The sequence below is a fragment of the Pipra filicauda genome, unplaced genomic scaffold, assembly GCF_003945595.2.
Source record: "Pipra filicauda isolate LSUMZ 115617 unplaced genomic scaffold, ASM394559v2 scaffold612_size220267_pilon, whole genome shotgun sequence".
NCBI classification, from domain to species: domain Eukaryota; kingdom Metazoa; phylum Chordata; class Aves; order Passeriformes; family Pipridae; genus Pipra; species Pipra filicauda.
The window spans coordinates 45307-183704 of record NW_024104768.1 but is presented as its reverse complement, the minus strand read 5'-3'; the positions used below and the strand labels follow the sequence as shown (position 1 = coordinate 183704).

At 48.2% G+C, this 138398-nt stretch overlaps 1 protein-coding gene across 1 annotated transcript; it reads right to left on the bottom strand.

The window, feature by feature from the left end:
• Positions 1-26799: 26799 nt before the first annotated feature.
• Positions 26800-114822, bottom strand: LOC113986844 (protein Wnt-3a). Its single transcript, XM_027718918.2, has 4 exons — positions 114644-114822; positions 64388-64629; positions 30518-30783; positions 26800-27389 (listed from the first exon to the last, which is right to left on the bottom strand). The coding sequence occupies exons 1-4, from the start codon at positions 114712-114714 to the stop codon at positions 26910-26912; spliced, it is 1059 nt and encodes a 352-aa protein (XP_027574719.1). The 5' UTR covers positions 114715-114822; the 3' UTR covers positions 26800-26909.
• Positions 114823-138398: the final 23576 nt, after the last annotated feature.

Genomic DNA, 138398 nt, shown 5'->3' with positions numbered 1-138398 from the left:
CCAGCTCTTTCTCTCCCTCCTAATTGCTGCTTTCTTCTCTTCCCGGGCTCCTTTGTTTCTCTCTGCAAGCAGCCACAGCTTTCAGATGTTTTCGGGTCGTTCCTCCATGCGCTGCAATGCTAATTATTCCTCCTGCCCCTAACTCAGTTTTCCATATCGGCCCCAGCCACGCAGGCCACGTCACACACTCGATTCCCGGGATAAAACCTGCCCAGAACAACCCGGAGCTGGGGGATCCCCATCCCAGAGAGCAAACCGCCGCTTCTGTCGCCTCCTAATTGCTCTGTCTTAATTAGAGTGTTCCCAGACCTAAACCTGGTGCTGCCACGTCCCAAATCCGCCCCACGAACGCTTTGGAACGATGAATATAACACTGATAATCCCCGAAATTCCTTTTCCCGACGTTCATTACGGCTCATCCGCAGCGTCCAAAACATTTTTAAGTGGAAACTACTCGAAAGACTTCCCGGTTGATGAATGATTCGTGAAAAACTCTCTCTTGGAGAAGTGACCACTGCAAGGATCGGTGCTGATGTCACGCAGCAGCTCCCATTGAGAAAAACCATTGAAAACGGGCCAAATCCCTCCAAACTGTTAAATCTCTTTTAATTTCTCCTCTTTTGTGCGGAGAGAAGCTGTGGGGGTTTTGTTTGTTTGTTTATTTCCCTCTTGCGGGGAGCGAGTTTTAATTTAATTTGCATGTTGGGTTTGCCGCTCTTTTTGTGTTGCTTTTAATGTATTCAGGGCGTTTGGGGAGCCTGAGGTTTGGAGGCAGAGCAGAGTGAGATTGTTTTCATTGATGGATGTGGCTTTGAGGAAAGAAATTAAAAAGTTGGGGAAAATAAATTGCACGAGCGCCAGCACAGGCAAGGAAAAGGAGGATTTTTTTTTCCCTGAAAAAATCAGCAAAAACCTGTCCTTCCTCCCTTTTTTTTTTTTTTTTTAAAGACATCTATTTTAATAAAAATAATTACAACAATGGCAAGGAAAGAAAAACACCCAAAACTAGGCAGGGATTAAGGTAGATAAGTCCCAGGGAAAGATTAATCAGAAGGATGCATGGAGACACGCAGCTCTCATCCAAAAATACCCTGGAAAATTAATATAAAGAGGATTATGCAGAGCTTTCCACGGACAATGTTGGGCCATGTATGTTCGGATGGTGTTTTGCATCCCGAGGGCTGTCCAGGAGGATGAGGATGCATGGGAAGGGGATACCCAGATGGAGCATATTTTCTGATATATAAACCAGTTTTTCTCCCATACCCCTTCTTCCCTCTCCCCTGCCCACCTCCAGATTGCTTCTTTCCAAGGTGACATTCCTTATTTTTTTTCGTTTTAGAGCCTGAAAAGAGCAAAGTGTGACCAGGAGGAGGTTTCCTGCAGGCTGGAGGAGGAGGTGATAATGCTCAGGATTCTTTGCTAAGGGCCCTTGTCTTTCCTTAAAGGAGGATTTAGTATTTTTCAAGGGGGTTACAAAAAAAAAAAACCCAAACAGCTGTAGGAAGGTTTTTCCCCGGGCAGGAAAGGGATCTATCTAATGGATCTAATCAGATTTTGTCACCCCGAGCTGCTGAGCTTTGGGGTGGTGAAAACATCAGCACCCAGAGTCACCCTCACAAACCCTCTGTGGCCAAACCCAGCCTTGCCCGTCAAAACGAAAGAGGAGAGTCCTTAAAAGGGACCTCGAGGGTGTTTGTTTTTTTCTCTCCACTCCCTCCAAAAAGTGCACGTTTAGAAAGTGGATCTGTCACCCGGCCAGGGGGAGCATCTGGGAGGAGAGAGGGGACCGGAGAGCGGGGATGCTTGGAGCGGGGAGAGGTGATGCTTGGAGCGGGGAGAGGTGATGCTTGGAGCGGGGAGAAGTGATGCTTGGAGCAGGGTGATGCTCAGAGATGCCCAGACGAGGGTCAAACGTCTGCCTTTCCCACTTCATGCCACCCTTGCTCCGCCGGCAATTCCTGGAGACAATGCGAGCCGGCCCCGGCCGATGAAAGGCTCCCGTCCCGCTGGGGCTTCGGGGAGATAACCCCGACAAAACCCTCCCTCCCTCCCTCCCTCCCCGCGGCAATTTATTTCCCCCCCCCCCGGCAGGATTGTATCCCCCGTGCTCGCCACTCCTGTGTGTGGCACCATTGAGAATTGATATGCTCGATATGAATGGAAATACTTCAAAACCCCTGAATAGACCCCTAACTCCCCTCACCATCACCTCCCCCCCCAAAAAAAAAAAAAAAAAAAACCCAACATTGTTGAAAAAGTCCCCTACTCAGCCTGGGAGGGAAAGTTTGTGTATCAATCTAGTTTTATAATAGTGTAATTTAGTGTCTAGGCCCGGGCTCTGGTGGTGATATTGTACTGCAATGAATGAGACAGAGGGCTCCAGGCTGAGCAAGAGCTCGAGGACCCGGCTGGTTCTATTCAGGCCAAACTAATCGGCTTCAGCTCCTCTCTCCGCCAAAGCTCCCCTCTCAGTAGTGGGTTTTTCTCTGGGTTTTTGTTACTGTTTCTTAAAGAGCTCAGCTGGCTGCTGAGGCTGAAAAGAATCAAATTATTAAAGATTTTGTGGAAAATCCAGTGAGAATGGGCCCATGCAAGAATAATAGCATTGTGCCACCGTGGGCCATTCCCAGCTTCCAGTCGGGAGAAATTGTCAACTCTGTCTTTGTTTTCTTAACCCTTTCAATGGAAACAAAATAATATTTAGCTCAGCACAAAATACCTTCTTTTTAATTTCTAATCCTTTCAGGTTCTTTTTTTTTTTTTCTTCCCTCTCCTTCCCCCCTTCTCCTCTTCTTCCTCCCTCCCTCCCTCTCTTTCTCTCTCCCCCTCTCCCTCTTTTTGTTGGCTGTCCTCTGAAATACATTTATATCCCTCATACATTCCCCTTTTCCTTGCCAGTTGGCCAGAGGGGCATCTGTTATCAGGAAAGCCCCTTCTTTTTTAAGGAAGGGTGTAAAATGGGTGATTAAATCCTTTATTAACAGTTGCCACCAGAAAAGGGAAGAGGAAAGGGAAATGTTTTCTTCCAAGCTTCTATTTTTAACACTTATAAGCAGTTAATAAATCATTAGTGTGTTGTTCAGTGGGCTGGTTGTACAATGTGCCATGTTTTTCAAATGTCTATACATTTTAAATTTAGAGAAGAATTTAATTGGTGTAATGCCATTAAAGGGCAATAAGGAAGTGTCTGTGTGTCTGTCTCTCCATCCTCAATCCATCAGGGTAGGTACAGACAAGCAATTTAATCACTCTCCTCTTTTATTTAGGGACTAAGTAGCTTTTCTTGTGTGAGCTATTTCTTTTCTTGGCTATTTTTCCTCTGCATGTGTTGAGGAGCAGCTTTGTCTTGGAGGTGGGAGGAAAAGGCTGTGGGTTTGGGAACCCAGTTGGGCTTCACGTCCCTCAGGTTGCAGAGAAAGTGGTTGTGGGGAGTGAGGTGCATCCCACTTCTACCTGGGGGGATGAAAACCCACAGGCACGGAGAGCAAAGCTGGTGCCACCTTTTCCAGGCTTTCTCAGGGATGGAGCAAAAGCAGAAGGGATAAAAAAAAAAATAATAATAATTAAATATTGTCAAAACAAACCATATTAGTGGCCAGCACCAGGGAGGGGGTGGCAAAACTCGATGCTGGATCTTCTCCTGGTGTAAGAACTTGGTGCCAGCAGAGTTCAGAGGACATAAAACTGGATGAGCCCGTGACCCAGCGAGTCCTAACGCTGGTGGCAAGCCCAGAATTTGGGTATGGGGGTGAAAATCAAGGGACAAAAGGGCACTGACTGTCCCATTGTGGGAGACCCCTCTAATCGGGATATTCTCCCTCAACTTTGCTCTGCTCTAACCTACTGACAACAGAACTAGGTCACCCCGGTGAATAGGGTGGATTTGGTGCCCCATCCATGTCTTTGAGGCTGGAAGGGATTGTGTGTTCAGTGTTACAAACAGACCTTCTGTCTTTATTTCCCCCCCAGCAGCGCAAGGCCGGACAAGGAGAACCGGACCGGTCGTTTTCCCCGTAACAAACGGAGGGTCCCATCCAAGCTGCCCTTGCCAGTTGGCTTCCAGACAGGGGAAGCTTATTCCTGTTGTGAGGCCTCAGCCAAGTTCAGTCAGGAAAGCCTGAGATGTTTTAAACAGGGGGAAAAAACATCCAGGGCTCCTTTGCCAGCTGGGAGGAGGGAGGAGTTGTGTTATCTCGGTGTTTTCTCGAGTTGGGTCTTTTTCTGTGTGCACTCCCTGGGATAGAGTTGTCTCTCCACCCCTGGCATGATGCTGGCTTGGGAGGGAGGTGTGAGAGGGCTTTGTTTGTTCTCCTGGCACTGTTGGAGGGGACAAGTCCACCCCTGCTTGCTGAATCACCTACAAGGGTGGGAGAGAAGGATGGAGGATGCTGAGAGTGCTGAGGGATGTCAGGGCTGAGTCACAGCCAGGGGAGGTGGATAGTTCACTGTAGCCCAAATGTCTTGTGATGAGCCAGACACAGGGAAGCTGTTGATTGCCTTCCTTTGGAGAAGATGTTTATTCCCCATCCCACCCTGGAATGTTTCCTCTCCAGCTGTCTGCTCCCCCATCCTGCTTTCCAGCTGAGGTCATGGGGGAATGCCCCAGAAAAACACTTGCACCACCTTTGTGTAATGTTGCTCCTGGCCCTTTTCAAGTGGAAAAACATCCTTAGGTCTTTCAGGACAGATAATAAGAAGATTGTCTTCTAAGGAATCCTATCCTGGAGATCCCTCAGACATTAGTTCATGACTTTACACCCATTTCCCCGGTTAGTCAAACCTCTGCACCACTGCCAGGAGAAGTGGCTGGTGCCTTGGAGACTTCTCTGCCCATTTTCAGGCATCATACACAAGTGTCACCGCCCTGAACAGCCACATCCCGTGGATACTCAGGAGAGAACACCCAGCACTGTCCATCAGGTGCTCCATGACTCTCCCTGCTGTGATTCCCACTCCCAGCCCCTCCTCAGCACCCCTTGTTGGGCATCTGAGCTCAGGATGAGGGAGGAACACCTGGATGGGGCTGAGCAGGAGTGACTGATGGTATTTATTGGAGCAAAACCTTCTCAAGGATGTCCCATCCTGGTAACACTCAGCCTTCCTCGGCACAAGCTTGGAGATCAGACCAGGAGGATCTCAGGAGAAGGGATCCTTCCCAAAGTGCCCTGTTTCTTGTGGGCGTCTCTAACTGCCCTATTTTGTCTTGGATACAAGTTTGGGAGCTCAGGAGGCTTTTGGTTGATCCTCCTGAGCTGTAGGATGCTCATATAACTGCTACAGCCCGGGCTGAAGATATTGCAGAACGGGAGACAATGTGTCCTAAACTTGGCTTTATGCCTGGATTAGAAATTAAAGGCAAATAAGGCAACCTAAACCCTGGAACTGCATCAAAGGCAAACCCAGGCTAAATGGGAAGGATCCAATTTCACAGTTGGGTTTGTTAAAGAGGTGGGTGGTGGTTGCTGGTGGTGCACACGTCCCTTTATCAACAATTTAAAAATGAAAGGTCCCTGCCTGGAGATACCTGGAGGATCAGACCTTTTTCTGCCTGCCTTGCCACCAGTGATCCTTGCTCGTGGAAGGTCCTTCTAAACCCAGCAGAGCTACTCCACCCACATGGAGCATCCTGGATAAGCAGAATATCCCAGCAAAGATGATGGGAAAAGTGAAAGGACAGCAAGAAGCACTTGGCAGTCCCAGCACAGCAGAAATAATCTGACAAATCTACCCCTTTCTTTTTCACTTTTTCATAGAAATTATTCATCCCTATGCTCACACAAACATGTTTTTCATTTGGGATGTCTTCTGGATTTTGCTGGAATCAATTAAACTCCAGCCTGAGCCCCTTGCACTGAGCCCCAGCTTACCCTGAAGCTGGTTAAGGACGACAATTTGCAGAGGAGAATTTGACAGATGATTTTTTTTTTCTTGGCCACAAATCTCAATATCATCATTAACAGATAATCACTAAAGCAAGAGCTAGTAGAGCTTCCACTGACAGAATATTTTGCTTACATATTTCCCTTTGTATAACCTCAGAAAAAGTTTAATAGTTTCACTCAAAGACTTTTGTATGTGTTTGTTTGCAAGATAATTCTCTGCCTACATCAACATCAGGATGAACAAATACGATTTGCATTTATTTTTGTGTGCGTCTTTGTGTGTTGAATTATTACTACTTTTTGCCTGCAGTTTTTCTTGCTTATGGTAAATTATTAGTACCCTGCAGACCTGGTGTTTGCATCCTCAGCCACGTGAAAAATGTGTGAAAAGACGCAAAAAAAACCCCTCTTCACCGGGTTTTTAGTGCTCAGAACCAGGTTGGAGAAAACCCCCCACGAGGACCCAGAAAATAAATTGCATGAATCCAGCACGAATCACCTCTGAGCTGCCACGATTTTTAAACAGATCTGATGATTTTAAGTGTGGAAATGCCCAGAGATTTTAGGGCTGCTCGGCGAGGGCGGCGTCGGGCTCCGCGACACGCAACGGTCCCGGAAACAAAAGGAGGTAATTAAAATACATTTGCCAGAAAAGAGCCCAGATTTCCCATGCAACGTGCAAGGACTCGACACACAAGCAGAGCTTTTCCTTTCTGTGCTCCCCTCGGCTCCTTGGTTTTATCATCTCTCAGTCAGAGGCAAAGCAAGACAATAGACATTCTTTGAGAAGCTCGCTACGGGGGGACACGACGCCCCGAGGTCTGGTGGTGCCAGTTTTTACATCTCCTTAGGACTTGTCTTCGTGGCAAATGTGACCAGAATAGCTATTCTGGAATTAGCTCTCTGCGGTGCCACTATTCCAGAGGGAAAGACATTTTATTCCAGATGAATTGCCCCCGTTGAGGAAAGCCCTTCTTTCGCAGCTGAAATGGGTATGTGGAGAACAGCACATGGGAACCTTGGGAGATATCTGATACCAGGAGGGTCAGATGTGATGTGGCCACGTTAAGGCCATGCTCAGATCATGTTCTGAACTGCAGCATCATGTAGCAAAAATAGGGTATTCCTCCTTAAAATCATGTTGCCTAAAATACACCATCCAGCGTGAGCTTCCCACCTTGTTTCCCTCTCCAGTTACTGGGATGAGAGGACCCTCCAGGAGGCTGTTGGTCTCAGCTGTCTCAGGTGACTTAGAGTGGATGAACTTCTTTGCATAAACCTTTATCCCTTTGCCAGTTGGAAAGGAAGCCAAAATTCAGAGTTTAATCTACATTTGTGAGAATGGCAGTGCAACAAACCCTTCTTCAGGTGGTTTCTGTTCTCAGACACGAGGTGGGACTCGTCCCACCAGTTCAGATCAGGCACCTGTCGCCTTTTCAGGGTGAACACATGTCAGACAAAATTGGTTGCAGTGCTAAAGGTTGAAGATGCCAGCAGGACACCTGTGGACCAAACCTTTTCACCTGAATTCTGATGGATAACTGGACTTGGACGTTCCCACCTTCTCATTAATTCCCCCACCCCGTTACCTCTTGCCAAGCACCTTTTGTGTGGCTCAGCTCCCACCACTTGCATATTCCGAGCTGGATTTAAAATGTTTTTAAGTGGATCCATTGTCTTTTGGCTCCCTTGGGAAGCCTCCACTGCTTGGCAGTGACCTGCCTGCAGGAACATCCATCCTGTCCGTGGTGGAGGTGATGGTTCTTTTTTCTGTCAACCACAGGGAACGATAAAAGAAAACAACATACGATGTTCAGGCAGCATCAGAAAGCATCTCTGAGCCACAGAGCCTCCGTCTTGACCACCCCAGAGGAGAGATGCCTGCATGGGTTCTACCAATTTGATGAAAAATAAGTAATCTGAGCTTTTTTGGGGGGGGGAGAAAATCGGGATGTTCTCCTCTAGGCAAGTATTGCTGGGAAAAGTGGTCAGGTCCTTGGTTTTGTGGTGAAAGATGTTCCATGAATTCAAGGGAAAACCAAAGCTACAACGAACACAGGCCATCCAGGGTTTGTGGGGAGGGGGAATATCTTTTATTAGGCCATCAGATACAACTGGAGCAGAGAAATGTGCTCCTGGGTACACAAGGGCTTCCTCTCGTCTAGATTAGTCAAAATTAGGAGAGGTCAGACAAATGAAGGGAGTGGATTAGGTTGTGCCCTGTGGTGGTGAGTGGTTTGCAGCCTCCCAGCTGAGCCTTATCTCACCAAGCTCTGCTCAGAATGAACCTCAGGGGCCTTTTCCAGCTGCAATCACTTGGACAGGTTGGCCTTAGTGAGAGACAATTCCTAAGGAATTCCAATGGACAGCTCTGGAGAGCAAGGGCTGCAAGGTCAGTGTGTTGCAAGACCAACTCTCTACCCAATATGTGGATCAAATGTTGGCAAAAGGGCTCTTACAAGAGTTGGTTTGAGAGACTGGCCCTTGGGATGCAGGGATTCCATCTCCATGTTGCAGGTGGAACCTTGGGGAAGTTATTTGCTGTGGGACCCATCTCACAGTTTCTATCAAAAATCAATGTCTAAGTCAAGGTAGTCTTTCACCTTCCACAGTTAATTAGAGAGGTCTGGTTGTCTAGAGGGTGATTTATCCCATCCATGTCCAGGGCAGAGCGAGGCTCTAAGCTCAAGGTGTGGGAAATCAGCCTCATTCCATCAGGCTTTCCGGGATGAGATATGTCCCTCTGTCTGTCCCAAAGGCAGCAAGAGACCTGAGATCTTAATTTGAGGAGACCAACTCACCTTTTGGTTATTTTGTGCTTCTGCTCCTCATCTGTAAAATGAAGATTAGTGTCCTCTGCTCCATCACAGGGAAGGTGTGGATGGAGGTGTGTTACAGACCATGAGGGGGTGTGTGCTGTGGTCACACAGCTGAATCTGTGGCTTCCTCATCCCTGGAAGTGTCCCAGGCCAGGTTGGATGGAGCTTGGAGCAACCTGGGCTAGTGGAAGGTGTCCCTGCCCATGGCAGGGGGTGGGACTGGATGATCTTTAAGAACCCTTCCAACCCAAACCATTCCACGTTTCCACGATCCAATGAAAATAAAGTGTCACCAGCGGGAGGCATCACTGGCAGGAGGGTTTAGTTGCACTTGTGGTTTTGGAGAGGAAATGGGCCTGGACCTGGATTCCTGCTCAGGACAAAGTGCTCCAACTTGCCAGAAGCAAAATCACCTTGAGGAATTTCTGTAGTGGTGGAAAACCACGGGCAGCAGCTGTCACTGGGTGATGCTCAGGGTGACCTCAAGAGCAGGTCTGTCCATCACTGTGCTGTCATTCTTGGCCTCCTGGACCTGACTGAAGTGCTGACCTGAAAACCTTGTCCAAAGCACAGGAGCAAAGAGTGCATGGCACTGTGGAAGCAATTTTGGGGAATGGGAACTTCACAGCCTACAACAGCCATTGAAGGTCCATGTACCTCAAATCCCATAACAAAACAGGGATAGTGGTAGTGACCAGTTCTGTGCTGTCCTTCAGTTCTTGGGGTACCAGGAACCACGGGAAAACCGTGTAGTGTGAGGAAACAACCCAGAATTAACCTCATTTTGTCTTTTTTTTTCCCTTGCCTTTTATTTCATCCTCTGAGCAGAAAATTCCAGATCAAATTCCTCTGCCAGTGACTCCTCAGGTTCAGAGTCTGGAGGGATTTACAACCAGCAGAGGTGTGTCTTGATGGAGACATCAATGCCTCAGCTCTCACACCCAAAGATCTTGAGAAGGTTTCTTCACTGGTCATGCAGTGGAGAATTAGGAGGATTCTGCAGGAATCTTCTCTAAAATTACATTCCAAATCCTAGTTTTAAGGCTGTAACTATTTTCTCTTGGTCAGATTTTGCCTTGGAGGACTGCAGGGATCAACCAACCCTCTTTCCCCACCTGGATCTGTGCTGCCAAGTGCAAAAGAGCTTCTTATGAAGCCCAGTGGGAGAAAACCTTTTTGCCCATATTTGGTTGAGAAAATGAGAAATCGAGACTGGATTCACTATCCTTTGGATGTCCTCTGAGGTGACAAGAAAGAGGGCTGGGATGAGAAATACAGGCTTGAGGCCAGGACTAGAACTCGTAAGATTTTGCTTGTATTCCCCGTTTCTCTCCAACCACCCTCTGAGACGTTTTTATTCTCCTCTAAATAGATTTCACATTATTTATCCTTCCAGTCTATTTGGGACATCCATGGGGCGCAGGATGCCCATCACAGTACCTGCACGGTTGTGGTTGTGCCATAAAAGAAATAAAAATTTAAAATTAACTTCCTTGAGGCCGTTCTGGCAGAAAGGTTCCTTGGCACCGACTACCTTGAGCATCTTTGTTGCACTGAGGCTCCTCAGAGACACTTTCTTCTGGAGACACCCCCCCCTTTCCAAAAACACGTCCCTAAAGACACGTTTTCTGCAATTCGCCTGCAGAAAATTATTTAACCACCAGATGTCTCTCCACGCTCCCCTGGAGAACAAGGGAGTTAAAACTGGAACTCGCGTCGTGTGGAAAAAAAAACCGCTCGTTTACAGCTTTTAACTCTTGTCTTTGTGAAACAAGAAGCGTGGAGTTGGTTTTTGACCACCTCGAGAGATAACTCTGCTTCAGGGGTGGGGTTTGGGGCATCTCCGTGGGTTGAGAGGGCTGGAATAAATATTCTCTGGAGCTTTATAAATCGAGGGAGTTTGCCTGCCACGGCAGCACTGCTAAAGATTAGTGCTGAGGAGGTCACTTGGGAGCTCAGAGGAGCTTTAATGAGGGGGTTTCAAAATGGAAAGTGTCTAAGATGGAGCGGAGCAGTCAAAGAAGAACACCCCACCATGAATTTAGAGCGTGGAGAACATGCCTAGAGAGGACTCATTTCCAGCCTCTGCTGGTTCTCCAAACTGCTAATTCCCAAGGTTTTCATCCTTTGGATACCCAAGACTCAAACGACCCAAAGTCTGAAGCAACTTTTGCCTCTTACTCATTTTGAGAATTTTACAGTCAGAGACCATTGTTGTCAACTTGACACTTGAGAGCATTCCAGGCAAAAGTGGGAATTGCATATGGAATTGCACATTTCTGAGACTAAGAGGTCCCGAAATAAGTAGGTGCAACTTCCTCTGTCCTTATAAATCGTGACTTCCTCCGGTTTCCAATGGGAAATTTTATTTCCCATTTTATTCTGCTTGTTGGCCAATCCACAGCAGGTTAGGAAAGAAATGCCCCAAAGAATTTTCTCTTTTCCCACAGGACATCCACATTTTTCTTTAAAAAAACCTGCAGGACAAGCTGAGTTTGTTTCCCTTGTGGAGCTACAGCCCCTTTAAATTTACCCTTCCAAGTCACCCCCAGTTTGGATTTACAACCAGCTCCCAAATCTGCCAGGAAGCCTTTGCCTTGAGAAAGACAACAGCTCTGATGGCTTTGGGCCTGAAAGAGGAGCCCACTCCCCACCCCTGGAATACTCTGGAAGAGTCAGCAAAGCGAGTTTGGGTTTGAACACCTTCAAGGTTTGACTCTTCCTCGCAGCCACAGAGTCGAAATCCAGCTGAGTCAACTCAAACCTTTTGTGCTCCTTCAGCAGCTGAGCAGAGTCTGTTCAGATTCATCCAATTAAGGGTATTTTGTTTCGTGGTCTGGACAGACACTGAGGCCGTTTTTTGGTCAGAGATGAAGTTTGCTTTGGTGTCTTCCCCTACAAGTTTCTCCCTAGTTAGAAGTGGCCTTCACTCTTCATGTCCTGTGGTTATCAAGACCTTTTCCTTCTCATGGAAAGCATTGTAGACTTCTCAGGAAGAACTACTTTTGGGCTGAGAGCTGACACGACAACCTGAGGGAAACTTTTGGTGCCAAAATTTAATTAACCCATCCAAAAAAAAAAAAAAAAAAAAAAGAATTGAAATAATGTGCTTTTTTTTTCTTAGTGTTTAATACCTTTCATTTGGTACTTTTTCTGTGTTCTACCTCACAACCGAGATCCCTGCAAATTCGAGGCGAGGCTTGCAATTTTGGGAAGGTTTCATCAGCCCTAATTTGCACCTCTAAAAGTGAGATGCCCAGGTCCAAGTTAGTCAGCCCGGGCTTGCTTTGTGGTCAAGGGAGAGGAGAGTCACCCCCAGGGGGAGATTCATCTCTTAAAACAGACACCCAAGGCTGGTCATGCAAAGCACTTGCTGGACATGTCCCGCTCTCCCTCTTGGCTGGAAAGGCTTGTCAGACTTTTTTTAAGGTGAGGTGAAATGACCTCTTTGTCTGCTGCCTTCATTTTTTTTTTTTTTCAGTCAGATTGAGAGAATAAATCACCTTTTTCTCAAAATCATTCCTCCCTGAAGTGCTGAAGGAATATTAGTCCCTCCCGAATTTGTTTCATGTTGATGAGTATATGGGTGGGATCAGACAGGAGGTTGTGTTGGGCCCATCTCCTGCCTGAAGAGCAGAAGAGGACAAACCCAGGGTGATAATTCCACTCCCAGCAACCCCCATTTGTGATGGAAGAGTTTTGTCTTTCAGTGTAAAAACCCCTCTTGTATCTTCCTTTGCCCAGTTGCTCTTTAAACTCAGGTAAATTTAAATACCCACAGCTCCCAGTGGGGGAGATTTCTACCATCAAACAACACCCCACGAGAAAAAAAACAACCTATTTTTTGTTGTTTTCACCCTGTTAATCACAGGGGGTGTCTCCCAGGTTTAATATTCCGAGAAATGGTGGATATTTGTTCCACATTCACCTCTCAGCCCCTCTGTCTCCCAAAGCCTGGCTGCCCCAAGGGTTCCTTTGGCAGATTGTGCCATCTTGCACCACACAGCCCGTGCTTACAGAGCAGTTCCCACCTTCCTCCTGGCCAGCAAGGTCTAACCACACGCTTGATGACCCAGCAGGACATTTAAGTTTTTTTTATTGGCTTGTGCTAATTGCAAGCCACAAGTGAAAAAAGGTAATTTCCTTGGCATTACATAATTTAGACGATGCTAAAAAGTGGGCCTGACTTTTCTCTGCTTAACCCAGGTATTTTATTATTAATAATTTGATGCTTTTTCTGCATTTAGATGACTTGCAGGACATCAGCTTGGTATGTACAGCTGTGTGGCCCCCTTGGGTATGGTTGTTTTACACTAAAACTGGCTCAGGCAGCCCCCAGCAATGGTCAGGAGCTGGTTTTATTTATCAGCATCGCTGTGGGTGCAACCAGAGTTAGATAAAACCTGCTCACTTGAACTGGAGGTTCTTTGGGACAGAGCCCAGCACCTTGTTGTGTATTTGTGCATCACCTCGCACTGGGGATGGTCTCCAGGTCTGATGAGCCCAGAGATCCCATCACAAGACAAGGATCATCATTAGGATCAAGACTATCACAATAACAATGACACCTGGATCTCACTGTTTGATATTTAGGATGTCAAAACCTCCTAATTGACGGGGAGGAAAAGAATTCACCCAGGTTGCACAGCCAGCCTTTTGGTGGGGTTTTATTCCATATTTGGAGTGTGTCTGCTGCCTTTTAACGTGCAACCATCCTCTCCCTGGCAGGAACAACATCTGAGGTGTGTCCAGCAATGCCTGCCAGGCTGTAGCAGCAGCTGGGCAGCCAGGGAGCTTATTCAGAGCTCTTGAGGACCACTCAATTATCACTCATTAACAAGCCTAAAGGTGAGCTCCTTGCCAGCCCTCCTTCTGGCTGACTGTGGTGCTTGGAGGGTGGTGTTCCCACTCCATGGTTGAACCAGGAACAAGTCTCCTTGTTGATTTAGCTGCTCATGTCAGCCACAGTCCTTCCCTCACCCACTCCAGGGCTATTTACCCATCCTGCCCTCTCCACTTCACTGAGACACCGTATTGTCCCAGCTGACACTGTGGAAAGCCTGGAGGAGAGAAATCCCCTGCAAATTCCTGGCCTGGGATAGCAACGTGGACGATAAAACCACCTGTAGGTGTTTGAAGGGGCCGTGTCTCGTCTTATTCCACGTGCAAACAGGTAAGTCTTTGTCAAAAAATTCCCCCATATTCATTCCCATCAGCCAGACAAAGGCTCCCGTGTGGCCTCTGCTGTCAGCTTGGGTCTCAGGAGTGAGTAGGACCCAAGTTGCTTCATTTCTGAGGGCACCTGGAATTCAGGTGTGTTGCCTTTGAGGGAGCAGCGTGAGGAACAGAAATTCCAAAGGAAGCATTTCCCCCCCTGGAAAGCAGCAGTTTGTTGAAAGCAGAATTCCGGCGAGGTTGCTCAAGACTAGGCTGGGGTTTTCAGGCACCTGGAGACAGCTGGTGACTCAGTCAGGATATGGGTTGTAGGTTCAAGTCTGTCTGATAGGGAAGGGAGGCTTGCAGTTGGATTTCCATATGCTGCCATAAAGACCTCGGCATTCCCAGGATGACAGACACTTCCTGCATAATCCAACTGCATTGATTAGGACAGAACAAACAGGTTCAAGGCTCTCCTTGGATGCCTCCATGGAAGAAGTTGTCCCTGTAGCAAACTGGCACCTCATCACTTACCACCACTGTTTCCCACACACGGAACTGAGAATTACCTCACATATTCCAGGGAAAAAATATTATAGAGCCAGTTTATTTCTGGGAGCTCAAGGGCTTGGTGAGACACACTCAACACAGCCTTGCTGTACCTCCTCTCTGACAGAGGAGTGGGTGACATTTAGGGTGTTGGGATGTGCAGGAACCAGGGAGAATGGAACAAGGGTTCAAAGCTGCAGGTCCAGAGCACAGATGTGTTTTAAATCACTGTTAAAGTCTATTTAACCTCGCTGTCCTTGCATGAAACCAACTGGAAGAGAAACGGAGCTGACCTCGCCTTAACACCACCACCAAGTTCATCGGTGAGCACTTCACCTGTTGACACTCGCAGGCAAATCCCAGACCGGATTGTAGCCCTGTGGAATGCAAACCTGGCTCTGTGCCTCCAAATGACTCCGTGAGGGGGGAAAAAAAAAAACCCTCCACACCTGCAAATAAAAGAGATCAGTAAGCAAATTCCACAGCCAGGCTGGGTAGCGAGGAGGTGGCAAAGCCTTTCAGATTTTATTGGGCCACAGCGTGGCCTGGTTTGCTGCTGGTCAGGAGTTGCTTTCAGCTGGATTTTGCAGCTTCAAAGGGTGTTGTATTGGGCTGATTGCTCAAATGGGATTCAACTTGCAGGTTAAGACATCTTAATTAGGGTGGCACTATGTGATGTGCTGCCTCCATGTGCTTGAAGGCTCCAAGCTCCTGCGGCAGCCGGTGGAGATGGAATTTTCAACAGTACCATCTGTGGGATCTGAGTGTAATTCCTCTGGGTATCCCCCTCCCAATCCACAGGGACGTGGACCTCCTTTGGTCCATGTCCACATGGCCAAAGGAATACAAGGCAGCCCTCAGGCCTCATGGGGAAATAAATCCCTCGTTAGACTTCACCAACAATAACGGGAACTTGAAGGTCAGACCTCAAACTCAGGCAAACTGTCACTTGACTAAAGTGTCTGGTGCCTGGTGACACGTCTTGGGGTATCTGAGACATCCTCCTGGAGCTGCCAGACACGACACAGGCCTGCAGGAGACTTGAGGTGGTTCTGGGATAGCAGCTGGAGGACAGGCAGAACGCTGCGGATGGAGATGCCCCGAGGGCATCCCTGTGCCTGCTTGTGGTTCTGCGGGCACCTACCCCGGTGTGTGTGAATCCAGGAGCTCAATCCCACTCCCTGTAATCAGTGAAGCTTGTGTGGCAAGTCTGTGAGTTTGTGGAGGCTTTGGGTGCCTTGTTCTCGTGGAGATTTGTCTGACTGTGGGTGGTTTGGTTCCACCAAACTGGTGCATGAGGACTCAGGGGACTCTCAGGAGCCTTGAACTCAGTCCACACACACAGACCAACTTTCACCTGTCCTATGGATCTGGCACATCCCAGACTGGTTTGAGTTACTGTTTGTACATGACTGGGAAGCTTGTGCATGGAAAGCAGTCGGGAGAGGGGGTGAAATGCTACCAGGAATCGAATTTGGCCGTGGTTTGCTCAGGAGGAATGTGGTCAGTGCTTATTTTACAGGCTGAGAAAGTTGGGAATGCTCAGCCTGGAGAAGGGAAGGTTGTGAGGAGATCTCACAGCACCTTCCAGTACCTGAAGAGGGATCCAGGGAATCCAGAGAGGGACTGTTCATCGGGAACTGTAGTGACAGGATAAGGGGGAATGGCTTCAAACTGAAAGAGTGGAAGTTTAGGTGAGATACAGTGAAGAAATTCTTCCCTGTGAGGGTGGGGAGGTCCTGGCACAGGTTGCCCGGAGAAGCTGTGGCTGCCCCATCCCTGGAAGTGTCCAAGGCCAGGTTGGATGAGGTTTGGAGCAACCTGGGCTAGTGGAAGGTGTCCCTGCCCATGGCAGTGGAGTGGAAGGAGATGATCTTTAAAGTTCCTTCCAACCCAACCCATTCTACGTTTCTATTATTTTTTGCTGGGACACAAACCTTTGACTAAGTTCAGTTCACTGTTTCTCAGAGAAACATGGAGCTCTCAACTCTTCTGACTGTTGGGTTCCTGATTACATCTCTGCATCAAGACCTGTGTGCACCTCAATCCTTAAATTATGCTTGGGAATAAGACTTGACTCTTGGCTCTGTGTAGCAAAGCTGCCACTTGGTAGTGGAAGAGTTTTAGGTGACTTCTGTGATGTGGGTTGTCATGAGCAAAGGCCACTGCCATGGCTAAATGTGACCATGGTTTGTGCTGCCTTCCCATGGAGAGGGAAAGAACTGTTCTGGGAAAAAAGGGGGACTTCAACAGCTTCCACAATCATGAAAAATCCAGGTCAGGAGGCATCAAAAAGTTACCAAAATCATATTTTCTTTTATTCCTAAAAGGGTCTGTGGGGGTTAATAGCATGTGTAAGGTGAGAGCAACAGAGATGGTCACTCATTTCTTAGTTTTTCTTATTAAAGTAAAAAAAAACAAAAAAAAACAAAAAAAAAGGCTCTTTCTCAAACCTGGTGAAGCAGGCAACACAGCTTGACAAATAAACTTTATCTCAAGTGCTCTTTAATAAGAATGTTTATCATTTATTTCTGGAAAATATGCTGAGCCTGGTATGCTGAAAGCTCTCCGTGGTGTTTGACCTGTGTCAGCCAAAGCCAGGCATGGGGGGCAGGTTTGGGGTGGGGATATTCTGTCTGGGGCATCACAATGTGCTGCTGCCCTCCCTTCCCATGGGAAAAGGGCTTTTATTTCATCTACAAATGTGTTCGTTTAGAGAAAAAAAGTGTTTCTCTGGAAGGTGATTTATGCAAGCTGAAGTCTGTGTTTTAAATGAGTGGGATAAACCTGTGGATGTGCTGAAATCCCTCCACTGGCTCTAAAGGAGTCGTCAAGAACGATCTTAGAGGAGGTACTTGGTCTGTGAGGGCTCAAGTTGGGTGGCTTGAATCTTCCCCAAGGGAAGGCCACAAGGAGACCTGTGGGATCTGATCTGTTCCTGCTTGGGTGGGGTGGGAGGTGAACAGGCAGAGAGACCCTGCAAATTCTGCCCTGTCCCACTGCAGCTGTTTCTGTTGCAGAAAACCCATCACCTCTACAACCAAACCATCTCTTCTGCAGCCAACCCATCACCTCTACAACCAAACCACCACCTCTGTAACCACCCCATCACCTCTACAACCAACCTATCACCTCTGTAACCACCCCATCACCTCTACAACCAACCCATCACCTCTACAACCAAACCACCACCTCTGTAACCACCCCATCACCTCTACAACCAACCTATCACCTCTGCAACCAACCTATTACCTCTACAACCAACTCATCACCTCTACAACCAACCCATCACCTCTAAAACCACCCCATCACCTCTACAACCAACCCATCACCTCTACAACCACACCATCACCTCTACAACCAACCCATCACCTCTACAACCACACCATCACCTCTACAACCAATCCATCACCTCTACAACCACACCATCACCTCTACAACCAACCCATCACCTCTACAACCACACCATCACCTCTACAACCAATCCATCACCTCTGCAACCAACCCATCACTTCTACAACCAACCCATCACCTCTGCAACCAACCTGTCACTTCCGCAACCAACCCACCACCTCTATAACCAACCCATCACCTCTACAATCACACCATCACCTCTACAACCAATCCATCACCTCTGCAACCAACCCATCACTTCTATAATCAACCCACCACCTCTGCAACCACCCCATCACCTCTGCAACCAACCACCTCTATAACCAACCCACCACTTCTATAATCAACCCACCACCTCTACAACCAACCCACCACCTCTGCAACCGACCCAGCCAAACTAAAAGTTCCAAAGAGAAGCTGTGCTCCTTTCTGAATCAATGACCCCTTTCCAAGAGGATGCCTTTCCTCACTAAGGACAGAGGAATGGGAAAGGCTGTCACAGGGTTTATTTTGGGAGCAGATTTCTCTGGTAGGTGCAGTGGAAGGCCAGCTATGGTAGGCTCCAATGAAAGGAACAACAGGATTTTCCCTATCTTGCCTGTTCCCAGAGTCTCCCCCTAATTATATCCTGAAGCTCATTCCCAGCAATCTATTCCCTTTTCCAGCATGATTTCAGCCTTGGAGGTTGCAGGACTGTCCAACAGACTCCCAACCTAATGTACTAACAGAGGAAGAAAATTATTGGAATTGGCAGAACCAGCACAAAATTCCTCAGAGCCTTCCAGGGACGTTGTGAAAAGTCACGTCTTTCCCACACTGGGCTTTTATTCTTCTGGAAAAAGAAACTGGTTTCCTATTTTGGGGATGCTCATCTGGGAAATGGATTGGTGGCAGTTGAAGTGTGCTTCTTTCACTCACAGTTGGGTTGTCACCTACCACAGCAGCTGTGAGTGGGTTAAATGGTGCCAACACGGGTGGCATCTCTTCTTCCAAAGCACACAACTCCTGTCCCACAAGAGGAAGACATTTTTCTTCCCTACTGTATTTCAGCCCGTGATATGAAATACCATCCCGTCAAAACTGTGGGGAAAAAAATACCCAAACACAGGTTAAAATCGATGCTTCTTTTTTTTTTTTTTTTTTTAATTTTCATTATAAAGTTAACACATCTATCAAACTTAACTGGTAACAAAAAACAGTTACAAGACATCTCTAGTGTGCTGTCAGTAGAAAATAGGGTAAAAGCCAATGAGGTCACAAGCACAACTGCAGAGCAACAAAAACACTGTCCCAATGAGTTTTTTATATATACTCTTGCTAATATAAACATTTATTCATAAAATATAATATCAAAAAAAAAAATCAATCGACTTAACAAAATACTGAGGAGAGAAAAAGAAAAAAAAAGAACCCAAAAAAAAAAAACCAAACCAAACAAAGGTGACAACTCTACTTTGTACAATAGCTTTGGAATCTCAGGTTGTATCATACATGCAGTCTGTACAGGGGGGGTGCTGGGGTGGGGTGAGGGCAGGGGCAGGCTGGGCAAGGGTTACAGACAGTGAGGTGGCTTTGAAGAGGGCGATGCAATCAGGCAGACAAGTCTGTGGGAAGGGAAAGCAACGGCCAAACAAACCCACTCACAAGAAGATACTTGTCCCTGAGCGCCGGACAAGCACGTTTTGTACCGTGGGGGGAATCCCCTGGGGTGCTACAGGTTGGTGTTTTATGTCTTCCACGCTGCTGGTGGGCTTGTCAGGTAGTCCAAAGCTATGACAGGTCTTGTTCAGGCAGGTTTTGTCCCGGGAGTGACAGAAAGCGATGCCAGAAGAGACAGATCGAGCGGGTCTGGGTCTCTGCCGAGGTCAAGAGATGTAAAGCTGAGCTTGGGGATGGGTGGGCAGTGGGACAACCAGTCTGGAGGAACCCACACTGGAGGGAATCAGGGGATTTGATTGTGCACAGGAAGATTTTGGAGTTTTTGGGAGCCTGACTTGAAAAGACTCAGCCCTCCCGTGCTTTCCAAGTGGGAAGGAGCTCTGACATGATGGTGCTGCCCCTCACAAACATGGGTGGTACTCAGCTGCTTCTTAGCCCGTGTCTGGGGTTGAAATGCCTTCAGAGGCTTTTGGTGGAGTGGAATGAATGGTGAGAAATAAATAAATACTAATAAATTACAAGAAGACACTTGGAAAAGAAAGGAAAACGGGAAAAGCATCTCCTCGCGCTTTCCCCACTCTCCACGTCCATGCAGGGCTGTCCAAGACCTCCTTTGGCCCACAGGACATGTGTAAGAAAAGGTGTACAGAGAGAGGAGACCAAGTCCTGTGGAAAAGACCCCTGTGGCTTCAGGAGCTTTCTCTGTGTGGATGGTGTTCAGAGAACAGCAGGATTTTGCCTGTGGATGACGTGGTGGGACACGTTCATTTGCTCACCAACAGAAAGAGCAGAGATGCTCCCTTGGGGTCAAACCTGTGACATACCAGGCAGTAAAGTGGATTCAAATAATTATTCTTACAGAATAATTATTTTAATTTCTCCCTTTGATACACTTGTACCTGATTTATATCAGCTTAAGTGGGAGCAGAATTGGTTTAAGTGAGCCCAGGCAGTTTTCCATCTTAAAATCACTAAAGGCATGAGATTTGGGAATCTGGAGTGGGATCCAGCTCAAAGATTAAGACACACACTTGTGGATGCCCACAGGCCTGTGTCTCCATGTGATTAGACATCTGAACACCCATATCTGATGGAGAAGCATCTGTATGGATCTGTTAGTTATGCCATGAGATTTAAGGGAAGACCAAACTCTTCCAGAGTAACTTCTAGGAGCCAGTGGGGTACCCTGGAGCATCCCAAATGGCTCTAGACACCTATTTCAATAATTTAGTTCAGTCCTAGATGCTACATTTAGGCAAATGGAGCCCATAATTTGGCTTGTATGGGAGTTTAAGCACTCAGCTCACATGTAGATTCCTGCCTTTAAGCATCACATTTTGTATTCCAAATCCCACTCCAGGTACCACTGCCTGGGAATTAACTCCTGGCTTCTTGTTTGTGCTTGAGAAAATCAAATCTCCTCCTCCAAGGTGGAGATGCACCAAAGACACCCCTGGGAACTGCAGCAAAGTGGGAGCAGAATGACTCGCCCAAGGCCATGAAGACACTGGAAGTGTCAGGAATGGGGATTAAACTTCCCTTTTTTTTTCCAGAATGGAGCCCCATTTCCCATAAAGCTGATGGGATCTGCACCCCACAGATGTTAACAGGGGCCTGAGTCAGGGTGGTGATGAACTTCAGATCAGTAACTTCTGTTGGAGCACATAAGAGAGGGCAGGAAACATGAGGGTGGAAGGGGTAAGCCATGAATAAAACAATTCAGCCACACCCCACCACTGCTGCCCACTGAGAGAGGGGAAATCTAGAAAAGGATTCTCCCCTAGTAAGAAGTCCCTACTAAAACAGCCAGGATTTAGCTTGGAAGGAGGTAGGAAAGAGGAGACATAAAGAAGAGATGAGATCTTGTCCTGCCCAGCCCACCTTCTCTTCCATCATCTAAGGCTCTTTCTGCAGCTTCTCATCCCAACCCCAACAGCTGCTCAGGCACAGGAAGGACAGATCTGAGCAAACATCCCACTCACTCACTCACTCCACCACTGGCAGCACTGGAGCAGGTCTCTGGAAGAGCCAGGAGTTGTTTTCCTAGGGACACCCTATTTAACCAGCTGCAATGGCCAATATTGGAGCTGCAGGGCAGCTTGATTTGATGCCTTTTCACTGCCCTGTTTCATCTTCCCAAAGCAATGTCATTAAAGCAGCAAGGGAAGGCTGGAGTAATTCCCATAGTGCAGATCCTAGGACTGATTTCTCAGCTCCTGGCTCCTGCACTGTGCTCAGGCTGTAACCCTGAATATCCCCAAGAACATCAAGCTCAGGATTTTCAGCACTGAAGCCAATTTTTGAGGCTGAGAGAAGAGCAACCCCCAAAGCTCAGAGTGTTTCTCTTGTATATGAACTGAAGGGTGGGGGCACGACAAGCACGTGACCACACATGACAAATGTAACATAACCCATGGACAGATCTGTGGCAAAATATCTGAATGCACTGAAAACACCAAAAATATCTTGGACTGAGAGGCAGAAGAAATTGCTTTCTGAGGTTTGCTAATACAGAAATCCTGCAATGCTCAGCTAAGAAGGCATCACTTCCCTCTGCAGGGCTGATGTGGTCGGTGCTGACTCAGGGGTTTCTGGGCCACGTGGCATTTTGTGGTGTGGTTGTCACTGCAATCCCCTCCAAAAATTAAATCCTGACTGCTTTAGTTCTGTATGTGAAGCCCCTTTATAAGGATTGGGAACAATTCTGGAGGCTTCAACATGCTTTGGAGAAGACCATCGGTGCTGGGCACGACCCTGAGCCAAGAGAGGCACATCAGGGGTCAAGGAACAGAAAATGTCATGCATTTCCCTCCCCATATTTCCATTTTCTCTGAGAAAGAGAAGTTCCCAAATTCTAAAACTAAACCAAACCAAGAAAACAAACAAACAACAACAACAAAAAAACCCCACAAACCAAACAACTCCTAAACTTTTCATTTCTTTCATAGAAAGAAAAGAGATGAGGCCAATTTCACCCCTCGCAGGTCACTCCACTGTCTTTAAAGAGGTTGGATGTGGAACTGATGGGGCCTGTCCAACCCATCTGTCCAGCTAAAGGAAAGGTTGGATAGCAGCACGTAAGAGCATGGAATTATGATCCATTTTTACTTTTTATTTTTTACATCTGGGTTGCTGGGTTGGATGATATTGTCTCCCTTTTTCCCTGGTGCTGCCAGACACACCCCTGATCCAAACCCACCTGCCTGAGGACAAACCTCCTCAGAAGTGGAGAGGAAAGGGAAGGACACTACAGATGGTGGAGGTGGAGTGGCCAGCTCCAGTTAGTGGGAAATAAATGATCTTTGCCTTTTGGCTGGAGCATTACCCAGCTCGACTGAGGGGGGGGGGGGGAAGATGTGGCAGAAAACCATTTCCAGGGAAGTGCACAATCCAGCTGCCCACACAGACACCTCAGGTCATTCTGGACACCCAGCTGGCCAAGTGTAAGACTTATGTGAGTCCTGTGTCATTGAAACAACGTCTGGATCCCGACAGGATATTGTAGGGCAGCTAAAATGTCACTGAATTCTTATATTACTGAGTGAAATCCTAAGTGCCCTCCGTAGGAAAGGCCCTGCTGTTCCCACAGAAGGGGAGAACCTGAGGCAGGAGGCGGCTCTGGGCTGTATTTAGACCATCTCCTAAACAACCCTTGATGGAGACGTGATGATGTGTAGGGAGTGATGGCACTTCACTCATCATTGTCTCAATCTTTCACCCCAATACAGTGGAAACCCTGACTGGAGACATCTGGTGCAGGCAGTGGAGTGGGATCTTAGTTTTCCAAGGACGCTCCCTGAATTCATGTGGATCAGGGAGTGATGGCCCAAGGCCCTTCTCCAAAGCCATGAGGTCAGAAGCAGTGCATGTACCTCAGACCCCTCACAGGCTCCCTTCCCTCCTCGTGGATGGGCAGAGCTGGACCCAGCACCAGAACCCTTGGATGCACTTGGAGTGATTAACGGAGTTCACACAGGAATTTTTCACTGACTTTAGTAGCAGCTGCTCAACCCCTCACGTTGTATCATCACAGTGGATGATTGATTACATAACAAACCCCAAAAATTATGGAAATTATGCAGTGGCTTCGTTAAAAACCCCTTGAATGGGGTGGAAGTCCCCAGCCACTGAGCTGTTTCAAGCTCTGAGTGAAGGAGCACAACTTCCAGCCCATCTCAGCTGACGATCAGGTTGCAGCTTCACCTCCTTGACTCATGGTGGACTTTGCATCATCAGTCTGTGCCCATCCAAGAGCTCATCACCTACTCTGAGCTCACCAGCTGAAGTCAGAGGAAAGGCAGAGGTACACCCAGTGGGCAGTTTACCAAACACAGCCCAGGTACCACCCCAGGTGTGGTGAATCACCTGCTGGACTCGTTTGTTCCTTGCTGCTGGTCCCCACAGAAAACCAGATAAATAGCTTAGACCAGGTGAAACAAATTCCACCGTTGCAGTCAAAATCTCTTTGTCCACCTTAAGGGGCAATTGCTCAGCAAATGCCTAATTCCAGTTTTTCCCCACCTGCTGATGATGTCGGGCTTGTTCTTGGGTGCAAAAGCAGAAATGGTGGACATGAGCTGGCTGTGGATGGGCTGGGGCAGAGTCCAGCTCCCACACGTGGAAGCCAAATCCTTCAACCCATTTCTTCACTGGAGTGGTGTAAAAGAAGGACTTTGAAACCACTTTGCTCAAAAATCTTAGGTAAAAGAAGTCGTGGGTGTGACCCCGCTGAAGTCAATGGATTGAAGAGACCTCGACCTGCAATATTTTGCATTTTTGCTGTCAGGTCACCATTTATTGACAGAAGTACCTGGCAGGACGTGTCTAACATCTCTTGTGGCTGCTTCCACTGCATCACATTAAGTAAATCAGATGTATCTTCCCTTATCCCATCTCCTCCAATTCATCAATGTCTTCCACCCCACATGTGGGTTTTCTTCAGTGTTTGCTTTCTTGTCAGCTCGTGTTTGAATGTTGGTTATTGTGGCAACTTCCCCCTGCAGTGGCTTCCTTCTCCATATATTCCTTCTCATATTTTCCATAATGATTAGGTTTTCCTTTTCCCCAAGACTGCATTACAAAAATCAGTTGTGTGTCCATGAGTTGGTCCATCTCCCTCTCATTTTTCAGGGATCTGTTGCTTTCTCCCAGCTGGTGTGTGGCCATCCACGGGGTGCAATGTTTACATGAACACAGAGATTGGTTTCATCCCCATATTTTCTTTTGCCCCTGATCTCCTCCTCTCTCCTCCTCTCCCCTCTGTTTCTCTGCTCTCATTTCATTGAAGCTTGGTGGGGGTTTTTTTTGTTGTTTTTGTTTTTTTTTTATTGAAAAGCACTGCCAGAAGTGCCTCCATCCATAAGCAAATCTTAGTTGTGCCCTCGGGCACAGCCCTGAGACAAATGGGTGATGCACAAACTGCACCAGCCCAGGAGTAGTCCCAGGAGACGCTGTGACTCAGAGTCAGCCCTCGGAGGCATCATTTCCTCCTGTTTTCCCTCTGATGGGATTAAGATCTGTTTGTTCCCTTCTTCTTCTTCTTCTGCATACTCCCTGCTTTGGTTCCTGGGAATGAGCTGACATGCAGGGAGGGAAGAGCACTCTGACTTCTCTAGGCAGACATCCAGGTGTGAACCAGCCAACAGCCACGGTCACATTGCCATGACGAGACTCTGGGAGTTGGCTCATGCCCTGTTTCCCTTCCTGTACTGAAGAGAAAGAGTAAACACCAATCCCTTGTCCTTTTTCCAGGATAGGAACCCAAAAGCATGGATAAAGCAAAGAGAACATAGGACAAGTGCATCTGAGGCTAAAGAGGCTGTGACTCCACGCCTGGTTCACCACTCCTTCGTGCCAGTACTGACCACTCAAGCAGGGTGACAGTGCTGTAAATCCCAAGGTGATGGGGCTGAGTTCAGGCCTGATATCCACTGAAGGAAGCCCTGATGCCCACGGAGGAGGTGAGACCTGTGTGTGTAAATTGGTGATCCTGATCTGGAATCAGAAGTAGAGCAGCGTGGAAGGATGTGGAGTCAGATGGGCCAGCACTGCAAAGATGGGATTTGGCTCCGTGTCCAAACTTACCAAACTCTGGGCTGGTTCAGAGTCTGGGTTTTGTCCATTTTAAGCTGTGCCACTTTTATAGGTGGGAATAGCTGTAGAAATCAGGTGTGGAACAAGATTTGGCTTGAGTGTGAGACTGTTGCAGCTCGTGGGCTGTGGTGGGGAGGGTGGGTTGGTTCACCATCGTGTAAATTAATGGGTGACATCGGTCCTTCAGAGTCATGTTGACGACAGACTTGTGGTCTAAAGCTGCTCCTAAGTGCCTGGAGGAGCCTGAATGATGTGCAGAGGGTGGGTGTACTAAGTGCACTTCCCACTGTTGGTGACAGGATTCTCTAACGAGGTGGGAAGGGTGAACACTTTCCCTTTCCTCCTCTGGGACGCTGAGGACATGGATGTCCCACACCAAACCCCAGGAGACTCGCTCTGCACTGTGTGTTTCCAAGGAAGATCCATTGGCTAATTGAGCCACAGCTGGAGCAACATCCCCATTTGTGGGACTGTCTCCTTCTCAACCCCCCCCCCCCCGCCCCGAGTCCTCTTCACATGTCAGGCACTGAACTTTTCCATGCCATGCACATCACCTGTGAGCCAACAAGGCACTGGCAGGAAGCCACCAGCAGTTGTCTCTCTTTCTCTCCCTCTTCCTCTCCCTCTTTCCCCTTTCTCCAGATGTCACTGAATCCTATGTCAAATCTGGCAGAAGCTACTAAGCTAAAAAATCCACACAAAGGGCCTGCCCGCTCTATTATATACTTGTAGACTTCTCTGGTTCCAGGGTAAAAGCAAAGAAGTCATGTTCTTTAAAAAAAAAAATTAAAAAAATGTAATTTATCTGCTTTTATTTCTTTTGCTGCTGTTGCTCATATTACACACAGAGTCTGGCCACTTGGGTATGGAGATGGACCTCTTGGAAAGCTCAGTGCTGCTGTCCATCACAACCTCTGCCCGGCTGAGGGAAAAGGAGATGCTTAGGAAGATGCAAGTCTTTCAAAGGACACTTTAATCACACGAGTCACTTCAGGTGGGTGAGAGCAGAGCAAATCCATGCTTTTGCTTGTGCTCTTCTTCCCAGCTCTGTGCTGTTGGTTGAAAAGCCGCTCTCCCACCGGAGGCATCGCTGGGGGCACAACTTGTGTGACTGCCAGATGTACCTCAGGATAGGCCAGAAGTCCTTAGACCTATTCTATCCAACCAGTTTTAGCCTTGGGTTTTTTTTTTTTTTTTGCCTTTTTTTTTTTTTTTTTCTTTTTCCCAGTTTTTACTTCTTTTAATATCAAAAAAACAAGCCGACTTCTCTCACGTCTGCAAACCTCAGAGGAAGGAGGCTCGAATCCAATTCCTCCGCTCGGAGCCCGGCGAAGGGGTCCTTTTTCCCCGCTTTTTATTTGCACGTGTGGACGTCGTAGACTCGTATGCACTCCTGGCACCGCACGTAGCAGCACCAGTGGAAGATACAGTGACACTTCTCCTTCCGTTTCTCAGTCCTCGTGTTGTGGCCGCGGCCGCAGCACAGCAGGTCGCAGCCGTCGATCCCGTGGGAAGTGACGTTGCAGATCCTGTCCCGGGTGCCGAAGGAGCCCGTCTCGGGGTTGGGCTCGCAAAAGTTCGGCGAGTTCTCGTAGTAGACCAGGTCCTTCTCGGTGGGAGCCTTGAAGAAGTTGTACTTGGGCCGGAGGGTCTCGACCCAGCCGCGGGATTCCCGGTGTTTCTCCACCACCATCTCCGAGGCGCTGTCGTACTTGTCCTTGAGGTAGTCCCCGATGACCCTGAAGTCTGGCTGGGACCACCAGCAGGTCTTCACTTCGCAGCTGCCCGAGAGGCCGTGACACTTGCACTTGAGGTGCATGAGTTCAATGATGGACTGGAAGAGAGGAGAAAGGCAAGGGGAGAAGGAAAGACGTTAACCTGTGATCAAAACGCTTATGGCACCCTGATATTCAGCCGTGATTTTCTAAAGAATTATGAGTTATTTCGTATATTCCTATTCCACATATTCCTGTTTCACATATTCACATTTCGTATATTCGTATTTCATATATTCATATTCTGTATATTCTTATTTCATATATTTGCACACTCGTGAACAAAAATCACCTCACCCCCCAGTCAATGCCCTGCTCTGACGCTGGGTCTAAGGAAGATAAAGCTTCTGCAACTTTATTGTTTTCAGTGACTGCTTCTGATTCCCACCTCAAATTTAAGCATCTACCAAGAGCTTCCACCAGGGGATGAAGGGATTTCTGAGTGTATTAACTTCTGTCTTATCCATGTTCGCGTGGGAATATTGAATTCACCCAAGAATTCAGGCACACCTTGGCAGAGAAGTGAAGTACACACAAAACTACTCAAACAATGTCTTCATAAATAAAATACGCAGCTATTCCATGGGGAATTAAGGAAATGTGAAATTTCCCAACTATCTGGAACAGAATTCCGTGTTTTACTTAGTACAGAATCCTACCTCTTACATATGTTTTATGTTTACTTAAGCAAACAAGGTTCTAGTCTTGCTGTGGCTACATCCAAACCCCAAAACATCATTTATTGCCATATTTAAGGGAGGCTTATGATTTTTCTAAAACCATTTCAGTAGGAGAAAAAAAAATAGGAGCCTAACTTCTGATTTTGAGAGGCTCAAACTTCCACACAAAACACTGTCCTGGAGCAAATATGAAGGTGATCATTGATCCCAGAAATTTACTATTTGTTTTTACACCACTTATGAAATTAGCTTTAATGTTTCCAGAGGTGTTGCCCTCCAGGATTCCGAGGTGGGAGACGACCTTATGCAACAGGCTTTGATAATCTGCATTTTCAGACTGATCAGCAAATTTCTGGGTACATGAACAGACTCGTGCCAGGTTGAGGCCAAGAGATTTGCCATGAATCAGCACCTTGGTGCTCACCAGGTGCTTTCCTGGGTTATTTACGGAGTATCACCCGCCACAGAAAGGTTGTAATTAGTGATGAGAGGGAACCACAACATGTTTGGTTCGTATAATCACGCTGAACTTAATCAAAACTGCTGGCGGAGGGGCAGGGCTGGAGTTCCTATGGGAACTGGGATGAAACGTTGCCTATGGCTCGGGTTTAGCTGGAAACACTTGAGCATGGAGGCCTGGAAGAGCTACTCCAGGAGTGCTGGCATGGTGAAAATGGAAAAATGCTTTATAAACCAGTAGGATTTTATATCCTTTGACACCTGTAAAATGTCCTAAAATAACTCAGTGTCAAAGAACAGGATTTACAGTGAAAAGGCCTCTGCAGGCCTGTGATCACCAGGGATGTTTGCTCAAAGCTCATTTTTTCCAAGGATTCTCACTTTAAAGCAAATCCCTTCTTCCCACTCTCTACATCTTCTCCACAGTCCTCTTTGTCCCGTTATCTATCCCAGAAACTTCCACCAGCAATGCACAATATCTGGGGTTACCTGGGATAATTTAGGCCAGAGCTGGGGGAAACCACATCATTGCTTGTGGTTGTCTACATTGGAGACAGTTTTGGTTTCTGGTGGTGTTTCATTTCCAAAAGTTGTATTCCAAGAGCTCTGCTGAGGTGTGAGGTGGGATAACTCCCCTGGGATTTGATGGAGCCCACCTGAGGAGCTCACACCAAAGTCCTAGTCTGCCTGAGAACAGTTGTTTCCTTGCACAGCACAGCTGTGGAGGTTTTGCTCTAATGTCCTCCCAGACATGTCCCTTCTGCTGAGGGAACAAGACCATATTAATCTGTTCTTTGATATCTCAGAAAAGCTGCATCCTGGTCTCCATCAGCAAGAACTTCGTGCTCCAGTTTCATGAATTGTTTCCCACAAAATACACTCTTCTGGAATTTATGGGTTATTCTTGAGATTAAAAAAGCAATATCCTCTTATTGGGATTATTCTGCCCAGGGAAAAGATTCTCTGTGTGTGAGGCAGCCACTGTGGTGGGGAAAAGATTTTGTGCTTTCTTTTCCCTGACACATTTTTTTCCCTGACACATTTTTTTCCCCTTGGTTGTTTGAAGTAAAACCAGCTTTAGGGCATGGTCTAAGTTTGATCAAGAGGTACCAGAGTCATACTGCCTCTAATTTTCTTCAAATATTTTCTGGAAAATAGAACAGTGTTGAGAGGAGGGGCAGTGGGAAATGGTCTCCTGTTTTTCTCCTCCCTCAAGCCTACAAAGCAGAGAGACGATCCCATGGGAATGGACAATTGCACTCAAACTAGGATTCAATTGTCTAAACACGTGCATTTAATGCCATTTTTGAGTGTCAAAAGTATCACAAGTCATTTGTTGGACCAGATGATCTCCAGAGGTTCCTTCCAACCCCAGCCCTTCTGTGATACTGTGATCAGCCCCAGGATGGCAAAACTGCAGGAGACACACTGTCTTTCCAAGGATAGGTTGGATACTTCAGGATATCTCAGCTTATACTAAAATGCATTTTCTTTAACAGCTGAATCCACCCCCTAAGCCCTGGCCCATCTCAACTTCAGATGTCTTACAGCCAATGGATGGCAGCAGGCCCAGTTAGGGCATTATAACTGAATTATTTATTCTAATCATGGAATCACAGAATGGTTTGGGTTGGAAGGGACCTTAAAAACCATTCAGTTCCAAACCCCCTGCCATGGGCAGGGACACCTTCCACTAGACCAGGTTGCTCAAAGCCTTGGACACTTGATGGTGCCCTCACCAAGCTGGGATGAAATCCCACCCTAGACCTGTCCAGACCCATTCTCTATAAAAGACCTCTGGACAACTGACTCCAAGGCAGACATTTACATCTGGGTGGGTGAATTTACCTGGAGCTTTCACAGATCACTTCCATCGATCACCTCCCTGACAAGAACTATTACAGGACAGGTATTATCTTTCTGAGATGTAAATCTGCCCAGATTTAGGTTTGGTCATTCCCCCTCAAATCCCCTCCCACAGCTCACCGAGGCAGGTAAAGAAAACACAAACAGGACACGGAGAAAGGAGAAAAACCCAAAGTCCTTACGGTCCTTCCGGCCTCGTTGTTGTGCCTGTTCATGGCCGAGCGCGCGTCGGGCCTGTTCTCCCGGGCGTCCGCGAACTCCCGGGACACCATGCTCCCGAATTCCACGTCCTCGCTGCAGCCCCCCCACTTCCAGCCTTCCCCAGGGGAGCCCTTGTGGCGGGTGTCACAGCCACAGATGGTGGCAGAGCCCTCGGCGCAGGACCTGGTCACGGCGAAAGCCACTCCGGCCGAGGCGATGGCGTGGACGAAGGCCGATTCCCTGGTGGCTGTGGGAGAGAGAAAGCAGGGAATGAGGGACCACACGCGGGTTTGATCAGTCCTGTGAACGTCTCCTCTCTCCAGGGCGTGGCAGGAGGCCAGGAAACTCTCCTCTTCCCTGTGGTCTGGCTTGGACCTGCTCCAGAGATGTTTTCTTTTACTAGGAAACAAGCTCCTGTGCAGGCAGGACCGGGCTTGACTCAAGGCCACTGAGGTCAGCCAAGAAGCTCTGACTCGGGTCATCCCAAGGTCTTTGGAGAGGGCCACGGAAAAACAAAAAGCTGGGCAAACCTGGGTTTCAGGGGGCATGTGGAATATTCCACATGGTGCTTTGCAGCCAGGGCACCACACGGCCATACCCTGAGCTGCGGGTTTGGCTTTGGATGCACAGAGTTTGGGTGTGTTCCCACAACATGGAAAATGCAGGTCTACACTTAACAACAGCCTCCACCCTCAGTGGTGGGACCAGCACCAGGTAAAGCACCTCCTCTTCCTCGACTGGGAGAGCTGCTGATGGCTGGAAGGGAGGAAAACACCAGGATGGACAGATAGTTCCTCACTCCTCACTGTTGTAAACTAAACATTGTCCTCACCTTCCATCCTGAGGCCACCTTTCCTTTCCCTGGGGTGTGTCCTCTCTCAGTGACAGTGTTCAGTGTATGGCGTCTTGCACCTGCCCAAAGTTTTCCTCACTCGCCTAATTAAGGGGACTGGAAAGAAGCTTTCCTTTTCTGCCCATTGCCTCAGGCTGGTGGGAGGGATCAGCCAAAGGATGTCATGGCTAAAGGCTGAGGAGTTTTAGTCTTTGTGAAGACCTTCCATCACAGCCTTTCATCCCAGGTGGAGCTGGGTGGGGAAGGGGAGCTCAGCATTGGCCTGGCTTTCCTGGATGCCAGTGCTTTTTCTGCACTGTGCCAAAATGAAAACCAAACGTTTCAAACTGCTTTGCAAATTGGGAATATACCAAAAGATCGGGTTTTATTCCCCCTCTTCCCCCACACCTCCAGTTTTGGTTTCTTCACTCATAAGAAATGACCCTGGAGTTCAAAACCACATCTCAGAAATCTCCCCTTGCTTTTTGGCTTCAGTAAAATGGTATTTTTGCCATAAACAGGGCTATTCTCAAACCCTTGAGGGAATTCACAGCAGACAGACAGTTCTGATAACTGGCCTCCTTTAACCTCTTACAGCATTCCCCACAGGAGCTCACCTTGTGCACATAGACCAGTTATCTGAGAAATCATTGTTGTTTCTGACACCTTTCAGATGATTCTGCTACAACAGTGTTGAAACATGAATGGATCCCAAAGGCACGAGGTCACATTTTCAGCTGAAGCATCTTCACCAACTTCTACTGAGCTCTGTATCAGCTGACTACTCAAAACAACCCAAACCTTCTCTGCACCATATTTTGCTGATCTGAGCTTTCCCTGGGCATTTTGGCTTAATCTTTACCCTCCAGATGCTTCCAGGCTTTACTAATGCAAAGAGTTTAATACACCAAGCCAAAAAGTCAACATGTTTTCGGGGAGCAATCAAGACTGCAAAGCAGACCTGGCTGGATTGTAAGGCTTAAGCAAGAACTTAAGCTTTGCTTTGGGAAGACTACCAAATACAACAACATGCAAATGAAATAACGTGCATGAACTTACAAGCTGAAGGTATGAGCAATGTCCTGGAACATGTTTGTCTGTGCACACGGGGAGGTTAATAAGTCACCAAGGGCTAGAGCTCAAAAAAAAAGAAAGGAAAATGTAGAAACCCTCAGGTCCCCAGTGTGATTTTGAAAAGCCCTTGTTCAGCATCTGTCCAGCCTGGAGGATCCCAGTATCCTGCAAGTGATGACCATGCAGTTCATGACTGAAAACTCTGCTTGGAGTATGAACAGATGAGTCCGGTTTTGACAGGACTTGGGACTTGCCTAAGTCCAGGTGGGATTCAGAACCCAAATTTTGGGGGTGGAGAGCTTCATATGATCACTCCAAGGACGCTTGACCAGCCTTGGGGTCTTTGAAAAGCAAAGGCTTCTCATAGAAGCTACTCAGACAAGCTGATGGTTTAAATGTCATTACAGTCTGGAAGGGGATCCATAGTGCCAGGCCAGAAAAGGGCTGACACACCTTCCACCTCCTCCCATTGTGGCCTAACTGATCTTGAAACCTTGTCAAATAATCACAGAATGGTTGGGTGGGAAGGTCCCTTAAAGATCATCTTGTTCTGATGCTCCCAATCCTTTCTGCTCAGGGCTGCTCTCAACCCATCTTCCACCCAGCCTGTATTTGTGATCCTGGGGATTGGCCTGACCCAGGTGCAGGATCTTGTTGAACCTCATGAGGTTCACACAGCCCCACCTCTCCAGCCTGTCCAGGTCCCTCTGGATGGCATCCCTTCCCTCCAGCACGTCAGATGGACCACTCAGCTTGGTGTCATCAGCAAACTTGCTGAGGGTGCCTCCATCCCACTGTCCATGTCCCTGACAAACACCAGTCCCAAAACCAACCCCTGAGAAACACCACTTGTCACTGGTATCCACTTGGACACCTCTTTGAGTGCAACCATCCATCCAATTCCTTATCCACCAAGTGGTCCCTCCATCAAATCCAGTTATCTCCAGTTTAGAAACAAGGATGTTGTGCTTCTACCTGACACCTGTAGTGGTTAAAACACTTTGCTTGGGTAGGTTACCTCCCATCTCTTGGGAGTCACCCCTTCCTCTCCTCAGGACAGACCTGATCCAGGCCTTTGGCTTATTGGGAAGGTGCTGTAGGTGCTGAACTGATGTTTGCAAATGCCATGGAGAGCCCCTGTGCCTTGAGAAGAAGGTGTTTACAGCCATGGTGTTTGTGCAGAAAACCTTCTCCTGCATCAGTATGGGAGGGGTGGCTTTGGCTTGGGAGTTCGCAGGTCTTGGATCTGATTTTGGATTCAGCATGATCTGAATTAGCTCAGCAGAGACATTGAGGGACTGGAGTTTGTCCAGAGAAAGACAACTGAGTGGCTGTGGGAGCTGGGGATGTTTAGCCTGGAGAAAAGGTAGCTCAGGGAGGACCTCATTGCTCCCTACAACTACCTGAAAGGAGGCTGGATCCAGGTGGGAGTCAATCTCTTCTCCCAGGTATCAAGGGACAGGATGAAAGGAAATTGCCTCAAGTTGTACCAGGTTTAGGTTGGATATTAGGAAAAACTTTCACTGGAAGGGTTGTCAGGCACTGGAACAGGCTGCCCAGGGCAGTGGGGGAGCCACCATCCCTGCAAGGCTTTAAAAGACATGTAGATGTGGCACTTGGGGACACGATTGGTAGATGTAGCAGTGCTGGGTTAATGTTTAGACTTGATGACCTTAGTGGTCTTTTCCAACCTTAAGGATTCTACAATTCTACGACTCTGTACAGGTGAAGAGCTCACCGAACTCCAGGGAGCTTCAGGCCACACAGCCTGAAGAATTTCTGCATTTGCCAGGAGTTGGTCAGGGCTGAACAAGCAGTTCCAGGAACTCCCTTTTGGTTGTGGACACCGAGCCCTAAATCTCAGGTCCATTACCTAAACTCCCCACCGGTTTTAGCCCTTAACCAAAAGGGTGAGGGCACTGAGGGGCTACTGATAGGATTTGCCTTGAGAAGCACCAATTATCCCGAGCTCTCCTCTTCCCAGAAAGAGCCCGGTGCCTTTTACAGCCTTGTATACGATGTAATCACTCCCCTGCTTTTGAAATGCAGCCGCCCCTGGGGTGGAGCGCAGCCACCACTTAACAGCGCACAACAGGAAGCAAAGAGGTTGTATCTGATCGTAACTACCTGGGGAATGTGGGCAGGCAGGGCAAAGGAGCCGAGATCTGGCCCCGGGGGCAGCGAGGTGAGGAGTTTGTCTCTTGAGAAAGTCGCAGCGCAGATGTCTTAATGACTCGCGCGGAATTAGGGCACTGGGTTTACGTCTCCTGCCCCTAAAGTTAAGGCACCGGGTTCAGCCTTGACGCAGATGGAGCGGTGCCACGGGTGAATCACGTCCTGCCACCTCCCGAGTTATGGGACTGTCCTGCCGTCACGAAGCAAGACCCGACCCTGCCGAGCTCTTCGGAGCTCCCCAGGTTGTAGCCGGGGGCGGTGTGGCTGCAGGAATGGAGCAGGAGTGGATAAGAGATGGAGATAAGCCGAGGGAAAGCATGCACTTGTAATGGAAATGAGGGGTTATTAAGGTGCCATATAAAAATGCGAGAGATTTAGCGAAGATAGCAGGAAAGCGCCACGTATTTGTCGGGTCGCCTCATTCCTCACTGGGTGGTTCTGGTAGCAGGAGACACTCAGCTCGTTAGGGCTTGAAGGGAGCTTCTGGAAAGTCATCTGGTTAATAGGGGCTAATATCTCGCGGGGATGTTGACTTAAAGAGCGTTTTAACCACTTGCTTTTCAGCGCGGCACAAGGTCACCGAAGCTCTGGCTTCAGCTTGTTTAATTCCTGCCTGCTCCTGAGTTTCCCTGCAGGGCCTGGAGGCTTGGGTGGCTGGTGCTTCCAGGTCCCCTGCTCTGGACCCTTTTTGGAGGGACTGGAGATCAGTGGGGAAGGTGCTGAGACTCACTCCCCTTTAGGGAACCTTTGTAGTTGCAAAGGTCTCCAATTCACTGGTCACTTGTGAAAACTGGTTCCCGAGGAGCCCAGTCTGTGAATCTGAGATCCTGAATGTGCCCTGAATATCCTGTGCAGAACATCTCTGACCACCACGTCTCAGCAGCAAAAAACACCTTGAGGTGCAGAAACACCCAGCTGAGCAGTATCAACGGGATAATTCAGGGGCCTGAGCATGAGGTGACCTGAGATTTGCTTTCCTGCTCTCACAGGGCTGTTTTATGTGACTCTGGGCAAATCCTGTGGTCACTCTGTGCTTCTGCTTCCTTATCTGTGCACCTGAGGACAATCCTGCTTATCTCCTCGGGTGCCTGCAATGCTAGATTCACTGAAGTCTTCAGAATTGCAGGCAGAAGGTGTTGGAGACAAGCAGAGGGTCATCAGGTTGTGGGTGAGGAAGTCAAATGAATAACTGTATAAATATCTCAACTGTCTAATACATGAAACCTGCTCTCTCGTGTTCTTCTGCCCAGACAGTGACTTATTTTCCCTGAATCCTTCTCTGAATGACTAAATGATTAACCCCAGGTCAGGCAGATATCCCAGATATATGGGCAAAAGGACTGTGGTGACATAATAGGATGAATATAATGGTTTATTTTGCTCTTAAAAAGCTTAAAAGTCCCTTTTTACCGTATCTATGCCATAACACTGAGCCCTGTTGTCCCCGTTCCTGACACCCTAAATCTTTCCTTCCTCCCTGCACAATGGCAATGGAAGAAAAAAAGAAGAAAGAAGGAAGGGAGAGAGAGAGGGAGGAAGGTAGGAAGAGAGGGAAGGAAGGAAAGAAGGAAAGAAAGAAGGAAAGAAGGAAAGAAAGAAAGAAAAAAGAGAAAAGGAAGGTGTCATCTTGCACAGAAGAAAGCAGAGCTCAGCAGCTGGAGAACAGACAGCCAAGCAGTAGAGATGGATCATCTTTTAAGGGTTTCCTACTTGTGTCATTTTTCTAGGTGGTTCTCCTGAAGGTATGGAAGCTCCTTTGCAAAAGGAACATTGATATTTCCAGGAAAACTCCTGACCCTGCTCTGTGGAGACAAACCTCCCACCCCACCAATCCAGGACCTTGCCACCGTCCTTTTTGAAACACAGACCTTGGAGTGAAGCACTTTAGGCTGGATAATGTATAAGCAACATGGAAAAGAATAGAATTGCCCCATACCATGAAGGAAAGAATTCCCACATCTCAGCCACTCCTCCCAGCCATCATTAGCACGTCTCCTCTCGAACACAGGATCCTGCTCCCTGTTCCACACTAGGGAAGACGTTGTAAACCCTGAATTTCTGACACCACCAACTTCTTGGGTGCTCTTGGGAGAGGCAAAAAAATGGAGTAAAATGGAGGAAATAATACGCTGGCTTACCAGGACTGTGGGGAGGAGTCGTGCTGGTTTCTCTGAGCTTCATTTTACAAAGCTAAAGGCCAACAGAAAGGTCCCTGTTGCATCAGCTACTTCAGACACCCATCTCTGAGGGGAGGAAGGTGTAAAGTCTTTCCAACATTTGTCTGGTAGGGCATGTTCTTAGGGAATGTGAGAAAGGGTTTCAGTTCCCTCCTTGGCTCCGGGGGATATAAACCCGCAGCCGTCAGTTAGGATTTGCACAGCAGTTGACACTGCATTGACTCTGGATTGAAAAAAAAGACCAAATAAATGAAATAAACCCCCAAAAACTGGAACTAGAAGTGGGGAGAGACTGGTGCTTCTGGTATTCGGAGCCAGCACAACTGGGGGCTTGTCCTAACAGCTCAGTTTCCCCTGATTACCGTGGCTGGGGTCTTTCTTGAATGTTAAAGCAACACGGGGATTGCAGGGGAGGAAGGGGTTATCCAGTGGAGAAAGGTGGAGAAGAATTTCAGAAGTGAGAATTTTTGAGAGTTTTGGAAGCCCAGCCTTTGACTCAAAGGAGTGAATTTTGGTTTTGACTGCAGCACAAGGAGGACAACCCAGCTGTTCTCAGCACACTGGGGTTTCCTCCTTGAATCCATCGAGGGGCCTGGGAGGAGAGCTGGGCCATTCCCTCGTGGGGAGGGTCACCCAGAAACACTTCCATGGTGAAAGATAAGCCAGGAGGGCTTTGAATGGAAGGCTGTGCTGCACCTCTTTGGATGAAAAAGGAGAATATCAGAAAAAGATTAATACCAAATGCGCCTCGGCGTTTGTTAAATAGATGATGACCCCTGGGAGAAGGAGCTTTCTTTAGGCCCTCACAGCCTTGCAGGCAAAGCTGCTTTCTGAACAGCAGGAGTGAAATCCAGTGGGACTGGTGAGTCAGAGCTCCCAGGATTTGGAAAAGCATTTGCAGGAAACACTGGGGGCTTATAGGAACTGAACGGCGTTGCCTGCTGGCCCCAAAATCCACGTGCAGGAGAGGCAGTGCAGACTCACTTGTCCCAGATACCAGCAGAGGAGACTCCAGTCCCTCAGCCCAGCTGGTCTTTGCTAAACTGGGCAACCAGCAGATCCCTCAAAGCCAAAAACTGGGGGTTCAGGATATGGAGATGATGTCCTTGAGTTTATGATGCTTTTTGGGGGCTGAGAAATAAAATGGGGGCAGACTTTTTAGTAGGACCTGTTGAGGCAGGACAAGGGGTAATGGTTTTAAACTAAAAAAAATGTGGGTTCAGACTTGATATAAAGAAGAAATTTTTTATGATGAGGGTGGTGAAACACTGGAACAGGTTGTGCAGAGAGGTGGTGGATGTTCCATCCATGGGAACATTCAAGGTGAGGTTGGAAGGGGCTTTGAACAACCTGTTCTAGTGGGAGATGTCCCTGCTCAGTGCAGGGGAGCTGGACCAGATGAACTTTAAAGGTCTCTTCCAACCCAAACCATTCCGTGGTTCTGAGAAATGAGGATTCACCTTTTCATGGGACATGTTTCTCCCCAGGGAAAGGAGTGAAAGTTTGTGGGGGGGGGGAGAAAGTTAAAATGCCTTTTTTTTTTTTTAAATGATCACAAAGAAGGAAATGGTTTGCCAATCAGAACTATTAAATATTGGCACAGCACCAGGGGAAGGCAGGGAACAGGGAAATCCTTGGCACACGCCGGCTGACAGATCCATCCACGCTGCACAGACTGTGCCCAAGTGCTGGAGGGGAACAAGTGTTGTTCCCATCGTGGAGGAGGAGGAGGAGGAGGAGGAGGAGGAGGAGGAGGAGGAGGAGGAGGATCACAGAGGTGTCACGGCTGCTGGGAGCCTGACATTGCTCGTGGGGAAAATACTGGGAACGTTGGAAACAAAATATTGGCTCTGGCAGAGCCTCGGAGGCTGCCGAGCTTCAGTTTCCCCACATTCCTCTGGATTGTAGCAAGAGAGGATCCCGTATCAGATAAACCAACTGAAGGGTTTTACATAAGCTGTCTGGCTCAGCCTCAAGCTTCCCTCAGCTTCTCGCTGGAGAGGTCCCTGTTTCCAGTGTTTGTATTTCCCCTGACCCATCCTCACTTCCACAACATGTTGGTCTCCTGCAGCACCACGACACCTCCCCTGTTACCCCCTGACTCCTTGAAAGGGGGTACTTGTACCCTGCTTGCTGTTTGCTTTCAAAAAAATACATCTTCCACCCGTTAGGAAAGGTGGAGAGGAGCAAGCTGCGGCCTTGGATGTGCTCAACACAAGGATTTTAAAAAGAGGGGGCAAGTCAGGCTTCCTGGTGGGAGGGAGATTCGTTCCACAGAGCACATTCCCAAATTCCCCAGCATGTGCTCTGTTCGTCCTAGTTATGTTGGAAAATACTTTCCAAATCAAATCTTTGTGAAGAGGCCCTGAGCTTCCTTAAAGTTTTTGTTTCTTTACTTGGTGTCACTCCCAAGCCTAAACCACTGAGCAGCCAAGTGCCCTGACCCTGGTTTTCTGCTCCACCACGGCAGCATCAGTCAGGAGGTCCCTGTGGCTTCTCTGAGAAGACTCCAGAGGCTTTGGAAAGATCAGAGCCTGGGAGCTGCCTCACCCAGTGGCATTCAAGGTGCCTCTCTGGACATGAGCGACTCCAAAACTCTGCCTTAGTTTGCCCATTTGCAAATAAATGGACTTAGAGCTCAGCTCACACTCTCTAGCCTGAGCTTTGGGCATCCTTTCAGCCTCCAACATTGCAGAGGAGAGTAAAAAAAGGGATGGCTTTTCTTCCTACCCAGTAGTCCATGATTCCTTATTGCCCTAGGAGTGATGCTTATGCTTGGATCACTCTTTATCCGTAGGGCCTTCCATGAGAACCTCAGGGCCTGGAGCTGCCTCTCTGCTGAGCTGTGCAGGTGCTGAGTGATCATCAGCTCAATGCAGGGAGGTTGGACTAAATGACCTTTAAAGGTCCCTTCCAACCCAAACTATTCCACGATTCTGCCACATGAAGACTTTCAAATCAGCACCCCACCTGGGCTTAGAGTCATTACAGGACTCTGTGGTAGCTCCAGGACGTTCCAGAGCAGCTCTGCATTGCACAAAGATGTGTCCAGTGTTATATAAATCCCTGTGAATCTTGTCCAGAAGAGCCTGATTGCATGGGAACCTTTGGACAGAAGCAGAGCCTAAATGACTGCCTGGGACCCCTTGGATGCAGAAGGATCACTAAGTCCGTTCCTCAAAGATCTAAGGCTGGAATCAGAGAATTATAGAACTCCAGAATGGTTTTGGAAGGGACCTTGAGATCATCTCACTACAACCCCCTGCCATGGGCAGGGACACCTTCCACCGGACCAGGTTGCTCCAAGCCCCGTCCAGCCTGGCCTTGGACACTTCCAGGGATGGGGAATCCACAACTCCATTCTCTGTTTAGATTTATAGACAGACCCGAATGATTTGGAGCCTCTCACCAAGGAAAGCCAAGCTCCTGCTGCCACTGTGGACTTGTCTCAGGTGCCCTGGTCTTTAGCAGCATTCCCAAGAGGGTTTATCTCCAGATCTAGGGAAGCCCACTGTGCAAGAACAGCAGTCCCTGGGGGCTGCAGGTAATAAAGGCTTTCAGGTCTAGCCCTGAAACGGGAGGAGGGTGCCTCCAGGATGCCAACCAGGAGCTGTCCCATGGATCCATTCCAGGCTCTGCACGACACCACAGCCTGTCCCCTTCCCCACAGGGAGCTGTGCCAGCTCCAGGCCCAGCTGATTCTGCAGAGCTTCTCATCAAAATCCAGCTCCAGGGTTTGTTTGACTTTTTTATCCATTTAAAAACCAGGCCCCTAAATGCAAAGACGTATGCAAATGCATAATAACAAGGAGTTAACCACACTTTTGCATATCTTAAAGGAAAGGTTAGGTTTGGGTCCCATCTGTGTTTTGAACGGAGTTCTGATTGAGTTCTTGTTTCCTCTGAACCAGCTGTGCTAGTGTCAACACATCCCTGGGAAGATGAAAGGCCCTAAAAAGACATTTGATCAGATTAGCTGTGATTCAGCTCATTGGAGGGAAATTATTAAATGGGCAATTCCTGCCAGGGAACATGAAGGTGATACAGATAAGAGGGAAAGTTGGATTGAAGGAGGTTGGGTTAACACAGCCTGTAAAATCCTGAAGGCCAAGTTTCCCTAAAACATCTGAGTGATGGGATTTTTTTCTTACTCCTATTTTTTTTTTCCTTCTTGCTTTCTCTCTGTTGGTTTTTTGTGGTTATCGTTGCACTGTGGTTATTGCAGCACTCAGCACAACAGAGCTGCAACCTCCAGGGTCGTGCTCGCACTTCCAAACCTTTCTTGCACTTCCAAACTTTTCTCGCACTTGCAACATTTTCTCACACTTCCAGAGCTTTCTAGCACTTCCAAACCTTTCGGGCCCTACCTGAAACAGGTAGAGCCAGATTGCCAGGCACCAGAGCAGCCTGGAAGCCCTGTGTGTCAGCGCTGGGAGCAGGTCCGAGCCCTCATGTGAGCCTGAACGGAGGGTGGGTTGGAGGCTGGAATGCTTTCCCTAATTAGCCACTGTCAAAACAACCCCAGGTGATCACAGGTAACCAGACCACCATGATAGGCAAATCAGCAGGACAGTCTGGTATCAGTAACCAGGGTCTGATACCTGCAAAGCAAACCCCCCTCTATCGCTCTCTCCATCTCCCTATCTCCCTGTTGATCTAATCATTACCCTGAGTGTCTCCCTACCTACCCTGCTTAATGCAAGCACGTTTTGTCTGTCTTTCTGTTGGCTTGGTCATGTGTGAAACACTCGGTGGCATCTGATCCCAACCCCCTCCTGCCATCCCAGAAATGCCTCCTCCTGAATATTTCATCGTCCTCGGCCAGCAGGGTCCTCTTCGAACCGCCCCGAATTACCCCGAGCCCTCGTCTCCCCAACAGCCGCCGGTCCCTGGGAGGCTCCAGACAAAAGGAAGCTGTGTGCCAATTGGGGGTTATTAGCAGAGATACAGGGCCCTCATTGTGGCAGGACAGAGCCCTTAATGAAAGGGGAAGGCGGAAAAGGCAGCAGGGGAAGGACCGGGGTGAAACTCTCCCGGCGCGCGTTCCAGGTTAAAGGACTGTTGGGGTCCCTTCTGGCCTCGAAAGAAAAAAAAAAAACCCAAGAAAAAAAAAGAAGACAAGCCCCAAAGAGTCCTATGCAAAACCAGCCCCAACGGGATACAGGGAAGCCAAAAAAAAAAATAAAAAATAGAGAGAATATAATTGTATTCTGTTATCAGAAGCAACATGGTGGAACAAAAGGATCGCCTTCGCCCACCTGAGAATGGAATGTGAGGCTCCATTTCGCTGCTCTGATCGTATTTGACAGCCCCCCTCGAGACTGCCTGGTTGGTATGGCAAATCGTCCTTATTACCTGCTGGGGTGAATGAATCCCCCTTTGTGCTGCCACTGTCACGCTGCATTAGGTTGACAATGGCCCGAGATATTTTATATGAAATTTGCCCTCACTTGTGATTAGCCAGCACCAACTAAGTCATAGCAACCTAGAACTATGCATTGGCCGGGCCCCGTTGTCGGCCGAAAGGGAAATCCCTATTCAAATGGTTTAATAAAACAATCTAAAGGGCGTGTGAATCGTGAAAAGCATTTTCACTTTTCTCTTTAGCTTAATCTCATGGTCGCTGGGATATTGTGCTCGGAGCAGACCCCAGCAGGGTGTGGGCTAAGGTCCCCCATCAACTTCTTTTACAGCCTCCTTTTCTGCGAGTTAATGATATACCGGTGTGATTGCCTCCCGCAGCAAGAAGAAACACGCATTTGATGAAAAGGATGGACCTCCTAACACATCCTAAATGGCAACAATTTCTCATCCAAAGGTCACAGGTCATAACCTGGATTTTGAATCACCACCCAGATCTTTTTCAAAGCCCTGCTAAAGCCGGGGGATTCTGTTTTACGCACAGACACACAGGCACACACACACAGACACCGCGTTATCTCCAGAGGTTCCTGCTCCGCTTGAGTCCTCAGCTTAGTGTTTGGAAACAATTGGATTTCTCCCTGGCTTTGGGCTGCAGTTTGCTGCCTTTCACATCCTCTCGGCCCTGGGTTGTGATGCAGGGAAAGCACAAGACGGAGGTGGGCAACGCAGAGAGGCGCAAGGCACCTCCTGAGCATCCCCGAGGCCACACAGCAGCACCCGGGGTACAAACAGCACCTTGCTGGAATCAGCAGCTGCCTGTTCACCTAAAACCTGCCCTGAGCATCACGTCCAGCAAGGCGTTGAGGTCTCAAAACTCTCCCCACTCTCTTGCAGGTGTGGAAAAGCTCCCCCGTTGCTGACCCCTCGATAATCCAGGTCTCCCACGCACGGGCGAGGTGCAGCCACGGAGATTTGGCAGCGCAGGGGGGTGGGAGGAGGGAGAAGGAGAAGTGCAGGGTTCCCCTTCTGCATTTTTGCTCCACTTCCTCACCGGGGATGGAAGGAAGCAGGCAGGGTCTCTGCTAGGCTGGTGCTGATCTTAACATCTACCTAAACAGAGGAGAGCTTTGCCTCTGCAGGATGAGGCTGGAAATCCCCAGGGGAACAACCTCCCGCAGCCGAGTTTCCAAGCACAAACCAGAGGTGAAGGGGAAGGCAGCTCAGTTTTCCCCACTTTTCTTTCCTCTTCTTCATTCCCCCTCTTCCCATCATGAGGCCTTGAGCCAGGTGGGGGGGGGGTGTTCTGGCTGTACATCAATATTCTCCCTCCACTTCTTCCCCCTGGAGCTCAGCGAGTGGGGCTGCAGGGAGCAGCTCCACTCTCGTGAGGGACCCTTTGGGCTTTCAAAATCCATTTAAACCTCTCCTAAAAGGTGTTCACACGAGCTGTGGTGTGTTTCCACTGCAGCTCTCCACATAATTGCAAACTATCTGGGGCAAGGAATGGTTTTGTTATTATGTGCTTGTACCCTGTTTAGCACAATGGGGCCCTGATCTCTGCTTGGGGCCTCAGAGTCTACTGTAATACAAATAATTAACCATAATGGAGCTGGGAAAATATCTTAATAAAACCATGGAATCAATTTGAGGCAATTAAGCAATTTTTCAGCTTGCAGAAGTTTTTGCTTTGCAGGCTCAATTTGGAGAAGGGAGGGGGTTTGGGTGCTGGAGGAGCTGCTCACCTCCCTGCAGCAGGCTTGGGCAATCTGGTTGGGTTTTTTTTTTTCTGTGGGTTTCAGTTTCACCCAGTTGGGGAAGCAGAAAAATTTTATGCAGCTCCCAAAGCATAGAAGCCACTTTTTTATAAATAGCTTGTGAGAGGAAGCATGGTTTGGAGGCTGGATCTGTGGTTCCTGAGGGAGAAGGGGCTCAGTCCTACAAAACACAACTCTCAAACATCTCCTGTGCCTGGGCTGCCCACCTGTGAGTTGGAGAGGGATCATTATCTTCCCACTTTCTAATCCCAAGCACTCGAGGACACTGATGGGGCATCGCAGATCTATTTAGACCCAGCAGCACAAGGAAATTGCAAAGCCCCAGACACAGCCTGGATGATTTACAGGCAATTATAAGTCAGCAGATAAGCTCTGGATGACAGATATTCTGATTATAGTTGGAGCTCTTGGATAATTTTCCAGCGGAAAAGGGAGCTGAGTATATTGAACACTTGTCTGAAGTTGTCTTCAGTTGTGAGCTTGTCCATCACGGAGGGAGGGCATGTGAGGACACTCCTCAAAGAGCTCATCTAAAGGTGGGCAAACTAACAAATCTAACCCCAAGTAACCCCAAGAACTCAACTACAGCACCATTTTTGGAAGGAAACAATTATACCTTCCATGAACACGTCTGCTGGCCAAGGGGATGCAGAGCCAGAACTTTGTCAAGCATAGACCTTTCATGGTCAAGCCTTGGCAGGAACATTTATCACAGAATCACAGAGGGGTTTGGGTTGGAAGGGACCTTAAAGATCTGATTCCAACCCCCCTGCCATGGGCAGGGGCACCTTCCACCAGACCAAGCCCCGTCCAACCTGGTTTTGAGGACTTCCAGGGATGGGGCAACCACAGCTTCTCTGGGCAACCAGTGCCAGGGCCTCCCCACCCTCATGTCCAAGAATTCCTTCCCAATATCCCATCTCACCCTGCCCTTTGGCAGTTTAAAGTCATTCCCTCCTGTCCATTCCCCTTGTTGGTATTTTATGACCAACAGTCATGTTCTAAGAGCTGTTCCCTTAAACCTTTCAATCCTAAGAAGGCACAACCAGAATAATCAGAACAGAAGAAGTGAAAAAAAAGGGAAATATTTTCCTCCATACATCACTGTGCATTGACAAGTCTGTGAACTGGTGATCAGCCTGGTGTTGGTCCCACACTGGGAGAAAACATGTCCTAATGCTTAAAAAGTGAAGGAAAGGATCTCCACCACAGTGCTTTCAAGGTAGACCTCACCCTCTGCTGAAAGAATGTCCTATTTATGGTTCATTTCAGCCACCCCGAAGAGTGAGCCTGTCATCCTGCTGGGCTGAAAATATCATTGGTTTGATTTGGGAAGCTGAGCAAAAACATACGAGGTGAATACTCGGCTGGGAGGCCACCTGGCAATTTGTCACACCCAGAACAAGACAAGGAGCTTGAGTTCCTGGTGAACATAAGGCCACAGGAACGAGATCCATGGAAGTTTTCCACTGGCTTCACTGTCAAATGATAGGCAGGGGTTAAATAATAATAATAATAATAATAATAATAATAATAATAATAATAATAATAGAATAGGCATAACTTGTATCGTGGTGATTTAAAACAGTGAAGCTCTCACAGCTCACAGAGTGTCTGCCTTGTCCCACCAGTGTGAAAGGGCTCCTTGTCATGGACAGCTGTGCACCCACCTGCCTGTGCCCACCTGGGGAAGTGGAGGATGTGCAATTCTTATCCTGAGGTGGGCAAGTGCCACGTGCTCTCACTGCCAGGATGAGGAGCTCCAGGATTGAGTTTCAGCTGGAACATCCAGCCTGGGCTAGGAGAGTGGTCTGGATTCCTTCATCACAGAGTCACAGAATATGCCAGGTTGGAAGGAACCCACAGGGATCATCGAGTCCAACCCTTAGCCCTGCACAGGATCATCCCGAGGGTCACACCACGTGCCCCAAAGGATCATCTAAAGGCTTCTTGAACTCCCTCAGTCCAAGGAGCTCTCAGACATGATGGTTTCTGCTCCTCACTGAGCCACGTAGATATTTGAACCAGAGACCCCAAAACAATTTCAGAATTGTGGATGGACGTTGTCAAGACTCAGTTCTGCCGCTGCTAAAATCCCTCCCATAACCAGAACTTCAGCACAGCTGGGGCAGCATCAGATACCAACTTGACCTTAAAAAAAAACACCCTAAAAATCAAATAACCTGCTGTAGAAGCAGAGGATACCAAACACCTCCAGATTCTCATCCAGTCATCGTTTGGGTTCACAAGACAAGCCAATTTCATTAATCTCGTGCTTACCTTGTTTTGCCCGAGTTTCCCAATCTTAACCCACCTCCCTGATTAGAGGGATGCTGTTTTCTCTCCCAGCTGGAGGTGTGCAGAGATGCTCTCTCCCATGGAGAAGACCTCTTCCAGCCTGAGCTGCACATGGATTTTGCCTTCCCAGGCACCCAAAATGTGAGTAACCTCCAGCTGGGGATTGGAGTCTCCCTGCAGAGACAGGGGCTGTGAGTGGAAAGAGGAGGCAGGTGCTGTGGGGTTTGATCCAGCTTCCATGTCTGTCTCTGGGTTCACCCCTTTTAAGCCAAATGATAACAGTTCCTTTGATGAAGATTCCCTTCCCCAGGCTACATGTCATTACATATATTTGCTTCTTTTCTTTCACATTGTGAGGCTTTTCCAGAGCTTTGCCAGCCTGATTGCAAGAAAACTTGCAGTTCCAGCTTGTACTTATTCTTGCTGCTGTTAATTCACCTGTTTGCTCTTATATCAGCCCTGCCTTCCTATCTGAGGACTGGACAGGATCTTAGTCCTGATTTTGCATCTGATGTTCTGCTACAGGTTCTTAAAGAGCATCCACACCCCAGGGATATGGGTGTGGGCTCTCCAGAGCTGGTGGGAACAACTCATGGCTCCTTATCCAGCAAATTTAACTTGGAGGGGTGGAAGGGTGATGACCTGTTCTGCTTTCGCTGCCTTTGGTGGCTTTAGTGGGAAGGAATTTGCCAAACTGCTGGAGCAACCCAGAACCTTAAGGGTTTCCTGGCAGTGCACAGCGCTTTCATCCCTGCCTATCTCACAGCAAAGAAATCAAAGCTCCACATCCTGCAGCCTCTTGGGATGGGAATTGCTAAAGATTCCTCTCTTGCTGCTAAATGTGAGCTCCCTTGGTGGCAACGCTGCTGCTGCCCTGTGTAATGAGTGGGGGATAGATGACATGTGAAGTGCAAAAAATAATTGAAGGAAAAGAAACCAAGAACCCTTTGGAAATGTCTATGCAAATCAGTTGCTGAAAAAATCGAGGAAAGTAAAAATATATATATTTTGGCCAGCAGCAGAACAACGTGGGGCCTGATCCTGCTCTTGGCCTGGTGTAAATATATAGAATAACTTATATCTAGTGCAGTGGAAGTGGCAGAAAAGTTAAGCCAGCGTAATTAGAGGTGCATCTTGGTGTTAAAATATTTATTTTCCTACAAAAAAAACCCTTACATTTTTAATGAGACCCCGCACTTGTTGTTATTTTATGACATCCAGATGCACTGGCAGGCTCAGCCCCTGCTCCAGAAGTACTTAAAAATCACAGATAATCAGACTTGGACCTCGCACCCTCGTGCCCAAAGGCAGGATCCACTCTGCCTAAACTCTTCCCTGGCAGATGTTTGTCTAACCTGTTCTCCAAAACCTCCCAGGTCGGAGCTCCCACCCCTTCCCCGGGCGATCCATCCTCACGCCTCGCTACCCTCTGCTCTCGGTCCCCCGGCCGGGGTTGAGGTGGACGTGGAGGAGAACTCCTCAAATCCACCTGGGCGAACCCAAGGAGGGGGTGGAAGCGCAGGGAAGAGGGAAGGGGAGCCGTGCTGTTGTGTAACAGCCCGGAGGCAGAGCTGGGAACGGAGCTCGGGTCCCTGCGTAAGCGAGGGAGCCCTTTCCTGCCAATCCCGCTGGGAACATCGCCTTTCTCCCGGCCTTTTTTTTTCACGCGTTCCCTCTCCGCGCTCGCTCCCATCTCTCATGCTAATTTCCCTCTGCCTCTCAGCACCCCGCATGTGCCCTCGGAGGGAGAGGCTGTTGTGGCACAGGCAGCCTTGCACTGAATCATCCCCCTGCTCGCACATGACTAACACCCGTGCTATTTGTGTAACTATTCCGACTGATGTGCGTTTTTAATATGTAAAAATTTAATTAAAGCGTTATTCATAAAAAAATATCTGGGCCAATTTAATTTTTTTTTTTTTTTAGTTTTTTTTTTCTTCAAATACCCGAAGGGAATATTTCAATTAGGGACTAAATGCCAGAAAACACTGTCAGATTCCACACCCCCCACCCCCCCCTCCTCCTCAACACCTCCCCATTTCTAATCAAAGCATTGGGGTTTGATATTATAAAGAAAAAGCCACTAAAACCACAACAATATTTACAGGAATTCGCTCTGCAGGTGCAGAGATCAATCCTGAGAGAAGCTGAGAACTTCCAGCTCTTGGTTGAAACCAGTGGAAGTTACTCTGAGGAGAAGCCAACTCCATACCCGGAGCCAGCTCCTTGCCCAGTGGATCTGTGCTAAAGCTCTGATTGCAGAATCTGCTGAATCTTTCTAATCAGTTTGGTCCTGCAACCTTTAATCATGCAAATGGTTCTGTGCAGTTCCAGACTTGCCAGCAAAAGGCTTGCAGGACTGAAGTTGGGATTTGTGCTGGCACAACAAAGTTTCTGATGGTTACGGGCCGGAAAATGCATCCCTCCAAATAGATGCTTCTCCCAAGTTTGCTGGGAGGAGTAAAAACTCTTGGGCTTGCAGGTTACATGGCCCAACAAGTCTCTTTAGTGAGCAACGTCATTCGGGAGCTGAGGGGAAATATTAGTATTGCACAGAATCAGAGAATCCCAGAATGGTTTGGGTGGGAAGGGAACTTGAAGATCATCCAGATCCAAAACCCTGCCATGGGCAGGGACACCTTCCACTTGACCAGGTTGCTCAAAACCCTGTCCAACCTGGTCTTGAACACTTCCAGGGATGGGGCAGCTTCTCTGGGAAACCTGTGCCGGGGTCTCACCACGCTTATAAAGAATTTCTTTCTGATATCCAATCTGAACCTGCTTTCTTTCAGCCCAAAGCCATTACTGCTCATCCTATGACTGTCCCATCACCTGCAGGTGATCCTATAACCTGATGGCAAAGGAATCTATAGATTATGGATTCTATAGGTGTTAAGAAGAAGTTCTGGGCACAGGTTGCCCAGAGAAGCTGTGGCTGCCCCATCCCTGGAAGTGTCCAGGGCCAGGTTGGACGGGGCTTGGAGCAACCTGGTCTAGTGGAAGGTGTCCCTGCCCATGGCAAGGGGCTGGAACCTTAAGGTCCCTTCCAACCCAAACCATTCTAGAGTTCTGTGATTCTACAACACCTCAAAATTTTCCTCAGACTGGTTGCCTGTTTCCTGCCTACACCAAAGAAGCCACTGCTGCCGTGCCAGAAAAGAGGCCAATAAAAATGCCGTGTGTCACGTGGAAGGAGCAGTTCCCAGACTATCCAATGGAAGGATGAATCATGAAACTCATCCTGCAGGAAGACCTCCAGCCCCTTTAAGCCAAGTCTTCATTTGCAGGAATTTTTATGAGGTGATTGCAAGGGCTCATTGATTTGTGTCCTCAGAGGGAGATAGCGGGGCACCCGAAGGGTGTGTTGGGACGTGATTTGCCCCCACGGAGCAGCAGCCTGGCAGTGCACACGTAGGAGTTGTTGGATATGCTAATATGGGAGCACAGGCCTCATCCTGAAATCCTAAGAGGGGATTAGAAGAGATGAGTCCTCGTTTAGTTTTCCAGAACAACGGCAGAGATAAATCTGGCTGCTCCCTTGGAGGGTGTTAAAGGAGGATTTCCTGGTGGGTGGGTCTCCCCAGTGGGGTGTTATTGTGCTGCCAGTGGGGCGGGAAGGAATGGATTAAGCAACTGGGGATGGGATATGGAGCCTGACAATGGATATAAGCTGGGGAGGGTGGAAAGCTGTCAGTGGGCTTTAGGAAATCAGGTTTGGTTCCTGGCTTATTCCTGGAGACCACACTGTTGCTCTCAAGCTGAGGATTACCCTTCAGAAATTCAGCCATGGCTCTGCTGGACCTCCTGGTGTGGGAGGCAGCCAGACTGGAGCTGTTGGATTTGGGGCATCCATACACTGCCCGGTCCCACCCTGCAATGTAGCAATGCCAAAGCTGGTAAGAAATGTCATCTCCTGCCCATGAGTCGCTCCCAGGTCCCACCATCCTCTTGGTTTTCTTGCCTCTGTGCAATTTCTCTGCTGTGTTTCTTGGTTACGGTGGAATTTTTGGCATGTTTCCCTTCCAATCTGCATGTCTGGACTTCTATTCTGTGGGCATCACCACCACCCTCAGTGCTAATTTTGGGGGATGGTGGAAGCCTACAGAGAGTTCAGGGAACTTAGAGCACAGCTGAGCAAAGCAGAGCTGAGAGAGGCTTTCCACTTCATCCTGGAGATGCTATTTTGTTTAGAGAGGAGAGATTTTGGGGAGCAGCTGTAGGGATTCTTCAAATTTCAGGGCCTGCGTTTGCCCTCATTTTGATGCTGAGTGCAACCTGCAGTCGCTGGGGCTCAGAGTCCTGTTCAATAAATACATTTAAGAAGCAACGTGCCCATGATCTGCAGATTCCCACAGTCTCACAGAGCTGCTTAGAGGTCAAATCCAGAAATGAGGAGCTCCCAGAGGGTAAATCCTACCCAAAGAAGATGCACCTTTCACCCAGGCTGGTTAACCTCGGTTGGGTTCAATCGGTTTTTATGGCAAGGCAGTTTGTGGACTTGTTCAGGTGAGCAGCTGAAGTTCAAGGCAGGTTTGGGTATTATTTTGGGTGAAGAGCTTAAGTTCAAGCTGTGAGGGCAGGATTGGCTCCCCAGCACCTCCTGGATCACTTTGGCTCTCCAGTGTTTTGGGTTTTGGCGTGTGGTTGATGAGCAGCAGGGCTGTGCTCTGTGGGGGCTTGAAGCCCAGTATCAGAGGGCTGAGTTGCTCTGGGATGTGGTTGACCTGCTCAGACCATCTCCAGAGGAGCCCCCACCATCCCCTGAGGCAGCCCTGGCACACCACTACCCTGGACTCTCTGATGTACATCCCCCGTGGCTCACAGAGGGACGAAGATCCACCACCCCCCACTGAGGTTCATCCCAAGCTGTCTGATCCCAATCAGCACCAAGTTTAGCTCTCCTGCCATTTTAAGCCAGGCTAATTGCCTCAGCTGCCCAGCCTGAATTAAGAGAACACCCTTCTCATTCTGGCAGGGTTGATAGAACCAAATAAAACCCTACAACCCTACAACCCTACAACCAGGAGTCACAAACCTCACAAAAGAAGGTGCAGCCCTGGATGAACAAACCAGCTCCAAGCCTCTTAAATATCAGAAGACCCATCCCTACCAAGAAAAGCCCAATATACTTCCAGCTTTTAGTCAACCACATTAGTGGTCAAGCCCATAAAATAGGCAAATACCTGCAGTTAATCAGAGTGTTTGACGCAGTGACCTCACGGAGTTGCAACACCGGTGATTAAAGGCTCTTTTCCAGCAGAGCTGTAGTGCTGGTACATAAATGGTTTTAAACTGCATCTACCCCACTCTCCAGACTTGGAATAACTCTCAGTTTTTAGCCAGCACCACTGTGTGAGGCTCGTGCCAGGGTTGTGATGGTGAGCGTGGCTCTCACAGCAACGTTTGTAAAGTATCTACGTGGAAAGCCAAGCATGGAAATGTATTTGGGATTCCTTAAAAACAGCAAACAAACCCGCTAAATAAATGCCTTTTTCACTTTTCCTTCTCTGTGTTTTATGAAAAAAAAAAACAAACAACATTGGCTTTATATGAGGTCGATTTAAATGTTTTGGGGAAGTCACAGTAGCTGTAACATGTTCTGGAAACATCCAAGGTCAGGTTGGGTGGGGATCTGAGCAACCTGACCTGGTTGAAGATGTCCCTGCTCTTGGCAGGGGGCTTGGACTACACGGGATTTGCAGGTCCCTTCCAACCCAAACCATTCTATGATTCCATTCATGAGCAAAAGCATTAATGACTGAGGGGACAGGAACGTTCTGAAGGTCAGTGGTTGGCTTTGGTTCAAGTGAGGAGATTTTAGGGAGAGTTTTTAGCTCTGGCATTTGTTGCATCGTGGATGGAAATAGAGGATCTCTAAGGTCCCCTCCAAGCCAAACCATTCTATGAGTCTGTGGCTTGATTATTCTTACATATTGAATATTGATTATTTGATATGGATTATTTGAATCCTGGGGGCAAACGCTGGGAGCATGAACTGAGCACTGAGGTGGTGCTTTTCTGCTGGCTGAGGGGTTCAAAAGCTCCAGTGTCAAAAGCTCCTCTTAAGAACCAGCACAAGAAGGCAGGACCCATTGTCTTTCTCAGTGCAAGTACAGAGAATTTTGTGATAAACCATTTGTTATCCCCCTCAACTCTTCCCTGATCCACAGAGATCAATGACATGATGTGTGTTTGGACCAGAGTTATAATTAATAAACCCATAAACAGAACTTAAAAACCCCTAATATTTGCCCTCAGAATGTCTAAGTCAGCTCTGATGTGTTCAGGTGCAAGTGATGGGCACATTAACTTTGACTGAGAAGTTCAGGTGAGCAAAATACAGAGAATATTCTTAATTTCTGATGCTGAGCAGCATGTAATTCTAATATAAATCACCGTTTTGAGCACAGGCTGAACATCTCACACAGACTGGCTGTGCTCCACAGAGCTTTCATTTGCTCCTCTCAAGATACATTTATATCTTCAAATTCATCTCTCAAGGAATCCACATCCAAAACACAGTTAGGAAAGGAGACTGGAGATGCTGCATGACCAGAAATATCTTTCTCCACCGAAACCAACAGCACTAAAATACGTTTCCACCTTTTCTTTCTTCTCTAAGAAAAATCTGTGCAACCTCCTCTTGCAGCATCTTCAGGACAGGACTCAGCATTTATAAAAGGGGAGATCAAGTCACAGATTTGGGGGTTATCTGTTGCAGCTCTCATTTTATAGAGTTGTGAAGCTGCTTTATGAATTTAGAAGAGTCCTTGGGTGATCACTGCTGATATTTTCCTCCCAGTTAATATATATATATATATATATATATATATATTTATATATTTATATATTTATATATATATTTATATTTCTATTTCTATTTATATTTATATTTATATTTATATTTATATTTATATTTATATTTATATTTATATTTATATTTATATTTATATTTATATTTATCTATATATATATTTAGGCAGATTCTTAGAAGGTTTGGAGATCATGTTATGCTTAAGGCTTGTAATAAGGGACAAAAAATTTACCATGCTGTAGGAAATTGTGATTTGTTTTATTTGGAAGAGTTGAAAATCAAATGAAGAGTTTGAGTTTTTAGGCTGTTGAAGTGTTTTATCCTGTCCATGGCAGATTTTGCTGCTTGAGAAGATAAAATCATTCAGCCTCGATAATATCAACCCACTCCAATATTCCATAAAATATTAAAGGTACAGCAGTGTGCTCCTACAGTAGTTTAAGGATTTCCTGTTTTGGAATAAGATCACATTCAAATCAAAAAGAAGTAAAATGCCTTATTTTCAAAAAAGAAAAAAAAACTCAAGAAAACCAAACCTGTGCATTTTTTTTGGGGGGGTCTTGAAATTAAGGGGAACCTGCTAAACATCTCCATTTTTGATGCAGCTGCCTTTTCTGATGGAAAACTGGCCCAGAAAACAAAAATAAATACATTTTTGACAAGATATATAATATCTCCCAGGCTGGATCCTGCCTAACCTAAGGGGTCTCCAAGTTTTTTATGGCTCCAGGTGAACAGAAACGTCTCCCTGTGCCCTCCCCACCCATTCACACTCCCACAACATCCCTGTGGCAACAGCTTCCCTGGGAAAGTAGCATGATTAGGAGACGATAAACCATAATTATTAGCTATCATTTAATGTGATTTAGCACCTGGAAATAATGGAGAGGAAATTGTGCCAGATGCTTAGTCAACAAACTGCAGCCTTCCCAGGAAGTGTTCCGTGCAGCTTTACTGCCCTGTCCATCAAACTTGGGAGAAACAGTCATAAGCAGGCCAATAAAACTTCCCAAATCATGTTGCAAGAGCTGCAGGGCCCCACATATGACCTACTTTGGTGTCTCTCTGAGATATCCAGTCTGTGGTGGACTCTGTGGGAAATGGAGATGCAGAGGAAGGAGGAGCTGCCCCACTGTCTCCAGAGCCAGAAATGGAACCAGAACCTCCTCTCTTTTTTTTCTGCCTTGCCCCCCATCACTGGTCCAGGCTGGGTCATGTGAGCTTTGTAAACTGTTTTTCTTCTCTAGGAAGGGTGAGATGAGTCACGATGAAACAAAAAGTGAAAGACTCTCTCCGTTCACCCGGGGGTTGGGAACAGCTCTGCATTTCCCGGGATCTGGAGGGCTTCCTGGCTTTCTGCTTCTGCTTTCACAGAACCATTCAAAGGCTTGGGTTGGAAAGGACCTTCAAGATCATCTCATTCCAAGCCCCTGCCATGGGCAGGGACACCTTCCACTAGCCCAGGTTGCTCCATGTCCTGTCCAACCTGGCCTTGGACACTTCCAGGGATGGGGCAGCCACAGCTTCTCTGGGCAACCTGTGCCAAGGCCTCCCCACCCTCTGAGTGAAGAATCTCTTCCTAACATCCACAGAATTCATATTCTATAGATGGCTTTACCATCAGGGTTTATGGTCACCTACTGCCAAAGCTCCAGACCTCCCCCAGGGTTTGCCATGCCACCTTCTACCTCCTTAAAAAGCCTGCCCAAACTTAAAAAAAAACCACACCAGTTTCCTTCAAGCCCTTCCCTAGGGCATATCCGGACTGTGACATACCTACATCCCTCTTTATGGGCCCACCTTATGGGGTCTGCTGAGGGAACCACTCTCCAAAAGCACCTCTGTGACCCATGGGAGCAGGCTGAAGGTGAGCAGGAGGCACATTCTCTGATTGATGTCTTGGAGTCTGCTTCACAGAGCCCTCAGCTACCTCAGTTTCACCCATCTCATGCTGTTTTTCCAAGAAAAGGCCCCTCCTGTGCAGCACCTCCTGCCTACCCTGGCCCAGAAGTCCCTACCTATGTCAGCTGGGTGCTGACTCTCTGAACTTCTATCCCCAAAACCTTACTTGCCTCTTACTCCTGCTTTGTCCTCCCTGCTCAGCCTCAAGTCATTCCCATGAGCACCTCGTTCACGAGCACAACAGAAATCCAAACAACACGTTTGGAGTCACAACAGTCCTTTGGAACCATTCCCTGCCCTGGTGCCTGATCCCTGCCTCCTTCTTAACCCTGTGGATTTCTTGGGTCATGAGCCCTTCCCTTGAAGGAGATGCTCCCAGAGGGATGGGGCTGAGGAAACAAGGAATGAGAGAGGTTGATCCATCAAGGGACAGGGTTCCTCCTGCAGCAGAGCTTAGCAGGGAATGCACAAATCTGTGTCTTGCCAAAAATTTCCTCGTCTGCCTGTCGCTCCTGCTCTGCAGGAGACATCCCCATTCCCCTGCTGTGCCACCCCTTTGCAGGAAGAAACACACAGTGCATCTTTATACCCCCTGGTTTTCCTTTTGCTGCCCTGTCATATCTGCTCGGGGAGGGACGGGAGGAAATTCTCTGCCTGTTACACAGGAATCCAACCAGATGATCCCACAGCCCCTTCTGGCCTTAAAATCCCCTCGTCTATTCAGCCCTACCAGCTCAGAGAGCATCTCACAGGGAAGAAAAGCCACATTCACAGGCCTTGGATCCCTCTTTGTCAGAAGACTTTGCTCGTTTGGGCTGTTTGGTGCAGGGAAGTGCGGGAAGACACGTTTTCCCCCTCAACCCACCCTGAGGACGGAGCATCCCGGCTCGGGACTCACCCCAAAGGGAAACCCACGGACAGGACGGTGCACCCCGGCTCAGGACCCATCCCAAAGGAAAACCCAGCGGGTCCCCCTTCCCCCCAGAGCCCGGGTGAAGGCGACCGAGCCTCCGCCGTCCCCGTTTCCCTCCTTGGCTCCCGTCCATGCGTGTGTGTGTGTGTGTGTGTTTGTGCCTCCCGTTGTGCTCCAAGGGCCCATTTGGGGCTGGGATTCTCCCGGGACAAAGGGATGCTAATCAGCTCCCTCTACTGTTCCCTTTTGTCTAGGACCAGCTCCCACGCTTGGACTTGGCACTCTCGGGATGCGGCAGAGGGAGCTCCTTGTTGCAACCAACCTGAGCCCAGTTTGGGGAATGCAGCGCACCCAGCAGGGAAAGGGGAAGGAGGGGAGGCGGGGGGGGGGGGGAAGGAAATAAATCCATAACTCCACGCAGCCCGCTCCCTGCCAGCCCGTCGCATTGTGCCCGAGGCAGAAGTTTCCAGCGCCTCCCGCCGCCGGGAGAGACGCCACCGGTTTTGTAGCCACGGGCTGTCTTGTTCCTTCTCCCCTCCCCGATCCCCCGTCCGATGTTTTAGTCGCCAGGAAAAGAAAAAAAAAAAAAAAAAAGAGAAAAAGGCAGAGGAAAAAAAAAAAAAAGCAGCACGTCAGGGTTGACAGATGAGGGTTGGTGCAGCGGGAGGTGGAGGGAAGCAAACGGGATCGGCTCCTGGAATTGCTGCCATTTCCTTTTCGCCATCACTCCTCTCCCGGGTTTGCAGCCCGTGTCTGGGTGTTGGCTGTTTACAGCTGTTTACACGGGCTGTCTCAGCTCCAGAGGCGCAGGAGCCAGATCTTTATCCCGGGATCGTTTTGCAGGTAGGGAGGTGATGAGGTCAGAGCCTCTAAGAAACCCCGAAAAGAGCTGAGCCCAAGGAACCCAGGTCACGCTCAGCCTCCAACTGCACTGGGGATGGAGAGGGAAGTGCGACCACAGGTGATGTTGACCACAGTCCTCTGGTGCCATCCTTACCCAGGAAAGTCACCTCTGAAGTCACAAGAGGCTGAAGTGATCCCTCTGATGGTCACCTGGCCCTACCTGGCTCCAGGAGGAAGAGAAGGAGCTCCTCCACTGGTATCCTGCTCCCTAAGGATGAGGGATAACACCTTGGCACATTTCCTGAGCATCTCTCTTTGCTGCCCTCGCAACCTGCAGCTCCTGCCAAGGCTCAGTGGAAGCTGTTAATCTCCCAGCATGGCATGGGCTGCAAACCAGGGATGTGGCTGCAGCTCATCTAGACCTCCCCAAACTGCTTGTCACCTGCAATGCTGCTGCCTGTACTCAGTTTGCTACATAAATCCCAGTTCAGGAATGCTGAATAGGGGTGAATATGGCCTGGAACGTGGACTCAGGCAGTGCTGATGTGCTGCCTCATCCCCTGCAGGAATCCCCAGCTCCAAGCTCAACTTGCAGGGGCACTAAACACAACTGATGCTCCTGTCCCGAGCCGGGATCTCCCAGCCTTTTCCTCAGCAGAGCTGGCAAACCTCTGGCCTGCAGTATTCCTGCATCCTGACGGCTGAGAGGAGCTTGCACAGTCACATTTTCAATCCTGATCCTTCCAGTTTCCTTCCCCATAGGTACAGGGCAGAGTTTGTAGATCTCCGTTGTTGATACCAGGGCAGCTGCCCAAATTGCCATTAGCGGAGAGGGAGACGGGGTGTGGCTGGAAATCAGATCCTCTTGGGAAGAGTTTCATGAGAGAGCAGAGAGTACCTCCTACATGTAACTAACCTCCTGGATGGATCAGTATCTTGTGGCTTTCTGCTCATGCCTTACTTTATTGCAGCAGTGGAGAAGTCTGGTCTAGAGCAGGGAAAGATGGGGGGAAGGATTTGGCAGGGAGATGCCAGAATGCCACCAGGAAAACGTGATGAGGTCTGCTAAATATCTTAATTTTAAACCATGAGGAGATGTTATTATGTCTTAAATAGCCTGTGTTCAGTGGTCCAGGAGGTCCTTTTCGGTGCCATGTTGTTCCATTGTTAAAATGGCCTCTCCAACCACGACTGGATGCCAGGATTGCTTCCTAACGGGAGAAAGGTGAGGGGTGGGAACTCTTTGCCCCCCAAAACTAGGCCTCTGAGAAGTACACATGGAAGTCTGAGCCTGTAGCCCTAGGCTCCCTCTATAGTCAATGGAGAGAAATAAACATCTGGGCATGATTCATGTTCTCCTGAGATAGGTGTCTGAGATAGGTCAGATGAATTGCTCCCTGGAGATGCCGATTGCTCTCCACTGACTACAAAGGGAGCCTGGGGTGACGAGCTCAGACTTTGACATCTAACTTTGGAAGATGAGATCAGGCCTATCAGAGAGCCTGTGGAGAGATATTGTCATGACACGGCGAGAAAAAAATCCGGAGGAGACTCGTGTCTCCGAGGGATTATAACTGGATTTTAAAGCCTTGCTCCGTTCTTGCTAAACCTGGGGGAAAAAAAAATCACTTGGATTTCACTAGACACAAGGTGGGCTTTCTCAATCACCTCATCCACAGGGGTAACAGGAACAGAAGAGTCAACCTTTACACAGCTTTGTTTTGTCTTTCTTGGCAGAGACAACACACGGGGCTTATCCCCAAAAAGCCTGGAGTCCAGATTTAGCCTAACTTCAAAACAAGCCTAGTCCAAAATCAGCCTCACTGTGAAGGTAACAGTGCCCAGCATTCCACGTGAAACTGGATGTGATTTGAATGCCACATCTCTCAGGAGGCAGACAAATGCCTGCTCTGCCCTCCCTGTAGTCCCTGGGAGCAAGAGTCTTCTCATCCAGAGCCGGTCTCCCTGGATTCCCTCAGTGATTGATGGAGAGATGTAGAAACTTCAGGGTGTGAATAATTTAATCCCAACTGTCTAGAGCACAGCAGATGAATCATGCCCTGGAGGACCCCAGCAAGAGATGGAACTCCTTCGACCTGTCTTGCCGTCTGGCAGAATGGACCCAAACTTTTGCTGGCCCACTGCTCTTCTGCAGGCCCCAATTTTAACTTTTTAGGAAGTCTGAGTAGGAAAGAAAATGGTCAGTTCTAGAAGAGCTTTTCTGAGTCTAGCAAAGGGGAAATAAGAGTGGCTGGTTGTCAACACCAGAGCAGTGGAGGAGACTTGTAAAAGAGGAGGCTGTCTATCTCTTGGTGATGTGTCAAGGCAAGATGTCCCTTGGGAAGAGATGTTGTAGTCAAATTCAGATTTTGGGCTCATTCCAGAAGTCTTGAGGGGAAATTCTCCAGTCTGCATCATGCAAGAAGTCTGCCTGGATAATCTGACAGCGCTGTCAGGCCATAAACATGCACTATGTGCTCTGCTGTGGGAAGGAAAGAGGCAGACCTCAGATCTCTGCCAATAACACACTATTACTGCTACCCCTTTCCATTGTCGAGTGACCTTCAAAGGGATTGTTTGGTGTCGTTTCCTCAAGGACACTCTGACACCTTTAGAAGACAGTGTCATCTGCGGGGACATCGTGAGGGAAGAGAGCAGTAATTGTTTTGGGCTTTGTGGTCTCTCTGGATAGTATGGTAGGGAAACACCATCCCATTCCATCCCACCTTGATTTGAGATGGAAGTGCTGGAAGGCAAGACATCAATGGGCTGCCCAGGGAGGGGGTGGAGTCACCGTTCCTGGAGGTGTTTAAACGGAGACTGGATGTGGCATCAGTGCCATGGGCTGGGTGACAGGGTGGTGTTGGGTCACAGGTTGACCTCGACGACCTCAGAGGTCTTTTCCAACCTGGCTGATTCCGTGATTCTGGGATCACCCCAGTTTGATAACAGAGCAATGGAGTGGTGTCGAATACTCCGTGTCTGATTCCGTGCTCGTCCCGGGAACTGCGCAAACAGGAGCTGCACCGAAAAGAACATCCCTTTGCTGGGCAGGGATGGGATTAACCCAGGGGGGCACGAGCAGTGGGTCACTACCCCTGTCTTTGTGACTCCCGACATTCGCCTTCCAGCAGGGTCGGCGGCCAGCCCCGTCGTCGTTTCCGGAAGGAATTTGTGCCCCCGAGCCTCGGCATCACCCACCGGGCCCTCATTTGTCCGGTGGGGAGGTTGATCTGTGTCCCCAGAGGGAACATCCGATGGGTGCACACACTTGACAGAGCACCGGGGGAGCACAGGCTCGTTGAAACCACCCACCCCCCCCTCCAAGTCCCGATCCACAAAAAAGGGCCGGAGCAGCTTCCCAAGGCTGCACGAGCGCTCAAGTCTAATAAACAAGCCCCGTCGGCCGGAGCTGAAAGAATCCGAGCCCTCCCCAACAAAGCATTTAATCCAGTTTGGCGTAACCTCTGACATTATTAGGGATCTCAGTGACCCTAATCCAATCAGATTGATTAACTAAAGCGGAGACCCCATAAGCTGACCCCCCTCTGGCCTCTGCTATTTAGTCCTGACCAAACAGTGGGAGAGTCGTGCCGTATTTACACCACAATGGGGCCGCGCTGAGAACCTGTTTCATTACAGAGGGACTTAAACTCCCATTACTCCATCAATGTATCATTCTTCAATAGTTCATTAAAAGCTGCTCCTCCACAATAACTATTAACCATTTCTCAGCCCAGCTGGCAGGTTTAGAGCCCCGGCCAGCCTTTAGCAGAAGGAGGTGGGAGTGAGTGAAAGAAACGGATGGACAAGGGCTCCCTTTTTAAATTTAAACGAACTGGGGGCTTAAATAGTTGGAGGTAATTTACTTTTATTGAATTGGGGGGGGGGGGGGGAAGAGGGAGGAAACTTTTATTTTGAGGTCCTTTAAAGAGACAGGGCCATGATAAGCTTTTATTGTGTGACTTCTCCTGAGTTCATATTTCTGCCCAGAGGGGTTTCAAAGACAGCTCTCGGAGCATTGAGAGACTCTAAAACTATCAACAGCCTCTTCAGTCCACAGAAGCTAAAATAAAGGCAAAATCACAGTTCCAAACATGTGGCACTGAAGTTTGAGTTTGTTAGGATGCACCGTTCACTTTCTGTTGTCAAGGATGGCGTGTCCCCCTCCCACATCCTCCAAAATGTCATCCTGTGTACTTTTAGAGGCAACTTAAAAAAATCTTCCCTTGTCCTTGGTAAACTGGAAGATGCAATGACTGCCTACAAACTGCCAAGCCTCTCAGGTAAGTGGCTGAGCATGAGCTGTGCCTCCATTTAAGGTCACCTTGCTATGGCCATAAATTTCTCCTTTCCTACAATACAGATGAAGAATCACATAAGAACATACTTTTTTTCTTCCTTTACAAATTACTGTTAGAAAAGTGCAAGTGAAGGGTCTTTCTTCTGTCCAGAAGCTGAGATTTGAACTTCTAGGGTACTAAAAATCACATGAACTGTGGCCTCTTATATATGACTGATAAAAAGATGGGCAGGTTTAGGTAGAGAGAAAAAGATCAGACTCACTTTTCCTGTACAGGCATCCTGTTCCTTGCATTCCCAAGAGTCTAGGCTACCCAAGACACCTATTCCCAAATGGGAATCCCAAGGGATTTCCAAGTGGCACCTATCTGAATGTTTCTCCATGAAGCTGCACAGCTGCCCATACACTCCCAAGACCACAAAGGGGTAGAAAAACCTGGTTTCAACACCATGGGCAGGGACACTTTCCACTAGACCAGGTTGCTCCAAGCCCTGTCCAACCTGACCTGGAACAATTCCAGGGATGGGGAGTCCACAGCCTCTCTGAGCAACCTGGATAGGGAATGTTTATTCCACAGCCAAGGACCTGCAATCCAGAGTAGTCAAACAGCTGGGTGGGATGGGGGGTTTCTGCTCTTCCTGTGGCTGACAAAGAGCTAAAGGGACACAGGGGCAAACCTGGCAAGTGTTGCCTTCAAACAACAGCAGATCAGGATCCCCTGAACATCACTAATCCCTCATAGCCAAGCTCATCAAAGCCATTCCTGTTTAATTTGCGATTCATTACAGGATCACAAAATCCCAGAATTGTTAGGGTTGGAAGGGACCTCTGGAGATTAGGCCTGGCTTAAAATATATCAATATATCTATATATCTATATAGATATATCTCAAACTAAATATAGTCTGAGCTAAAACGTGGGATTTTTTTCCCCTTAAAAAAAGGATCATGGGGAAAAAGAGTCTGGTTTTAGATGAGATATCAGAATATGGCTTTTAAAAGGACCAGAGTCTGGTGACAGTTTGGCACTGCTGAATCACAGCTCAAGCCTAGCCCTGAATGAGCAATGAGATGCCACAGCAGCAAGGCAGCCTCAGCAAGATTTGGGCCTAGAAAGGGTTTCCTGAAGGCATTAAAACTGGTCCTTTTCAAAGGAAAAAGTGCAGATAGTCCGTGAGGCTATCTGGGAGATGCTTTAGGGGCTACTCTGGTTTGTGCTGAGGGAGGATGGGGGTCTCCACTAACTCCAAAAAGAAGCTGCACTTGGATCTCAGGTGACTTAAAATCCAAGCTGCAAAATAGAGTTTTCCTTGCTGGTTTTCCTCCTCTCCTTTTCTCCTTCTCTCTTTCTGGGTAGGAGCTCAAGTATGTTCCTACCCTGGGGGATCTGCCGCACAAGAATGCGACCGAGCTGTTTTTTTTTTTTCACTCCCCCCTCCTGCTGTAGGTGAAGCAAAACTGAAGGGTGGTTTGATTCTCCCTCAAGGAACAACATTCTTCAGTTATGAAATAGTCCCAGTCTCCTTTCCCTCCCTGAGCCTGGTTACAGAAACCCTCCAGTCTCGGGCAGGGACAGACCCTTCGTGCCGCCGCCGCCGTGGGATGAGTGTTTGGCACTTGTGGGGTTGGGGTTCCTTTGGGCAGCAAGGAGGTGAGGACTCCTGTCCTCACTCACAGGGATTATTGCTATGGATGTGGGGTGTCTAATCTGAGACTCACGAGGGGCTCCATGTTGCCCAGAGAGGTCAGGGACTCACCATCCCTGGAAGTGTCCAAGGTCGGGTCAGATGGGGCTTGGAGCAGCCTGGGATAGTGGCAGGTGTAGAGGGTGGAACAAGATGATCTTTAAGGTCCCTTCCAACCCAAATCGTTCTGTGTGTCCTTGAGGACATCCAGCCATGGGTTACCTGCTTCACCTCCTGCCTGTGCCCAGTGGATGTTCTTGGACAAGTCATGTTGGGTATGGGAAAAATATCCATTTTTGGCCTAATCCAGCTATAGGAGTGAGGTACCCAGAGCAGGGAAAAATGCCTGGAAAATGTTGTGGTGTGAGACTTTCACATGGGCTCACCCATGCCGTGGGTCTTCCAGATGATTATTTTGGGATGGTTTCTCACTGCTAAACCCAAATAGTGACATCAGAATGAACTGAAGAGTCACGGGGCAGTTTGGATTGGAAGGGAACTTGGAAGGAACAAGAAAGAAGGAACTTGGAAGGAAGGAGAGAAGGAAATTGGAAGGAAGGAGAGAGGGAAGGATAGAAAGGATGGAAGGAAGGAAGGAAGGAAGGAAGGAAGGAAGGAAGGAAAGAAGAAAGGAAGAAAGGAAGGAAGCAAGGAAGGAAGAATGGGCCCTTTTCTGCTAAAGGGAAAGGCAGAGCTTAACCCAGACTTCATGAAAACAGCAGGAGCAGGCTGGTCTTTAAAAGACATACAAGGGCAAAGAAGGATAAAAACGTTCTTACAGGCTAAAATAGGTTCCTTCCAACTTATAAGGGAAAAGATCAGACACCCAGACTTAGCCTGGGGCTTAAATCTCACAGCACCCAACATCTTAGGGTGAAACATTTCTGAGAGTTCCCACTTCTGTCAAAGGGTGCAGAAATAGTTGCCTGAATTTTCACCCTGTCTTAATTTGCCACGTTCATAACCAATGACAGCAGAACCATTAATTGATGGTGATTTCCCCAGCCCTTTGATCTTCACTGTATTCCATTCCAGTATCAAAACTGCTGTTATCTGATAAGGTCAGTCCCAGGAACCACCCCCAAGAGCCCATCATCTCCCCTCTACCATTATCTGGAGAGCTGGAAACACAGCATGACATTCCATGGGGTCAGGAGAGGAGTCAGGCATCCAGCTTGGCCACTGCCAACACAATAATCCTTGTGTTCCTTCCCAGGGGCACAGGATCATAGGATAATTCATAAAGGGACACTAGGAGGTCTCCAGTCCAACCTCCTGCTCCAAGAAGGGTCAGAGGTGACCCCACTCTCTGTGAGCACTTCCCAGTTCTCTGGGAAGTCCCAGTAGAGGTTTGAGGTGAAAGCAGTGGTTACCTGGGAGTGGTGGTGGGTTGTGCAATGGGGGTGGTGGGTGACCACCCTCCTGACATTGGGAAGGCCCCCAGGTCCTTGCTATCCCTGTGAGAGTTACCTTCTTGTCTCTGCAAAAGACCCTCTGGATCAGGTTTGAAATGCTCGGATGGGCTCCTGGGCCAACTCAGTTTTCCCTGCCTATATCACACACGTCCTTTGTCCAGCTCAAGTCCTGTCTCCTGACAATCTTTCAGAAGGAAATGAGTTCCCAGCAGGTTTCCCAAGGTCTCTGCTGCCGCTCCACCACGGACGCTGCTGTTCCCAAACCCGCGGCGCCGCACTCACCTTTATCCAGCACGGGCCCAAAGATGGCCAAGCTGTCATTGACAGTGGTGCAGTTCCACCTCCTCCCTCGGAACTGGTGCTGACATTCCTGGATCCCAATCTTCACCCCTTCTGCCACGCTGGGCATGATCTCCACATAGTTCCGACAGAAGCGCAGCTGCTTCGGCACCAGGCCCGGGATACTCCCGCAGAGGATGGGCTGAGTCCCCAGGGAGGAATACTGGTGACCAATTGCCAAGGACCTGGGTGGAAAAACAAGGAGAAAGGGATGCTTTCAGGGCTGGTTTTCACCTTGTTACTTGGTTCACAAGAATGGGGACAGAAAATCAGAGTCTTCGGTTCCTTCGCATTCCCCTCACCGGGAAATGTCATTTCCACTGTCACCCTGCTCCCCAAAAACATCATCTCTGTCTCCTGAAGTTCCCTACAGGCCCAGCAAGGAAAGAAACTCTGCTTTTAATACCTTCCTTCCCTTTTCTTCATCCTCTCAAAGCCTTAACCCATCATTGTGCTGCTTCTTTCTAAAGATGTTCAGCTCATACAGAGAGTTTTCTTTAAAACCAGGGAGGTCAAACCTGAATTTCTTTCTTTGAGAGTCAAGCATACCTAGACAGAACGTTTTATGGGAAGTTTTGGCAGTGAGGAAGCCCAGGGAATATCCTGGGCAAAAGCACTTCCAGAGCTACACAAAGGAACAACACCAGCAGGAGAAGACACCAGCCTTTGGAAAGGAAACATTGAAAATTCAGGAAGGGAAGCACCATCATTCTGTGGTGCTTTGGGTAAAGTGAGGAGGGTGAAATTAAAGCCAAACCAAACCAAAACCAACAAAAAATAAACCAACCCCCCCCCCCCAATTAAACTTGAGTGCAAATTCTGTGCTCTGCCCAATGGAAGTCTTGGAAGGAGTGTCCATGAACCATCATGTTGGAGAAGCCTCGGAGACAAACAAGTCAGCTCAGCAGATATGCAGCTAATTGGATAGATTCTTAAAGTGTTCTTACTGGTGCTTCTAATAATAACCTTGATTACTAAAACTGAAGGGACTTTTAGAGCATGATTTCCTTTTCTTCTAATTAAATCTCTTGATTGTCTTTTCTGCCCCGAATTAATGACAGAGAGGAACCTGCCTGGGCAGTGTGTATTTCTGTTTACATTCATTTTTGCCCTGTGGTTTTCATTTGGGAGCAGCCTGGTGTGTTTGGATTATCAACAGGGCCATCAGGGAATATGCCTTCCCTCCTTCCCTCTCTTCTGCTCTGACTAAATAAAAGTACAACAATTCTATCATCGCTGAAGTTCAGATGAAAATTAACTCAACTTTAGCACTTCTCTAGGATAAAAGTTGTTTTAAAGTGTCTGTGCTGTTCATGGGAGAAGGGTCCTTGCAGCCAGTTAAGTCCCTTCCTGGTGGGGACCTGGTCAAGAGGGGACAGAAGGGAAAAGGAGGTGGACATTCACATGGTCAGGAAGCCACTTCTCAGTGGCTTTGTTAACTATAGACTAAAGCTTTACAAATCAGCCCTGTCCAGGCAGCGAGACATCAGTTTCTGGATCCCAAATGACCCCAGGTAGGAGTCTAAAACCAAGATAATCAGCTCAGCCAAGAATGTGCCCTCCAGTAAATGAACTTTTAGGTGGACAAGGTAGGAGGTGCCTGGGGAAGCAACGGATTTTCAGCTGATTTCCTAAGCTTAGATGCCTCTTTCCACCTCGTCTGCATTTCTGGGAGAAGATAATTCCCACTTAACATTAGAGGACAATCCATCCTACCCTAGGGAGGGAAAATGAGACAAATAGCATGAACTTCCCTCTGGAAGTGCCCCTCTCTTCCCACTGCATTAAAAGAGGGAGGAGGGCAGCTCACCTTGAGCAGGTGTTCGTGTCACCCACCTTCTGATGTCTGTGACATGGACTCCTCCAGCTGATCCACCCACCCCAGCCTGCTTTTGTAACCAGCCAGTGGAGAGGAACAGACACTTCCACGTCACGGCTCATCTGCCCATTCCAGAGGTTTGCTCCGGGCTGAGGTGAATCATGGCCTTGCCCCCCTTGGCCAGACTGGATCAGTGGGGTATGTCTGCACTGTGGAAGCCTCCAGATGAATCATGCCACGATACCTCACAGCTGGGATGGACAAGTGCCTTGGAAAAGTCCCACCCAGGAAAGCTCTGTGGAAGTCCTCCTGTAGGAAGGAGGCAAATTCCTGCGGGAGCCTGCGGGAACCCACAGGAGAAAACCAAGGAAAGGACTCATTAAACTCATTTTCCCTCTCTAAGGGGCTTGATATGGGTTGGGGTTTTTTTTGAGCTTTGGATTAATTCAGGGCACAAGTATTGGCAGAAAAACCTCTGTGAAATGAAGCCCATGCCAAGTGTGCCTTTTTTGTTTCATACAAAACACAGGACTAAAGTGTTTCTGCACTAAAGACACCTTCTAAAACACTGTTTCAGGCTTCAGGGGACTTGCTGAGCGTGTTGACTCTGTGGCCTTGTTGGAAATGGTGTTTTTGAGGGCCACATATCCAAATTTCACTCCACTGAACCCCCCAAGAACCAGGATTTGAGGAGGTATTTACAGGTTAGGATTGGGAGGTAGGTGGTCCTATCTCTGCAGACAACGTGGAGAGATGCTTCAATGAAGTCTCCAGAGAAAAGCACTGACTCTCCCCTCAGAGAACATTCCATTGACTGCAGAGTCCAGAATGTGGACACTTTCCAGTGTCTTAAGTTAACTTTGCTGAAAACATTTGCAGATTTTGTTTCCACATCAACTACAGTCACCAATGTCCTTCCCAAAGCTTTCCAAAGCCCCCTGTCCAATTCCCAATAGAGTATCCTCTGAGACAGAATCAACCTCTTGCAGGTTCCATCATGCTGAGAAGACAGAAGGATGTTTTTGAGCTGTTTCAGTAGGATCTGGGTGAAGTTTTAGGATTCCAGCCTCATAAACTTCAATCATGTGAACAACCAAACTGATGTCTTTCTCGGGGGGGGTTTTTTGGTGGTTACTACACTGGTAGAATGAAAATACCAGTCACAGGAAGAGGATTTTATAGGTTGGTGCCCTCAACTATTCATTTCCGCTGCTGGGAAGATCGTCTACGATTAAAAAAAAAAAAAACCAAACATAAAATCATGTAGAAATACCTCTAATTGCTTTTTCCCACTGCTCCCTCCTCAACCCAGCAGGGAAACAGTCACACCTTGCTTTGATCTGAGTTACAGTCTGGGAAGTTTAATCTGCAAAAGACAATCTCCAGCAAAGAGCCTTGTTCTCAAGGTGTCATCGGGCCCCGAGACGGTGCCATGCAAATTCAGCGTTTCGTGGGGGAGTGTGCAGTCCCCTGACTGCCAGCTGAAGGCACAGGCTGGAATCTCAGAACATCTCCCCACGAGCAGTGGCTCTGCTGGTGAAGAGAGCTGAGCCCAGGCTCACCTGCACACTCTGGGGGGTGATAACATCTATCTGAGCACCCTCTTTTGGTTTCTGCTTGGCTTCCAGCTGTAAACACTTTCTCCCTCTCTGAAGTCAATTAATCTTTTGGAGAACCCAGTTCTTTCAGCTCCCCTGTCATTATTATTGATCACCAGGTAGGAACCTTATGAAACTTCCAACCTTCTCCTCCACCCAAAGGAAAAAAAAAAACAAACAAAAACCAACACCAACCCGACAACCAAAACCTTTAGAAAAAGATTGGGAAAGTCTATAAAGATCAGAATCTCATTTCAGTGTTACTCAACCCTCTAGTAGCTCCCATCATTCATTTTTTTTCTCACTGTTTCCAGTGATTAAACCTGTCATTTGCATTTTTCCACTCTCCTTCTCAACCATCTCCTGCATGTGGGTAATTCTGAAAATGTGGTGTCGAGAAGTGGGTCGAGTGTCATCTACTGTGGCCTAACCAGGCATCACCTTCAAATTCCTTAAGCACCAACACTTCCTGCACGCATTGATACCAACCTCTTCTCTCCCACTGGAGAATTCCTGAAGCAGGAATTTTACAAACACACTCATCCCCCCCAGAACAGGCACTGCTCAAGTCTGAACCAAGGGAAAGGGTCAAAGAGCTGTTCCTTTCCAACCAATTAGGCTTTTTCTTCCCATTAGCACAGGAGGAGCCATGAAAACACTATTCTGTATGTCCACAGCCAAAGTTCTTGGCTTATCTTTAAGCCCTGCATGCCCTGAAGTGTTTAATTCAACCTCCAGTGTGCATTTTTCTTTGCCAACACACCTAGAGAGCTCTTCATTTCCCTTATCTCAAACTGCTCCTTCAGCAGAGCCGTTGTAAATAAAGAACTTGGCCACCTTCTTCCTAAATTACATGTACCCTCCCTCCTGGAATGGATACCCCAGCCAGGTTAGGAGGGAGAAATATGCAGGAAATACCTGCTCAGAGCTTTTTGAGAAAAAAAAAAAAAGAAACCCCTTCCTTTCTGGATGCCCTTGCTGTACAGCACCACTCCACCGACTCTGAAAGGTCACCACCTTCTCAGCACGGCTGTCAAAAGTCCTTGACACACCAGGAGCAGCGTGTAGGGATTCATACACCTGCTCCTTCCTGAATTCTGCTAGTCCTGAACCCTGCTGGGGCTCTGTTCATCTCAGAGAGGCCTTTTGCTGGCTCCAGGTGCTGCTGAGAACTTCCTCAGTGGACGTCCCCAGCACGGGTAAAATAACTTCATCTCTGAATCCTGTAGGATTATTTACAATTTATTAATGCTGCCAGGGTGTAACTTGCCTAATGACCTGGGCTAAGACCCAGACAGCCCTTAAATCCCCACCAAACATTGGGAACTGAGCAACAGCAGTGACTTTGCTCCCTTTGTCTTACAACAGATGTGAGGTGGCAGCCAGCCCTGCTGAAGGAGTTAAGTCAAGGGATGTCCATGTTCTCTTGCAGGTCCCTTTTCATGGGATCCCCCTAACAGCAGGATGTCCCACCTCCTCCAGATCCTTCCTTATAATCCATTCAGCTTTCCAGAGGTTCATCTCATTCCCTGTTCATTTTGGCTGCCTCCCTGGGGGGCCACATCCCTCGGAAGAGGAGCCTCAGCCACACAAGGAAGGAGGGGACAAGCTGTGCAGGGTGGTCTAAAAAGAGTGGTCTAATAAGAGCAGTCTAAAAAGGTGCATCTTCGCAGCATACCCTTGGTCTTATGACCCTAAAATATTGAAATTGAGGAGGTGGGTGGAGAAGTCTCCATAGGTTGTGACAAACCGTAAGGGAAACCCATCAGGGGTTGTCTCACATTTCCTGGTACGAGCCAGAGGGGCTCACAGGGAAGCAGGTGATGACCAGGCCCTTAATCCGTCCTAAAACATCCCAGTTAGACCCTCTGTGGTGCCCATGGGCTGGTAAAGTCCACGAGCATGAACTTCATGTATCTGAGGCTGCCCAAAAACACATTTTGGGGGAGAAATGAGCAACTAGAAGGCTGTGAAGTTTCCAAAAGCCTCCCCACCCTGACAAACAGCACAGATGAACTATGGAGCCCTCCTAACAAGGACAACCAGAAGCTGGGAAGGATATCCCAGAGGGAGAGACCAGGAGCAGGACATGTAGTTGAGCCTGCTGGGTCTTTTACACTCTCACAGCAAACATCAAGTCTCCATGAAACTCCTCTGTACAGACACAGGAAGGACATGGAGCTGCTGGAGAGAGTCCAAAGGAGGGACACCAAGATGATCCGAGGGATGGAGCAGCTCTGCTGGGAAGAAAGGCTGGGAGAGTTGGGATTGTCCAGCCTGGAGAAGAGAAGCTTCGAGGGGAACTAATTGTGGCCTTCCAGGACCTGAAGGAGCTACAAGAAAGGTGGAGAGAGACTGTTTCCAAGAGCCTGAAGCAACAGGATGAGGGGGAATGGCTTCAAACTGCCAGAGAGTTGGTTTGGATGAGATATTTGGAAGAAATCCTTCCCTGTGAGGGTGGGGAGGCCCTGGCACAGGTTGCCCAGAGAAGCTGTGGCTGCCCCTGGATCCCTGGAAGTGTCCAAGGCCAGGTTGGAGCAACCTGGGCTAGTGGGAGGAGTCCCTGCCCATGGCAGGGGGTGGAACAAGATGATCTTGAAGGTCCCTTCCAACCCAAACCATTCTGGGATTCTGTGACTCCATGACTTGAACCACCAGCCCAGGGGCCAGGTGGGTGGTCAGGCAGAAAAATATAATACTTCTACTTTCACTTAATGGCATTGTTTTTAATAGGAAAATATCAATATTCAAGCACATATTGTGATTATGTCTCTGGTTTTCTATGAAAACAAAACCCAGAGAAATTTTAGAATGAAAAGAAAGGAAGAGAGACTTATCACACCCCATCTTTTTAAGAGGAAAAGGAAATCATTCTGCCAGTTAATGTCCTCCTGGATGGAAGTGATTTCCTTCTGTGATATTAGAACTATTCCAAACCCAAGCAATGACAAAAATGTGGACAATAATGAAATTTTTAATTAATGTTTCAGCTGAAAACTTGAAAACCACCTTTGCATAGATCAGCAAAACAATAAGTTTGGCTCTAGAAAACATGAATCAAGTGACTGATTCTCATGAAATTTTTTTGGGGGGGTTTTAGGGTTTTTTTTTTGTTATGTATTAGTAATCAAACCTAGGCCTAAGCAGTCTAATTACAGAAAGGACATTTTAATTCTGAAATTATGAGTGTCTGTACAGTGATTACAGTCGGGTCTTCAGCATTTGGTCTGTGGGAATCTCACTATTGACAGTCCATTTCTAAGAGCTAAGAAACCTAAGAACTAAGAGAACTAAATCTAAAAGAACTAAGAAATCTAAGCCTGTTAAATAGGTGAAATTCACTGTGCAGGCGTCCGTCCTTCCAGAATATTTTCCTTCCAGCCTGGAAAACAAAAAGCCTCCAACCTCCTGGGTTAACTGCTCCTGTCAGACACCTCTTTGCTCATCCTGAAGCCCAGCACAGGAGCTATATTTAAACCCTCTTTCTCTCCTAACCCGGAGAGCATGTGCCTAATTTTGTGGCTGCTCCTGCGAACGCACGGGCACGGAGGGAACTTTTTCTCCCACAATAATGATTCCCTCACCCTTGCCCTGTATTAATAACAGCCACGGTGACGATGAGGCAGCAGCTGGATTCCTCCAGCACCTTTCATCAGAGGATCTTTGGAGCGTGGGACTCGGCTCACCCCGCTTTGACCAGAGGAACGTCGGGCATCCCGGCCAAGTTCTCTGTCTCCTGGAGTCCAGGGAGCGAGATCAGCATCTCCAGAGGGCAGCTCGGCCCATCCTGAGAGAGATGCCTCAGATAGGGGGGCTGAATCACTGCAGATGCCCAGGAGGCACCACTGGCTGTGGAAAAACCATGAGCATAATCTGGACACCTTTATTTTATTTTTTTTTTTTGGCTGAAACCAGGAATTTCACCCTTTTTTTTTTTTTTTTTGCCGAATCTCAGAAATCCCTGTAAGAGGAGGCCGAGGGAGGTCTTTGCTGTCTCTAAGGTGGACCACAGTAGCTTATTTATAGTAGTTTGGGTCTGGATTTGAGAACTAGCGCGCTCGGTGGCAACTCCAAGTGGATGCTAAGAGAGCAAAATGTAATTATCTGAGCTGAGGTTTGGCCAGGACAGTGAATTCCCACAGGAACTGAGGCACCGACCGCAACACTCAGCACCTTCCACTCTGAGTGCAAGAGAACTTTGTCTTCCCTAAGGATCTGCAGAACAGAACAGGAGAGGAGGGAATACAAGTATTAACAACCCAGTTCCTTGGAAAAAAAACTCTTTGGAACTCTTTAATTACCCAGGGCAATTAACTCCTTTGCCGTACCTGTCATCTGAAAAACAAACCCATCGAGCAGGAATAATGGCCCCTCAAACCATGTTTTCGAGCCCGGACCCAGCTCGGGGTGACCCCGCCGTTGTTTCCCTGCCACATCCCTGCATCTGGGGCTTCTCCCCGGAGGTCTCCCCGCCGGGATCCACCTCCCTGCAGCTCCCTTTATCTCCCAAGAAGTGCCGGGATGGCGGTGCGAGGGTATTAGAGGTGTATAAAGCCCTTAACATTTTAATCTGCCACCTACACTGCAGTTTATGAGCGCCGTAAATCTCGTGGTTATAATGAACTCATCTAATGATATTGCTGATGGATAAATTCACCCGGGCTGAGGAACAACAGTTACTTGCAAATGAAAGGAGAGTAATTTAAAGTTTCGTGTAAACACCTTTGCTGCCTCAGTTCTGAGTTCTCCCAGCCTAACCCCTCTCAGGGTTTCATGACAAATGGAAAATATGTGTTTGTGAGGCAACGACTGGCTGGCCTGGAAAAGAACCTGCCTCCTTCTGCCCAGCTTATGTAACTTGGGCATTGGAATGAAGTTTTAGGGGAAAATACATGTAATTTTCTGGGTCAGGTGTGTTAAATTAGGGGAATGGAGGGAAGAAATAAAGCGCTGCATTAGGCAGCGAAAAATGCCTACACAGTGTAAAGGTATTTAGACTCCTACTATGAATTTCAATAATAATTAGGAGTGTGGCTGGTTTTAATGCTCCCAGTTCCCCCCCACACCCCCTAAAGCATCCCAACTTGAACCTTTTTTAAATGATCAGCAATATAAAGTACATATTGTGGTTTCCAACCTCTCATTAAGGCTCATCCCCCTGCGCTGAGGTCTGGTCTGGGCTATGTCAGGGCTAAATACCTGGGAGGACTGGGCTCAAAGACCTCAGATCCCTGCAAAGATTGGATTTGGACTTCTAAATTGCTTAAGTGCTTAAGTGCTCGGGGGAATTTTATCCTGAAACTCCTCAGCGACGAAGCCAATTTTGAAATGGGTGCGAAGGTTTGGGGTAAGAACAGCAGGGTTTTCACTGCCCACTGCTCTATCACAGCAAGTTAATCGTATTTTCCCCCCTTTTCCCTCCAAGAAACACGTTTTGAACCTGCATTTGGTGGTGTTAACACGCAGTTGTGCACACACACACACGCACATACACACACAGAGAGAGAGGTCTGCGAGTTCCTCCTCTGGCTTTCACTGAGTCATCAGGCTCCCCAAATGTGTGAACTCACGCTATAATGTTCTCCCAGAAAAATAACAAATTGATTTCATTTTTACAGGCTACGGCATGCTGTATAATTGGAGACACTGCCTTGTCAACTCAGACCGGTCTGACCCGACCAGAGACATCGCTTACAGCTGTTTACGGAGCCATAAAGTTTCCTCCTCTTTGTTTTTCCTTCCTTTTACTCTCTCTCTCTCTCTCTCTCTTTATTTTTTTTTTTTCTTTTCCCTCTAATGAATCCTACAACTACTTTTTGTTCTGGTCACAAAGTGCCGTTAAGGAAAACGCAGGAAGTTTTGGTTTAGAAAAGCCCTTCAGTGGGTGCTCCACTTTTAACACCGGAGTCAATGGGACTTAAGCACGTATTTAAACCCCGAGCGTGTGTTTAAGGACTTTTGTTGCACCCAGACAGTCAATAAGGGACTTGCTCTTACACCTGTGCCTGCTTTTTTTTTTTTATTTAATTATCGATACCGAATTAAGAGGGTTTGATGGAGCAACCTCAGGGATTGTTTCCTTTGGAGACCCACAGCACAGCTCCAGTTGCATCAGGAATTTTGCCATTTCTCCTCGTCGCTGCGTCCAAACCCTAATCATCCAAAGAACACCAAACTCCTACACTAATTTATCTGCTCTACAGAAACTGCCAGGAGGACTGGGCACAGGTTTTTTTTTTACAGCACAAAAAAACCCCACCCTGAAATCTGCTTTTCCCATATCTTATGTCGTGTAACACATTTGCCAGGCGCTCAGAATAAGCTTGATTTTTCTGGCCATTGTGAAAATACAGTTTTATGGAGGGTGGTTTTGCAAACAGTTTTACTCTGTGTGTGAATCTTTTAGGTTTATCACAAAATACTCAGAACCTCCAACCTGAAGTGAAATAGAACCTCAAAAACTAAAGGGAAATATTTTGATTTCTGTGGGAAAAGGGTTTCTGATCGTATCCTTGATTTTCCTGCTGTGAAAAAGTTGCTTCACTTTGAACTAATGAACTGAAAAAAAAAAAAAAAAGATCTCAAACCCAAAAAAGGGCTTTTCATCTAGTTGCACTATCCATCAAAATACCTTCTAAGTACTTTGCAATAAATTACAGTTGTGCTTCCTTTCATATCTTTCATTCATCTTGGAATCTGCTCCTCCTTTGGTCTGAAATGTCACAACGTTCATTCAATCCCTCTGAAGGGCTCAAGGACTGATCAATTCAGCTGTTCCAGACATAGTTATAAAGACAATAAACACAATTTACACCCTCTTTGAGAACCATTTCTGTACAGAAGACGGGGGAATATTTATCTGGATCTTGACCCAAACACGGGAAAAGAACATGAGTTGCTCAGGGAAGAAAACCTTCCCTCCAAAAACACATTGAAGCTGTTCAGGTGCGTATTTCATTTTTTAGGAAAATATAGAAAGCATCAGAGGGCAGAGACCTCCTTATCTTCCCCTTCCCTCTCTTTGGGAAGAGCTGCAGCAAAAGATGACGACAAAAAATCCACATGGAGGAAGGTCACGAGGAACAACCCAGCCCAAAGGGAAATCAACTCTTATTTAGCACTAAAACAACAAGACTGCCATGAGACCAAAGCTCAAATATTTTTTGCTGCCTATAAAACTATTTTTTTTTCAAATGAAGCAGCAATTTCTGCTGCAAGAGAACAACTGGATTTTTTTTTTTTTTTTTTTTTTTTTTGCAAAGAAACTGCTTTGCATGGGAAAAAAAATCCTCATGGCTCCTTGACATGTTTCAGCTAGATCTCAGGAAAATTAAGGAGGTACAGACTGATGAGTCGCTCAGAGGTACAGGAAAAATGCCAGTGGATGTCCTGGCATTTGTATCCACTCTGAGAGAGAGAAAAATTCTCGCTCAGAGATCATCTCACTCAACTGAAAGAATAACAACAGCAATAAAACCTGGTGCAGAGGAAGAAGAGAAGGATTTACCTTCCTTTACAGCGCTGGTTTTACCACTGTTTGGGGATAACTCCTGTCTACCAAAATGGATGCATTGGGTCTCCTACTCACCCCCAAATTCACCCCGGTGTGAAGGGAACAGGCAGGGAGGTTTCAGTCATAAGGCAGCTTAATTTTCTTGGGTTGCTAAGCAAAACCCCTCCATTTCATACATTTATGGCAATGACCTAATGTTAAGTCAAGGGTTTACAATCTGTTTTTGAGATAGGAGGCCATATATATAAAAATAGATATATGTGTATATATATATATATATGTATGTATTTAGATTAGGTGTTAGGAGGAATAAATTCTTGACTATGAAGGTGGGGAGGCCCTGGCACAGGTTGCCCAGAGAAGCTGTGGCTGCCCCTGGATCCCTGGAAGTGTCCAAGGCCACGTTGGAGCAACCTGGGCTAGTGGGAGGTGTCCCTGCCCATGGCAGGGGGTGGGACTGGGTGAGCTTTAAGGTCTTTTCCAACCCAAACCATTCTGGGATTCCATGACTCTTAATAACGGGCCACCCACCCTCCAAGGGTCTTCATATCTCTTGGGTGAAAGAAGATGATTTGTGTGAGAAGCTCTTCCAATCTTTTGAGTGATTAGGCAACAGACCTGGTCTAAATTCCATCAACTCATCTGGAAAACCATGGCACCATGTGTGCACCAGCAGACAGCACAGACAAGGACCAGACTTTCTCCTCAGACTCCTCTCCCTGAACTTCCAGGAGTCTGGTGTTCTCACACCGGGAGCTGCGGCTCAAAGAGTTTCTTCTCCAAGTGACTCAGCAGATGAGGTGGCTTGGTGTTCCTCAGAAGAACAGAACTGTTCCCCAGCACAGAGAGTGGGATTGGAGAGCCTGGGCTGGGATGAAAATGGCTGGAGATGGTCAGGCTGGTGAATGGGGAAGAAACTGGTGTGAGAGAGGAAAAATCAGAGTTATAGAATGGCCTGTGTTGGAGGGGACCTTCAAGATTGTCCAGTTCCACCCCCTGCCATGGGCAGGGACACCTTCCACTAGCCCAGGTTGCTCCAAGTTCTGTCCAACCTGGCCTTGGACACTTCCAGGGATGGAGCAGCCACAGCTTCTCTGGGCAACCTCTGCCAGGGCCTTCTCACCCTCATAGGGAAGAATTTCTGCCTAATACCTAATCTAAATACATATATTTATATATGTGGCTTCCTAACCTAATCTAACCCTACTCTCTGTCGATGTGAAGCCATTTCCCCTTATCCTGTCACTCCAGGCCCTTGCAAACAGTCTCTCTCCATCTTTCCTGTAGCTCCTTCAGGCCCTGGAAGGCCACAATTAGGTCATCCCCAACCCTTCTCTTCCCCAGGCTGAACAATCCCGGCTGCAGGTAGGAGAGGAAGGATTTTGAGGAGAGAAAGTGGGAAGGGAGGTGCCCTTGGAGCAGAAGAAACCAACCCAAATGTCTGACTCGGAGGATGAAATAAGATGCAGGGTGAAGTGCCAACCACCCCTCAGTGCTGGGGGCACGGAGCCTCCGGGAGAAGGACCCGGGAATCTCCTGGGGAGCAGGAGCAGGAGCAGCACCTGCAGATCCCTCTGTGTGCCATCTGAGCACTAATGATTTCTTTCTGAGAGTCAGAGAGCTGCAGACAGGCTGCCAGATAGTGATCAGCTCGTGGAGGGGTGATCACTATTAGGCAAAGATACCAGCTTTGACATGCAGCAGCGAGGGAAGCGGCCAAGAATTTGGGAAAGCGATCCCAGCTTTTCTGCTGCACGCTTCCCCTGCCAAGATACCTCCTGTGTTTACTTTAGAAACCAGAGACGAGCCCTCCTCTTCATCATCATAATAATAAAGCTGCAGGGTCACTCAGCTTAGCAGATGGATTCCTTCCAGCTCGGATTTCTGCTCCTTACCTGCGGAGCTGATGTATCTGGGGGATTATGCAATGGGAATAATTGGGTTTCACAGGAGATCTGAGCAGTGACAATGCCAGGCTGTGGGAAGGAAGCTCCTCTGGAGAAAATCACATCGACCCAGGGATCTCACGTGGTCTTTGCTGGGGTTTGAGGAGCCTGAGTAGCCACAGAGACCACTCGGCCTCTGCAGAAGCAGCCCTGTCTCACCAAAAAGCTGCAGGAGGAATCAAACAGGCTGCTCATCCTCTGGTTTCCGTCTTTCCCCTGCTCCTAAATCCTAAATATAGAATTACAGAATCATGGAATGTGTAGGAAGGGACCTTTAAAGGTCATCTAGTCCAATCCCCCCCCTTCCAATGGGCAGGGACACCTTCCATTAGACCATGTTGCTCAGAGCCACGTCCATCCTGACCTTGGATATATCCAGGGATGGGGGATCCACAGCTTCTCTGGGCAGCCCAGTGCCAGGGCCTCACCACTGTCACTGTGAAAAGCACCTTCATGCATCAGAATATTGAAAAGCAGGAATGTAAAGGAGATGTTTTTGCCAGACAGAAATATTTAACTGCACACATCGCTCAGGATTTTAGCAACTTTTTTTTTTTTTTTTTGATTAAGGAATAAAGGAATTTCCAACTGTCCCTGTTGCCTGGAAAGAGAATGTTCAGTTTTCAAGGATTTTTACAGGAAGAACATACTAAATGATATACAGATGATATAACTACTAACATGCAGGGCCCTGCACAACCCTGGGTTTTGTTACAGCGCTGAAATAATAATTAATGGAACTCAGTTTCACAAATTATCATCGAGGTCCGGAGGAATAGAAGGGGATTTAGCAGGAACAAGAAGGGATGAGTTATTTTACGCAGATCAGGAGCACCTGGAGGTGTGACAGCACGAATATCCCAGGATTTTAAAAGTTTCTGAGCACTTCAGCTACGGGACATCAACCCATCCATAACCAACTCAGAGGGCAAAGAGGACGCTTTCTTTGGAAGGGAGTGTTGCTTAACTGCAAGGCTGAAAATGGCAGTGGAAGCAAAACTGGGAACGTGTTTACCCTCCATGCCACCATCAGATGTTCTCTGCCTCCTGTTCCCTTCCCTTCCTGTGTCACCCACGCACGGACACACCTATTGACACATTCCCTGTCTGTGGAGGCACCAGTGAAAACTTCTCTGCTCCACTGCACCCAACATCGACCAGAAACATCAGGTGCCCTCAAGGAATCCTTTCTTGCACCTTCTTTTCCTGCTAGTACTGACTAATAGTGTTTGGAAACCAGGAGCTCACGACGAGGTGGGTCAAGTCTCCAAAAGCTGGTGAGGTGTCTCAAAACATGGGAGGGTCAGTTGGGTTGGCTGCACGTGGGTATCTCACACCCTCCCAGCTACACTTGGGGATCCCACCTGGCTCCCAGCTGCCACAGATCCTTCTGTAAGACCCATGTGGGAGCTTCCAGCCCTGCTTGGGTGTCTTAGGACCACTGGGAATCTCCAGCAAGACTGGGTGCCTTGGTGTGGCCCCCTCAGCTGTGTGGGATTCACCTCACCTTCCTGCAGAAGACTGGATGGTTCAGCACAGACCTTAGTCAGCCATCCTACGTATCCCATGTTTCCAGTGGAAATAGGCATAATTAGGACATGAGGAATTTGGCCTAGTTGAGATATCACATTCAAGAAGGAGTTAAGTCATGGGCTGGACTTCACTGTCTCTTTAAGAGTCACACTCCCTGTGCATCCCTGGAAGTGTCCAAGGCCAGGTTGGACAGGGCTTGAAGCAACCTGATCTAGTGGAAGGTGTCCCTGCCCATGGCAGGGGGTTGGAATGAGATGATCTTTAAGGTCCTTTCTAACCCAGACCATTCCAGGGCTCTGATACCTCAGGTGTGAGTTACTGACAGTGAAGGTGTTCAGTGAGATGAATCCCACCCTGACCTCAGGATCTTCTGGTCAGGTGGTAACAGGTTTGTGTTCACCTCTACCAAGCCCTTTGGCCAAAGATCTGGTTCTGGAGGAGCTTCAGAAAAACTTGCTGAGAGGAGAAAGGGGGTTGCAGTGGGGTAGAAACTCCCTGCATGGGAATTATAACAAATACAGGAGTAAGGACCAAAATCTGGCAATTCCCACTATAGTTCCAGTGGGTTCCAGTACACAGTAGTTCCAGTGCAGTCCTAGGACAGAGACATTCTCACTGGGACATAAAACCCTGAACATTCAGCACCATTTCATTCACTTTTCTCCTTGTGAGACAACTTTCCTTGACTGGGGCAGGGGAAACTGCTGAGAGGCAATCCTAAAATCTTAGGAATTCTGCCTGGTTCCTTTTCAACACCGCTGTAATCTTATTGACCCATCAATGTTTACAGTTTCCAAGCTAGACCACCCATTAGCTCATCTCCTCTACACCACTGGCCGCTGCTGAATCACCTCCTTCAGAAAGGTGCCCACTCTTGATCCAGAGATATCCAGAGACGGGGAATCTCCCAGTTCCCCTGGGGATGTGCTAACCATCTTCCCTGGAAGAGCTGCCAGAGCTGCTGAAGCCAATCTCTTGTGGCAGTGGTGGCAATTGTAGCCCACAGTGCAGAGCCTCGCTCAAAAGGACTGTGGCTTTCCAGACACGGGCCCTGCAGGTGCTAATTTTGGCTCCAGTGTAATCAGTGAGACCTGAATCCTGTCTAGGATAGGAAGCAAGAAGAGGAAGACAGCCAGTCCCCCGTAATTTTTAATCTGGTTTTGGTTTCTGCCCTTTAAAACAATAATTAGAGGCTTCACCCACTCCCTACAAGAGAACTGCTGTAAAAATGAATTTGTAAGCCAAATGTGTTGGATCTCTCCTGGAAGTGCTTCTGCTGGGTATTCTCTTTAATGAGGGTGATCTCACCAACTGAAGAGGCAGTTGGTGGAGGGGAGGAGGGGAAGGTTTGTGGTGTTCCAGGAGGCTCGTGGGGGAGGACGGGGGACCTGCCTCCCCTCCACCCCGTGCTGCTATCCCCGAGCTCCCCACCACGCTCACCTCCTCTTCCTTTGGGAGCAGCAAATGCTGCTGCTGCTCCTCTTATTGACACATATTTCGAACAAGCCCGTGCAAGGGCCTCAGACACATTACCTTGCACATGGTGCCCCGGGCCACACATTCGCCTCCTTACACCGACAGCACGTTTTGCTTCACAAGGAATGTGCAGGCCCTCACCTCCAGCTATTTATCTGCTGTGCTCAGGAGGAATAGGAGAGAGGGAGAAAGCCCTACATGCCCACAGCTGGTTGTTAACCCCGTCCTCCAAACCCCACAAGTGGCCAAACATTGACCTCTCTCTGCATGAGGTCTGGGCCACTGTCCAGGCTGAGGGCCCTGGACATGGATGGATGGCTGCAGCCCTTTCTCCACCTTCCTGAGTTCCTGCACTTAGGAAAACAGCTCCTAGAACCTCGTTGTAACCTCACTGACCCATTCCTCCAGCTCCATAACGGAGCACAAACAGACTATCATACCATCCCACCCTGGAAGAGGAAGGCTACGTGGTGATTAAAGGTTGCTGATACACACACCTCTTTCCAGGATCAGGATAATCTTCCCTGGCTGTTAGCAACACTTTTTCCCCCCCCCCTGCTTTCTCTAAATCTTTCCATCACTGTTATTACAATGATAATAACAATAATTATTGCTATTATGCCTTGAACTTGAGGCTGAGATTAAGGCTCCCATTGTGCGAAGAGCTTGGTGGAGGAATGTCAAGGAGACGATTCCTGCTGCAGAAAGCTCGTTCTCCGCATCCAGGCAGGACATGAAGGGGTGAAAGGAGGAGAGAAAAGGGGCCAGGAATGAGGCAGGATGAGAGACAGCAGCAAGGAGAAAATGAAGAGCAGTCAGCAGAATAACAGGAGTCAGCACTGGTGCCTTGCCCAAGCAAACCCCGCTCCTTGTCTGTGTCCACACATGTCAAATCTCGACAGGGAGAAGAAGGGGAATGCTCCCTTGAATTTCCCAGCTGCAGAAATGTGGATTTTTACTTTTTTTTTTTTTTTTTTTGACAGAGCAGTAGAAGAGCCTTCAGCAGCTGCACCCAGGTCTGATCACTGCCATTGCCTCTTCACTGCTACAGCCCCGCCTCAAGTCCATCAAAGACCCCCAAAAAAACCCTCTCTCTGTGGCAAAATCAGGGTGGAGACCTTTCCACCACAAACCCCCTGCACTGTGCTCTTACCTTGAGAAGAAATTATCTGCACTCCTGTCCTTTTTGGGGGCTGGAAAGCTGCCAGGGATCCAGGGTAAGGAGTTGCTAACATCGTGCCATACTAATAATTCTTCATTTCACCCACCTTTTTTTCTGTCTCTTTAGATTAGATTTGAAGTGCTTCAGGGCAGGGACTGTCTCCTGCTATGTGCACATAAGGTGCTTAGGACAAGGAGCCTTTCCACTTCCTTGGAACTGGCAACTGCCAAGGAATAATAAGAAATAATTGGGAAGATCTTGAAAGGCGAGATGCAAAGTGACAACAGACTCACTGAGAGGGGTTGGGAGGGTTCTAAAATTTTTTGAAAGCTTTCTGGTTTGGTAAATGATGAATTAAAAAAAAAAATGTACTTATTTCCTGGCTCTAAGAATTTTAAATTAGTACCTGGATGTGGTACAGGAGCACTGAACTACAGCCTGGGTCAGGAGGGGTAAAAGAAAAGTGTGTCCAGGTGGAATAGCATGAGAAGTTTAAATAAAGGGAATGTAATTCCCTAAGTGAACACCTTTGCTCTTACCAAAAAAAACCCGGCAGTGTAGGTTAAACTATCCTGTGGGATAGTTTAAAATCATCCATCAGCTCCCAGCACTGCCCATGAATCTCAAACTCGCTCCATTTCTACTCAAAATCAGTGTGAGAAGAGTGGGAAATTGTGAATATAAATGAGGACTCAATGAGGCAGATAAGTGATAAGGGAAGCCTTAGCCCTCGGTGAATAATCCATGATTAGTAGTGATAAAAAGAGGAGAATGACCAATAAATAACAGTTTAATGTGTCAGAGAACATACAGAGATATTCACACACACTCATTTATGGTCCCTAACAATGTATTAACCTTATGTAGATAAACAAGGAGATAAAGAATGATGGGAATCTGGGATATTTCTGGGTAACTGCTGTGAACATTTGTGATAAATCTCCAAGTGATGATGGAAAACAAGAGAATGCCAAATAGGTTAGGAATCCACTGTGTTGTTGAAGAGCAAATGGGTAACTGTAAATCTGTTATCTGGCCCAAAAGGGAAATGGGTGATACAAGACTGAACCCACAGAGAATGGAAAAGTTGTTTTATAATTAGTGGCAGCAACCACAGTTCTATGGGAAACTAATTTCACCTAATTTTTAAATGGGATTGTTAAACACGGGTGATTAAAGTGATGTTGATACAGCATTTTTGTCAGAGTGTAAAGAGAAAGAGTGACTAAAGAATTCAATATATGATCCTATCTGGGATCAATGTAGGACACAAGAAATAGAGGCAGAGCTGAGAGTTCCCCACCCTGCCAAACAATAATCATCAGAGGGGCTGTTTCTAACTGAAACTCTCTGAGATAACCTCAGTGCTGTTTGATTTTCTTATCAGTGGTCTAAAAAACCCCTCAATCACATCACTGTTGAAAAAATCTGGAGGACATGGAAGCACCAGAGGGGTGAGAGTGAAGGACACGGACAGGGCAGCAGCACAATGAGGGGGATGAAGATGTGACCACCCAAATTCCAAGTCAGGCTTGTAGGAGTGACATAAGCCATGCCAAGGATGCAGGAATTTGGGGACTGACCCCCATGATGTGAATGCTGAGCCCGGCAGGGCTGCAGAGTGAGGACAGAGGAGGAGGGTGCAATATCTACACCCAGCACTGGTGAGGACACTGCCAAAATGCCACATCCAGAAAAGCTGGAGAAGGCCTGGAGAAGCAGACAGGCATCCAAATTTGGAGGGAGTGACTGATTCATACCATCTGCAGTCCATAGGTGCTACATCATCCCTCCCTTTACAGACAATGAGGATATTGGATGTAGAATTGGAGGAAATCACACACAGAGATACTTTGGATGTCACCAAAGCTTCCCTCTGGTGACTCAGAACTAGCATTTTGGTGAGTTATTAATTGCTTTCTTGACCTCTGATGCCACAGTAGGCTCCAGTATATTCCTCTAAGGTCCAAGAACAGTGGTCTGAATGTGAACTACGGGAATTTAAGGAAATGCCACCTGGAACAGCTTTCTCAGTGCTCCAGCTCAAACACAAGTCCTGCCAAAGGAGGGACCAGGCGTAGCTCTCAGACATCACTCTCCTAATGGTCTTGAAGACAGAGAATCCTACCGGGATTTCCTTGAAGGTTTCCCGCCCAAGTAGTGACTCAACCTCCTTATTGTTTTAGGGAAGGAATCTGACACGATCAGGCCCAAGATGGTCCAGGGCTTTGGGCCATAAAGTTCCCTATCACCAAGTGCTGTAAAATCCCCTGATCAGAGGAGCTTTCACCACAAACCCTCAAAGGGTTGGGTACCACGTTCTGCCTTAGACAATGGGATGTAATATATCTACAACCATATAAACAGCTAGTTGGATGAGAGCTGGATAAGATCATGGCTTTACAATGCTGCCCCTCCTGCTTTTAAGCCATCCGAGCAGTTGGCTGAAACCAGGATGTGGCAAGCCTCAAAGGGATTTATGCCTTGGAATTACCAGCCTTCTTCAGCCTTACAGGAATAAGGATGTTGATTCTCACCAGCAAATTGCTCCCACTCAGCACTGCCTTTCCTCCTTGATCCTTTCAGCACCACCTTTTTGTTGGGAGCATCTAATCACTCATCAGCAAAGGTTCTCTCTGGGAGCACCTGAGTCGTGGCCCTTTCATTCCATTGTCCTGCTCAAGAGAGGCTTTTTCACCCCAGAATTTCCCTGTAAGTGACACTCCACTCGCTTCGGGTCGTTGTGAAAGACACCCTGTGCAAGCCCAAGGAAAGGAATTGCCTTGCTGCAATTCCTCTGCTGCCTGCTGTGACAGGACAGAAATGTCTCTTGGGTACCCAGAGTTTGGTTGGCGCCAGAGCTCTGGGAACAGACTGAAAGGCGTGGGCTGTTTCGGGATGAATCATGTTTTTAATCATCAAACACTGCCAATCAGAACTGCAGCAGATTTTCCCCAGATTTTTTTTTTTTCCTTTTCTTTTTGTTTTACCTTAAGAGCGATAATTTCAGGCTCACAACTCTGGATTAAGCACACACAGGAACTTTACAGGTGCTGACTAATGAGATTTCCCGGCCCTCTTGTTTGAGATGGAGAACCTTCAGTGGGTTATGAAACTGTCCCAACTGAAGCTGACATTAGATTGGAGATAATAACCCTCCCAGTGTGCACATGGATCAATTATATCAGTAACTAGCTTTAATTAGAAGAGATGATGTAGTTATTAAGTGATGAGCCCGTGGACTGTGGGCTCGTTGCACTAAAGATCCCCTGTGGACTTGAGGCATTTTGGTTTGCCTCACTTTCTCACCTATGAAGTGGGAATAATATTATGTATTAATAACATACTCACCCATGAAAACAGCCATGTGCTTAAGGAATTAAAGGCAAAGGCTGTTAACACTTAGATGATGGATTATTTAATGACTGAGCCACGTTGCAGTGGCAAACTGAGGCTCATGCCAACCACCAGAACAGCAGGCAGTGATGGATCACTGTGTATTCTGCAGAAAGCCTGCAAAGATGCACATCATGTCTCTGCCTGTACCAACTGTTGGACAGTAGCTATGAAAACCTGACTTCCAAGTCACTGGAGCACCCCTGAACCCTATTTTGGGTGAAGGAGGCTTCACCCTATATGTAGGAATCCCCCCACCTCATCCATAAATTTTTCTCCTTTTAACCTTTGGAGTAACTCAAAGTTCCACTGTTTTCTGCACTTCCACTAAATTCGTGTCTGATCACTGAGGGGCTTTTGTTTTCAGCCTTTCAACTCATTTTAGTAAATAGGGCAGATGGTGAGAAGCTGGAAATTTCCTTTTTTTTGTGTAGGAATCCCCCCACCTCATCCATAAAGTTTTCTCCTTTTGATCTTTGGAACAGCACCAAGTTCCATTGTTTTCTGCACTTCCACTACAGTCGTATCTGATCACTGCTGTATTTTGGTTTGGACCTTTCAACTCCCTTTACTAAATATCCAGAAATTTCCTTTTCTCCCTCCTGAATCGTTTGCTCCTGATTTACCCGATGCCCTGGCTCAGTGATGGATCAAGGAGACACAGGCAAGTAGGCAAGGACAGGATGTCCCACGTGCTTAAACACCTGGTTAAGTGTTTGGCTCAAGCAAAGTTTTCATAAGGATTAGATTTAATGCAAAGAAAGTGAGTAATCCCACACATGACCCGGGTTTTCCTGTGCTGTGACATTGGACCCTCCTCTGAAGAAATCTCTGTTCTAAATGTTCTAAGAATCCCATAATTTAAAAACATGAAAACATCGAAGAATTAAATATAAATAAATAAATGAATGAAACCGAACTAAAACCAACAAAGCCCCCCTCAGGTAAAACTTCCAATAAATCCATGTTCAGCTCTGCTTTACCAACCATAATTATCCACTTAGGGATTTCATCCCAAACTTGTTTACTGAGGGTGTTATTTATTCATATCTGTTGCTAAACCGACAAAGATCTGCAGGGGTGCTTTGGCAGCAGGAGACAAAAGGGGGCACATCATTAGATGGAATGCTTGATCCATAGCCTGATCCCAAGACTATTCCTGAATAAGGAATCTCCAATGAAGAGACTTCCAGGAAACCTCTTCCTCTTCAGCTGGGTGAAGGTGACTTGAAGAGGACCCCGAACAGAAGCCTGATACAATACCCAGAGTTAGGAAAAGTGACACCTTTTTGTCTTTGCACAGTTTATACATTTAACACGTTCTCACTTATCCGTTCTACTACAGCACTTTCTTGAATGATGCCAACAGGACAAATCCAGCCTGCAAAGCACAAGTAGGAAGCTCAGATGGACCCAGGGAAGACTCAGCCCGTGGTTGTCTAAGATTCAGTGCTCACAGATGAGTCCTGAGCAGACACTGGCCTTCAAGAAAACCACGCAAACACGGCTCAGGTGAGATCCCTGAGCCCTCATGATCACTTCAAACTTTTGCATCCAACCCCTGTTGCATGTGGCCTGTACAATATTAGTGTCTTCTTTTAACAGCCCTGCTTTTAAAACCACTTGGGAGTTTCCATTTGTGTTTGGTTTTTAGGATACCTGGAAAGAAACCACTGGGGCAGTCAAGTCAAATTGACTCTCTGATTTTTGAGAGTATCAGTCTTCTTTTCTGCTATTTCTCCTCCTTTTTCACAGAGGCAGGTAAGGAATCACGTGGCCAGGGTGTTCCTTGGGAGAACAACCCTCACCTGAGGTCAGAGCTCTGCTCCTGAGGAATGGAAACCAAAAGGCATTTTGCACGTTCCCCTCACTGTGTGTGCACCCCTTCCATCTGCTCCGAGGGAAAGTGTTTCCTGGCAAGAGTTGGCTTCAGAGGGCTTGGGATAAAACAAATCAGGATCCTGGCCATCTTTTTGCACCCTGAGCCCCATGCAAAGCCTGTGCCAGCTCCCTGCTCTGGGGTGCCCAGGCAGGGCAGACAAGATCAACTTAGTGCCCAGTCAAGATTGGGGGATTTGATCAAAGCGAGGAGATAAGAATCACAAAGGCCACCTTTATGGCTGTGTTACTGATAAGGTGACAGAACAGGGGCTAATCTCTACACTGGCATAATTGACAATAACCTTGGAGCTTCTGGGAGCTGTTTAATGACCCAGGAATCTGGGGAATGCTGTTGCATGGCAGAATTCCTGGCATGTGTCTAACCTGGGGCTGTGAGAGGAGGCATCGGGACAGTTCCATTGGACTGATGGGTCAACACTGAGCAAAAGGATTCCTTCAGGCCCCAAAGCCAGGTGCCTGAGACCTTAGTTCTTAGTGCATCCCCAGGCCTGGAATGGTTTGGAATGGCCGCATCACGAAGGGGAAGAAAAACGTGTATCTCCCTCGGACAATTCAGCAGCTGGGAGGCAATCCAAGTTCATTAGACAAATTTGCTTATATAAGTCACATGTCACACCTCAGCCTGGAATCAATCATGTTTCAGTAGCTATGGTAAAATGTGCAAACAGTGACTTCCAGCTGAGACAAGTTCAGCACAGCTCGGCCAACGGGGTGGAGGCCCCGTTTTTTTTGACTCACCCCGTTGAGTTCCTGCCTCAGGACCATGAGGGTCTCTGAGCAATGTGCACACGAGCCATGAAGTCCAGCCAGTGCTGGGAGAAGGAGTGGGGAAGGATCTCTGGGTGGGTTTGGCTGCCAGCTGGATGGGGAGGGTGAGGTTGTGCTCCCGAGCTTGTCTCAGCTGGAAGGAACTCACTGCAGATACAGCTCATACAGGCTCTGTCCTCTGCAGCTTCCTGTAAAAACCCAATCCCAGGGCATTTTGAAGCAGCACCTTGAGTACCACTGTTGAAATCCAGAGATCTCTATCAGCTCTGAGGGAAGGCAGGTCCTCAACTGGAGTCCAACAGCAGCACTCTTGGGCTTTCAGAAAGCCAGGACTCAGGTCCTTAACAGCATTTAGCAGCCAGTCTGTCCCTAAAGATACCAATCCCATTTCTACTGTGATGACAAAACCCTTCCTCCTTCCCACCAGCTGCATCTGCACAGTGCTCTGATGGTAACTCCACAGCTAAGAGCATATTGGAACTTCATCACACTCTTGGGGGCCCCAAAAATGAGTCTGCAAGTTATATATTCCCTTCTTCTACCAGTATCTTTGCAGTCATCAATAAACTCTGGCTCTTTGACCCATATATGTGCATTTCTTTGGCCATTTTACATGTCCTGTGAGGAGCCTCTTCTCTAACACCAACTCTTTGATTAGTGAAACATGCTGGTTTCCCAACTAATCAGCAGGGTGCTAAAGAGAGAAGTAGCACAGTCCTTAAGTAGTGTTGATCCTAAAAGTCTTTTTACATCTGTAAAAAGGTACAGCCCTTTCACAGCCCTTAAGACTGGGAAGTTGAGAAGTCACCATCTCACACTGAGGGTGTGTCCAAAGGAGGGGAATATCTGTGTCCTACTCTAGCAAGTGGCAGGAGATGCCTCCTTCACTTCATCTTCACTTAGGAAAACCTAAAGTAGAGCCCTAAGCTGAGCTTAGGGGCTCTGAGAAGCTATTATCTGCTCTCACACACTCCTGAGCTTCCCAAATGCTCATTTGCAGCTCGGGTAGGACCCATCTCACCTAACTCAAACCATCTAAACTGTAGTTATCCAGTCTGACCTACTCATTCAGTTCCTAGCAGATTTTATGGAAGCAGAGGCACTTTCAGGCAGCAACTCAAGCCACCATATCTGAGTCATGATGACCTGAGTGAGACAATTCCCATTTCTGGAACCACACAATGGTTTGGGTTGGGAGGGACCTTTAAAGCTCATCTAGTCCAGTCCCCTGCCATGCCCAGGGACAGCTTCAGCCAGGTCAGGTTGCTCAGAGCCCCGTCCAGCCTGACCTTGAATGTTCCCAGGGATGGGGCATCCACAACATCTCTGGGCAACCTGTGCCAGGGCCTCACCACCCTCGGCATAAAAAAGGTGTTCCTTAGGCCTAGTCTGAATCAACCCTCTCTTTGTTTAAAACCATCACCCCTTGTCCTGTCACAGCAGGTCCTGCTAAAAAGTTTGTCCCCCTCTTTCTTGTAAGCCCCCTGTAAGTCCTGGAAGGGGCTGAAAGGTGTCCCCAGACCCTTCTCTTCTCCAGGCTGAACAATCCCAGCCATCTCAGCCTTTCCTCACAGCAGAGGTGCTCCAGCCCTCCCATGGCTTCTGTGGCCTCCTCTGGACGTGCTGCCATGCTGAGGACCCCAGAGGTGGGTGCAGCACTGCAGGGGGGGTCTCACAAGGGAAGAGCTGAGGGGCAGAATCACCTCCCTCGACCTGCTGCCCACCCTGCTGGGGATGCAGCCCAGGACACAGCTGGTTTCTGGGCTGCCAGGGCACATGGCTGGGTCATGCCCAGCCTCAAGTCCATCTCAGCAGGGCTGCTCTCCATCCCTTCATCCCCCAGACTGTGTTGATACCAGGGCTTGCCCCAACCCAGGTTCAGGAACTTGTACTTGGCCTTGTTGAGCGTCAAGAGGATCCCATGGGCCCACTCCTTGAGCTTGCCCAGGTCCCTCTGGATGCCATCCTTTCCCTCCATCATGCAACTGCACCACTCAGCTTGGTGTTGTCTGCAAACCTGCTGAGGGTGCACTAAATCCCCCTGACCATGTCACTGATAAGGAAACATCGATAAAGAAACAGCACTAGACACAAATATGGACCCCTGAGGGACCCCACTTGTCACTGATCTCCAGCTGGACTCTGAGCCATTGACCACCACCCTCTGGACGTGACTACCCAACCAATTCCTCATCGCTAGACAGTCCATCCATCAAACCCATAGCTCTCCAGTTTAGAGAGAAGGATGTTATGTGGGACAAAGTACAGTTACTCATTGGACTAGAAGACACTTTTCATGATTAACAGTGTAAAGACACACAAACCTGGTCACAGTAAATTACTGAGGTCAGTGGGAAATCATCAGTTTACACACTTTGTTATACCTGGTACACCAAGTGACTAATTGGCAGCTTCACCATTTTGTATCTAAAGAAGTGAGTGCCCAAGTCCTGAGGCTGAGTACACACAGTAATGCCAGGAGAGTCCGTACAGTCACATCCTGAATTCCAGCTTTTCAGTTGCCTATTCTATCCTGTTGACTGGGTTCTGCAACAGCTTCACCAAAGTCAGGGCAGCCCTGGTGATTCCCAGCAGCTGAAGATAAGCCCTCACTGAATTCCAGTAAGAAATCAGTCATTTGGTTCCACCCAGCCATAAAACAGAAACCTCCATTTCACATTCCCCATGGTCCTGCCTGGAATCATGTTAAGTAAGCCAAATGATGGTATTTCTACCATTTTAAAAACACTCCCCTATACTTTGATATTCCAGAGCATCCAGGCGAGTTGTTTTCCCCGGTATCTAACTGGTATCCCCCTTTCTTTCCTTCTCCTGGCTCTGCCCGCTGTGGAATGATTCCTCCCGAGTTTCCTTTACTATATACACCTGACAAATGTTTGGGAGCTATTATCCCATCACTGTTTGGCCCGGATTAGTACCTGCTAATCTTTGCTCATCAGCATCAGTCCTTCCAGCCCTCTGGCTCTTTGAACACCCTCCAGTTTGTCAATACCTTCCTGGCACGGGGCAGGGGATGGAACACCAGCAGTCCAGGTGCACCCATTGATATCATCGTATCAGCTCAATTCCAGGGCTCAGTGCACTGGATCCCGGGTGTTCTGCTCTGCTGTCACCTCACATTTCTCACCCAGGCTGAGGGCTGAGGGCTGCGTGCCCGTGCAGGGCCCACCCGCTCGCTCACGTGGAGCTCCGTGTGGTTGTGCACGTTGGCATGGCAACGCTCCTGATAAATGTGGAGGTAGGGGCTCTACCTTCCCTCTGTTTACTCTCCAGGGTGACTGAGAAGCAAGGTGTTGGCACACGGTGAATGAGAGCAAGTCATTCACAAGTTCCTGCCTGCCAGGGGAGCCGCCGCGACTGCCGCGTGCGCGCTCCGAGCCCGCACCAAGACACGGAGGCTCCCGAGCCTCTTCCTTTCCCCCTGACATTAGAAGAAGTTGGGAGTCATGCACAGGTGTTGCAGTGCTGCCAGTGGCTGGTGTCAAGCCCCAGCAACTCTTATTTTGATCAGTCATCTGAAGCTGAGGCGTTTTTTTCCGTCCCAAGTGCTTTGATAACCCGCCCGTGTTTAGCGCAGCTGCCGCGGCGGTAAATTGAAGATTATCCCGTGCAACGCCACAACTTATCCTTCTAGGTAAGACAAACAGCTCAGTTTTCTTCCTCAACAATTATCAGACACAGATCTAAATCAGCACCACTTGATTACTCTCGAGAGGGAGAAGTACTTCAAGCCAATTTAAAATTGGTGACTGGTGCTAGACTTCCAGTTTCTGGAAGCTGTGGTCTTCCTTCACCTCCACACATCAAAGAGAGCTTCCACTTCCCTGAACAGAGGCTCAGCCTGATCCAAATCAGCTGAGGCAAAACACAGGAGGACGGTTAACTCTCTTTTTTCATGTTTCATCCCACTGTCTTCATGACCAGTGACTGCCTGTGATAGCCAAGAGCTCCACGGCCAGGCCAGCAGAGTTCTCCACCGCCATTCCCACGGCCAGGATAAACGTTCCCTGCTGCACATAACTCACATTGCTTTACATAACACCACTTTCAGTCAGGAACAGACATTCCAAAGCAACCCTAACAGCTGCCTTTTGGGAGAAATTGTGTGTGCCTGCTTGAAATTATTGGGATGCTTTTTTTTTTTTCCTTTAGCTTATCACACGGTGAATTCTCGGGATGGAATTCCATTGCTGGAGCATGTTGAGTACCATTTGAGGTGCTCTACAATGCCCACCTGACTCCAGCCTGCCTCCCTAAAGCATGTGGATTCCTCAGGTGACATAAAACATCCCAAATGGCACTACCCACTCCTGCAGAACTGCAGTGAACCTTAAACCTCCCCTGAACGCAGCGGGACTTGGATCATTCACCAGGCATTGATATTGTGGAAAGGGAAGTTTGGGAAGGCAATGGAAGAGAAAGGAAAACTGGACAAAACCAAGTGTTCTTTATTTTGAACAAAATGTTAAAACTAAAAAAAAAGGAGAGGAAGAGGAAGGGAAGGAAAAGAAAAGGAAGGGAAGAAAAAGAAAAGGAAGGGAAGGAAAAGGAAAAGAAAAGAAAAGGAACGGAAAAGGAAAAGAAAAGGAAAAGAAAAGGAAAGGAAAAGAAAAGGAAAAGAAAAGGAAAAGGAAAAGAAAATGAAAGGAAAAGAAAAGGAAAGGAAAAGGAAGGGAAGGAAAAGGAAGGGAAAGGAAAAGGAAGGGAAAGGAAAAGGGAAGGAAAAGGAAGGGAAAGGAAAAGGAAAGGAAAAGAAAATGAAGGGAAAGGAAAAGGAAAGGAAAAGAAAAGGAAAGGAAAAGAAAATGAAAGAAAAAGAAAATGAAAGGAAAAGAAAATGAAAGGAAAAGGAAGGGAAGGTTTGGGAAGGTTTGGGAAGGGAAGGTTTGGGAAGGTTTGGGAAGGTTTAGGAAGGTTTGGGAAGGGAACTTGCTACATTGTACAGGCTAGTGAAATATACTGATTTAAAAAAATAAATAAATGTTTGGGTCATTATTTCTACAACCCTCAGTCTCTCCATTTATCTCCTGTGCTCTCAGCTACCTTGGAATGTGACCAGTTCTGTGATTTTGGCTCACAGAAGGCAGGAATTGCATGAGGCAGAGAATATCCAGCTCTCTGAGTCATCGTGAGTACCTATAAAATGTATGGAAATCACTAATGATTTACCTCCCTGGGACACCATCGTGGAGCAACCAGGATTGGGATTGCATTCCTACCTACTCCTCACAAACCCCGAAATACAGACTCAACAGCACCTGCATTTGAATAACGTGCAGTGGAATGTGTCAAGAGTAACTCCTGCTTCTTTGGAAGGGGGCAAGTTGCCCCACATTTAGGCCACGGTTTCTAAGCTGTGCTTATGGGACTGGCAGGGACTACACAGGATCTTTGGGAGACCTGAGTTCTTTTGGAGGGGCAAGTGAAGGCTCCAAAGAGACCTCAAATAGATCCCTTGGTGTGCACTGGGAGGTGGGGTCCATCTATCCAGCTGATGGCTGACAGGAAGCTGAACAGGAGCCCGAGTGTGCCCAGGGGGACAAGAGGGCCAATGGATCCTGGCCTGGCTCAGGAACAGGGTGGCCAACAGGGCCAGGGAAGGGATTCTGCCCCTGGACTCAGCGCTGGGGAGGCCACCCCTGGAGTGCTGTGTCCAGTTCTGGGCCCTCAGCTCAGGAAGGACATGGAGGGGCTGGAGCAGGGCCAGGGAAGAGCAACGAGGCTGGGGAAGGGACTGGAGCACAAGTGCTGTGAGGAGAGGCTGAGGGAGCTGGGGGGGCTCAGCCTGGAGAAGAGGAGGCTCAGGGGAGACCTCCTCACTCTCTGCAACTCCCTGACAGGAGGGGGGAGCCGGGAGGGTTTGAGCTCTGCTCCCAGGAACCAGCAGTAGGACAAGAGGGCCTCAAGCTGTGCCAGGGGAGGTTTAGGTTGGATATTAGGAAGCAATTCTTTTCAGAGGGAGTGCTCAGCCATTGGAATGGGCTGCCCAGGGAGGGGGTGGATTCTTCTTCCCTGGAGGTTTTTAAGCTGAGACTGGATGTGGCATCAGTGCCATGGGATGGGAACCACGGCGGGATTGGATCAAGGGTTGGACTTGATGATCTCTGAAGTCCTTTCTAAACTGGCTGATTCTCTGATTCTCTGATTCTCTGATTCTATGGCATCTGCAATGTCACGCTCTACACCTGAGTAAGTCACCCAGATCTCCTTTCCAGCAATCTGGAGAAATCCACCATTTCAGGGCACACTTTAACGCCTCTTCATTTTTTTTTGACATCTTCAGCGTGAGAAACCTGTCTCACCATGACCATCCACTTCTCCTCTTTATCAAGGAGACAGAGGAAGGTGTCTCTGAGGGTGGATGTCCCAGAGCCTGTCCTGGAGGAACCACAGCTCAGACACCCCCATGCAACAACCCCACGGCTCCACTCGGGGCTCAAAACCTCCTGGTCAAGCAAGTGGAGCTCAAATGACTCCCCTGGTAGCTGACCCACAGCAATCCTACACATGTGAATTCCTAGCCTACAGCAAACGCTGGCGAATGTGATTTAAATTAACCCTTTTTTATTGTGGGTAAGCAAAGCCTAATTAGCTCAGTTGCTGCAGGCAACCCGGGAGCACACGGGCGGCTCCCAGGGGTCAGCTGATGTGTGGTAACTTGTTGCCACCGCAGAAACTCTATCAGGAGTTTAATTTGCTATAACTTCCATGCACGGGCAAACCCTTAGACCCGCATTCTAATTTCTCCCCCAAGCCTCAGGCGGTACAAAATGGAGTAAAAGTTTCAGCCAGAGCCCTCCGTGCTGGGAGGTGCCAGGACACAGTGGACATCGGTGTGGACTGCTCCAAAACCCTCCATTCTGCAAGAATCTGAGAGTGATAACAGTAAAAAAAGCTCCTAAATCCCTTAAGCTTTTTTCTGTCTTGAAATATTAAGAGCTCCTTGTGTTTAAGAGCAACAAATCTGGTTCTAGAGCATCCCTCGTAACAGAGCTGAGCCTAATATAAAACAATAAATGCATCTGTTTATCACAAGCCAATTAATTTTTAGAGAAGTTAATAGTCCCTCTTGTTTCTGAGGGAGGAAACAACAAATAAAGGTCACCAAAGGTCCTTAATCCTTGGTACCACAATAGTCCAGGTAGGTCTAAGTCACAAACACCTGTTAGAAGAGACAACTTTCAAGAGAGACACTGAGATTTTTTTTCCCCCATCCAATCTGTGTTTCCTGCTGCCCTGGTAGAAGATAGACATGATCAGCAGCGTCCTGGCCATAAGGAGGGACCTGCTTAGCTCACCAGCCCAGGCCAGAACAGAGAAACAGTTGTTTCCCAGACCTCCAGCAGTCCATGGGCTCCATAGGACACCCTTGAAATTATTTACTCCAAGTCCTCTCCGAATGACAAACTCCCAACCACATACTTGGTTGATATGAGGGGTTTTTTTACAATGGTTCACTGAAACCAGCCAAATTCAGCTCAGAAGGAGACCTGAATTGCAGTGATGTTGAATCCCCAACTGGCCAAGTCCACCAAGAGAAAGGATGGATCGTTCGGGTGAGGAGGGAAAAATGTGGTGAAATCCTCATCATGAAATCCTCATCATCATCCTAAAAAAATGATCCCCCAGAGCCTCACACCCCACACCCACTTTCAAATGGGACAGACTCTCAACCACCAGCACTGAAATGCTCCAGGATGGGACTCAGCTCACGGGCTGAGACATAAACACATAAATGTCTGCATAGAAAAATGTCCAGCAGGGCTAAGTCTGCCTTTACTGAGTCCACAATGCACAGAATATTTGGCAATTAAACCTTATCTATCCAGGATTGCAGGGGACCTCAGTCAATTCTGGGAGCAAGGTCTCAGTATTTATAAGAAAGCCCTGGAAACATGGAGCAGGACCTCCCTAAATAAGTCATATGTGTGGATTGCACTGCACTAATGAAAGAGTTTCTTAAATCCAGGGGGGAAACAGGATGCAAAGAGCAGGAAAGCAGAGGAAAAGGTGTTCAGACATTGTGGAGTTACAGGAGAGTAGGTGGATGTTTCAATCAGAGAAAAATGAGGTCAATTCACAGCAGCACAACCACAGAATGGGTCAGGTTGGAAGGGACTGTAGTGGGTCATCAAGCAGGGCCATCCCACAGCACACGGCACAGGATTGTGTCCAGAGGGTTCTGGAATATCTCCAGTGAGGAGACTCCACACCCCCTCTGGAAAATCTGTCCCAGTGCTTGGTCACTGCCCAGCAAAGAAGTTCTTCCTCATGTCCAGGTGGAATTTCCTGGGCATCAGTTCCTGCCTGTTCCTCCTGTGCCATTGCTGGGCCCCCCCGAGCAGAACCTGGTCCATCCTCTGCCCCCTCCCACCCTTCAGATACTTGTAGACATGGATGAGGTCCCCTCTCAATCATCCCTTCTCGAGGCTGAACAGCCCCAACTCCCTCAGCCTTCCCCAATTCTCTTTAAATCTTGCAAATCTGAAACTTTGCATTTGCTCAGAAACTCGATTGTCGTGACTTTTGCCATAACGGTAAGAATGGGATAATCATCACAAAAACCAAATTGCCACGGGCTTTTGAAGGCCAGGGGAGACCAGCCCCACTCCCTGCAAAGCCACACGAGTTGTGATGACATCTGAGGATGTTTCTGAGGGAATCTCCCTGTTTCCAGGTTCCACAAAAGCCTAATGAAACACCGAGGTCTGTGCTTATGAAATCTGTCTGGAGACAGAGACTTTCTCACTGGGGAGGTTTGAAGCGAAGCAAAGCCAGAAAGAAGCTTCCAGAGCTCAGTTAGAAACTCCCCTGGAGTCAGGGTTGCTACAGAATTAACCCAATTAGATTTTTGGGATGTAGGTACCGGCAAACTTCTCAAGCCACAGCACTGTGCAAGCAGCTCCCTCAGCTTCTTCAGTGACCTCCTGGCTCATCCCTGCTCTGCAGTACCCTTGGTGTGACGTTTGTCAGCTTTGAACAGGCTCCCAAGGCTGCAGGACTTCAACAGATTTGCAAAAAAAAAAAAAAAAAACAAACTCAAAAAAACCTCATCAGGTTTGGAATTTTCCACAATATTCACCCGGGCTGGAATTTCACAGGTGCTCATGGCAGAAACCAGTGCTCAGTGGAGTTCATCTAATCCCTCTTTAACACCTAAAAGTTAGGAATCCAGGTAATGATATCACTTAGCCCCTGTCTGACCTCACAGAAGAACAATCAAGGCCACTGAAGAGCAAGTTGCTCTGTCCTGAGGTGGATGTGTGGGACAGGTGGGATGAAGAGCCTTCTGGGGGAGTTTGTCCCTAAAAAAAGGAGCCAATGTGGAAGCTGTAAATTAGATATTTAATTATACACACACACAAAATATCCAACAGCCAGCTCAGAGGCAGAGGTTTTTAAATCACCTTTCAGAATGGTTTTAAGCTAAAGGAAGGGAGGTTTAGATGAGGTATTAGGAAGAAATTCTTGGCTGGGAGGGTGGGGAGGCCCTGGCACAGGTTACCCAGAGAAGCTGTGGCTGCTCCATCCCTGGAAGTGTCCAAGGCCAGGTTGGACAAGGCTTGGAGCAACCTGGGCTAGTGGAAGGTGTCCCTGCCCGTGGCAGGGGGTGGAACAAGATAAGCTTTAAGGTCCCTTCCAACTAAACCCATTCCATGGCCCTGTTATTCCTGTGATTCTGTAATTAGCAAACACTGTTGGCAACTCAATATTTCTCGAAAAAAACTTGTCAAAATTGGCTAATCACAAACCAGGAGCTGCCCCCTGAAAGGTGCAGTGATGAAAAATTGCTTCTATTTTCCCTACAAGGTGTTGGTTGTTCCCATCACAGCCATAAATGGATTATCACTGTGCACACCAGGCTGGCAACAACACTTCAGTCCTAAAGGAAACTGGGAATCAGCAGCCCTGAGACCAGTAACCATTTCTTATATCAGGCAGAACCAGCTACTCCAGAAAAAAAACACAAATGCCCTGCACAGGATATCTGTGGAACACCCTTTCCTTGCAAAAATCTTGTTCTGGCCTTCAATAGCCAGATGCCACCTTAAGCCCAGAAATAAAAGCCCCAAAATACTTGTTGTCATTAACTACGACAACCCTGAATATTTCTGATATTTCTGTAAATATTGCCTGGAAAAATTCCATTGAAAAATGTTGTATTTAAAATGGGAAGAGTTTTGTTGGCTGCACCAGAGAGGATTTGGGTCTTTTACCTCTTATCTCCAGGCAAGATCACCAAGGAAGGTCAAGGAATGACAGACACTTAAGGCTTCTCATCAGCCTCTCTTAAAATAGGGATAAAAACCTTCCAGACACTGAGTGGCATCAGAGAACTGATATTTGTGGGGTGTTCAGGAACTCAGTCCTGCTCCCAGCTCTGCCCAAAAGGGAGCTGTTTAGGCTGTTTCTGGAGTGGCTGGAGAGAGATACACAACTCCAGACAGTGATTCATCACATCCACTAGAAAGATTCCTATCTCAGGAAGGATGAATCTCCCTCAGAAGGTGCCCAACTTTCTAGAGGGAGGGAAGATGATTAGCTCAGATAGTTGAGCGTTACGCGGCTAAAATTGAGAGGATTCCATCCAGAGGTCTGTTTTGGGAAGGTTCTGTCACCCAACAGAGCACAGATAAAACTCCTTCCACGCTTGGAAGCAGCAGGTGTGCTCAAACTTCCTGAGAAAACCCTGTTTTCCAAACGGAGCTGTCCTGAGCTGGCAGGACAGTTCCTCAAGGATGAGTTGAATCTTCCCCATCTAACTCGGGAGGAGATGCCTCAAGATAACTTGAGTCAGCCAGTCTTTGGCATCATCATGAGACAAAGTCCCAGCCCATAAGCAAGTGGGTTGTTAGGGTGTTTTTTGGGTGTTTTTTGACTGGAAAATTCAGATTGGTTCCTGGTAAATTTTAAGGGCATTTTCCCTTGTTCTGTCCTTGGGCTCATGCCCAGTTATGCTCAGCCTTTTTCCTAGGAAAGCTTTCTATCTCTGCAACCCTGGGAGGCTCCCAGACCAGCACTCCAAGAAATGAAATCAAGGTCTTTCCTTCAGAACTGCTGCCTTCCTCTATGGCCATTTCCCAGGTCTGTGGGAAGCACAAGGGAAAATGCTGAGTACTCAGTGACCTCCAGGCAACCTGCGAGCACTGCCCATCCCACAACCACACCACCCTTTTTTTTTTCCAGTGGCTAAATAGTGGTTTATGTGCTTAACTTCATATCTCCACACGTTTAAACCTCTTCAGGGCTCAGGAGCTGGCTGTGAGAAATAGGAATATTAATATAATGTCAGTGCCCAGAAGGTCTCTGACTGTGGAGGCAGTAGAGCAACTGCCCACGTTGGCTGAAGGTGGACACCAGGATCTCAAGGACCTCAAGTTCTCTGCCAAAAACAGTGCAGTGGGGTCAACCTCAGCACGTCCTTTCTGGAAAACCAAAAACACCCTGAAATAGCCGTAACTGGAAAAGGAGAAATGGCAAAATCGTGGGGGTTTTTATTTGTAAAAAGAGTTTGTTTTTTGTTTGTTTTTTTTTTCAGGTCGGTTTCTCAAGGGCACTGAGGTTAGAGGCACAGGCCCAAGTTACTGGGAGTCAAAGCCGGGGTGTGAGCCGTGTGAACACCCACGTGAACCTTCTTCCCCCCCCCGGTAAATATGAACCAGCTCGTGTTTGTTGCAGGTAAAGAGGATTCACACGGGCAGTTACCACAGAAAAACTGGCATCTCGTTAGTTCACACCCTAAACTTAGCTCGTGGTGGTTTGTTCATGTGCCCATCCCCTGGAGTGCCATTCCCAAAGCGAAGCCAGAGGACAAAATGTCCCCTTTAAACTCTCAGTCAGCAGCTTGGTGGTTATGGGCACCTACCCCTGGCATGGGAAAAACGAGCTGCAGAAGTTCCTCCTGCTCGGTTTGGGAGGAGGGGTTTTGAACCCAGGGTTCCCAAAATCTCAGCAGCACACCCCTTGCCAATAGAATATGGTGTTCCACAGAACTGCCTTAATCAATTAGTCACATTGATTGAGGCTTGGCCAGCGCTGGGGATTGAGCCAGGAACCTCTGGAGCTCAGAGCAGGAGCTCTCACCACCCATCACCCCCCGAGACCTGGGTGCAGATCAGGATAAGGGAGCACAGGGATGGGTTTTGCAAGTGCTGAAGCCCAGGAGGACACACACAGAAGTTCTGCAGTTCTGCCTTTGCATGCCCCAAAACCCCATCCAGCCCCAAGCCAAGTTTTGCTGCACGTTGTCAGATGTGTACAAGCCTTAACTGGGCTCCCTCTCTCTCCTGCAATGGGATGGGAGATGGGACTGAGATATGGCAGCAATTTCCATACATTATTGCTGGATGTCCCTGATATAATGCATGTATAATAATGTGCTGTGTATCAACCCGGCACAGGAAAGACTCTCCCTGCTCTCAGGCTGGATCTCAGCCTGTGTGACCCAACTTGGTGCCTGAGCAGAGAAAATGAACAGAACTGCCCAGATATTTGAGGATAAACACAAAGCAAACACAGAGTTTTCCTGGCCCAGAGTCAAAGCATGAAGCAACCAGTAGGATCAAGACCTAAAGGAACTCGGAGTCTTAAGACACGAGAAAGAAATCGCTCCAAAGCAGCATTTTCCTGGCCCAGAATCAAAGTGTGAAGCAACTTGTAGGATCCTAAAGGAGCTCAGAGTCTAAAAAAGATTGTCCCAAAGTCTGTTACAGTCAAAAGAAGTTTTCCTTTGAGTTCCACCTGTCTTTGGAGCAGAAGTTAAAGCTAAGAGGGATATGTGTCTCTGTCTCCTTATGCAAAGACATAGAGACATATGTATCATATATATATATATATTTAACTACCTTCCTTCATAATCCATACTTCTGCTCTCCAAAGAATCCTCAAAGCAGTTCCTAAGTGGACTTTTCTGGATGTCACTGGGAGCTGCTGACACCAATCCAGTACTTGAAGAGGGCTTATAAAAATGAGGGAGAGGGAATTTTTACAGTTTAAACTAAATGAGGAGAGATTTAAATTAGATATTGGGAAGAAATTCTTTTCTCAGAGGGGTGATGAGGCACTGGCTCAGGTTATGGATGTCCCACCCCTGGGAGTGTCCAAGGCCAGGTTGGATGAGGCCCTGAGAACCTGATGCAGTGGGTATGATGGGGGGATTGGAACCAGATGAGCTTTGAGGTCCCTTCCAACCCAAACCACTCTGTTATTCTATCACAGAAGATGAGTAGATGGAAACAAAACCAGAGCAAGGAGTTATTCTGTGGGTGCTGAAACCAGTGAGCACTGACTCCTCTGTCCTTCTGTCTGGATTCGGGATGTCCCGGGAACATTGCACACACAGGAATTCTTACTCACGTGCACACACACACATCTGCACACACACACTGCAGCCCTGGGAGGGCTCACATCACGTCCCTCCTCTAGTTAAATACCCCTTTTTGTGAGACTTGTGGGTATCTGATGACTTGTGGACACCTAATTCTTTTGAAAACCTCTGCCAAATGAAGCTCGTTGGGCTGAAAGGTTCAAATGTCATTGCAGGGATGAACAGGCAGCAGGATTGCTTAAGTCTGGGATCATGTAGAAACTAGTTCTAAGAGATGGAGTAGAGGAGAAATGGATCTGAGAGCCCTTCCATGAAGTCCCTCTTCGCCCCCAGCCTGCCAACCCCTCTGGGACCAGGAAGACCATGACCCGAAGGACACTATTCTTTTGCACAAACTCTCCCCTTACAGCTACAATCTTCATAAGAACACTTTGGAAGGGACAGAATTTCACAGAAAAAGGGACCAACATGACTGAAAACTACACAAATCACACCTGAGGTCTCTCCATCTATTCTTTCCTAAGATTAATAATAAAGTCTAACTTAGCACAGCAGCACCTAAGGCTAAGTTCATGCCTAACTTACCACCCAGATAGTTTTAATGGCAAAACCTATGTAGAGACCTGATATTTAGTCAGTTTAGAGTTCACATCACCTCCCTCACTCTTCCATTGTATTGATGCCACTACATCCTTCTGGCATCAAGGAAAACCCCAGGTATCTTTTCTGACGCCTTTAAGATCACAGAAATTTAAGATAAACCAAACTCTTCCTCATTCACAGTAACAGAAACAGTCTGGGAATTCGAGGACTAGACAGCACAAGTGTATGAATAAATTTGCACAGATCTTATCGGCAAGGTCAGCAGAACCTACAAACCTGAAGCTCAGGAGACAATATAAGTTGTTGAGTTCTCTGCAGTGATTTCAGAACCATGATTGGCTTTGAGGGTGGTCTCTGCCACGGTGCCTCCACTTGGCAGCTCACCAGCGGTTACAAAAATCAGTCCACTTGAGGAATTCTTTGCCAAAAGGTGCTTCTGCAGGAGCCCTTCTCCTGAACGAGGCTTTGCGTTGCAGGCTGACACCACACAAACCAAAACCATCAGACACCTGCAGAAATACAAACTCCTCGTCCACGGGGTCCTGCAGCTGAGGGCAGGATGAGCACAAGGATTTGGGCACGATGGAATTGGAGCATCTGACCCAACCTTGTTCACCCAGGCACCCAACCAGTCACCTTGGCTCTCCTGACCACCAGCACAGGGAGATGGGCTGCTGCGGGGAGTCAGTGCCTCCAGAGATGGACACCAGTGATAGGAGTGCTGAGTCACAGCCAGGAAGTGTCAGCCTCCATTCATGGGCTGGGAAGGGAGCTGAGATGACTCCCTCAGATGGGATGTCCAGCCCTGAGATGGAGTGTGATGAGCCCTGCTCAGCTGTGGTGCGTCAGCGCCGTGCGCGTCTGTCTCTGCAGCGCGGAGGACAAACCTAAACCCTTCCCTCCTGCTCTCTGTCACACTGACTCATGTGTGTCCAGCTGCCCTGGCTGTTTGCCTCACCCCAGCACTGGTTGGTTTTTTTTTAATAAACAGTGAGTCAAAGGTAACTCCAGCCCAGCTTTTCCTCCTGTACCTCAGGCTCAGCTCAGTGACCCCAAATTGTCCTTTGAAATGGGACGTGGGCACCTGCCTCTGCCAGAGACTGCAGGAAACTCTCTTGTTTCACAGCGTTCTAATTCTCATCTGTCCAGGTCACCGAGCTCTTTATTTAGGCTTGTGAAGGAATATGACCAGAGGTCCCATGTCCCAGGGATGTGCTTTAACCCCTGAGTTATCTTTTCCCCCTGGTTTATCACAAAGTCTGCAATTCATTAGATAGCCAAGGTTTTGCATATCACCCTGCCCTCCTGGTACTAGAGATTGCCAAAATTGGGCCCTTGCATGCCAGAATCCAAACAGTTCTGCCCTATTTCTGGAGCCTGTGTGCAGGACCAAATTCCTCAATTTATTCTGAGAGGCAGCAGGAGCATCACTGTTGCTGGCAGGCACCAGCACGGTACCTGTGGCTGTAAATATGTCCCAGACTACGTAAATCCTGAATTTAGTTCCTCTGCTAGAATTTGGAGAATCTTCTGGTCCACATGACAGTTAAACTGCCACTTCAGTGGAGCTGATAGAAAGCCCTGCTGAGAACACACTGCCTTGTGTTAGGGCTGAGCTCGAGCCCTTCATCCACCACGAGACGTTTCATCAGCAGGACAGATGGACTCGCTGCTCCTTTGGATCACAGACTTCCCATGTGCCCGTGGGCAAGTTGCACCAAGGATTTCAGTGGCCACTGAATTAGCATTTCCCTGTCTGATTCCCAATCTTCTGCTAATGTGCCTTATCTATTCTCTTTCAACTCAGTCGTTTGCCCCATCTGTCTGGGCCTTATACCCAGGCAAGAACCAGTTCCCACTGTGCCCTTATTCTCTGTTGTGACTGAGGTTTTGCAATCAATCCACTAATACCCATGACCTGTCCTGTTAGGAAAGGCTGTGATCCAGTAAGCTCCTTCCTTATCCACACCATATTCCTGTTAGCAATGACTCAGTGTTAACTACCTCTTATATCCATTACTTCTTCCCAATTCTGATTTAGGTTTATTTAATCCAGCCTGGGGCACGCGAGGATGGATGAGATAACTTCTGGATCAAATGATTTAATGGTGGTGGAAGCTGTTGCACCTATTTTTGCAAACCCAGCAGTGGGGTGCATCTCAACTAACCCAAGGTGTCTAATTGTTGGACAGCTAAATCTGTGCTGCTCGAGTTCTGTTCTCTCTGTGGCACGTGAGAAGAAATAAGCACTTCAAAAAAAAAAAAAAAAAAAAAAAAAAAGCAACAGAGCTAATCCACTTTTCCTCAGAATGAGGAAATTCAGAATGAGCTGAGGGTATTCGTGGAGCAGCCACTGCAATCCACTGACAAGGGGCAGCTCAAGAAAATCACTTAATTGATCAGGTTGCAGCAGTGCCATCGATAAATCCGAGGCAAAAAGCACGAATTATGTGTCTAAGTAGCCTTGCACTTCCCTCCTGTTCCTTCTCCACTTGCACTTCCACCAGCAAATCTTTCCACATCATGACCCAACCACATCCCTGCTAACGCTGCAGCAAAACAGCTCTCAGGGCCTGGAGATCAGGCTGCCAGTTTTTAACTCTATACATTTATACTATTTATAAATAGGAGCATATCCAGGCCTTGAAAAAAATCAGCACACTTTGTTCAAGGGCTAGGATGGGATGAGATTCCCAATCCCTGAATCCTTCATGGTAGGAGAATAATAGACCATATCAATATGCACTTCAAGAGGTTGGATGGGGCTCTGAGCAACCTGGGCTAGTGGAAGGTGTCCCTGCCCATGGCAGGGGGTGAAAAGAGATGATCTTTCAGGTCCCTTCCAACCCAAACCATTCCAGCATTCTGTGATCCTGATATCCAGAGAAGGATCTGTCCTCAGAGCCTGCAGGATGCTCTTCCCCACCACTGTGAAGGAAACCAGAAGGAGAGGCAGCACTGCTGTGACACTCAGGAACAGTGTGGTCCCCAGCTCTCTCCTGCTTTGGATTATTCATTTCCTGTCAAATCCACCTGGATGGTTCTTCCCGTGGAAGAATGTGAAAGAAATTGATACTGAGTGAAAATTCCCTTTAAACACCTTTCTGAGATCTGGGATTTTTGCTCAGCTCTTCCTCACGTGTGTGGAATGACACACCAGAGCTTCAAGTGGAGAATTTTTAAACATAATTGGTCACTAAAGGCACCCCTTGAAGGGTCCTTCCAATGGAGAAATCCTCTTTCAGCACTCCACGGGTCCATGAAGATCACAAAATGCCCAGATGCTTCAAGCCTTTAGGAAAATTCAAAGCAAAAATTCATCTGCCTAAAAGGAGATATCTTTGCCTGTCCTGGTCATCCAGGATCCTCTTGCAGGGAATGGTTAGAAAACTGGCACAGCTGGGAAGTGATTCATCCCATCCAAAAGTGAATGTCTGACACACAGTAGATGAGTTGCATCTTATTTCTCTCCACCAACTCTAAAGGACACTTGGTTGGAGACTGCTAAAGCTTCAAGAACCTTCTCCCTCCAGGAGGGGTAGAAATCAAACATGGATCTCCTAAAAAACACCTTCATCCAGGGTTTTGTGCCTCTGAAGGAACTGTGGGTCTCCCAGAAAATTCTACAAATCTCATCTGATGCCCAGTAGCATTTCCCCAATCATCCCTGGGATTTGGATGGAGTCCCACCTGCCCAGACCGTTCCATTTCTTCCCAGCTCCTGCAGGCTCATTAAAAAACTGGGAATCCTCCCTTAAGTGTGTGTCCCCCAGCCTGCAAAGGATTTGGAGTTGTTCTCTGTCATGCCACACAACACTGTCTAGCAACAGGCTCTATTGTTGCTCCTCTGGGGGCAGAGGGACAAACTGAATGGAAGGCTTGGCATCCGTTCAAGGAGCTTCATTCCTGCCTTCCCACCCCTTGGGAAATATCTCTATTAGACAAGGTGAACCCTCTGGAAGCAGAAGGAACTCCTGCTCTGCTTGGCTTCGTTTCACAGGCCTGGCTACGACGGAGATGGACTCTGCTCCGTCCCACAACGGGAATCCCGTCGACGGAATTCTTCCGGAAGTTTCCCCGGAAACCTGAATGTGCATCATTTTGGCCACAAAACCGCGTGTTCCGACAGAGATGGAGAGGAAACGCAAAGCTGGGAAGGGAAATTAAGAGGTGCAGGCTGGGAAAAGGGAAAAGGTTTGGATTTCAGAGAACTGAAGGAAAAACAAAATCAGGGGAGCTCTTGGAATGCAGATACAGGTCTTGCATTAATCAGTGGCCATGTCCTTCTGCTGAGATAATTTGTGACAGGAACACAAGAACACCACTTCAGATCTCATTTTAAAAAGTTTTTAAGGATAAAATTCTATTACAATCTTGAGGTGATGACTTGTGGATGTGATTGGAGGATGGTGGGAGACTCTGGATGTGTTTGAGGATAAGGAGCATGAGGAAAATGGATTTATGCTCCAGAGAGTCCTGGATTAGAGGTAGGATTAGGTATGTTACAGGGGAAGCTTCAAAACACTCAAGCTGCTCAGGCTTTCAGCAGCTGGGCTGAGACATGACAAAATACCACTTGGTGTGGATTTGTTGTGGAGAGAGGAGGTCTGGAGGGTTTTAGTACCAGTCTGGATGGAGTGAATGTTCCTGCAATGGCTGCACCCCTTCTAATTCACCAGTGGGCACTGCAGATCTTATTAAAATACAGGAAAATAGTGGAGAAAAAGTCCCTGATTTGAGCCATGTGAAATGATGCCAGGCAATGGGAATTACAGATTTTAACAGTGAGGAAATAGGCAAGTGAGTAAACCCTCCAGGAGGATTCCCTGTGTTGGGTATAATCCTGGATGACAGTGGTGGAGATATTTCTGAGCTGATTTCCTCAGCTGCTCCACAGGATTTAACCAGTCAAGTTCAGTCAAAGAACTGCACCATAAGAAACTTCCCACTTCTCCCCATCACAGAAAGGAGCCAAGAGCTCCTGGCTAGGGTGGAGACACCAAAATTGCAGATGTAATAGATGAAGTGGATTCCACCCTAAGGCTTTGCTCAGTTGCCTGCAGACAGACATGAAGTGCCACTGAGATGTTCCGGGGTTTTCGGGCCTCCATCTCTTGCTGAGAAAGGGGCAGGTCATCAGTGGATTGTGGACAATCCCTGCCAGGCCTCTGGGGACATCCAGGATGCCACCAAATATCTTAACTGGCAGTAGAACCTATGCAGGGGCTCCTTAAGGGAACCTGGACACCTTCGTTTTTGGCCTGGATGTCCTTCCAGGAGGGTGTGTTTAAACAGAACACTGGGAATGATGCATGGCAACCAGGAGAGTTCCCAAACCTGGGATGAACACGAGGCCAGGCCTAAAATGTGAGGGTCTACCACGGTCTGAGCTCAAGGAACCCCTGAGATACTCTCTGAGCCTTCCAGGCAAACCTGCTCCAATACCCTTTGAACCTACAGAGCCCTTTGGAATGGGAGAAATGACCATCCCAGACCATCCCAGACCCCTGGAATACCTTGTGAGGCCGGTGATGGAAGAAGGGAACCAGCCCACGGTGCTACAACGTGACCTTGGTGAGGCCTGAGAGTGTTGAAAGATGCCAGAGGAGAAAAGCATTTCACACCAACAGTGTGTGGAGGAATATCCACGTTGGAAAAGAGCCACAGCACCCCTGCCAATAATTCTCACCATACCAATACAAAGCATAACTGGCTATTATTGACACCAGGAGACCAAAGGCACCTTGAAGTCCTTTGATGGTTCAGCCTCCACAAATGCAAAGCTCCCTCTGAGCAGCAGCAACATCCAAGTGGGAAGGGGACTGTGAATATGCAGGTGACAAACCAGGAAGGGAGACAAACAACACCTTTGTGATGCAGAACAGCTCTGCCCGGGCTCCCAGCCTGCTTTGAAAAACTGTGCCCTATGTTAGGAGTTCAGAAAAAGGGAGTTAATGTATCAGTTCTTCCTCCCTCCCCCTGTTTTTTGCGAGTTCCAGTAGAATTTGGAGCAAACCCACGAACTGATGAATTTTTACGTGTTGTGCAAAGGTGACAACATGGCTTGGTGCAAATCCCTCCATTTTTACAGAAGGGAAGAAGGGACAGAAGGGGAGAAAAGCATCATGAACAGCCTGGGATAGATGGAAACAGTTGGCACAGTTTCAGGGGTGGCTTTTCTGCAAGACCAACCTTAGGTCTGATCCAACAATGCCCTGATGGATACACCATGGGAGGCTGAGCATCCCTGACTATTCCTCTCCTTGCAGTGTTCAGTCCCACTGAATTTGTCTTGGCTCTGGGTCTTCATTTGGCTCTAAGTGGTGGCAGCAAAGCAGAGATGGGTGGGTTTAGTGAGACCTTTTAGGCTGGGAACGCTCTTGCTGCAGCCTTGGGGCTCTGCCTCATCCCGCGTGTGAAGAAGGCAAAAACACTCTGCCCAACACTTCTCCCCCTGCTCTTTGCCCTTCCTTTCCACTGTATTTTAGTGGGTTTAACTGGTAACATCACCCCAGCACTGGCCATCACCTGACTGGCCAGAAGGCACCAAGCTCCACATCACCAGAAGGCAGCGGGTGCCTGTTTTGAACCTCCTCCTTTTCAGCCACGATCTCCAGACCTCCTGCGTGCTCCTCCTCCCAGCTACACCCCACAGGGTCTCCTCTGGGATTCAGAGGAGGATCTTGAGCCCGGTCCTGCTCTTGGAAGGGAATTTCAGCACGGATGTTGGTGGGACTGGAGGGAGGAGGCTGTGAGCTCACACCCAACGTTCTCACCATCCCGGGAACAGCTCAGCTGTCCAAAGGGAGCATCCTGACTCAGTGCCCGGAGGATTCCCCCCTCGACACACTTGAGCAAGGCCCGTGAAGTGCTGTCATTAAGCCCAATAAAGCCCTTTGAAATGCGGCCGGGCTGTTTGAGTCACGCACTCGAGGAAAGCTGAGCGGCCACATCATCCCGGGATTGTCCCGCTGGGATTTTCCTGCGCAACCAAACGCGCAAAGGGAAAACAAAAAAAAAATCTGTGCTCCTCGTGGGGTCTAACGCGGAACGAACTCCTTCCCCCGCTGCTTTGCACCCATGATAACAACCAGAGAGGCAGGAATTGGTGCAGAGGGTGGCAATCCCCGCCTGGAAAAGCGGCAGCATCGCCGCAGGGCTGGAGCGGAGCTGCCTCATCCCGCGGGAAGCGGGATGCGAGCAGGAAAGGGATCCCAGAGATTCGGGATGGAGACACCAGTGACTCAGCCTGCTTTCCCCTGGTACAGTCAGCAGTCCTTGACTTTCCTCTCCTAGAAGAAACCATGGACTCCCAGCAAAAATCAAGGTTGAATCTTTAGAGGGAACGGTCAAAAAGCCTTTTTTTTTGGCCAACAGAAAGCAATGCAACGCCCAGCCCCCTGTTCCAGCTACTCTGGTTGGAGATGTCCCTGCTCATTGCAGAGGGATTGGACTAGATGACCTTTAAAAGGTCCCTTCCAACCCAAACCATTCTATGATTCCAAATGCTCAGAAGTTTCCAGATAAGAAGTCTCAGAGGTGTTCAAATGCCTGGACAGGACATGTTTCACCTCCGGGGTTACCAGAAAAGGGCTGGGGAGCAAAATTGTTCACTTTTCCTTGTCTTAGTTAGGAGACAGTTTGATGCAATGCCTTCATCCAAAGCTTTGAATATCTCATGGCTGGTTTTCAGGGTAACTTATCTAAAAGTCCTCTTAAAATTGAAAGAAGCAAATCAATTAATACGTAGCAGGACAACACAATTTAGTAAAAAGAGTCTGAAATCTGAGTAGATGAGGGATTTTCTTCACCACACACTGGGCTTTCTGGGAGAGTCCCAGCCTTCCCCAGGTTTGAAACAGGGGCTTCCTGCTAAGACCTTGAAAAATTTCAGTTCCTGCTGGGAAAAAACCTTCTTGTGTGAGCTTGGTCCAGTCACTGAATCTCAGCAAACAGCTCCTCCATGCCTGGGCTGTGCCAGGAGCAACATAAATACCATTGGTGCCTGTTTCTCCATGAAAAAGGGAGGTGGGAAATAACTTCCCTTGTCCTTTGCATGCTACACCCTATGCATGGAATGGGCCAGAGCTGGTTTTTTACCACTTACATCCACACAGCAAGATCCCCTTGACCCAGTTCCCTCCACCCCACTGAAGTTTGGGTGCAAATCACCCGTCCTGCCCTCCTGAAAATCCAAACTGGTGGGTGAGTTGGTACCTGAGCACAGGCTGAACCAACATTCCATGATTATACACTGCCTGGAAGAGCAGGGCCACGTCAGGTCCTGTTGTAACACAGATAAATCTGCGTAAAGACAATTCCCAAGCCTTGGGGCGAGGGTGGGAGAGAGCCACATGTGGAGGGATTGCACTGTGTGCTGATGGACTTTAACATCTCTTCACTGCAGGAGGGGAGGGGATGGACAGGAATGTCATCACCTTGAAAATGTCAAAATCCTCACTCCCAGCTAACGGAGAAGGGAAGTGGGGAGATGCAGTTCCTGCTTCCCAGATCTAGGGATTGCTTTAGGAGCCCTGGTTGCTGCACACACAGCCCAGGTTGTCCCCTGGGTGACCCTCCAGGGCTCTGCCTCCCTCCTGGCTAAAGAGGGATCATCATGTTAGGCTGCTCTCTGCCAAACTAAGCTTTGCTTTCTCCAGAGCGGAGCCTGCCAAGGCTCAGCTTTAAGGAGAAGGAGAATCGTGTTTCTCACGGGATCCAGAACCTGGCCTGGCTTTTCCCTGTGTAAGTCAGGGGCTGTTCCACCCACCTCAAGGGGGACAGATCCCAGGAGAGACCTGGACCAGAGCATGAGCCAGGACTTCCCCTGTGCACGATGCCACCACCCAGGGACAGGCTCAGCTGCTGCACTGGAGTGTGGCTGGAAAAATGCCACCGGATTACTCGTGTGCCTGTGGGCAAAGATCCCTCTCGCCCCGCTCCCCTTGCACTGACACCTCCTGAACTGCAAAAACAGGGATGGAAAAATCAGTTGGATCATCCTCCCCAGTCCTCTTGTAAAGTGGATCCTGCAGAACATCACAGGCTTTTCCAGCTTTATCCTACGTGGATGAGCAAACCCGACAGAGCTGCTGGGACCAGTGGTGGGGAACAAGCAAGAGCAAAGCCAGGGAAAGGTTTCCAACACACATCCTCACATCCTTCATGTCCTCTTTCCAAAGAGCAGCCTGGCATCTCCAGGAACACTCTGTCCACTCAGACACTGGTGCTCCCAGCTCACCTCCTCTGGGGTGATCCCATCCCACCCCGCTCTGGGTGTGACAGGGGTGTTACAGGGAGCAGCAGAGGGAACTGGAGCCCCACCACGACCAGCAGAATACAGGAAGGGACAGATATTCCTGCTCCAAAGTGATGCCACCACATCAGATCCCAAGCCAGTGCCCATCTCCTCCCATGAGACATCCTCTTCCAGCCCCTCTCCAGTCACACATTTCGACCACGCACATCCCCAGCAAACCTCAAGCTGCCTCACACCCAGGAAAAATGACATTTCAGATGCCAGCTAACATTTAATTCAGCCCAAAGAGTCTCTCCTGGGATTATGTCCCCTCGCACCACCACCCTGGGTTACTGGAAGTGGAGATTCCCAGCACAGAATTTTTGTGTTAATTTTTGTTGCTGTTTTTTTTCCCCTCCTGAACCAAACCCTTCTCCCTTCTGAATCATTTCTTGCACTCTGGTTGTGTTCAGACCAAGTCAGGCCAGACACCACTGATCAAACAATAAAATAAATAACATAAAATGCCTTTTTTTTTTTTTTTTTCTGTTCCATGTGGAGTCAGTCAAGGCAGTACAAATTATCTGGAAAAAGTTTTAATTTTGTTAATGCTGCTACTGTGACTCCACATGGACCCCAGACTCCCACAGGACAGGGAACAGGTTACATCTAACCCTCCCTTACCCACGAATTCTGCTTCTGAATTTCCTAAGTCTTCCTTCATTCATTCCAATCTCTCTCTTCTTTTTTTTTTTTTTTTTTTTTTTTTTTTTTTTTTTTTAACAACACTAAAAATGAACAGCACTAACACTTACAAAAAAAAAAGAAAAAACGCCAAAAAACAACACATTTTTGCTCTTAATCTGGCCCCCTGGGTGTGGAAGAGCCTGTTGCTGCTCCCAGTAGCTCCTTTAGGTTGAGCAGCTCAGTTGCTGCTGTGCTGGAGAAGGTCCCACGGGGTTACCGTGGCACAATAAATCACGTCAGCACATCCCTAAAAACTCGGCACATCACTTCCAAAGGGAGCTGGTCCCTCTGCCTTTATCACTTTTAAATCGTTGTTTTGAAAACCTCTTTTATCCCGCTCTGTAAATACCTTGTTTTCTGCTTTTAAGAAGCTCCCACTGCTTCCCCCTCCTCCTCCCTCATCCCTGAAAGGACGGTGGATGGAGCACGGGAGCATCCCTGCTCTGAGGGATCGTCTCCCTTTGGCTCCACCGAACTTTTCCCAAAGATTCCAGGCACCCGGATCCGCCAGCGCCGCTTGGCCTGATTTAAACAGGTGCCCCCGTGCCATGGTGGGAACAGGAATTTCAACAGCTCAGCCAACTAAGAAGCTGGAAGAGGTGGACAGAACTCAGGGCAACAGGGACACGTCCCCTGCTCCCCCTGACAAATGCACACTTTATATTTCCCCTTGTTTTGGGAGAATAATTAACCAAAACCTACAGGAAAATACAGTTTCTCAGTCCCTGCTCTGGCACCGATTTTCTCCCAAGTGTAACTCTCCACAGCCCCCGTGTGCTTCAGGATGAGTTTACTCTTTAATTAGAAAGTATTACTGGGGAGGGGACACAGTTTGGGGAGGGTCAGTGAGAGATTTTCTGCTGAAAGCAATCAAATCACTGCGAGCTGACACAGGGGAGGCTTTAGGCAGAGATGGTTGAGATGGGATTGGTGCTGTTTGCATGGACAGACTAAAAAATTCCTGGTCCTCTCCTCATAAAAGAAAATAACACCACTACACCGCACACACAAAAAAGAAACAACTCGGAGAAAGACAAGGGGAAAATTAAATTGAAATAAAATAAAGCAGCACGATACTCAATCAGGTGTTTTGGGACTGCCCTGGACTAGGAGACAAGGAACTTTACTCCCGATGTTGGGATGTGCATGGATGTACCCAGGGGACCCCTGTGCCACCCTCCAGGCCCTGATTCCCACGTCTCCAGGGCTGCTCCAGCCTTGGGGGTGGCCGTGGGTTTATATCTTGCTTGGGGATAAATAAAGAGGGAAAGGTTGAGGATAAATAAAGGGAGAAAGGGGTGGGGGGTGGTGGGGAGCGAGAGAGAATTTAGGCAGCCAATGTAACAGCTCCCGGCCTCTCCCCCGACTCCCCCACCCCAATCAAACCCTCCTCTGCATTTCCATGGCCTAAGGGGGGTTTCTCCTTGCGAAAGAAACGTCTAAAACCGCTCCTTGGCACCGGGGAAGGACGGAAAAGAAAAACAAAACACCCCAAAAAAACCCCAAAGTGTCGCCGCTGCCGCCCCCCCTCCCCCTGCACACACCTGATACCCCCGGCTCGGAAAGGGAGACCTCTTGCCCCTCTCTCCATCTCCTCCTTCCCAGCCTTTTCCCCCCCGACAGCCGCTTCTCCCGCAGCTCCGGGAGCGGGGACAGGGGACCGGGGACGGGGGGGGGTCCCTTCGCTCCCCTCGCTCGGGTGACAAGGGAATATTTATGTTGGTATTGGAGGAATGCGCTTCCTTCTCCAATCAGGAATGCAACCGGAGTTTCTAATTATAAGTTAGATGGTGGCTGGGAATAAAAGATTGCTTTTTAATGACTCCCCGTCCAGGTGCTCTCTCTGCCTGTCTTCCCAAGAACACATTTGCATTTTATTGCTTTTCTCCCATCCCAACGAATTCCCTGCTTTTTCAGACATACCTGAAATAGTTGGAGAGGCTGCTGCCTTCAACACCCTCAACCTCCGCACCGCCGGGCAAGGGGGGGGAACGGCGGATCCCGCACGGATCCCGCACGGATCCCGCACGGATCCCGCACGGATCCCGCACGGATCCCTCCCGAACCCCGCGACCGGCTGGGGGGCGAGGGGGGGGGGTGTGTGGGGGGAGGGAGGAGCAGGGAATAAACGCACTTTTAAAAAAAAAAATCAATTATTACGAGGAGGATTATTTTTGGTTTAGTTCGGTGGGCGCTTCCGAGCTGTTCGCCGGCGGAGCAGCCCCTCTCCCACCCGGCGGAGCCTCCGCGGAGCCTCCCCGCGCCCGGGCTTCCCCGAGCCCAATTACCTCCGCGGGGTAATTAGAGCAGATCGTGCGCTTACATGCCTTGCCCAGCACCATTTGCTTTTTGTGGGGGAGTGAGAGAGAAAAGGCTCTTAAAGGCGTAGGGTGCAAAAGCGCGGAAAAGGCAAAAAAAAAAAAGAACCCCTCGAGGAGCTGCGACCTCCCTCCTCTCCTTCCCACCCCCCCAAAAAAAGTGCGTTATCCCCGGGAAAAGGGGCGAGAGGGACCCGCCGATCCCGCGCCGGGCTCGTCTCTCCCAGTGCCGTCCCCGCTCCCTGCTCTGCCTTCCCAACACCCAGGTTGTGGAGCCTTCACCTCCTTTCTCTTTCTTCTCATTTCCCCCCCCCTCTTTTTTTTTTTTTTTTTTTTCCCCTTTTCCCCCTAAATATTCCTTAAAGCGAAGGGGGGGGGGGAAAAATTCCCAAAACTTTTCATCCTTTCCCCCCCCCCACACCCCTTTCCTTCCACCTGACTAGCTCGAAATCACCTTGAAATGCTCATGTCAACTTGTATCATTATCTCTTTAATTCAGGCAGCGCCTTTTGTTCTTCACAGGAGAGGATCAAAGCACTTAAAAAAAAAATAACTTTCCGATCGCTCCCTCTCGCTCTCTCTCTTTTACAGTAGGAGAAGGAGAGATCAGGTATAACCCAGTCAAAATAAACAAAGTGAATGCATAAATAAAAGAGGTGAAATGCAGGTTCTAAGAACTTGCTGGCGCTGGAACAATCCCACCTCTTTAGCTGAGTGGCAACGAAAGGAGAATTTCAAGTCATCTTAAGCGCAGGGGTTGCAGAGAAAACAGAGGAGGGGAAAAATAAATGAAAATGAGAGAAAAAAAAAAAAGAAGAAGAATAAAACTTACCACCAGATTGGGTAACTTGACAGAGCCTGACTCAACCCACAAAGAAACAGGAAATATCCAAAAGAGGCCATTGATGAAAAGTTGTCTTTCTTTTTTTTTTTTTTTTTAACCAGAGTTGCCAAAAACCTTCCTTTCTTCTGAGGCAGATGATTATTTTAATAATAATAATAAGAATAATACTACTAATAACACTAATTTAAAAAAAAAAAAAAAAAAGTCAAATGAAGTGAACTCAACCCCGACCAGGTAAATCCTCTCTCTCGCTTCCTCTACTACTCTCAAGGAAAAAAAAAAAAAAAAATCTCAGAGAGGTAAAAAACTCTTCTCTCAGCCAAGACACTGAAGGCAAATAGTAAAAAAAAAAAAAAAAAAAAAGAAAAAGGAAAAAAAAAAAAGTTTGAAGTAGCTCTCTTAAAAAGGACCCAATCAGCACTTATTGCCAAAGGGAGAATTCTGATGCTTTGGCTTGTTCTGTCAATCAGGAGCGTGAAGTCAGGAATGAGCTAATTGCGAGGAGATAGTGTTTTAATACTCATTAGGGGGCACGTTGGCCCACAAGCCAAGGGATAAAATGTAGTTTTAAAAAGGGGAAGGAAGATTTAGGGGGTTTAAATAGACAGGGGGGACCCCTGTGGATTTGGGTAGCTATAACAACCTGCCCGGATTTCACTCCCTGGGTCGAAGCTACTAAAATGCAAAAAAAAAAAAAAAAAAAAAAAGTGTGAAAGTTTTTTTTTTTTTTTTTCCAATTATTATTTTCTCCAGTTTCTCCTCCTTGCCATTCTGTCTTCTTCTCAAATCCCCATTTCCTCACGGTGACGGTCGGGACGTATTTGAATAACTTTCTAGAAACTTTCGGTTCGTTCCTTTTTGGGTTGGTTGTTGTCTTTTTTTTTTTTTTCCTCCTTTTTCTATTAAAAAAAAACAGGATTTACACCCAGACATTCACAGCACCCCCCTCCCCTCCTTCCCCACCAGTCCAACCAGCCAGATATCCAAGGGCTCCACTGAAGACATCTGCTAAAAAATCAACTTCTTCCACGCAAATCTCAACAAGGCTCATCCAGATCATCCCAATTTCCAGGAATTCCAGCCCCGGACATTGCGAAGGCGCTGCTGCAAACGACTTCATCCACCAGATCCACCCCACAGGGCACTAGTAATTGATCTCTTTTTTAATTTCTCTCTTTACATATTGTACCAATTCCTCCCTTTTCAGTGGCGGTGGTGGGGGGTGACTCGGGGTGGATCCCACGGGTCCAAAAAAAAAAAAAAAAAATCCGCAGGTTTTCGATGGGGTGAAAAAGAGGGAAAAAAAAAAGAAAGGGAAAAAAAAATCATTATTAATGTTATTATAAAGACGGAGCTCCTCGATCGTGGGTCCGTGCTTGGATTTGCTGCTCCTCTGGAACATATTGTTTAAAGCTTGCTGGATCTGGGAGCAAGTGTCACCCAGCTGACAGGCTTTCCCTTCCCCTGGCTCATTTGAAAGGGGGCTGGAGAGGCGAAAACGAGGGGATGGAGGCACTGGATGAGCGTGGAGATATTTTCTCCCTGGAATAACAACAACGATTCTCTCTTAACATGATTTTTTTTTTGGGGGGGGGGGCTGTCGCAGCTTCTCGCTGCCTGTTTTTTTTTTTTTTTTCTGTTTTTTGTCGCCTTTTTTTTATTTACTGTTGTTTGTTGTTGAGGAGACAGAGAGCTGGATGAGATTTTATTTATTTCTTTGAGTTTCTTTTCATTTTTTATCTGCGAATCAGAAAATTTCTGTGGCTCCCAGGGAACAAAGAGAGGTACAGTTTTTAATGACTTTCTTGGAGGAAGGCTTGCAAACCTCGCATGAGCTCAAATCAAAATGCGCTTTCATTCTCATTAAGAGCTGCATATATATTTTCCCTTAGTAGGGAATATTCCTATTTACACACACGCAGGGCTTTATATGCATATATATATAAAGATATGTTTGTGTTGAGCGAGATGGAGAGATATATTCATTCTAGTGAAATTATACTAGAAATGCAGTTCATTCGGGGATATTTAAATCATTGGGAATTTGGCAGGGGTCGGGCCCTGATTATTTTCTTTAGGGTTGGATGACAAGTGATTGCAAATGTGAGCTCTGGCAAGTGCTCCGAGATCTAATCGCTCCGTGCAGCCGAGCTCCAGTCGATGCGAGCGGCTTCTCTCCCGCTTCCAGAGGGGGAACGGATGCTCTTCCCGGCTCTCCCAGCGAATCCCCGCGGTGTCGATGCCGCAATTATACGGAGTGTATTAAATCCATCCCCCCACCGCCTCCTCCAGCAGCTCCCCCACCCCGGAGGAGCCGAAGAGGCTGGAGGGAGGGAGCTTTTAGTGCATAAGGTAGGATGAGGAGAAGGAGGAGGGTGGCGGCGGCGGTGGTGGTGTGTGAAAAATCATCTTAAGGACTTTCCCTGTGTATTAAGAGAAAATCCCATCCAATTATAGCATTACTGGAAAGAACCAAACACTGCGACTTTCAAAGGAGGGGATTTCTCCGTCTTTTCAAGCGCAATTGCTCACACTGCAGACTGGAACACACACACACACACACACACACAGACCCTCAGACAGCAGCCCCTGGCTGGGCGCGGGGGTCCCGCCGAAGCAGGGATGGAGGGGGAGGAGGATGGGGCAGGACACATCCATCCCTTCCAGGGGTCGAGCTAATCTCCCCGTCCTTTTGTTCCCGGGGAGAGGTTTAAACATCCCCCAAAGCCTCTGCCCCTCCCTCCAGGAAGCACCAGGCAACTTTACCTGGAGGTACAAATTCAGCCACTCTCCCTTTTCCTCTTTGCTTTGCAGCTGCTGTTTGGGGAGGATGGAGATAATCCACTTTGTCGGAGGCACACACACACACACACACACACACACACACACGGATTGATTCCCTCAGCGGCACCGTCCCTGCTCCCTCTGCCACCGACTGCTTTTAATGACTCTGATAAAAAGGGAGCAGGGGTGTGTAATGGCCATTCCCATCCCCGGGAACGCTCCCGTTGATTAATTATCTGTTATCAGAGTTACCTTTGAGCCCAGACCTTCGAGGGGCAGATTTTGCAATCCATTAGAATCGCTCAAAAGGCTGCCACGGGCCTTAGGGATGCAGGGCAGCCTTAGGGATGTGGGACTGCTGGCGTTTGGATCTGCGGGGTTTTTCTCCCCACAGCTGATTTAGGGCCTGATGTGCAAAACCTGGCCAAGCTCCTCCAGGCTGATCCATTGTTTCCCATCCTTTTCCCCAATATTTGTGCATCATTCAGACATCCATGTTGCACTGGGCAGGATCTGGGGTGACAGCACCCTCAGTGGGGTGACAGCAGCGTGGCTTTGGCTTCTTCTCTCTTGATGTTGCTCTTTGGTGTCCAAGGGGCACGTTCTGAGGGAACAAGTTGCCCAGAGAAGTTGTGGATGCCCATCCCTGGAAGCATCCAAGGCCAGGTTGGGCAGGGCTTGGAGCAACCTGAGCCAGTGGAAAGTGTCCCTGCCCACGGCGGGGAGGTGGAGGTTGGAACGAGATGATCTTGAAAGTCCCTTCCAAGCCAAACCATTCCAGGATTTTATTACTCCATGATAATCCTGCTGCCAGAGCGGGTGGGTAACTTCAGTTATCAAATTGGCACAGGGGGAAAAGGGGATGGGAGGGCATGGACTCATCATCCCAGAGCTGGAATGCCTTGTGAAGGCACTGCAGGCTGGTGCTGTCCTGCTTACTGAGGAGGAAGGCCCAGTTGGCACCTTCAGGGTCCTCTGGAGTGTGTCCAGAGGGTTGGATTTAGAAGCATGACTGCAGTCAGTGCCACCAGGGACCAGCTGCGCTCACCCAGGGGCAAAAAAAGGCACATCCCCAATGCTCCCACCCCAGAGAGGTCTCTGGAAAGGGATCAGGGGCCAGGGGAAGAGGTTTGGAGGGATCCAGGCAGGTGACACTTCCCAAATACTCTGTGTGTCACTCCTCTTGCTCTCCTTCCCCCTCTGCCCTGCGTGGAGAAGGCTTCTTGCAGCTGCAGGATGGGAAGATGATCCTCATGGAGAGCCAACACCGAGCCTGGGAAGGCTCCTTGTGGGGCAGAAGGTTTTGCTTAATTTCAGTGGAGGACACCAGAGAGTTCTGCCCCTTCCCTCCTTCACACTTGAGATCCCACCGGGAAAATCTAATTAATGATTTGATTTTGCAAAGTGCAGCTGGAACTGGATCTTACTGGGAGGTGGTTGATCTTCCCCACTTGAGGTTCACTCACTGCCTTCCCCACACATCCTTCTCTGGTCTCCATGAACTGGGACAGCCACCATGGCAGTGTCAGAAAGCCACTGCCTGCTTTTCCTTCTGTCTCAAGAAGCTTCTTTTTCCTTCTATGCTCCCACCCTGTGGCTTGTTGGGAGCACTGGGAGCACCAGTAAATGCCCACAGGGCAGCCCTGGTGAGGAACCCCGAGAGCACGTAGGAGCTGCTGCAGATATTTGGGGACCCAGATACCAAAACATGCTTGTGAGCACTAAACCTCTTATATAAACACCATATAAATATTGGGATCCTGGATTTCTGGGTGCTGGGTTGGTGGAGGTCAGGCTTTCCCACCGGCCTTTTGGCTTGTGACGTGTCATTCTGCTCCCCTCTCTCACTTTGAAGGTCCTTGCACACCGAGATCCACCTCAGGCATGTCATCCATACATCCTGACCAGGGCTCCCAGCAGTACAAACAGTGACAAGGTGGGTTGATATCCACCTCAGCAGATGTGGAGGACGAGGCAGAAGACGGGCAACATCTGGCTCATGATGTGACTCAGCGGCAGAAATGGTGAAATGGTGGGTTTGGGGGCTAAATTCGTGTCCCTTTGTCAAGACCAGGTCTCTGTGACTGGCTGGCTTTGCTGTAGAAAAGCCACTCCTGCCCAGAAATGGAGGCTGGACTGGTGCTGGAGGGGTTTTAGAAATCAAATACCCTAAAAGGACTTCACTGCTGTCCCACCCTCCTTGCAGGACGTTGGTCCCTGGTGCTGTGGAGCCCCGAGCAGCTCAGCCCAGCAGATCCCAGGCTGTGGGAGGTGGGGGGAATTCCTTCTGCAGCTGCATTCCTCTGTCTTTGGGATCTGCTTTAGACTTGGTGCCTAATCTGCAGTTGGGCGAGATGCCCACAGGCAACTTCTCTCCGGGCTCTAAAGAGGCCCTGATAGCAATGAGCAAATCAAGAGCAATTTTGGGTGGATTTCTCAGCTCTTTAGGCTTCAAAGACATGTCCTCAACTGGAAGGGAACTGCAGACATGAAAGGGAACAGCAGGCATTTGGCATTGCCTAAAACACCTCTGGCTGTGGCCGTGCCCAGGTTATTCCATGCCAGTGGCACACTGGGATTTTGGCTTCTCCTGGATTCCCATAAAAAATATCTATAGCAATGTGTTACTGTTCGATCACAGAGCTCACAAGAGAATTGGAGGATGGCTGAGGGCTGTGCTCATGCCAGTGCTGGCATGTCCCCAGGAGGGCAGGAAGGGTGACATCTATGGCATGTGTGAGGGGTGTGAGGGGGGCAGAGCCCCCAAAGAGCTGCACCAGATGCACCAGCCCCTTTCAGATCTGTCCTGGGTGATGATCCTTTCTTTTGGACTTTCACAGACAGACTTTTATACTTCTGTCACCTCACCTTGAGTGAAAAAGTGCTGTTTTAAGGAGAATTCCCTCTCATATTGTGTGTGCCTCCAGTTTTTCCAGCAGGCTCTGGATCTGGCTCTGTTTCTTCCCTACCAGGCTCTGCTGGGCACATCCTGGCCATCAGTGACCTCCTTTAGGAGGGCAGCAGGTGCCCTTAGGGCTTGATGGTGGTGAGGGTTCTGCTCCTTTTGCCACCACTCTGTAACGTGACTTCGTTCCAGAGACCTCCCTGGCACACGTCACGTCCCAGCTGGATTCCTCCCCCCGGGATGGTCCCTTCTTTAGGACAGGACACCTCTCCTGCAAAGGCTTGGACGGCAGCAAGACTCCAGGGGAAACCCGGGGCTCCCTGACACCTCTCCCTGCTCCTTCCCTCCATCTCCTGCTCCCTGGGATGCCGCGGGGATCCCGCGGACCCACCTGCCTTCCCCGCGTCCCGCAGGACAGGGAGGACTCTCACCGGTGTAGCTCTGGCCCACCTAGTGGTGCAGCGGGAGAACAAACCTGGGGAGGAAAAAGCGGGGATGGAAAACGCATCCCGCAGCAGCAGGACTCTGCTTTCCTTTCCCCCTCTCCAGAGGAGCTGGCAGAGCCCGGAATGAGGAAGGGGCTCGTCTCTGTGTCCCTGGTGGAGACACGGGGGTATCTGAGAGACCTGGTGGGTAGAAGGACTGCGGGGACTTGCCCTGGGAGGTGGGAGGGTGAACTGTGGGTGTCACCTCTTCCCTCGGCTCCTCCAGGCACGAGCAGTGCCCCGGGATGGTGTCACCAGGCAGCTCCTGCCTTGTCACCTGCCCACTGAACCACTGAACAGCACCCCTGGCCCTGACCCTCTGCCCCGGGGAAGAGCAGAATGTCTTCTGAGGGGGATGCTGTTAATTAGAAATAACAGCGGTTTCACCCAAATCTCCCCTAATAACTGATGTCAGAAGGGAATGGACGTGATCATCCAGTCCTATCAGGCTGCAGCAGCAGCCAAGATGACATTGCCAGGTCTGTGTTCAGGTAAATATTCCCTTTTCTTGTCCTTTCCTCCTAAACCCACCGAGTTGGTCACCTTCAACCATCAACAAGCGTTCAAGGCCGGCTTGGACGGGGCTTGGAGCAACCTGGTCTAGTGGAAGATGCCCCTGCCCATGGCAAGGGGCTGGAATTAGATAATTTTTAAGGTTCCTTCCATTCCTTCTGTGGTTCTGTGATTCTATGATCTTCTCCAGAACTTCCCCTCGGGGCTGTGGCAAGGGTGGACAATGAATTCCGTGAAGGATAAGTTGGGATCTTCCTTATGGGATGAGATTTGGGGGAAAATCAATTTATTTTGAAGGCAAGCTGACCATTTGAAGGCAAATGTAACTCCCTGAGCCCATGAGGAGCAGTCCTGCTTTTCTGGCACGTTGAGAACTCCGGATCCAGAGAGGAAATAACCCAAAACAAGAACTGGAGACTCAGCAGTGGACGTTTTCCCCCTGAGGACTCCAATTCAGTAAATGCACACGTAACCAGAGCCCTGGCTGTGCAAAGTGTGTTTGCTTGTGTGGAATTTCTCCGGGCCAGATTCATATTAAAAACCCTATTAATCAGCACTGGAAGCTGATAATTTTTAGGGCCCAAACCTGCTCTTAGGGACACAACCAACCATTCATGTCAATAACAGAGCACAAAAAAAAAATCTTCCCAAGAGAATAATAATGATGATAATCACCCGTTTTCTTTGAGAGAGACAGTTTAGGGTCTGGTATTTTGGCTCCTGGAGGTAAATCCTGCGTCCTTTTCTGGAAATATCCATGTTTGCCAAGTTTCAGCGTCTAAAAGGGTGACACCTTGTTAACTGTGCACATCCAAAGGGATCTCATGTCCTTGGAAGTGGAGAGCCTTTGACAGCTGGAATGAAATGTCCTTTGGGGGTCCTTGTTTTCTGCCCCCCCTTTCATTAACTGCTTTATTAATTACCTTCAGCTACGTGCCCAAATGGAGAAAATGAAATTAAGGCATTAATAATATTGCCCTGAGCATCCCTACAAATGGAATATTGCTGCTCTCAGAAGGAAACCTCAGGAACAGAACAAGGATTTGGGGGAAGATTTTGGGGTCTGGAGATGTTCAAGGCCAGGTTGGAGGGGGCTTGGAGCAACCTGGGCTAGTGGGAGGTGTCCCTGCCCATGGCAGGGGGTTGGAATGAGATGATCTTTAAGGTCCCTTCCAACACAAACCATTCTATTATTCCATGAAGATTCCTTCCAAATTAGAATAAGGACCGCCTTTAAAATTGTAATTTCTTTACTTTGCTCCATCCAATCTCTCTTTATGTTTTTTGAGGGTGGAGATATACATTGGATTAAGGGGGGGGGGGAGGGGAAAGAGAGAGGAAAAACAAGTGTTTATGAGACAGAAGGAACAATAAAAGAAACAGTTATTTATTAAATCACCGATGCACTGATGTTGAAATTTTCTAATCCCTTTCTAACATCCTATTCAAATCAGCCATTTTCAAAGGGCTGGCCACACTCCTGCTGCAGGTGCAAACAAAAGGAAAGAAAAAAAAAAGCAACGAATTTAAAATTTAAACCAGAATTTGATCCCTTTGTGAACTCGCTCCTAACCCGCCCCTTTGAAACTCAAGTGATACCATCGCCCCAGATGAAGGTTGGGATTCAGCCTCGTGTTTGCAAATCAATATGCATTTTAAACAGGGATTATTTTATGCTGCTGACAAGCACCGGACTGAAAAAACTACCCAGACTGGAGTGCCTTCTCTTCAGCCACAGAGCAAGTTAATTAAGATACATTAAAATCAGGAATAGGAACTCAGGGTACAACTTGAAAGCACAGGAGTGTCTACTCTCATTGCAACAGTGCCCTTGTCAAGGTCTCCAAACCCTTTAAAATGTGTTTTAAGAGTGCAGAGCGGCAAGATTGTTTAGATTATTTATTTGGTTTTCAGATTATTTAATGAATCAAGCTGATTTTAAAACGGTTTCATACGGAATATCACGGTGGGGAATTTGTCACGGTCCCGCAGGACGGGAGAGGGGAACACGAGCTGGGTCAGGGCTTTGCCACGAGGCGGGAAACGGCGAAACGAGAAGTAATGAGTAGTGAAATATCTCAAAAATCACCCCAAAAATCACTGTCAGTGCCAAGGGCTGGATGGGACACTGCCGGGTGTTTTCCTGCGGGAGAAGATGAATTCCTGCAAATTCGGTGGGAAGAAAAGATCTGCCTGCGCTCGGAGGGGGAAAGAAAAAAAAACCCAGACAGCTTTGGCCGAGAGAGTTAAAAAAGCAAAGCACAAAACCCCACCAAGGTGCTAAAACCTCAGTCAAGTGAGGTGTTGACAAGGGATCCGAGCTGGTAAATAAACAGAAAGGAGCTCTCCCTTGCAAAGCCTGAATGACAAAGGGAGAGACCCGGGAGCTGCGGAGTGTCCCTGAGCATTTTCATCACAAAAGCCGATGGTGGGGGGCAGGTTTTAACACGGCAACAAGTCCGACTTTCTCTCCTTTTCTCCCTCCTTTTTTCTTTTTTTTTTTTTTTCTTTCTCCTTTTCCCCCTTCCCCTCCCTCTTATAAACAGAGAGGACAAGAGGTCATATCCCCAGGGTTTAAAGAGACACTTCTCCCCCTTCCAGGGAGGGTGGATGTTCTTTCAGCCTGTTTACAAATTAGTCCAAGTTATGATGTCTTAATGTAGTTGCCGGGTGGCCACCTGGCCCGGGCCCTCTTCTGGTGCCTTCACTTGGTGTGCAGGGGTGACACCTGCAGATGGGTTCTTGCTCAGCATCCAAACTAAGTGTGAAAATGGGGAAAAACGCCAGGAACCGGCGGTTTTGTGTCTGTTTTGCTCCGGTGTAAGGGATGGTGAAGGTCAGTGCATGGATCTGCAATAGCCACGGGATGCTGAAAGGAGGTTTAGGTGAGATATTGGGAATAAATTCTTGGCTGGGAGGGTGGGGAAGCCCTGGCACAGGTTGCCCAGAGAAGCTGTGGCTGCTCAATCCCTGGAAGTGTCCAAGGCCAGGTTGGAGCAACCTGGGCTAGTGGGAGGTGTCCCTGCCCATGGCAGGGGGTGGAATGAGATGATCTTGAAGGTCCCTTCCAACCCAAACCTGTTTATGATTCAGTGATTCCACCTCGAGGTCACTTCATACAAAAAGGTGATGAACTGGTCCTTCCTTCAGCTTCTCCTGCAAGCAACAGCCTCTTAAATTAGGGGGAAAGAGGTGAGTGCTCCTAAAGATCTCCCCTTCCTCTTCCTGCGTGAGATACTTCCAAAATATTTTATGATGATACTTCCAAATCATTTTATGATTTTATGATGGTATTTTTTAGTACGAGTTCAGAGAAGGGAATCTCTGAGGGGATTGAGGTTTGGGGTTGAAACGAGATGACCTTTAAGGTCCCTTCCAACCCAAGCCATCCTATGATCCCGTGATCCTACAGAGGGATTTTTGCCATGGAATTTGGAGCACGGTGACAGCAGGGGCTGCTTACGTTTGGTTTGCTTTAAACCTCGTGTTTACGGGCGCCAAAATTAAGCCCAGGCCCTCCCATTCTTCACACTTAAAAAAGTTCTTCAAACTTTAAAAAAAGTTTGTTTCCTGGGCACGAAACAGAGGAGTTCAGGGGGAAAAAAAGGTGCTAATGGTGCTCAGTGCACCTTCCCCCTTCCTATGTGGGCTCCCTAAAAAAGGGCTGAGCTCCCATCCAGCCCTTTTCTCCCGGGGGGAAAAGAGGGAAACGCAGTAATAAGATTGGTTTGGTTTTTTTTGGTTTTTTTGGTTTTTTTTTCTTCTTCCCTACCTGTGCACTTATTTTCATACGGCTTAATCTCCCTGGCACTTTTATCTCCCTGCCAGCGTGGGCCGGGATTGGCCGAGGGGCTGAGGAGTTGGGAGGGGAGGAAACGAGCGGATGGAGACACCGAACACAACCAGCTCTGCCGAGAGTTTCCCAAGGAAAACCAGGCTTCAAATGCTCCTGCAGCCCTTCCCAAAGCCTTGCAGGAGCTGCTTCCAAATCCCAGCCATGAGCCAGAACCCCCCCCCTCCCCAGTGCCAGGCACTGCAGGAACACATTCCCCAGCACGATCCTCTCCAGCGGTTGAGGAGTTTAAAACGAGGAGTTTGAGGCACTTCGGGTTGGCAATAGCCCGATTCTCAATATGCATGTTGAGCAAACTCCCTTAATGTTGGTTGGGTTTGTCTGGAGCCTGCTAGGGAGCAGAGCTGGGGCTCTGCTGGATTTGGTGTTTTTTTTTTTTGTTTTTTTTTTTTTTTTTTTTTTTTTTTTTTTTTTTTTTTTTTTCCTGGGGCTTGCAAGGCCATCACAAGGGTTGATACAACTTGTGCCCCTCCAACAGCCTTTACTTGGCTCCCTCCGCCCCGGAATCGTTTGGCTCTGTGGGAGTAAGGAGGGCGTAAAAAGCTGTCCAGGGCGTTGGCTCCCAGTGGTAGTAATTCCTGCCCGAAAAAAAAATTGGTATTTTTTAATCCATTTTAACTCTTTTTATGTTTTTTAAAATATATTTTTCTATTTTTTAATATCTTTTTTCCCCCACGAAAGCAAAAAGGATTCTACTCTTTTTTTGCAGCTGTCTCAGGTAGAAAAAGTTCTTTACCGTTCACTGGGTCACCCCCCAGGCCACCTGATGGTGTCACACCAAGGGTGAGCTGGTCCAATGGCTGGAAAATGGTTAAATCCTGGAGCCATGACAGAGGTTATTTCACTTTTTAGGCACTTGTTGAAAAAGAAAAAGAAAAAGAAAAAGAAAAAGAAAAAGAAAAAGAAAAAGAAAAAGAAAAAGAAAAATAATGATGAGGTACCTTGTGATTTTGCCTAAATATGAAACTTTTCAGCTCCACTCACCCTCTGTCAAAATAGAAAGAGAAAGATGCAGAGAAAAGAGGAGCAGACTAAAAATATCAGGGTTTCATCGCTGAGAGGGGGTGAGTGAGACTGTTCAACATAAGGAACAGGACAGAAATCAGTCAAGAAGCTGCAATTTGTTCTGACTCACCACTCCAGCCCAGAGGAATTGAAAGCAAGAAAATTCAACCAACCAAAAGCAGCCACTTTTATACGTGCAACTAATGATACAAAACAGCCCAGGGCTCAGGTGAGAAAAGAACAAATCCCAGAAGGGAGGAAAAAGCAGTTTCATGCTTTGATAAATCAAATCATTCCAGATTGGAGAAGTTTAATAACACCTCCAGCAGGGCTTGGAGTCTCCCTTTTTGGGCCTTTCCAGAGGTCCCTCGAGGATGTTCAGCCTCAGCTTGCAGCTGGTTTGGGCCATCTGGGAGGCTGCCTCGTTGTCCCACTCCATCACCAGAGCAGAAATCACGGATTCAACGGAGAAGAGCTGGCAAAGAAAGATATTTTTTCTCCCCCACGTGCTCAGCATCTCGACACAAGAGCTCTCAAGGGATAATTAGGGAATATTGATGGATGTTACACTCAAAATTCAACATCCCCACCCCAGACGAGCACCTGCTGTCCTGTGTCCCTCTGGTGTGTCCCCCCAGTGAGGTCCAGCTTCAGCTTCCATTAAAAGTTTGTGGATCAAACCACCCTCAAAAATCTACAATAAAAGTCCTCCATGCACCTCAAAGTCAACAATTAAAATCAACAAGACCACATCAGTCAATTCTTTCTTTCTTTCTCTTTTTCTTTCTTTTTCTTTCTCTTTCTCTTTCTCTTTTTCTTTCTTTCTTTCTCTTTTTCTTTCTCTTTCTTTCTTTCTCTTTTTCTTTCTCTTTTTCTTTCTCTTTTTCTTTCTTTCTCTTTTTTTCTCTTTTTCTTTCTTTCTCTTTTTCTTTCTCTTTCTTTCTCTTTTTCTTTCTCTTTCTCTCTCTTTTTCTTTCTCTTTCTCTCTCTTTTTCTTTCTCTTCTTCTTTCTCTCTCTTTTTCTTTCTTTCTCTCTTTCTTTTCTTTCTCTTTTTTCTTTCTCTTTTTCTTTCTCTTTCTTTCTTTTCTTTCTCTTTTTCTTTCTCTTCCTTTCTTTTCTTTCTCTTTTTCTTTCTCTTCCTTTATTTTTCTTTCTCTTTTTCTTTCTTTTTCTTTCCTTCTTTCTCTTTCATTCTTCCTCCTTTTTCTTTCTTTCTTTCTTTCTTTCTTTCTTTCTTTCTTTCCTTCTTTCCTTACTCGGTGAGATTTGGACAGGAAAATGTACCACTGCATGAAAAATCACATTGAGACACATAATTTTGGGGAAGAAAGTGCTAATTTTCCCACTGTGTGGCACAGATTAGGGGTGCTTTTTGCAGCTACTCTTTGGAACCTGATGAATTTTTCATTCTCAATTTTTTTTTTTTTTTTTTAAATTTTTAAATCTCCATCTCAAGTTTTTCAAGAGAAAAAGCAGAATGGGAGGGATGTTCCATAACTGTCAAAAAAAAAAAAAGGCCATTTTTAAGAGGTTTTTTTTGTCTTTTCCAGGGCTGTCTGGGTGGCTTTGGGCTGGCAGTGGTCAGGTGGTGCCCTGGCAGAGGAGAGGGGGAGTGGAGAGTGGATCCTTTCCTTCCCCCACCTCCTCTCCACCCACACTGCACAACACCTTCTCTTCTTCCCAAGCTCCAGAGACACTGAGATGCCTCCTTGAGATCCCAGAGAAATCCTCCTCGTTGTAGAGCTGGAAAAACCTCTCTCAGACACCGAATTAAGGACAAATTCAGGAGAGGACACGTCCAGGCCCCCTGCCCTCGATGTTCCCTGTTCAGAGAGGCAAAGCCTCGTGGTCAGATTTGCTCCAGCCCCTCGGCCCCAGCTCTCCAGGGATGTCCAGGTGGTGGATACCCAAGGAGTGACAGGTTCCTCCTTGTCCTTAAACCACCTCTTTCTGCCTCAGGAAATAAAAACTCGTGGTGAGAATGCAGCCATTGGGTCAGTAATAATTGGTCACATTAGTGACCTGCCTCACTTAATTGCTGTCTGCAAATCGTGCCCAATTAAGGCTTCTCCTGGGGAATGATCCTGTGGGACACCACTCACACACAGAGCAATGGGTCACTGGAACAAGAATGTTTCTCAACATATCACAATATATATATATTTTTCCCATTTGTTGTTATCACAGAATCCCAGAATGGTTTGGGTTGGAAGGGTCCTTAAGGATCATCTCATTCCAACCCCCCTGCCATGGGCAGGGACACCTTCCACTAGCCCAGGTTGCTCCAACCTGGCCTTGGACACTTCCAGGGATCCAGGGGCAGCCACAGCTTCTCTGGGCAACCTGTGCCAGGGCCTCCCCGCCCTCCCAGCCAGCAATTCCTTCCCAATATCCCATCTAAATCTACCCTTCTCCATCTCAAAGCCATCCCCCCTTGTTCCATCACTCCATTATTACCTCTTGTGCTTTTTTTAACAGGATAAATGTGTAATTAATTTTATTTATTGAAATTAATTACTGGCAGGGATTTTTCTTCAGTATCTTGCAGCAGTGAGAGCCTCTGGTGAACAATGTATGGCAAAACTTCCCTTTACTTCAGAAAATTAGGAATATCTAATAGCGTCAGGAACAGCACTGAAACCTTTTAATTAATGGTTTTCAGATTGTTAGTCACAAGTATGACCTGAATGTGACCACGGATTTGGGATTTACAGAGGGAAAAAGGGATCACCAGCAAATTATTCGGGTGCCTCTCTTGTTAGTGTGGACAGAGATTTGGGGATTCCCCCAGGTTTTGGGCAGCACCAGCCAAGCTGAAGCCCAGCAGGTGTGATGGGGATGTGAACCCACAATTCCCAATGGAGTGAGGCTGTTCAGTGCTGGGGTTGAGCCCTGTGTCTCCTGGGTGAGCTCAGAACACTCCATGTCATCTTGTGCCAGAGCTTCTGGAGACACAGATCCAAACTCCCGGCAGGATCCCCGGCCCTGTGCCCGTGCAGAGCTAATCCCTGCACAGCAGTTCGGAGCTGTGGGGTGGGGGAAGGAGCTCAGAGCCCCCAGCTCTGGCTCGCTGTGCCACATCGATCCAAAATCGCTCTTAACCACCGAAGAAGGTGCTTCTCTGTGTCCCCAGGGCTCTTATCCCGGTGGGATGAGCGTCCTCCTCTCCGAGAGCCTTTATTCCTCCTCACCTGTCAAATGTAAACAGCCACTGCCATCTAGTGACCGTGGGACGGCTCACGGCTCCAGGGAATTCCTCCCCTGGCCGCCTGAGGAGGGGATGTGAGGAAGCAGGTGACCCCTTGCCCTCAGATGGAGGCCCCAAGCCGGGGTGGAGGCACATTTGAGGCTGATCCGGGGTTGCACCCGGAGATGGCATTCCATTGTCCATTGGTTTGGCATTTCTGGAGCCGGATTGTTAAGGTCGGAAAAGCCCTCTAAGATCATCAAGTCCAGCTGTTTACCCAGCCCCACTAACCCACGTCCCCAAGTGCCACATCCACACGCCTTTTTGAACACTTCCAGGGATGGTGACTCCTCCACTTCCCTGGGCAGTTTGTTCCAATGCCTGACCACCCTTTTAGTGAAGAAATCTTCCCTAATATCCAACCTAAACTTTCCCTGGCACAGCCTGAGGCCGTTCCCTCTCTTCCTGTCCCTTGTTCCCTGGGAGCAGAGACTGATTCCACCCTTCTCCCCACTCCTGTCAGGGAGTTGCAGAGCCAGAGGGTCCCCCCTGAGCCTCCTTTTCTCCAGGCTGAGCCCCCCAGCTCCCTCAGCTGCTCCTGCTGCTCCAGCCCCTTCCCAGCTCCCTTCCCAGCTCCCTTCCCTTCCCTGCACACACTCCAGCCCCTCAAAGTCTTCTCTGAGGAGCCCAGAACTGCCCCAGGATTTGAGGTGTGGCCTCACCAGTGCCCAGCACAGGGGGAAAAAGAACTTTAGGAGCTACAGTCTCTGGGGGCTTCAACTACCTGCTCCTATCCCCAAGAAAAGCTGTCCTGCCCATGGAGAAGGTGATTTGGGAAATGGGGATTATGCACCTTAAGCTTTTTCAGCTGCTCTAATTTTCCCTTTGGCTCAGCTGGAGCTGAGCCACATAGATGCATCCAACAGTTTCACCTAGCAGAGTGTTAATTAGATGATTAAGGTGATTAAATTAAGTGATAGTGTTGTCTTTTGCAGTGTAGGAGGAACCCACGCCTAGAAAGGACTGTAATTTCGGGAGTCTGCTTGCCAGCTATTCACCCTCAGCTTCCCATGAGCTGAGTTACTTCAGGAAAATCCCAAGGCACTTCTCAAATCCCAAATTTTAACCTCATTCTCAGTGGATTAGCAAAATGGGGGCTGGAACTACAATTAGTCCCCGGGTCATTCATGGGGAAAGTTGAGGTGACTCTGTGTTCTTGGTCTTCATAGCACTCTGAGAAACCCAAAACTGAGCTGGCACAGCCCTGTTTGATCCCACGGACAAGGAGAAGAGGTGGATTTCCAGCTCTTCCAGGAACAATATTTTATTCCACCCCCACACACAGCCTAGAAAAACTCAGCTGCAGCCCCGAGCGTGGTGGTGATACGATGCTGGTGTATCTTCTGGAGCTTTCTCTGTCCAAAGCGACCCTGGAATGTGCTGCTCTGCACCGTCCAGCCACCGGCGCCCGGGCTGTGCTGGGAAAGGTCTCCTTTGCCAGAAGGTGGCACTGGTTCTCCATGGAGCCGCTTGTGGGAACAGGTGCATCCCATCCCATCCCTTCCCATCCCTCAGCCTGGGAGACGCTCCTTCCCGGGGATCCTGCCGGTTTCTGCCTTATCAGGAGCACAAGGGCAGCTTCATCCCCACCTGGCCAGATTCCAGATCCTGGAGATTCCCATCTCTGCCTACAGAAGGGGTGCAGACCGTGCAGGGTGGATTCCTCACTCGTAAACCTGCAACCCCCCCACCCACCCTTTTTTCCTTCCCGCCGTTATTTCACTCCCTCAGCTCAAAGCTTTGCTTCCTTAAGGAGAAAAAGCACCTGAAATAAGTGTATTCAACTCGGCAAGGACTCTTTTATTTAATTGCTATTTATCTCTCCACTCACAGCCGCTGGAGACGTTCAGCTGCCCGTTCCAGCTCCCAGAATCCCCCAAAGACGACGGGAGAAGCAGGAAACTCAGTCCGTTACCCACTGGGAGGTGAGCAGTTTTGGGTGATTTCGGCCCGATTTGGAGGTCGCTGCGCTCCGGAAAGGTTTTGTGGCCGATAGATGGGGCCATTTCCACACCCACCACCTCCAGGTCCTCCAGAGCAGGTTCTCCCGGTGCCCACAGGAAGGTGGCTCCTGCGTCCCTGGGATGAAGGTTTAGGAAACGCTGTCAGGAGGAAGGTCAGTCAAAAAGGTCGTGACGAAGTCTCCAACAAATCCTGTTCCTCCTCTTCTTTCTCACGGTTAAACCCTGCAGGTTCTCCCCAAAAAGCCTCTGAGGGCAGCGCTGGTTCCTCAGAGGAGAAGCAAAGCTCTCCCAGCCTGCCAAAGGAGGAGACCCCAGGAGGGAAGAGCACAGAGCTTTTCCCAACCTTTTCCACCCCCACCAGGTGATGATCCACCCTGTTCTTGAACTTTACAAAGTAGGACTTCTCTCTGCCTTGAGAAAATTAAGTTATTAACAATTTAGTGAGCCACGGCACTTGGAAGAGGTCAGATGCTCACCAGTGAATCACAGGATTCCCAGGCTGGGAATCTGGGACCACCAGTGGATCCATCGGAATGGCAGAAACACTCAGTTTTCCCACATTTAAGAAAGCAGGGAAAATGGAGAATCACTAGTTTGCAGAGTTTTAATTCCAACAGTCTTTTTAATCCCTGGTGCGTTAAGACCTCGACATGTAAAAAATCAAAATAAAAGTATTTATTTTTTTTTATGGCAGGAATTTTCCTGCTGATTAATTATCCTTAAATATGGTGCAAAAAGGCCAAGTGGAAAAGAGTAGTGCTGTGTCTGGCTTTGGCCTGACTGGTACCACCCTGTGTGGGGATTTAATTGGATCATTGAGTTGTTACTCACGTCCTGTGGGAAGAAAAGAAAGCCCCAAAACCAAAGTAAAACCCTTCAAACATCAAAGAATAGCCCAGAAAAGTTCAATTTTAACCCAGGACGGGTCTGAGTCCCCCAACCATAACCCAGCAGCACAGGTAAGTGCTGGTCCTGATTTTTTACAAGGCTGCTGCCAGTCATGCTCAGAATCATGGAATATCCTGAGTTGGAAGGGACCCACAAGGATTATGGAGTCCAGCTCCTGGCTCTGCACAGGACAACCCTAAAAATCACACCATAAGGGAGAAAATACCCCAACTTTGCACCATATGAAGGCTGTGTTATCCCAGTTCTTCTCTTCCAGCAGTCCCACTGTCCTTCACCTTCTCTCAAGGCCAACTGGTTCACCCAAAAGCCTCTTCCCAAGCTCTAGGCTCCTACTATTTTTTATATATTTTTATATACATACATATATTCATATATAAATATATATATTTTTATATATATAAATACGTAAATTTTTATATTTATATAAATATATAAATATATTTTTATAAATATATAAATTTATATAAATTTTTATAAAAATTTATATATAAATATATAAATATAAAACACGAACATATATTTTATATTATATATTATATATAAAATATATATTTTTAATATATGTAAAATATATATTGGGCTATTTTTTCTGACCAAGACTACAAGGACACCTCCTTTGAGCATCAAGGCCACCTTCAGCAGGTAAAACCTTCATCCATCCTAAAATCACCTGCTGCTCTTGACTTATCCCAGTACTTTTCCACCCCAGGCTTTGCTGCAACTTGCAGGAGCCCTTAAAAAATCTCAGAATGGCTTTGCTTCAAGACAGGACCTGAAGGAAGGAGGGACTTGGTCCAGCCTGTGCTGAAAGTGCCCACGAGCCTTGGCCAACTCGCACATACCTGGGAGGATTTCAAGTGAGCGGTTCAATTAGATGGGAATTACTTTTATCTGCCCAGCAGCGAAGGGCCAGCAGGAACACGCTCTTGGAAGCCCTTGAAATGCCTTTTGGGGTTTTAACACGCCCTTGTGGAGAAACCAAGGGCACACAGGCTCCTCTCTGCAGGGAATGTGAGAGCTGCAGCCTCCCCTCCAGGTGGGACCACGTGGAGCCACTGGGACACCCCTGTGAGCCCCGTGGGGTGTGGAGACCAAACCATCACCCCGCCCTAGCCAGGTCAGGTTAGGACTGCAATTAGTGCTAATGGCAGAAAGGCAGAATCACAGAATATCCTGTGCAGGAAGGGACCCCCAAGGATCATCCAGCCCAACTCCTGCCCCTGCACAGACACCCCAACAATCCCCCCCTGTCCCTCAGAGCGTTGTCCAAACATTCCTGGAGCTCTGGCAGCCTTGGGGCTGTGCCCACTGCCCTGGGGAGCCTGGTCAGTGCCCACCCACCCTCTGGGGGAAGAAACTCTTCCAAATATCCAACCTAAACCTCTCCTGACACAGCTCCAGCTGTTCCCTCAGGTCCTGTCCCTGGTCACCAGGGAGAAGAGATGGACACCTGCTCCTCTTCCTCCCCTTGTGAGGAAGCTGTAGCTCAATGATTCAGGTTGGTGGGGACCTCAGGCTGTGGGGACAAGGAACACTTGTTTGGCCTGGAGCTGGGATGCAGAAAGAATGTGGGAATGGGGGAAAGAGAAGACCTGGGCTGATAAAAAGGTTAAGAAGGGGATTAAGAGAGGCTCGTGTGAGGTGATGGTGATGATCTTCGTGCTTTCCATCCACTCTTTGCCTGGGTCACTTTAACAACCAACATTGTGCTGAAGAAGCACAAAATCTCTCTGAATAACCCAAAGGAGACCTGTGGCAAAGGGATGATGGCCCCTGGTGTGCTGTGCCTTGCCTGTGTCTCACCCACACAAATCTCAAGAATAAGAACTGTGACAGCAATTTGTGTCCTTACATGTGGTTTTTTTTTTTAGTGTCTCACCCACACAAATAAAAAGAATAAAAACTGTTGCTCAGCAGTTTGTGTCCCTTGCACGTGTTTTCCTCTGCAGAGAGTACAGTACCTGGAAAGGGAGTAATATTTCAAAGCCCTTTAAATTAATATGAGGCATTTTTTCTAGAATTCAACGATCTGGTGTGTTTTAATAAATCACAAACAACATGTTCTCATAGCAGTATGGCTGATTTTTAGCAACCTCGTGTTTGGGACAGCAATATCCAGGAAAATCTTAGGGGTTTTTACCCTCTCAAAAAAGCTATTTCTTTTATTAGAAATAAGTACATCTGCGTTTTGTGCCGTGCAGTGACAAGTGCTGAGTGGTCAAGGGTGATGTAGGTCTGTTCTGCCAGCTGAAATCAGCTTTTTCCACGTGTGAGGCATCTGAATGTGACAAAGCTGCACCTCCTCTCCCCCCCAGAAGCACCTGGAAGCATCCTGTGCCCCCCAGAGTGGCTGATATCCCGCTGAACTTGCCTGAGGAAGCATCTCAGGAGTGCTTGTAAATCAGGGGGCAGGCGGCCTGTTTGAGAGGTGATGCTTCACTGCTCAGCCCCTGAACTATGGCCCTGCTGTGTGGGGAAGCTGACAATGATTTACAGGCCAGCAGTGGGTTTTGAATGCCCACACACACACACACTCACAGGTCTGAAATGCCCTTGGATATGGAGCTGCCACTGCCCTCCATCCCCTGGGCTGCCCAGGCAGGGCACGGGCTTTTCCTCTCCAGTCCAGTGCCATTATCTGTGCAAGGTGAGGGTGAAGAGCAGATTTGATTCCCTCTTGCTCTGCAGTGAGCTTCAGGAACAGCCAAAACCGGGGAGAGGAGGGGAGGGCCCGGGGGTGGTGGTGATTCAGCTGTGGGGGGTGAACCCTGCCCATCAAACACGAATTTTAGAACCAATTTTAGAACATCACGCTGAATTTTGAGCTCAGGTGTGCCAGGCTGGCCCCAACACTGCCCATGTTCACCCAAAATCTGAGCCAGGATCCTGTGGCAATACCTGTGCCTCTGCATCCAACAAGGTGGAGGCTCTCTGTGCACCTGAGTGTGGCACAAAGCTCATCCAGATACCTGCTGGTGTCCCCCCTCCAAACAGGGTGGCTGCCCCAAATTGGGTCCTAGGAAAGTTACATTTTTACCTAGAAATAGTCTGGAAAAAAAGAGAGCCCAGCCAAAAAATAAGTACTCTCTCTCTCTCCCTATATATATATATACCTACAGACATACTCTGATCCTTTGCTCCAGGTAAAATAAAATAAAATAAAATAAAATAAAATAATAAAATAAAAGCAAACATTCCCAAGCAAACCACTCCATCTGTGACTTGTGCACATGGCCCAGTGTTGGGGTGTGACTGTTTTTTAAAGCAGCACAGAGAAGGAGGCCTGAGCATCCAGCGCCTCCAGCGCACTCAGCAGAAGGTTTTCCTACTGCCTCATCCCTGGAAATTCATTCAGAAAAGCCAGAAGATGAAGGACAGGAAAGGTAACGTGGAGATAAACTGGAAATTAGGGATCAGGGCTCCCATGACCTCCCTGGCAGGTCCTACAAATGCAGAACCACTGCTGGCCTGTTTTGTGGTTTCCTTCCAAGGTCGAATTTTGCTTCTCATTCCAGGTCAAAGCTGAGGGCATCAAGTGCAAGTTATCCTGCCACTTGTGGGCCTCTGGGTCCCAGAAACCTCCCAGGAAAAGGCTTTGCTGAATCCAGAAAATCCAGACGACATTTCCTCACACTTGGGTCGTTCCACGTGGCTCGAGGGGATTCAGACACATGAGGAGGAGAAAAGCCAAGATGGGATGAGTGATTGCCACGTATTTGGTGATGGGGACAAGGGCCATGAGCACCCTCACACAGCCCAGGCTGTTCTCCCCCATGCTGGTATGAGCAAGAGACTCGAGAGATACCAGAGTGTGGCTTCCTGAACCTCTCCACAGTCCCCACGGATCAGACCTCCACAGATTGCAATGCAACCTTAGATATCCACCCAAATGGAGACCCCGAAGCTCAGTGTAGGTGTGTGATGTTGTTTGAGACACCCCGGGGCACCCCAGGCATCCACATGAGCCTGGCCTGCAGGACATGGGGCTTTTGGATGCCTGCATTCAGGTGGGATGGCAGCTGGAGGCTGGTGGGGCACCCCACGGAGCATTTCAGGTGGCAGGAAGTACCTGTGGTTAAACCACATCGTCCCTCCAGGTGTAGACACCAAGATTTAGGTGTCCTGATGTGCATCCAGATCCCACTTCCACGGCTCTTTCAAGGTGGGGGGTTAATCCCAAGGCTTCCTGTGGTCAGCACAGCTTTAAAGGCAGTGGGAAAGGAGAGGGAAAGAGCCAAACTGGTGAATATCTGGCAGCTGGGACTTGGAGGTGGTTTTCCACCCTCTGTGTGGTTTTCTTGGCCAGCAGTGTCCTGGTTAGCCCTGAGTGAGCTGCCCTGGGCTGCTGCCAGTTTTGCCCTTGGCCACGGACCCACCAGCCCCAGAGCTCATGTGGAGCACTTAGGAAGTGCTAAAATAGGACCATTTGCTGCAGGAACATTCAGAAGGGGAACCCCCGAGGATCAAAGTCAGTGGTTTTATGTCAAGGTGGTTTTAGCAGCAATCACGTTGTCGAGAGCAACGACACTGTAAAGGAATAGAAATTTAAACTCTGAAGCTTCTTATTTAGCTGAAAATTAGTGTGGCAAACCCCTTGGATCTGCTGGAGAGAGGAATTTGGGTGGGGAGAGACCTATTGATACTTTGCATTGCATCACAGTGACATCCACTGGGCATTTTTGGGGGGATTATCCACCTTTGTGCTCCCTGGCACAGCCATGGATTTCAGTTTCCACTTTTTAGGACTGTGCAAAGGAGGGAGAAGCTTTAAAAGAGCGAGGTGGGGAAACTGGAGCCTGGCTACACGAAGCAGCAGAGGGATCTGCAGGGTGAAATGATGGCAGAAATGACTGATGAGTGGCTTGATCACATATTTTCTGTACCTTGCAGACGTAACGAGCAGAAAACTATTTGGGATTTGAGCTGAAACTGCATTTCCTGGGTTGGGGCCCTTGGAAAAGGGAGGGATGGCTCCCATAAAGATGTAACTGGTCAGATTGTGAAAAGATCCTGGACGTTCCATCTACTGCCTCATTCCTGGAAGTGTCCAAGGCCAGGTTGGATGAGGCTTGGAGCAACCTGGGATAGTGGAAGGTATCCCTGCCCATGGCAGGGGGTTGGAATTGGGTGAACCTTAAAATCCCTTCCAACCCAAACCATTCTGGGATTCTATGCTCTGTCATCCTGCCCCAAGACAGTGTGGCATCTGCCCAGGTCACCCCTGGGCAGGACTGTGCCCTTAAGGACCTCCACAGGCAGCTGCTTCCAGGATTTTTCTGGGTTCCCGTTTATAAAACATCAGCCTGGTAACAGAGGCTTGAAATCAAAGCCATCAAAGCACAGGTGTCCTCCAGGGGCACAAAATCCCAGAGGCTGGAGGGTGTGCTGGCACTGGATGGAGAGAACTGGGCTAAGACAGAGGGTACAGACAGGCAGGTGGGAACTGTGTGTATTCGAAATCAACCTTTTGTGCTGGGGAGGTGTTTTGAGTGTCACTTTGCATCCCTCTCTCCTCAGTTTCGTCTTTTCTCCCTCAAGTAAAACACTCTTTTGCTGCACTGAACTCTTTGCCCTGGTGAGTTTTAGCTCCTGAGGCCCCCATGAGTTTTGTGGGTGTGCTCGTGTTCCTGGGGCTGGGCCAGGCTGGTGATTTTTGAGTGACCCTTTCAAACTCCAGCCCTGTCCCTGCTGCTGCCAGCCAGGCCTGCAGACAGGTCACACTAATGTTTAACTCCAGCCTGTGTCACTGCATTCACAGCCCGCTGTTGCTTCCCCTCTGGAAAAGAAGTTTATTCCCTCTGCTCCCAGCAGGGTGGGTGGACACACTGACCCCGTCACCTCTCGCTCTCCCCTGCACCAAACAAGTCTGTTCCCCCATTGCCCTTCACAGATTGTCTTCTGAGGGCTCTTCCCATCTTAATTCCTGTGCTGTGACCTCTCTGGAAGGGACACAGCCTTCCTTGGAGCAGGGAAAAGCTTGAGACCAGTCAAGGCTTGGTTTTGCTGAGGAAGGACACGTGGATTCCTGTGGGATGAGGATGAGGTTCTGAAACAGGTCAAATTCAGGACTAAGGGTG

Coding starts and splice junctions, on each gene's coding strand:
- LOC113986844 (XM_027718918.2), bottom strand. CDS start 114,714: ATGGCCTCTTTTGGATATTTCCTGTTTCTTTGTGGGTTGAGTCAGGCT. Junction 30,784..64,387: donor TGGGCCCGTGCTGGATAAAG/GTGAGTGCGGCG, acceptor TCTCTCCCACAG/CCACCAGGGAATCGGCCTTC. Junction 27,390..30,517: donor ACAACGAGGCCGGAAGGACC/GTAAGGACTTTG, acceptor CCTCTCTTCCAG/TCCATCATTGAACTCATGCA.